General features: G+C 40.6%; 2 protein-coding genes across 3 annotated transcripts; one reads left to right on the top strand and one right to left on the bottom strand.

Annotated features, from left to right (window-relative positions):
* Positions 1-1531: 1531 nt before the first annotated feature.
* On the bottom strand, positions 1532-72693 carry ak5 (adenylate kinase 5). 2 transcript variants are annotated; one of them, XM_070919305.1, is made up of 15 exons: positions 72409-72693; positions 70828-71014; positions 69247-69414; positions 65716-65888; positions 59973-60086; positions 46363-46554; positions 39058-39148; positions 34074-34147; positions 31926-31944; positions 25672-25710; positions 24351-24395; positions 14882-15045; positions 3800-3916; positions 3253-3453; positions 1532-2221 (listed from the first exon to the last, which is right to left on the bottom strand). In XM_070919305.1, exons 1-15 carry the CDS (start codon positions 72466-72468, stop codon positions 2156-2158), a joined length of 1710 nt encoding a protein of 569 aa, XP_070775406.1. In that variant the 5' UTR covers positions 72469-72693; the 3' UTR covers positions 1532-2155. The 2 variants fall into 2 exon arrangements, with proteins under 2 accessions (XP_070775406.1, XP_070775405.1); XM_070919304.1 differs by lacking the exon at positions 31926-31944 and having other exon boundaries at positions 25672-25717.
* Positions 72694-75249: 2556 nt separating this feature from the next.
* pigk (phosphatidylinositol glycan anchor biosynthesis, class K) lies at positions 75250-101343 on the top strand. Its single transcript, XM_070919581.1, has 11 exons — positions 75250-75315; positions 75524-75577; positions 75711-75802; positions 76645-76780; positions 77772-77883; positions 78400-78496; positions 80110-80227; positions 81940-82050; positions 83809-83981; positions 91041-91116; positions 101129-101343. Exons 1-11 carry the CDS (start codon positions 75250-75252, stop codon positions 101243-101245), a joined length of 1152 nt encoding a protein of 383 aa, XP_070775682.1. The 3' UTR covers positions 101246-101343.
* Positions 101344-104286: the final 2943 nt, after the last annotated feature.

The raw sequence follows: 104286 nt of genomic DNA, 5'->3' as shown, positions 1-104286 counted from the left end.
CCCCAATGTGTGCCGTTGTTGATCATGTTGAGTGTACAAGTATATGGTGAAAAGTAGCCAGCGATAGTTGCTGTGTGCCATTTTTAAAAGAGAAACTTGTTTTTTTTTCTTCTGGGGGAATTCCACCTCTGAACCTGGCCACAACTTCTCCGTTCCCACGGGGCGCCATCGACCCACATTATCCCACGTTATCGATCCAGTCATCATGCCTCTAGATCTTCTTTAATTTTGCAGTCCACTTTAAAAAGGTCCATTTAAAAGATTGTATTTTTATTAATCTATTTAAAAAAAATGAATTGAGGTAGAGGTTGGTGCCTCCACAGTGGAACAACCCACACAATTTTATACACATAGATTTTGTTGTGCTTGAGTAGACACCATTTTGTATGGTTTTCGTCTCCTTCCTTCACCCCCTTTGCCCTGCTTCAATATCTGTGTATAACAGTCTGTTCTTATGTAAAAAAAAAATAAAATAAAAAATAATGTAAAAAAAATGCTAGAGGAGAAATGTGGAAATAAAAGTATGTGAAAATAGTGTTTCTACACCTGTGGTTCCTGTTTAATTATTATTATTCTTGAAGGTCACTTCAACTATTAGTCGATAGTTGATTTGATTAGTTCAGAAAAAGTAGTTGAAGATCTGTGATGTGAGTTGCTGCTGTGTTTGTAATCTTTAGACATTTGGTCGAACAACAAGACATTTGAAGAGGTCTTCTTGGACCTAACCCTAAACCAAAATGATTAATCGATTAACTGAGAAAATAATGAGTAGATTAATTAATAATGGAAATGATCGTTAGTTGCAGCCCAAGTGCAATTGTGGCTAATTTGCTTGTTTTGTCCAAAATCCAAAGATGCTCAATTTACATAAAAAAAACTAAAGCATCATGTTTGAGAAGCTGGGACCTCTAAATATCTGACAAAATGTTCTACATTTTCATAAACTTTAATATCTGTGAAAAGTCGAGAGTTTTTGATGAATAAGACTTACTGTAGAAGTAATTGTTCAGTATCAAAAGAAAACTGAAAATGTGTTTTCCCAGAATAATGCCAGACTGGTTACCGTTCATTTGCAGAGAATCACAATGAATGACTAATTTAACACCTCTTCTACCTGCGAAAAACAATTAAAATGCTGTTTGTTCGTCTGTGTTTTTTTCAAATAGTGATGTAAAAGAGGATTTCTTTATAGCAGTTTCGAAACCTGCAGACGTTGTCAAGAAGATGTGAAAATGTTCCCTTTATGTGCCCTTTGGTGGTCACTTCAAACACTCCCTGACACATCGAGTGCTGCAGTTAAAGGTCATTTTGCTGATGTTTGGATCCACCCATCGTATCGGCTTAGAGGCGGACACACTGACCCCTCATCACTTTATTACCGTTCATATAATTTCAGCACCTTTTTTGTTGCGATCTTCTCACCAGCAGATGGGGCTATCAGATCAGCTGTGACCATTCCCTGTCCTCTCACTCACACACAAATCACCAAAGCACACACTCAGAAATCCTCCATTTAGCAAATGCACTGGCTTTATTGAATGTTAAATACCAGACTCAAACAAGCACCTGCACGATGAGCTTGGAAACATACAAATGCAATATTCCTTAATACTCTTAATTCTCTTTTGCTTTTTTATTTAATGCACAGAAGGCAGTTAAGCTTGATTGTAATTCTTGCATGCTTGTTACAATATAAAACATGATGCTGTGCATGAGAGCATGAGCGCACACTGACATTTCCACTTTCTAGCATGGCGGGAACTCTCTCTCAGCTCGGAGAGATTTCACATTCAACTAGAAACATGCTCTCAGTCACAGCAGGGGATGTGTATTTATCTCAGTACGGTTATTTGTCTCGGTCCGGCAGTTGGCAGCATATATTGAGGTCAATGTAAGAGAGAGACAATGCAAGTAGGTGAAGCAGATTGTGACAACCAGGCGCTTCGTCAGTGTCAAAAGCAGAAAGAGGTTTCACGGATTGCTGGGAGTGTTTGGGGACATGCATACCTATATTCAATTAGCGTATGTCTGGTGCAGTTGTGAGGGTATGTGGGTGAGTCTCTTTGGAGTGATGCAGCAGAGAGAGAAGGTGGACCTCCAGGACAGCAGAGTTTGGGGTGGTGGTGGGGGGGTGGTGTTGAGGAAAATGTAGAAATCAGAAGGTCTCCATCGCCTGGCAGATCCGGGCGAACACTTCATCTGGCGACCTCTCGGCGTCAATCTGCAGACGGAGACAAACTGGCTGAGACGAGGCCTTTCACAAACCATCAGTGTCTCAACGTGCAGTCGAGGACATCAGTCTGCTGCAGTGCAAACTCACAGCAGCCTGATTACCTCAATACCTCTCGTGGCATTTAAACGCTCAAGCAGCTCATTTTAAAGGGACAGTTCACCCACAAACCGAAATTGTGTGATGATCTACTGACCCTCATGTCAGTGGAGGCGTCAGTGAAAAGCACCAAACGCTCACTGACCTTACAGACATCAATCAACTGCTCTGAAAATAATCCCAAATAATCTCCTCGTTTTAGAGATGACTGAAAACTGTGCAGTCGCTAAACTTGATTGTTTTTAGGTTAATTGACTTTGTATCAATAGCTTGGAAAAGAAGGAAAATTGGCCATTTACATAATCTTTGTGTTGATTTTTCATAACAAATGCAGATGCTTCAGGAGTCACTGACTAATTTGATGTGTGAAAATGATATGAATCATATCTAATGGCCTTCACGGTGACCTGAAGTGGCCACTGATGGGAGATTTTGGATTAACATGCCAGATAGCGCTCTTCATCCACCACCATCATCATCAAAACACCAAATGAAAGAAGATCTTTTCGAAGAATTGTCTTTGTCACCTGCAGTCGAGTTCAGACACAAGAAGCTCTGAAGCTGTTCCAAAGACACATGATGGCTTTTACTTCATATGTATTTGCTACATCTGTTATTTTTGAATTTTGGCATGAATGTCTGAAAATCTGTGTATGTGTCATTTGGAAATACTATACGCTTGTTCTGGATCTGTTTTATATTCACTGTAAAATCATGCAGACTGGGCATATTTGTATGCATGATGCCTTTTTTTTTTTGGGAGAAAAACATTTTGCTGTTGAAAAGAAGGCTGTAATGTGTGTTTGAGGGGCCTTTAAATGTAAATGAATTTCAGCTGAGATGAAGTGAATATAAACGAGCTAATTCTCATGAGGAAAGAACAAAACCTGAATACAACTTCCTTCTAAAAATAACAACCTTACCGCGTGCAGAAGCTTCTTGCGTTCGTAATGAGATGCCACCGCCTGGCTGTCGCTGCAGAAGCTCTCAGCCCTCCTGCGCAGGACGCCGTCTCTGTCTGAGGCGGGGTGCAGGCCGGAGGTGGATCTGCCACGACACTGCAGACGACTGGACATGGTGTCGGCTGAGCAGTTTAGCAGGAGCACCGCGCTGGGCTCCCCCATCTGACACACAAGGCACAGGAAAAGGAAAAGTCCAGGTGACGGCGGTGAATGTCAGGCTACATCTTGCCTTTTACTTTATTCTGTATGTCACTGTGCTGTTGTCCCATCAATGTGTCTGTATATAAAACTCTGCTTCAGTCAAAAAGAGACATTTTCTACCAACATTTCCATCCTTTTCTTCACTCCTGCATTAAATACTTTAATGAACTACATGTCAAACATGTTTCAAAATCAAATGAGCAGAGTGTAGTTTGTCACTTCAGTTTTTGTGGATGCATAACTTGTGTCTACTGGTGGATGACTTTTTCGTCTTTTATTCGTGTGTCTGTCAGTCCCGTGCTCTGACCTTGGCCTCGTACTCCTCTGCCCGTCTCAGGTCTCTGGGGAAGCCGCTGATCACGAGACCTTTCCCCTGACGTAGCGACGACGCCACCGCATCACACAGCAGCTCCAGCAGTGTGTCCTGGAGATCAAACACACACAAACACACATACAGTACAAGCATGAATTAACACACAAACCCCAACTGATGCCTTGTATATGAATCAACTAAAAAAAAAGCAGTGATGTGCATATACAAGCACGTACAAGTGGCTAGATTACCAAACAAACAAAGCAGGTAATTGCTGGTGGCTCCTCCAGGGGCCCCAAGAGCTTCAGGTTCACTGTGTGTCAATTAACAGAAAATCTGTGGTAATTAACAGCTAATTTGTTTGGGAATATGCTTGACTAAAGCACAATATCAACTGAAATAAGAGCCTTAAAATGATTCTTGAAGTATTTCCTGTCTAAGAAGGGCCCTGCCTGGTGTCAGAATGTAGTTATATGATCTTTATTATGTTCAAAGCTGTGCTTACATGGTGTATAATCCTAAATAAACTTGTGAAAACAGCTGCAAACAGCTGATTTTAGCTTTGATAATTATTTTCATTTTCGCTTAATCTGTTGGTTAATGCCAATTAATCATTCACTCTATGAAATTAGGTTTTGTCATCACATTGCATGTTTTGTTCGACCAACAGCTCAAAATCCAGCGGCATTAAATTAGACAGGAAATCAGCAAATCTTCACATTTGGGAAGTTGAAACCAGCAAATGTTCGACATCTTTGCTTAATAAATGAATTAAATTATTAATAAATTATTTAAATTGCTGGTGATTAACGCAAAACTGGTCTCAAGCAGTTCTGGGTAAAATATAATCGAGCTGCTGCGTGTGTTCACTGCACATTATGGGTACTTGAAGGCAACATAATGAGCCGTTTCCTCAAGAGCATCTCATATTTCTCCCACCCTAATGTGGCATGCGCATGCATTGATATGTGCTTATTTACTGCACATACATAACTCACACAAAGTATATCTGTGGTCGCAGGTATACATGCATTTATATACTGTTGTATTTAGGTCTTGTGACTGAAAGGTTGCTAGTTTGAAAGCAGGCCTGAATACAAAAAACGTGTGAGGACAATCATTAAAAAATACACACTTCATTTGAAAAACAATTTGCTTTGTTATGCATCAGGTGGCTATTTGTCCAACTGTCATCCACTAAAATCACTGAACATACAATCTGTACATTTCTTATTAGAATATAATTGAATGCACATCATTTCACTGACATTAAAAATATAGTGTCTAACTTGAAATAAATGCATTTGTTCTCGAGTATTTTCACATTACGTCTTGCATATGCACGTAGCTAGCACAGCAAGCTAGTTCAGGCTACTACACATGTGACAAACTCTACTCATTGGCACACAAATGAAGCGCACCCTCTGCAATGAGCCGGTCTATATAAAGCTGTGATGCTCCACCCGCTCAGTTACTTTGCTGTGCTGCTGATGCTGCGCTGCTAGCTTCCTAACTCTGCTAGCGCTGCTACAAACACTTGCTGCTATGTTTGCTGCTCTGTGAGCGTTTTCTAATCAAGCTAATAGTTGCATCGTGTTGCTTCAAGGGGACTTTGCAGACTTTTCGTCATTGGAGGATTGTTTGTCATACTAACCTAGGGATAGGTAGTCGACACATTTTATATTCAGCCAGACATTAGAAAAACAATTCTCCTCACAGTAATGCGTTTATCTGACGGTGTGCTCTTCCTCATATGATAATTACATTGCAGCTCCTGGTCTACTGTTTATGCTGCTCTCCACTAATCGACGTTTATCTGCTGCTTATCAACGCTACATAACTTTTAAAAAGAAGAGAGTTCATTGGATCGTAATTAGAGGAAGTTAAGAGTAACTTGGTGCATAGTTAATGTGTCTGGTTGCCGCATATAAAGTGATTGCTGGGTTAGACAGTACACTCAGTCTGAGGTACGCTTTGCTAAAACTAGTGCAGTCTAGTACAACAGCGCTGCAGTGAAGTCTACCTTCACACGCGTGTTTGCAATAATTTGCCCACCCCATTTATATCAATCATGGTAGACTAGATATTAGAAACAATTCAACAGCACCACAAACTGCAGCCCCCAAAATGACCATAAAGTTGAATCAACTCCTCTCTGAACAGTTTAATCAAAAACCGAACATCATAACCTTCATGAAGGGAGGATTTATTGCAGGATTGTTTTATTCGACTGCATTAGTTTTAGCTAGTTGTACCTAATAAACTGGCAACTGGGTGTATATATTCCCTGCATTGCATTTTATTGGGCATACAAGCTGTGCTGAAAGTGATTTCTGCAGCTTGTTACTTACAGTACTCTGTATTCACATAAAACTGAACTTTTTAATGCCGTTCAAAGGAGTATTTTATTCGACAGTTATCAGTTCAGACGACGTGAAACATGGAAAGAGATCGAGGGGGAAACATGCAACATACTTTTTAAACAAAACCAAAAACCGATGGTGACGGATGAAGTTGAGTTTGCTAACAGCCCTGCAGTGGTCTGCTCTACTGGTCTGCTCTACTGGTCTACTTTAACTGAGGTTTTTAAAGTTGGTCTGATAGCGTTTTTCTGACTGTATCTAAAACTAGATATTCTGATTGAAACCTCTTCATCTCTCAGTCCCTGAGCACCATGATTAAGACAAGTCCTTCACTGACTTTCTTAAAGTATTTGCTGGTATGATGATCTTCACCTTCCAGAGAAAAACTCACAGGAAGGAAGAAGAAGGGGAAATCGTCCCGGTAGTTTATATTTAGAGATGACATGACCTTGTCAATAAGCCAGATATGCTCTTAACTGAGTATTCATGACCAACTCTTTAACCTGGGCTGAGTCCCTGAGCTGCCAGAAGATGCATCCAATCATGTGCACACCCACAGGAAAACAAGCTTTGGCTCCATTACAAGTAAAAGTCATGCATTTAAAATCCTACTTAAGTAAAAGTAGACAAGTGTTATCAGTGAAATGTACTTAAAGTATCAAAAGTACTTGTTAGTGCTGGTGCATCAACATAAAAGTAGCATTTCACTGTTGTAGCCTCTGAGTAGAAGTATAAAGCTGCATAAAATGGAAATACTCATGTAAAGTACCTCAGATTTATGCTTGAGTAAATGTACTTAGTTACGTTCCACCACTGCCTGTTTGAGTTCTCTATATGTGCAGACTTATAGAGAGCACACATGTGGCCAGACAGGAAGCCGACGATCTGCAGAAGGATTACAGTTCACAGGCATCATTAAATAGCACTTTCGGTGTTGCCAGGCAACAGTACAGTAACATTTCACAGAGTCAAACTCTCACCATGTCTTTTTTTTTTTTTTTTACAGTTTTACACTCACCGGTGAGCCGCACATGACAGCATTTTCATCTCACTTTGAGATGAAAACCTGTAACTCTGATGTGGGCGTGATTTTGTGTTACAGTAGATTTTGTAATGTGTTCTTGCTGTAAAACCGGTGAGTTGCACTTCAGTAAATCCCAGTGTGGGATTATTCATCCTCTCTCCATAACTAACTCACTCACACAACATAGAAATAAGCGTTTGGCAGTGACTGTTAGTGAACACATGGGACATGACCTCAATGTGCTGTAAGAAGCTTAGACAGCTGAGCCTTGCTCGAAAGCCATCGGGTTTCTCCACTGACATAACGGGAAGTAAATCTGTTCTTGGGTGTCTTTTATTTTGCTTGCAAATCTGTTCAATTTTCAACCACTTTTTAAATCTTAACATGACAGAAAGCCTGAATATCCGGGATTTCCCAGAGTTAATGTTTTCTATTGTTGTATCTATTGTTTGTGCTGCTCCCTAACCAAACCTAATGTCCAAAATGTGACGTTTCAGAAGCTCCCACCCTGACACAATGGAGGTGAATAGAAGTTGATATGTGGAAAAATATGTTTTGATAAAATCAACCCATTTCTGAAATAATCCACAGTCGTCACCCTGAAGAGTTTATTTTAGGTCACAGGTATTTGCTGTGGTGCCCTTTGACCCCAGCAAAGGACCATAGCCTTCTCTACGTGTTCTCAGTGGTGTATTTTCAGCAGTCCATAATTATCATTTATTGTGGTTCTCTACAAGGTGAGGACTGTCAAAGAGAGTGACGTATGTCTTACTAGTGTTCACATTCTTTGCTGTACATGCTGTATAAAAGGAGCAATTGAGTTGCTGTCGGGGCCGTCCGTCTGCAGACGTGAATAAACCACAAGAACTGCTCCCTTGTTGCCAGTCGTTTTTCCTAAAATTCCCACGATAGAACATAAAATAGTCCTTCAGAAATGGTATTTCAAAAAATATGCAATTTTGTGCTCTTTACAATATCTGTTATCTCTTATAGTTTTTAACCCTTTCATGCATGAATTATGACAGCCTCAGTCAGGATTTTGACGAAGTGTTTTTATTTCTCTTTAGGCATGAAAAAAAAAATTTAACTTAATTTTTTTCAAATGTTCATTTCACACAAAGTTCTTCACATGCATGGACAGCATGCGTTTGAGTTTTCAACTGAAGAAATATGTATTTAACACACCAATGAATAAAATGGAAATTTTAACAATTGTATTACTCCTTAGTTGTTACTTGATGTTACCAAATTTTATTTACTATTTATTATAAATTATAAATTTATTTAGGGTCTCCTACTATTGAAGGATTGGCAAGGTATTCCTGAGCTGCTCAGCGTTTCTGGCCTTCCGTTGGCCATCTTGGTTTTGAGACATTTGTGTTGCGCTTACAATGGCTGGCCAGTGGGTGGCAGTGTATGGGATGACGCACTAGCGTCCACTGTGGTGGTTGATGTGCAACTACACCATTAAAACCCATGCATATACAAGAAAACAGCTTTTGAATAGCTGTCCACTGTAGTGACCACTATGCGTGAAAGGGTTAAAATAATAATGTGTCCAGAGACAAATGTGCATTCTTTGCTTCAGATTAACTTTACATGAATATCAGTAAACTGTAAACAGCTCCTTGAGGCAGATATCCCCAAAGTCTTTTTATATTTCCTCACTCCTCTGTTCAACATTTCACTTTCCAGTCGACGGATTTCAACTCTTCAACTGAAATTCAATCACTATAAACTGGTTATGAGAGAAGCTGGCTTGTAACTTGAAGAGATCAGCTCAGGAAAAAGTGTACAGAGAAAGTACACGAGTAACAACCACCGTCAAAGTGTCCTTGCAAAGACATTAAATCATCTGTGACTTTTATTTACCTTTGCTGCAGACTAAGGAACCGCAACAGTGACATCTGTGAGTTTTCATATTTTCACGATAGAGAGGAGTACGAAATCAAACAGAGGCCTCTAGTGAAGTAATATATCACAAAATCTGTCGTGTCATTTACTTTTCTGGCTCCAGAGTGAATTTTTTTTTGTCCTTGTAGCAGAAATGTGTTGACATCAGCAGGCTGTTTGCTCATAGAGGTTCAGGAGGGGTGAGCGTGTTGTATATACAGTCATGTGTGTTTTGAGGCTATAAATCTCAGCATGTGGATATATTCTGTTACTGCTGTTGAACCTTTTCAATCTGCTTTTTTGTGCTCTTCTTAATGCTGTTAACGACTGCAGTTAACCTCCAAGATTCTTGTCTTTATGTGACCTCAATACTTGTTGGCAGTAGCCGTTTGATTATTTTAATCATAGATTGATTCGTCAATTTCATTAATTAATCAATGAACTTTTCTGTCTGTAAAATGTCCAAAAATGGTGTAGAGCTCAATTAACCAATAAACATTTACTGGTTCCAGCTTCTTCAATGTGAGGATTTTGTGTTTTTCTTTGTTGTGCATAAAGTAAACTTAAAATCTCAGCTTTTGGGATGTAGGAAATTATAACTTTTAATAGACAAAAATCAAGAAAGTAATCGATAATGAAAAACATAGTTGCAGCCTTAAAATGGAGATAAATGCTCATCACAATTTCCCATATCTAGATATAAATCTGCAAATTGCTTGTTTAGTCTGACCATCAGTCCAAAAAAACCCAAATATATTCAATTTACAATCATATAGAACAGAAAAGCAGCAAATTCTCACATTTGAGAAGCTGGAACCAGTAAATAATAGGTTTTTTTTGTTGAATAAAAGACTTGAACGATGAAGCTGGTGCTATACTATATTTTCCTTGTTATCAGCAAATCTCATGAAAATACCAAAATCAACAATGTGTTTGTTCATCTCCGAATATCTGACTGACGTCCCTTCCCTGTCTGTGGTTCTCATCCTCAAACCCACTCATTCCTACTGACAATCCTTAAAAAACAGGTCACTAATACATACTTTTACTCTTTAGAAAGGCTAACTGATTTCCCAAAACAGATGACACAACAAATGTTACTCAAACAAGAATTAATTGTGCATTTGTTGGGGACTACTTTGAGTGGTGGATTAATACACATTTGGTAGCAGCAGGACAGTGTTTGTAGGACTGACTCAAAATAAACAACAGTGCTGGTGTTCAGTGTAATGAAGGAACATGTCAACAGTGTGGCTCGTCGTGGGGTTTGTAATAGTTTTTGGACAGTGGAGCTCTATGGCACAGAGCAATAAGATATATCAGGCTTTAGATACACAGACAGGATCGATTCATTGCTGGTTTTGGTCTTTTCATGGTGTTTGTTGAGAATAAGAGAAATACTAAATATTGCCAGAAACAATTATCTATTAGTCTACTGGTCAACAGTTGCATTTCTCTGTGATCAACAGGCTGTGTGACTTCATGAATGTAGAGCACATTGTTCAATAAATCCTCCCTGGACAGATAAAAGGCTAAAGATCCAGACACCAGTTTATCAGGCGGACTGAATGGACTGAATGTCTTTTCAAATTTGTTACATGCGGAGTCCTACTAAATATTTGGTAAATATCCGACTGTTTGTGTGTGAGAGTGATTTCCACACAACCAGCGAGTTGAACACGCATGTGTGTGTACACCTTTGAACATGTGAAGCAGGGGACGTGTGTGAGTGACAGGCGGGAGACGTTTTAATGTGAAATGTCACAGACTCTGCGACCGTGCAGTTCAATTAAAAAACTCCCTGACAACCGCCAACCAAAATGCATCACTGTTCATAATCTCCGCAGTCGTGATGAGAGATGAGGACCTGGAAAACGAGGCCAGGAGGCTAAATATTTATTACCTCTACCTGCCACACTGCATTTATAATGTGATTTAAGTTCGGAAGCTATTAATATTTCACTGGAAGGTGGGTAGTAAAATATGTGCCTGCTCCTTTGTAATTTACAGGAGGAAACAAACTTTATGACCTTCGTTACCAGCTGGCTTATCAAATGATTTATTTTAATATTATTATTATTTATATTAAAGCCCCTATTTAACTATCGCACGGAGATGTTTTCACTTTTCAATCATCAGCACTATGTGGGCGTGCTGCTTGATTGACATCTCCCCCATCTTACGTTCGGCGTTCGTACATGAAGGTGCAGTCAGACCAGGTTTCTGCAGGTGACATTTAGCGTTGTGATGAAAACCAGGTGGGTTCGGGAGCTAGCGTGACTAGCGGGAAAACAGCAGCAGTGTGAATTAGACGACTTCTTACCACTTTCATTAACCGTTGTCACTGTCTTTGCTCTCAGTTATATAAACAAGAATATAAACATTGATTTCCAGCACCTGTGTGAGTTTCTTTTTATTTATCAGGTATCAAAAAATGTGGGGCTGCAAATAATGATCATTTTCATTATTGATTAATTTGCCGATTTTTTTTCTTCTTGACTGTGAGATGAATCATTCTTTCTTTGAAATGTCAAAGTTGTGAAGAAGTTGTAAAATGACTTGTTAACCAACAGACAGCACAAAACCTTATGATATTCACTTTTCTATTAATTATTAATTATATTCCCAAAAAAACAGCAAATCCTCACATTTTAGAGGCTGGAACCAGCAAAAATATGGAATTTTGTTCTTAAAAAATGTACACGATCAATCGTTTCTCAGAATAGTTGCCAATTAATTCTGCCAGTTGACATATTGATCAATCGACTAACAGTTTCAGGTGGACGCGTGAATTCTGGGACACTTGGGTTGTGTTCAAGCTGTGAGTGTGTTCAGCGGAGGTTAATAAAGCCTTGTGTTAGTTCAGTTAACTGCAGCTGCTTGATTCATGCTTCATAATCATTGGCTTATTCACCAGTTGCTTGGCTACCAGCAGACTAGTAACGTGTGGCCATTTTCCTTATGTGCTATATTTTTGGTATTGTCATTTTAAGTGAGATACGACGTTCCTGCACGTGTTTGTAATGAGGGGAGTAGTTGTCCAGCTCCCTGTGCCAAATCTAACACATAACCATTCGCTGTCTCCGACTGAAATACACCTTTTATGTTTTTGATGGCATGCTAAAGTTCGTATGTCACCTTGACATTTAAGCTGAAAGTGCAGCTGTGCAGTCATTAGTTCTCGAGGTTTCTAGTCCAGGTGTAAAGTTTGACGTCTCGCTGTCACCAGATGAAGAGTCAAGGGCCGGTCGTTAGGAGTTATCCTCCTGGGACCGTGAATGTCTAAAGAAAATCTCATGGAAATCCATTAGTTGTGGAGATAATTGACTGTGGACTACGGTATTGAACTCACAGGCTGACGTTGACGTCCCCAGAGCCACGCTGTTCACTGACAATGTGTTATTATGATAATGCTATTCATAGTGGACTCACCTTCAATGTGCTGAATCCCATCGCATTAATATAGAATTTTATTGGATTACTGCCCTGCTTATACATTTTTAAAGTCACCCTCCATTCAAAAATGTGTTTTGCTTATTGTTATTTCTCTTGGATGTTTGACCTTCACTATGCAATTAACGATATTTGCATTTTCATAGATTCGGGATTTTTCAATTAGGGAGACGGAGGAGATGTAATTTTAAGAATTTGTAACAAAACCATATCAGACACAAACTATTATTTAAAGCGAGCGAGAGTGTTTTTATGTCTTAAAACCAGTTGTTTACTAAAATACTGTACTGAAGTACAATTCTGAGGAATTTTTACTTTAGTTGAGTATTTAAATTTGACATTATACTTCCACTCTTCCACATTTCAGAGGGAAATATTGTACTTTTTACTCCACTACATTTATTAGATATAAGATTTTGCAAAGAAAACGTGATCAATTTATAAACTATGATATTGTGCTATAGATGAAACTATCCAACAGTATATAAAGTAGTGAAAATGTGCTCCACCTCCACCACCTCCGCTGTTTAAAACCTGTCTGGAGGGGATCTTTAAAAAATGAATGACTCCCTCAGTCCTCTGTGGATAATCTCACATTAACTACAATATTATAGAGAATTGTTGAACTTTATGGAATCATGTTAGTGACTCGAACAGACTCCTGTCGTCATCATCAAGGTCAGTTTTCACTATATTGTGAGCTTGTCAACATGGCAACAGTGCATTTTAATGAGCTTCCGTGTTTGCCTGCTGTATATCTCCCATAAACTGCAAATCGTCCAGTGTCTGCCGGACGATGAACATGTTTACGTCTTCTCAGAAAATGTGTTTTCCTCTGACAGTATTTGGAGTTGTAGATAATTTATATGGTTTACACACTTTGTCAGGGGATTTCTGCAGCCGTCTCCAGCTCCAATATAGGTTCAGACAGCCGTGCCAGCTCGGTCTGGTACACTGTGTATAGATGTGCAATCTCTGTGAAAGCCATTTTGAGCACTCTTGGCTGTATAATATTTAAACCGCAGTCCTCCATCTTCTATTTATTTCATTAGGCCCTTGGCAGGAAAACATGTTATGTAGTATATCATTATTTTCTCAGCCTGAGAGCTGTGCTGTCACATTTTCCAGTTACATCATGGAGGGATTTGTCTTTCTGCTGTTTTCCGACTGAACTTCATCTTCAGCTGTCTGTCTTTATGAAATAATCATCTGTAAGGTCTTTTTAAAAGGTATTACTTTGTTGGACTGCACCGTGCTCACTGGTCCGCCCAGAGACCGTGTGGGTGGTTCCTTATGCTCGTACTTATCCTGCTCTTGTATAAATTCCAAACAAACCACGTTTTTATGTGAAATGCACCACTTGTGGACACTACATACAAACATAGATACAAACATTCTTGCAATTGTCCTTCTAAAAGCTAACTATCACCGACCAGCAAGAAATGGGCACACAATATTTTCATAGTTCAGATTTTTCTTCTTGCACTGCAAAACTACTTTACTGACTGTAACGCAGTGGCAAAAAAGAACTAATTAAAGTAACTTTACTTATGTACTGTTCTTAGGTACAATTTTAAGATTTATTTCCATTTGATGCTACTTTATATTACTACAACGCTACATTTTAGAGGGACATATTGTACTTTTTAACGCTGAAACAGTGATCAAACAGTCATAATAATCCAATAATGTAATGTCTAAAGTATAAATGATATAAACTAGTATGGTGTGGTAGAAAAATCCTTTGGGCCCCAAAAAAGCACATCCCTCATAAACCACCATCTTCCTCTCAGTCTGTCAGAACAAAGTCTGAGGTTCAAACCAGCAGGTTCAAGGAAAGAGACAGTACCACCAATTGGTACCACCTTGAAACATGGTACTTCAGGCGGCCCTGGTCCCATTCAGTTTTCTCATTGACGGTGTTATGTGACTCACAGTTGGAGCTCGTCTGCAGCTCAGATGGACATGAAACTTGAAGCTGATTTAATCATCAGTACAAAAGATAATATATCTGGTTGTTTGATTAAAAGTTACAGCCAAGTTAACTACGACTCCCAAGGTGCATTTCGGCAAGAAACATCCAATAACAGTGTTTAAAATTTTTAAATGTGCTGCTAAAGATGACGGTTTTGAGAAAACTGATAACGCAGCTGCTTAATTCAATTCACTTTTGAATTCTGGGTAACTTTTGGACTTCAGCAACCCTGGCGCTGTGTTTTGTTCTCAACTGCAACAACGAAGCGTTTGAGCGCACTGATTTAAACCTGTTTAACCTCTCTCACTTCGCAGCTCTATAATCGTAGCTCCTTTTCTTTGGTAGTGGAGTGAAGGTACGACACTGACCTCTGGCAGCTGCTCTCCTCTCTCCAGGACGTCCCGCAGGTGACGCCCTCTGCCGCCTTGAGACAGCAGCTCGTTACACAGCAGGTCACCCAGAGCGACACGGCGCAGGCCGAACCTCTCCTCCATCCGCTCGCACTGGAGAGATTTACCTGAGCCTGGACCACCTGAGACACAAACACACACACACACACACACACACACACACACACACACACAGAGGGTCAGTCCATCGTCACAGACAAGTAATCACTGAGACAGAATACAAAGTGAGGAGAGGATGACAAGGAGGAAATTGAGAGGTGAAAGAAGAGCATGAAAGTGGGAGAAAATAGGAAATAGAGTGTGTGTGTGTGTTTGTGTGTGTGTGTGTGTGTGTGTGTGTGTGAGAGAGCTCCGTCTACATACAGTATTTGTGAGAAGAGAGGGCAGAGTCAAAGAGGGAGGATATAAGAGAGGAAACAGATAGCAGGTGGGTAGATGAACAGTGTGTGTGTGTACTGTGTGTGTGTGTGTGTGTGTGTGTGCATGTACGTGCACATCACAGGTCTGATTCATTGCCGGGGGCTCAGAGGCAGGTTATCACAGATGACTATCATCTTCTCTCCTTTCACTGAATCTACCTGCTCTGCCACCTCGGTTCAACACCATAGACCACACACACACACACACACACACACACACACACACACATACACACACACGTTGGTAGTTTTATACTTGTGAGGTCATTGACATAATACCTAACCCTAACCTGTCATTAACCATAACGACGAAAACAGACCAAAAGTACACAAAAGTATGTGGACAAACGTATTAATAGTAAATTCTAACTACTAGTTCCAGCTTTTGGACCCTTGTCAGCTTTAAGACGCCCCCCGTGGTCCCCACCATGCTTCTTCAAGAGTGTTCCCTCCACACCTTTCTGACATTACCGTTTGAGAAAACTATGAACACTTCTGATTTCCATTGCACTAGTTATTTTCTTGCATAACTTGGCCTTTAATAGATTGATCAATAATGAAAATAATAATTAGTTGCAGCCCTTAAATGTACAACAACGAAGCATAACCCTAAACTAAGTCCAGTCCTCCTAACCTTAAAGCCATTTCCTCAAACAGGCCCAAAAACTCAAACTGGTCCCCACAAAGATAGATAAGGGCACACACACAGGCAGCATAGATCTTAACTGACACAAGAACACAAAATTTTAGTCGATTTCCTCTAAAGAATTAAAAGATATCTCAGCAGTGTCTGTGCTCCACTGCTGTGCTGTGAGGCCTGTCTGTGTTTTATCGCAGGTTAACTGTATTAGGTGGCCATGAAGCTGTGTGAAGCATCAGTAGGAAGTGGTGATTTATCATAACCAGCCTTGAGCCCAGTAATAAAACTCAGGATGTGCTTCACATTCATCAGTATTCTCCTCGCCGCCCTCCGCCAGCATCCAGAAACAAACGCTCTCATCAACATTTCCTGCGAGAGCAAGGACCGATCTGAGCAGGGCTCGGTCACCCAGGGACGACCGTGAAGTCAGAAAAGAAGAAATCGAGGAGAGGGTGCGGCTATGAATTTACTCATTGTACATTCAGAACATATTCACTGACTTAATATATTTCACCAGCCTCAAACACTGTACAGCCCCCCCCCCGCACCTACTCGCAAGAAGTATTCCTCTGCTGCTTGACACCTCGGCCAGGAAGTAAAATAATGACCCACCAGGGCTGAAGCAAAAGCCCTGAGAGGCTTGTTAGGGACTCTCCTAGTTAGTCGGGTCAAACTCAAACCCGCTGTATAAACTGGCTCTGTGGGTAAAAATAGTTTCCTCATTTCAAATTTAGATTAACTGGCCTCGACAGTCAAAGCTTTAGACAAGATGAAGTGTGTTTGTAATTCCTCTGTGCTGTTTTATACTGCACTCAAATCTTTTTTGAGTTAATGTTCAGCTTCTCCACTCAGGTTAAATGACTTACTTACTATAAATACAGGAGTCTTTCTTGGTGCTCAGGAAAAACAGGACCTTTAGAGCCTTTCTGAAACCTGAAATATTTTTTTGGCCGCATCCAGCAGTTACAGCGACATTATCATTAGTTTGGAGTTGTGTTTCTGGCTACCTGATAAATGTCAGTCCAATATTCACTCTCTTTTAGCTTTGTTTCTGAACTCTACCAACTCCTGAGGGAAATATCTGGGAAATATCTCTTTAGCTGCTAAATACTCCACTATGTTCACCAGCTAGTCGCTAACTGTGTTTATCTGCTGTTTGGTGCTGATTCGGGTGATAATTCTCTGTAGGTTCATCACTATGAGTGACCCCTTTCACATTGTCACATTGTCTTTATACATTGTTATAAAAATATCAATTACAGCCGCTTTAAAAAGTATTTAATCAGTAAACAAAAAGATTTGGCTGAAATCAAGTTTAAAGATATAGAACACATTTTGACTCTGACCAAACCTCTATATTAAGCTATATATAAGCTACTGCTTGACGTCAGTGCAGCATTTGAAACTGTTAATCATGACCTCCAGTATCAGATAAGCATCCATGACTCAACTTTGGGATGGTTTCATTCTGATTTGTTCAACAGAACTCATCGTGTACTTCATAATAATAAGCTCCCACAGTTACATCTGGTGTACCTCAAGGCTCCATCCTCGGTTTTCTTCTGTTCTGTATGTTACCATTAGGGGAAACCCATTCGTAATTATAGGTTCCATTTCGTTTGCTATGCTGATGATACACTGTTATACGTGTCAATCCAACACAGTAAATCCATTAGTCTCTCAAATCGGATAAAACTGAAATGCTCATTGTTGGACCATCCAAACGCATTTATTTAAGGATGTCTCTCTGGATGGTTGTGTAATTTCTCAGAGTAAAACAGTTAAGAGTCTTGGTGTCATATTTCACCTGTCCTTGTTACTTGAGTCCCACATTTAGTCTACTAGACTTAAGTTATATTGAGGCTTTACAAGTCAGATCATTTGTTGAGTGTCGGCAGACGCTTGCACGGTGCTGAACAACTTCTACTTTCTCTGCTGACGCTCCGATACATGGAGGTCTAGATTTGAGAAACCCAAACCCACCATGTGTGAACAGCTCTGTCACAGCGTTGTCCTCGATAAGTGCCAAAGTGACAGATGGATTTTATTAGACAGAGATGGGGCAGGAGACAGAGATGTAAGACAGAGGACAGAGGACCATACAGAGAAAAATAATCGCTCCAGTAGTTACACTTTTGAATCCATTCCTGCTACATGATCATTTTTCCTCAAGGCTTCAGCAGGTAATACTTTAATGTAAAAAATAAATCCGTCTAAATGACAAATGGGCTGCAGACGAGACAAGCTTCCCGCCTCCACTAACACAAAAATGGTCCCTCAAACAGATACGAGTGCTGCATTGTTTGAGTGCTGGATTTCCAGAAAAGATGATTGAATCTGCTATGAAGAGATTTTTCCCTTCCACTGTCACCATCTACTACGTAGAATAGGACTTAGAAGAGTGTCAAAATAAATGATTCTTGATAAGTGATAAGCATAGACTGTATAAGACGGGCTTAATGACGTTGGCCATTGGTTTCTGCAGAGACGCAGGGTTTGGGTTTGTGCTCACTGCCATCTTGCCAGTTGTTTTGAGCCAGAAACTGTAAATTTATAATAATAATGCCTTATTGTGCTCTTAGTGGAATAGAAATGTCAACAAATCTCACTCAGGATAAGTGATTGTACTGTAGCTATTACTACTAGGGAAGCAACTTGTCGACTAATTGACTCAATCCTTTAACACTATTTAATCTCTATCCTCTTGTGGGAAGGAAGGCTGATAAAGTTGGCGACTTTCTATATACTTAACAAATTCCCTGAAAAGGCCGAGACCCGAGATGTATTGATCCTGCTAGTGCTGTCTGTGCATCCAAAGCCTGAAATATCTCATTCCTCTGAGCCATAGAGCTCAGAGGAGGAGAAATGATGGGAACAGAGAGAAAAGAAAAAAGGCTGAAAGCACAGGCATCAGTGAAACCTCACATTAGCATTTCCCTCAGGAATCATCACCTCCTTTTTCTGAAGCACCGCTGCAGAACGCTGCTTCAACTTCTCCACCAGTTTTTAAAGTCAGGCAGGTTTTGGATGAGTAAACCCACATACAGTGAAAACTCCCAACTTTTAATTAGAGCAGTTTTGAGGACGTAACTTGTAGCATTTAGTATTCCTGAATGGGCACAACAGACTTTCATTAGGTCTAATAAGAGAAGTCAAGAAGAGGTCATAATTTAGACATGTTTTAATTTAATCGCTGGTTATAATTCTACCTTTACGTGTTGTTCTGCTGATCTGATGATTGGCAACATGACAAGGAGGCAGGAGGAGACGTTCAATATCAACCCCAAAAACAGCTCCAAATTGTATGATGTTTCTAAAAGAATTTTGAACTGACAGCAAAATACACTCATGACCTGATTTCACAAAGCAATGCATGAAACAGTCTCTAGCGGGCAACTAAGTCTTAATCTAAGGACACTTCTGTATAGATTTTCAGCATTTGTGCAACTTATGTTCAACAACATGTTTGTTACCTCAACACATTACTTTGTAGTGTTTTCCGTCAACTCCAATTTGAGTATTTATCCACTTTAAGGTTGGTGACCTTACACTATCACTCCAGAACTCATATAAACTCCTATATAATGCTGCTATTTTCTTTTTTTCCTGATACTCACTTTCATCAGCATTTCAGAGGGTAGGTAGATGGGCAGCAAGTGACTCTGAGCCCTTCTTCACCAGATAAGAGAGCAGAGAGTCTGACAGATAACCTGAATTTCCCCTGAAGCAGCAGCAGCAGCAGCAGAGGAGGAAGTGTGGTTAAGAGCGACAGCAGGAGACAAGGGGTCGGCGAGGGGACATTAACTTTTTATTTAGCAGTGAGTAGTCACTCATGCTGTGTCAGGGAGTCTTGAGACTGTGTTTTCAAAGTCAGCATGTGACGTGGCTGGAGAGAAAACCTGTCCTGTGAGGTGACACAAACACAATCATACAGGCAGGATTTACTTTATGTGGTGCGCCTCCCTGATTACACAAACTACTTGCTCCAGAGTCCACATGAAGAATTAGCTCAGTCACTTTTCGTAGTGACCACATCAGACAGTTAACTCGCACTACATAATTTAGTCCTTGCAGTTGGTCCTTGTTCCTTTGCAACTATATTGAAAGTGCTGAAAAATGCTATAAATAAAGCAAAATTGAGGGATTCAATCATTTTATTTGACTGAACGTTACGATACGTCTCGGAAACAGACACCATTTTGTTGTTTTCATACATAATTGTGCCCAGATATCCTTGAATAGTGCGGTGGCAGTGCTGTAAAAGGGTCACTGATTACCCTTTTAACAAGGGGGGTGGTCCACTTAAATTTATTGATGATCATTTGACCCTTGCAAAGAATTTGGACGTAAAGTTTCAAGGATTTATTACCTTGTTGGACTGACAGGCTGCTTTGAATTTAGGGTCGGACTGTTTTTAAAGCTGCACAAATCAACATTTTTATATAAAAATGGATAAAATGAGTGTGTCATTTGAGTTTCCCTCAGCACTGGGGAGCGCTTTAGTGTCTTTCAGCTAATTTTCCGGCACACAACTTTAATGTCTTTAAGGTTCACTCTCACCAACCTCATTTTTCAGCCACAGCAGGCGGTTGTTTTTAGCTGAAAAGCTCAGATAAACCCAGTATAGACAGTTTGGCAGCCAACTTTCTCTCATCAGCGGCATTGCAGACAGCTGTTTTCTGTGAAAAAGCTCTTATAAACCCACTCTACACTAACCTGTTCAGCACCAAACAGCATACAGACACAGTTAGCGACTAGCTGGTGAACATAGTGGAGCATTTAGCAGCTAAAGTGCCAGACTTAAAGTCACCAGATCGACAGATGCTAACGTTGCTCTGTGACTGCTGAAAGTCTAAATAATAATCTGATAATCTGATGTTGTGTTTACGGCTTGTTACGCTGCTCACAAGTGGCTAAATTATTATTAATACGACATGGTGTTCTTTTTTTTAAATGACCTCAATAACTGAAACAACATGACATCTACAGTGGCTTGCAAAAGTATTCAGCCCCCTTGAACTTTTCCACATTTTGTTACGTTACGACCACAAACAGAAATATATTTTATTGGAATTTTATGTGAAAGACCAACACAAAGTGGCACACAATTGTGAAGTAGAAAGAAAATTATACATGATTAAAAAAAAAATTTACAAATAAAAAACTGAAAAGTACGGTGTGCAAAAGTATTCAGCCCCCCTGAGTCAATACTTTGTGGAACCGCCTTTTGCTGCAATTACAGCTGCAAGTTTTTTGGGGTATGTCTCTACCAGCTTTGCACATCGAGAGACTGAAATTTTTGCCCATTCTTCCTTGCAAAACAGCTCAAGCTCAGTCAGATTAGATGGAGAGCGTTTGTGAACGGCAGTTTTCAGATCTTGCCACAGATTCTCGATTGGATTTAGGTCTGGACTTTGACTGGGCCATTCTAACACATGAATATGTTTTGTTTTAAACCATTCCATTGTAGCCCTGGCTTTATGTTTAGGGTCGTTGTCCTGCTGGAAGGTGAACCTCCGCCCCAGTCTCAAGTCTTTTGCAGACTCCAACAGGTTTTCTTCCAAGATTGCCCTGTATTTGGCTCCATCCATCTTCCCATCAACTCTGACCATCTTCCCTGTCCCTGCTGAAGAGAAGCACCCCCAGAGCATGATGCTGCCACCACCATGTTTGACAGTGGGGATGGTGTGTTTAGAGTGATGTGCAGTGTTAGTTTTCCGCCACACATACCGTTTTGCATTTAGGCCAAAAAGTTCAATTTTGGTCTCATCTGACCAGAGCACCTTCTTCCACATGTTTGCTGTGTCTCCCATATGGCTTCTGGCAAACTGCAAACGGGACTTCTTATGGTTTTCTTTTAACAATGGCTTTCTTCTTGCCACTCTTCCATAAAGGCCAGATTTGTGCAGCGCACGACTAATAGTTGTCCTGTGGACAGATTCCCCCACCTGAGCTGTGGATCTCTGCAGTTCGTCGAGAGTCACCATGGGCCTCTTGGCTGCATCTCTGATCAGTGCTCTCCTTGTTCGGCCTGTAAGTTTAGGTGGACGGCCGTGTCTTGGTAGGTTTGCAGTTGTGCCATACAATTTCCATTTCCGGATGATGGATTGAACAGCGCTCCGTGAGATGTTCAAAGCTTGGGAAATCTTTTTATAGCCTAACCCTGCTTTAAACTTCTCCACAACTTTATCCCTGACCTGTCTGGTGTGTTCCTTGGACATCATGATGCTGTTTGCTCCCCAATATTCTCTTAACAAACCTCTGAGGCCGTCACAGAACAGCTGTATTTGTACTCAGATTAGATTACACACAGGTGGACTCTATTTAGTCATTAGGTCAACATTCGATCATTTAGCAATCATCAGGCAACTTCTGAAGGCAATTGGTTACACTCAGAGAAAAGGGGGCTGAATACTTTTGCACACCGTACTTTTCAGTTTTTTATTTGTAATTCTTTTTTTAAATCATATATAATTTTCTTTCTACTTCATAATTGTGTGCCACTTTGTGTTGGTCTTTCACATAAAATTCCAATAAAATATATTTAGATTTGTGGTCATAACGTGACAAAATGTGGAAAAGTTCAAGGGGGCTGAATACTTTTGCAAGCCACTGTATCTCTACATATATAACACGTTCATGTTCATGTACATTTTAATAGTGCTGCCAGTCTGTGAATAGTTTCACATATTGCTGCTAGCAAACCTGCAGGCAGAACAGTGGGTGGTGAAAGGTTTAAGAGAGATCTGATGGTTCGAGCTAACAGCTACAGTATGAAGTGACAGTCAAAAGTTAGAGCAGGTAGCCACAGCAGGAGAAACTGTTCAGCTCTTATCAGATGAGAGAGCAGAACAGAGGAGCTGAAGGCCATTTCTTGTTCTGATGAATCCCACTTTCTCTTCTAACACGCTGATCCTAATTAGCTGTAAGCAGAATAAAATCCTGAATATGTAAACCGGTGTGGCCCACCTGTCATTATATGGTATAAAATCTGCTCAGGAAACACATTCGCATGCGGGTGACAGTTGTTATATATGCAGCTGCCATTTTCCCCCAATTATCTGCTCCTGCTGAGGGAAAGCTCCGGGTGTAACTCAACATCTGTTAATCAAATATTCAGACAAACTGGTGTTAATACAGATCAGTGGGGATTTGCCATGTTGGTTTAAACACTAACTAACACTAAACACACAGCCGTGTGGGTGTGAAAGAGAGCACTGATTCAGTAATCTTTTAATGATAGTATTTTTAGTATTTTTCCATGGTAACGAAGCGAACAGTGGTTAATGGAGACTCTGTGTGCCCCAGATCTCTCATTAACGTTCATCTCTCTATCCTGTCTTCAAATAGCAGTAATAAATAAGTACATTTACTCATCTGCTGCACCGGAGCACAATTTAGAAGCACTAGTGTTTGTGTATTTCGATTTTGTGAGACATTTTATTTTTATTTGTGCACTTTCTTTTAAGAGAAATTAAGAGGCCATTAAAGTTGACTATTAAGATTTTACATTCACCATAAGCTCATAAAATACTGTTGTCGGAAAATAATCTCATATTTCTAAATTGTAGTGCTGCAAGTGACAAATATTTTCATTATCCGGTCAGTCGAGTATAAGATAACACATCCAAATTGCTCAGCTCAGTGACACAATTTTATTTTAGATATTGTCCAAAGAGATTTAAAGCACTTTCAGGAGGAGCATGTAATCCTTCAACTGATCTGAGAACAGGAAAATAGCCCCAACCTGACTCCAAGATGAGTGTAATTATATGCAAAATCACTGCAATACGGTAAAATACTACATACTATTTTTATGGCTTTTGTAAGGGAAGTTTTGAATGGGGACTTGGTGTATTTACTCCTGTCACTTCACTTCTGCTCTTCTCTTCAAATAATAAGCAATGTCTTGTTTTCTAGTATGAAAACGAGCTGTTAAATTGTACAGGAGCAAAGTTTTATGCTGAAACTTTTTTAATTACTTCATTAAGTTTCCTTCCGTCATCTGTGAGACCGTCAGAGAACAGACATCTGTTGTTTCCCCTCCAGCGACGCTCCTGAACGAAGCTTTTTCATCAGAGCTGCAGTTCAGTTTTAAAACATGCAGCTGATCAACTGATCGGTCCTGTTTCTTTCTGCAACGCTTGTCTGTGCCGTGTGTGTGTGTGTGTGTGTGTGTATAAATGAGGCCAGTTTAACTAACAGCCAGCCCAGCAGTCAGCAGCTGCTCATTATTATCCTGACTGTGTGTGTGTGTGTATGTGTGTGCGCTTTCAGCTCTTTATAATGAGGTAGGCTCCACCAGTGCTGAGGTGAGTGTGTGTGTGTGTGTGTGTGTGTGAGCGAGCGACGGACTATATGTACGTACCCATCATGAAGATGACCTTTGGTTTCTTCTGTTCTGTACAATAACCTGTCAGAGGAAAGAAAATCAGAGTTTAACATGCGGTGCAGATCAACACACACGCAGCATACTGTACATGTGCGTGCGCACACACACACACACACACACACACACACACACACACACACACACACACACAAAGGTAAATAAGATTCCCCTCTTTAGATGAATTAGGAATTTAATGCATGTTAATGTGCCTCTTCATTTGTAAAATAGACTAGAACCAGACTTACTGGGTATTTTTGGACAAATACCAAAAATAAAGAGTTAAAAAAGTTTGATGATGAGCACATAACATAAACAAACAAGGATCCCTTAGATTTACTTATCGAAGAATTGTGACCAAGATATGTACTGAGCACATTTAACTGTTGAAAAATAAACAAATAAAAGCAGATATTATGAACATTAAACAGCCTTTATATGGACATTAAATAACCTGCATTATGGACATTAAATAGCCTGTCACCAATGACTAATTCATTCTTATGTATTCATTTATCCTTCAGTTCCAAGATTTCACAGCTTTTAAAGTAATGTACTTTACTTTTTTGTACTAAAAGAACTTATACAAGACGTGGACTGGCAGGCGTCAAACTACATCACCAGTGAACACACCCAACCTCAGAGATTCAGAGATTTTTGCTGTATACAAAATTAATTTCATGTTATGAACATGCAAATTTGACAGCCAACGTGCCGACTAAACGCAGAGTTTGTTGTCCTTTAATCAGACGAGTGTCGTCATTGTCCTCCTCCTCCTCCTCCTCCTCCTCCTCTCTGTCCTCTGCCTGCTGCAGGGTGATGTTAGCATAGCGACAGCTAGCTGACGAGATAAACATCAGGTCGAACTGGCAACACTGAATCAACAGACGAGCCCTCCTCCCCCTCCATTACACAATCAATACTGTTGATGCAGAGCAACGCTGATGAAACCACACACACACACACACACACACACACACAAACACACACTGCAGGGAGAAGTTCATTCAGGCATCTGCTGAATAACAGTTACATGACACTTGTGACATTTACTAAGATGGAACAATGTTTGTGTGTGTGTGTGTGTGTGTGTGTGTGTGTGTGTGTGTGTGAGATGAAATGCTGAATGGAGTCGGCTGCTAGTTTATGAAAGAAGGCAGAGGGGGATAAATATGTAGCTGCTAATAAAAGCTCCAGTGATAAGATGTGACATGATGTCGTCACCTGCAGCTTACAGAAGAAAGGCGGCGAGCGTGTTTGTGCAGACGATCAATCAAAATCAATTATTTCATCAACTCACTTTCTGTGGTTCCTTCAGCATACCCAACCTCTTCCTCCTCTTCAACCTGAAAAGACAGAGAGGTTCAGATGACGACTGTTTTCAATATTTGATTTATAAATGTTCTCATGTTTTTTCTTCTTCTTTAGTATGTTGTGTCATCTGTGTGCTTTTCACACTTGACATAAAGGAAGAGACAGACACACATGGCCAAAAGTATGTGGACACGATACGGCTGAAACAATTAGTCAAGTAATCGGTCAGTTGATCAACAGAAAAATACAGTTTTAGTACATTACTTGATTAACCGTTGATGACAAACTTTATGAAGTACCAGTTTCAGTTGAACATCTCACAGTGCAGTCGACTGAAAATCTCCTCACTCCTGTATACTTGCTGTACATTGTTCACAAAGCACAAATTATGGGCCATGTTTTCCCTTTTTATTTGTGTTAAACTGTCTAGCTAGCTTGCATTAGGCTAATCTAAGAACAAAACCAAGACTAGACTAAGCCAACCGGCCCCTGGCTTTGTGCATGAGTGCATTGTCACATTGCAACAATAAAGACTCTTCCCCAAACTGTTGCCTCACACTATTGTTTAAAATATAATTGTATCCTGTTGCATTAAGACCAGAAGCACGTGGTGTCCATGTATTTCTGGCCATATAACGTTGTGAAAAAGAGACGAGACTAAACCGAACAAGAGACACAAAGAAAAAAGAAAGACAGTCCACACTGGAACGTCTTAGTGACCAAGACAGAAAAGAAAAGATGAAAGAGTATTTGAGAAAGAGAGAATAAGACAGACTGCTGAGTAAACCCTCAGTCTCCCTGAAGCAAACACATGGTCTGAGCCTGGAGGAGGACTGAAACTCTCAGCAGCCTCATTCACTGAATCATCATTACTGAGTTACAAACACATGTCAGAGTCAAGCCGGGGAAGAAAAATTGGCTAAAAGACATTTTCCACTTCGTCTGTTTCGAGAGGAAATCTGATTCATTTGATTCAACCGCACGTCAACTACCTCAGATATTTGAGACCGTTTTCAGAAATAATATCTCCCATCTCTCCCTCATTGCTGCAGGTTTCCATGGTTATCCTCCTCAGTTTTGGGCATCTGCTTCATTCTGGCACGAATGACCTGCTATTGACTCGAGTGTTGGCATTAAAAAATCATGAATTCTTATGATCTGACTGTCTGATGACCCCAGAAACAGACAGACATACTGCACAGCTGATATTAAAAAGTTAATGATTACATTGGGATCACTGCTGATCTTTGTGAAGTGTGTGTGTGTGTGTGTGTGTGCAGAGGAGGATAATATTCAGAGCCATGACAGAGATATGAGCAGGAATCCTTTTAGTCTTGCTAAGCCAAAACATTCATGTTGTCCTCACTTAGTATAAGCTTTGTTTTTTAATAAAGGGAGGTAAAATTTAAATTACAGACTCTGCAATTCTCCTTAGCTTTATGAATCAGTGATTGTTACTTTAACTTAAAGATACATTGATTTTTTGGCCACTTGGGGGCAGCAAAACAACACAACATTGACATATTATCACCTCAGAAAGTGGATATAATCAGCAAACAGTTGTTCATTTACACATTCAACAGATCCAGATCATTAGCATTCACTAGGAGCCAAACATTCACTTCCTTTTTAGCTCTGCTTTGGTCTCCACCTGCTCCTGAGGGAGCTAGTTGCTAACTGTGTCTTCCTTCCTGTTCAGTGGGTTTATAAGAGCTTTTTCACAGAAAACAGCTGTCTGCAATGACGCTGATGAGAGACTGAAACAAAGCAGTAAAGTTGGCGGCAAAACCAAAACAATAAGCTGAAAGACGTCTGCAGAGTTGAGTGATAATCCTGTTTTTCATAACTACGAGCGACTGTGTTCACGTTACACAATTCACATCTGACTCCAAGCTAATTGCTAAAATTGCTCAATTTCTCACTTGTCCCAATTTATGTTCTTATAGCCATTAAGTTCTCCAGAAGCTTGAGGAGACATTTTGAACATTGGCAGTAACAACAAAGATATTAAGGCAATGTAATCTGTTGTCTCCATGAATATTAATTAAAAAAAGTTTACTGGATGTCAAACGTGACACCATATTTAACAGCGGACTCCCAAAATGCAGTATGTCCAAGTATTTCACTGTAAGTATTCATTTGAAAGAATGCATTAAACAATTTGATTTGAATAAAGGGAAGAGAATAATTATATTGAATGGATGGTTTAATAATATGAGTGAATGATTTGTAATTTGATTTGGGACAATTTGAGGGAACAATTCATCAAATATTTTCCCTCCAGGCGCCTAATGGACTGAAGTTAAGTGCCGCCTCATTCCTATTCAAATGATGATGAGGCAGAGATGGTTCATAATTAGACGGTTTTTTTTTAAAGACACACAGAAACTGATCAAGTGTTGGGAGTACGGAGTGAACGTGACGAGTATAGATCAGTTTCTGTGTTTGAGTTCCTCACCAGGATTAGTTAGATAAGTTATTTTAAAAACGTAGACTGATGTCGTCATTGTGTTTCTTTAGCACAAACTGAGACCTCGCTGCATTATCCAACACAACTTCCAACATTAGGATGTTTGTTGGCAGTAGAAACTATTCCAATTGTGCAACACATTTACAAAAACCTAACTAGGAACATAAAAAACAGGCATTTATTGTCTCTACTAGCCAGGTCTCTCAGGCATGCAGCTATAAAAAAAGAGTCCAAACAAAACATTATGTGCCTCATCACCTCCCATGTTTCCTTTCACTTCCCACCAAAAAGCAATTGAATGTGTGAAAACTGAGCATCCGACTTCACATTTGAGACATCTAATGTGCACATAAATGCAGTGTGAGATGACTGGCTGCCAGCTTAGTGCGTTCTCGCTGTTCTCGTTCTCATACTGTGCCCAGGTAATTTAACTGAATTGTTTTTGCAATTTATGGAAGTATACACATCCTAATATTGTATCAGGTGCAAAAAAGCAAAAATGATATCAAGAAAAAGGCGTCTGGACTCCAGCCTGTGACCAACAGGGTCCACAGGTAGATGGATTCAACCTAGATGTGAGTCAGAGGTTGAGCCTCAGTTACGTCAACATGTACACATGAAGTTATTAACAGTATTTACAGCACAACACTCCCAAAATATCAGTTACATATCAATCGGTAGGATGTAATCAGAGGCTGTCAAGAAGAACGACAGCCAGTGTCCCAAAACGTCATTTATGTCATGAGCAAAGGAGGAAGTCAGGTGACGAAGTTGTAGAGCGACAAAACATATGATTCTAACACGGAAGACCACTGGTTGTTGATGTTAAAGCTCCCCTAACTTTAACAAAGTACTTACACAAACTGTGATCTTTCCCTAAACTCCCACCAAACCTTGATCCTAAAGTTGTCACATCATGGAACAGATTTATTTTTCAGTGATTTGTTTCAGAAGACTAATGACGTCGTCCTGCTGATAGAGGCGTCAGATCAGAAAACACTTCTACAGAACTCATTTTGGTTTTACTTTGGTTTTACTGAATCTTAGAGTTGTAATAAATGTAATAAATCCATCTTACTAAGAAGATCTGGACACGAGATACAGTAGTGGCAAACATGTTAACGGCCTCGCAGTGAAGTGATGCTGTGTGAAATGCATATCGCTCTCCTGGTTCTCATACTGTTCCCATCCAACGAAACTGACACTTATTTTTCTGCAGTGTGGAGACAGCTGACCGTCCGAAAGCAGCTTGGCATCATCTGCGGACAGATGACATCTATCATCAGCTCTTGACCTCACGCTGAGTTAACCAGCGGTTGTGTTTTAGACGGCGTGATGTGGAGCTGCAGTGACATACAGCAGGAGAACAGTAGAGGCACAGAATCAAGCGAAGCAGAGCTCCGTTAGTGCTGAATAAATGCCGTCAGTGTGGGGGAGTGCTGGGTGCCAACGACGAGCCAGCTTGGCATGTGGGTACACCAACTGGTCTGATGACTCAGAGAGAGAAACACATGCACAGCACGCATTGCTTACACGTGATGGAGACGAGATATGTATATAAACACACACACACACAAAGAAAAATACTGTTTTTCTTAATTCTTAATTAAATTTCTTGTTACTGTACGGATGATATGGATGGTATGTGATACACACAGCGACGCATGTACAGTCATAAAGTTGCACTCCTACGCGAAACCTCCAAAAACACCTAAAGCCTGTATCCATGTGAGCAGCTCTGTGATGCCGTGATGCTCGTTACACAACGCGAAACCAAACCGTTGAATGGATGCTGGCGAGACAATCTTTTCTCTTGGTCCAGACCGAAATATCTCAACAAAAATTGGACGACAAACGCTGGATAACCAGATGTTTTTGACTTTTTGACTTATCCAGAGAACTAAATCAATGTACTTCATCACACTGATGCAACAATCATGTAATCCAGTATTGCCATTCGGTGCTGCTCATTAAAACATTGTCCACAATAGTCTGATACAAATATTAAAGCCCCCTCGGTAGAAACAGAATAGTTAAATCTCTACTGGCTGACAAATCTCTATTGTGTCATGATGCAGATTTCTATTTTCTCAAACATTTGTAAACCACTGGTGAGACTCTGGGGCAGTTTCTTGTGTACACATGAAAATAATGTCCTAAACGCGGTGCTAGCGGGCAAGTCGGGGGGTTAAATGGTTCCTCCACAGGGGAGAATTAATTATTTCAGAAAATGTCATGGCTGTCTGCCCTTTGGAATTTGAGGCATAATAATGTGTTAAATCGTGAATACTTTCCTCTGAGATTAGATGTATGAACCTTCAGGGAATTAATGAATGTGTTTCGCAAGTGTTGCAGGCAGATGGAGACCAAAGTCATCTTGATTCATCTTCTGCTTGACATAAATATCAGTCGTTCTTTTTGGAGGTTTTTTCTTAAGATTAATTCTCCGACGACTGTCAATGTGTGCACTAGGTCACACAGCAAATTGTTGAGGCCGACGTCATCATGTCCACAGCCTCTTGTGTGGCTAAAAATCCCACTAACATCTAATAAAGCAGGATGACGACACGTTTGTTAGCAGCAGCACAAAGTGTCTCTCAATCTTCATTTCTGCTAATAATTCCTTCACATCAGACTCTCCCTGTGAGTCACCTGTGTGAGCTAACCAAATCAGCCGCGGCTGTCCCCCCTCAACTCATTATTTTCAGACCTCAGGACCTGTTGTGTCTGTCACAATGAGTCTGGAGACGCTCTGGTGGGCTGAAGAATGCTCATCATCATCATCATCATTGTGAAGAAAGCAGCTGCATGACGTCCTAATGAACTAATCGTCTATGTTGCTCTTTCACTTACTGAAGCAAAAAACAGCTTTTACACAAATAGTTTTTACATTTGACAAATCCTCAGTCTTTTGTATCTGCAGTGATCCACTACATTTCCCACAATGCCTTTCAACAGTGTCCAGAGAACTAGCCTGGGGCTGTTGAATTTCATCAAAGTTGTTGTTCTTGTTGTTCTACTTCTTCTATTGTTTGACAACAGAATTTATTTTTCACTGTGAACAAATAGATTGTTCCTTTTTTTCCAATAAATTAGCAAATAGCCTGGGAGCTACATGAAGGCACTAGCTTGACAGGGAAGTAATGTATTTAGTTGAAAACATGGATCATTGTTGGATACTTTACTTGGAGATTTTTCAGTGTAATATGTCTGTAATGTAATTGAAGAAATTGCTCCTATGTGATGGATTTCTCTCCTGTATCCTTAATGAAAACTAGAGACGCTCTTCTTCTTTGATTCTGAAAGACTGACACCATAACCTGATGTTTATCTATTTATGCTGGTAAAGGTTCTTGTTACACTGAAAGAAAAACATTTAGATTGTTTACATTAGACAGATGTTGATGGGAATATGACAAATACACCATCAAACAACAAATGCAAGGAAGGCACATCCACGTTCGAGGTTGAATGAATTAGAGGAGGTGGAAAGCAGGAAATAATTGGAGGAAAATGTCCATGAGATTTGACACCAGAGACCCAAAAATAGCCGCTCTGCCCGTCTGTCCCGCTACTCTGCCACCTTCTGTGGATCGGCATGCTCACGAAATCCATCTCCGTCTCACATCCGAGGCCACAAATACGGGATGACAAGGCTGCACGGCGTCTTCGTTCCACTTCACTAAAAGAAGAGTGTCGCTGCTCGCCACAGGAAGGAGCCGCTCAGGGACGTCGCCACCGTCTTCAATGAGCCGGGTTGTTGTTTGCACTCTCTTCGTCCTCCAGCCGCTCTGTGGTCTCCTCTACAGGGATTACCATCGTATTGATAGATAGAATACGTGTCTGAATAAAGATTTGTGGGGGACATTGGTCAATAATTGTCGATCAGCCTCGCTTAAGGTTCACTTTTATCTGACGTGACTCAGTGTTTTATTAGGAAATTGCAGCCGGCCAAGCAGCCCAGGAGACACCCAGCAGGATGTTGGCTGGCAGGTAACGCCGGCTGTGAGAGTAATTCTGTTTATGAACATGGCTGGTGAAGATGAAACACTGTGACGATAAACAACACATATCAATACAGACTGTAGCTTTTTGTAAGTTTAATATCACATCGTGCTACTTCTAAACTTAATAATGAACATTATCTGACAAACAGCAGCTGCTCTGAGGTTTTGTCCAGATGTGAAAGCTTGAATATTCCTTAAAGCTGGAACTGGCTGTCTGGTGCTACTTTATACTTTTACCACACTTCATTTTTTACTTGACTACATTTAGCTGCTACAGTTACTAGTTACTTTGATTATACGTGCGAAACAGCTGCTTTTCGTACTGTGACATATATCTATTTGTCCTGATCAGTTCCACACACAGAGTAATATTGATTTTAGATTGAAAAAGAAAAAGTACTGGTACCAGATCAGTATTCAGTTTCAGCTAACGCCCCACATTTATGTGAATGTCCAACTCTGGAATTGGTCCATCCATTTAGAAGGGGAGTGATTCAATGAGATTTGACTCCCAAAACATGAAATAGCCCCTTAAACTCATTAAGACCAGCTTTGGACATTAAACCTCTCCACTGAAAGACAACAGGGGGCATCTATCTTATATTTTAGTCGGAGTGGATTCAAAGCTCTACCAACTGGCCCACATCGACCTTTTAGATAAACTCCGCAGAAGCTCATGAGGAAAAACTCTGTATAAAGTACATCTATTATTACGTAGGAGAAGGAGAAAGCCAAAAGTAAAGTTATCACGAGCAGCTCCCGAGTGTGAAGTCAATGCATTGTATAGAAGTGAAGAGATGTGCTGCTGAAAGAGAGAACATGCCACCAGGCAGCAGCTCTCCCAAGAAAAGAAAACCACCTCGTGTTAGAAAAATGAAGTGGAAGATAAAACAGAGAAAAGCTGAGAGAGAGAAAGAGGCTGAGTGAGCTGAGCAATTTGTTTCGAGACGCTGGGAGGATGGAAAATGAGACAGAGGGTCAGGGTTATTATGCTTCTCCGCAGCGGCAGGATTGTGTGGAGGAATGATGCTCGTCTGCACTCTGGCCAAACATTACACAACAACAATCTCCATCTCTGGACATGTGCTTCGCTGAATCACCCGGCCTTTGAAATGAGTTCACCGGTTGCCATTTTTGAAAAGATCATTTGCAGATTGTCATTGGTTTTTTTTTTTGCAAATAAGAAGAAGGCAGAGAATGAGAGCAGAGGATGAGGGGAAACGGGGGGAAAAAGAAGGTTTCTGCTCGTTAGCGGTAGGGATTCAGAAATTAGACTCTGTAATAGGATAAAAACATCAACGTGAAAGGACGATAAGATTGTTATTAAGTTACCGCAGATGACAAAACTGGAACAAGGTTGCTACGAAGATGATTGAGGTGAAAGGACAGCATTTAGATGTTTGACATTTAGCTCACGCTCAATCTTAAATGCATTACACTGAGTGAGTTTATGGCTTCAGTGTCTCTCTAAATGCTGCTGAGGACTGTTGGATTAAGTTGCTGCTGGTGGGATCGAACCTTCCTCATGTAATGATGTTATAGTTAGAAACTACCAGCTGTATTCCTCTGCTTTGGCTTGGGACTGTGGCTGCGTGTTCAAACAAGTTAGAGTAATCTGAATAATCTAATTTCTTTGTTAAAAGTTAAATTCTATTAAATTCTACAGCATGATGGGAAAGTCATCCCAGTTTGTCTGACTTTAATAGCACTTGTTGTCAAACCTTAATACTTAGAAATAAAAACAGTTGAGAATCAAAACTAAATTTAATGATTTAAATACCGGGTCTTGTTTGCATATTCTTTGATCAGATGCTTACAGTATTTTAATACAACATTAAATACGTTTGCCTTGTTCTTCTTTGTTATCTGTACCAAAACTCACACAGTTAAAAAAATGAATCGTAATCTTACCTCGTCGTACTTGCAAGCGACATCTGCCAGGCTGCTGGTTTCACCCAGTAGACTGAGATCCAGCTCACTGGGACCTGAAGCCAGAAAAACAGAACAAACTGTGAAACTCAGACATTCTGTTATTTTTAATTTTAACTATGTAAATAAAGATTTTGAGACACTTGCTCGAGTGACCTTTGGACCTGTTATTTAGAATAAATAAATATATAAATGTGCGTTCTGTATTTTAAAATTCATGCAACATTGATCTTCATTTGTCCTCGAGACAGATCAGTTGCTGCCGTCATGAATGCCACATTTCATCAGTCTCCATGCAACACGTGTCTTTTACATTCAAATACGAACTGCAGATGTTGCGCTTCATGGTCGGCCTTTTAATAACACGTGCGCCCTGATTATTTTAACTTTTCAATACTGATTAATCTATTACTTTTTTCAATTAATCATCTATTCTAAATGTAAACAGATAGTCCCAGGTGACTCCTTCAAACTGCTTGTTTGACTGAAACATATCGGTCCAAACATATTCAGTTTAAATGATATCCATCTAAATATGTGACGTTATCCGAGGCCTTCAGGTGGTCCGCCGCCCCCTCGCTAAGACAGAGGTATGATCACATTGTCCCGTTTAAGGTTTGTTTCCAAATGATTTATTTCCCCCAAATAAAAAAAAAAGGAAGACACCTGTAAGCGTATCGCTAACGCCAGTTCACTGGAAGGAATAACTGAGAGTCACACCCATAATCAATGCTAGGTATCATGTGGGTAAGAAGACGGTGGAGGAAAAAGCAGCAGATCCTCACATTTCAAAGGCTGGAAACAGAGAATATTGAGGATTTTTGATAAATGATTCATTTACTGTTAAATTGATTAATTTTCTGTTGGATGCCTGATCGGGTCGTTTACTGATCCACTGATTGTTGAATTCAAAAGTCACACCTTATATCTGGAAGATTTAAACAGAAACATAACTGGGTCTCATTTGAGATCAAACACGAGAAAATCAAAACCGTCTCTTGGATCGTTATTGTGTACTGTTAGCTGTCGCAGCCACATCACCTGATCTGCACGATCTCTTTACGTTAGAGCTCATTTAGTCCCCGTGTGTACCACTACAGCACGCAATACCACGACAAACTTCCAGATGTGAACATGCAGCTGCACATCTGCACTTTGATGTTCAATCTGAGCAAAGAGGAAAATAAAACATCCACAAATCGAGGTTGATTTTGGCCCCATAAACACTTGAACCTGAACTGAACCTGAACTTCCTGTTGTCAGAAATCTGCCGAGGGTGATGCTGTGATAACATCTAACACGTAGCATCTTCATCCTCTTCCTCGGTGGAAATGGGTCGTGAATAACACTTCCCCTTGGCAGATTTTTTTTTTTTTCCTGCACGCCAGAACAGAGAACTGGGTTAGATTCAGCGAGGATGCGGCTTCAAACGTTCAGGCAGATTCCAGAGAGAGATGGCAGCTGTGAGTTTCTTACATGCATTATGTTAAAAGGCGTCAGAATGAACCAGATTTACAGAGAAACTGTCCTGTTCCCTCTCTGCAGTCCAAAGAGTCAGCAGCATGTCAGAGTGCATCCTGGAGAGCGAGGGGTAGAGGTATGACAGTGTGGACATTTTTGTTTTGCTGCTGAGGCCGGTGATGTCAGGTGGCTGAGGCTGCAGCCGTCAGCAGCACTTCACTTCACGTCTACATGTGCTGCCGCGATAATCATCCTCTCCTCTCCTGGGAAAAAATGTGGCACTAGAAGCAGCAGATGGACTCGGAGGCAATTTCTCTTACTTCCACTCTCTTAACTCCTGCCAATCTATGATACTTAAATTTCACTTGGTCTCCGCAGCTTTTCCTTATACTTTCCTAGATCAGCTGATTCAATTTACAGACCTCACCCGAGAGGATGTAAGGTTGACACATGCGATTCAGATTTCCAGGTTTTTCCGATGTGTATCGAAGAATTTCATGGAGCAGAAATACACCTTTTAGTGGTCTTTGCGAATGGCACGCCACTCAGGATGTTTTTCTTTTGATTCCTGGGTGGAACACCTACTGCGAGGCTCCATTAAAGAAAATATATGGCGAATATCATTTTGACAAATGTACAGATGTCACGTGGCTTTTAAACGCATCTCAAAGTGCAGCTACATGACTGCTGTGTGTAACTGGATTCTCGATGGGAAGCTTTCTCTCAGTCAATTATGCCCTAAATGAGGAAAAGATTTGTATATATTATCTTAAGATCAATATAATGAGATTTTCCTACATGATCGTTTTTTTAGAAATCAGCAAACATTAAGAGGATGAGTGATCATTTATCTATTGCTTAATGACAGCTTGAACATTTGCATCTCAAGTGGTACACCTGCGTCCGTTTGGTATTTTCGGTGTCCTGTCATGAGGCCGACTGCTCTCAAGTGCGAGGAAGCGTGTCAGGTAGCTGACTAGCAGCACAAGGATCACTGGGGGTTTACAAGGTGCTTTACAGGGTAAACACAACAAACAACAGGAGTCATGAAAGTGTTAACCATAAAAGAATGAAGATAATTGCAGCATCAGTAAAACAATAAAAAAAATAAGCATTAAAACATCAAACACAGTGATAAAACATAACAATAAAAACAAATGGAAGTGAAGGTAAGACAGAGGGATCACAAGAAAGCGAGAGTATAAAAGAAGACGCTTAAATGAAGAGGTGGTCTCAGACATCCTAATCTCCTCTGGAAGGTTGTTCCAAAGCCTCGGGGCTCTGATGGGAAACGCTCTGTCATCTCTGTTCTTAAATCTGGATTTAGGAACCTCCAAGAGAGCAGCGTTTGAGGACCTTGGGGCCCCGTGACGGCAAGGTCAGAAATATAACTTAAACTTAAATTTTAAAATGAACTCTGACAGGCAACATGTGCAAAGATGAAAGGAAAGGTGTGATATGCTCTGCATGATTTTCTGGTTAAAATCTTTGGCGGCTGCATTTTGGATTAATTGTAGAGAGACTTTTTTTTGCTGGAGATGTAGAAAAGGCAATAATCTAGACGCGATGAAATAAAAGCAAGCCTAGAGGTGGAAGACCTACACTCAGCAGTACGGCACAGAAAGTCCTGCCTGTAAGGTTAGACTTAAACCGTTCAAAGGCCACTGATGCCCACCCGCTGCTCTGAGCGGGACAAGAGGACGGTGTGATCCACTGTGTCAAACGCTGCACTGAGATGTAGGAGGACTATAATGGAGGGAGACATTCATGACCTTAAGACGGGCAGTTTCTGTGCTGAGGTGAGCTCTAAAAGCTGATGAGGTGCCCGGCCTTCATCACCTGATGTTCAGATTCCAGAGAGAAGCTGACAAACTGTTTTTATGGACGATTTGTAATAATGATGCCACATCCAAACGGTCCCTACCTCTCTTAGGCTGCTCACTTACTGTAACACCACCCAACTGATCATTTTATTGAGCAGGTGGTCTCATGTCAGAACTCCTCCTGGACTAGTGTTAGGTGCCGTATGACCTCTCAACGGGAGGTCGTATGATTTCTAATGTTGTTGACAATATTTCGGACAAGTTTATAACTGTAAAATGTTGCGCTATCAAGTGGAGTCCAGGAAGTAACTGCTCACGGCCAAGAAATAGTCTGGTACATAGTGTTGCTTTGTGTTAATTAGCGAGCTTTAGTGGGCTGATTTTATGGCCTTTGGACAGAGTCAGGCTAACTGTTTCCCCCCATTTCCAGTCTTAATGCTAAGCTAAGCTAACTGGCTGCTAGATATGAGAATGTTATCGATCTTCTCATCTCTCCACCAGGAAGCGAATAAGTGTATTTCCCCAAATATAGAACTGTTCCTTTAATAACCAAATTTAAGGGAACTGTATCAAACGTATCTGCCCATGTTATGAATTTATCATGAACAGGTTTTGATCTGTATTGGCCACAAAAATCCAGTATCGTCAAGCTATATGTACAACATACAGCGAATAACTATAAGACAACACAACTACAAAGTAAAGACATTAACCAAATGAGCTGCAGCAGGTGAGTGAGGCAGTGAGCAGCCGAAGTGGGATTTCTGTGCAGAACCAGCTCAACTCTGTGCCAACGGTAACATTTTTCATTTATGATCTGTGCAGAGCGCCGGCTGATCGTGTCTTTTAAACCGACAGTCAGTCAGGCCTTCAGCGAGGGTCGGGAATGTGTCTCTGTCTGACGCGCCAGTAAAAGATCAGGTTTTTACATAACACATATAGTCTCCATCACACCACCTGACTGATCAAAGATTGACTCTAACCTTGTTGATTCTGTATTTCTCACAAAGCGTGGCGAACCCTGCTTCCCCGGTTGCCATGCCAACTCCTGTGGTAACCAGGGAGCTGGTGGGTGATGGTTTTTTTTCACTTGTTCTCTCTTCTTGTGTATGTGGGCTATTTTGGAGAAGCCTTTCTACACTGTACATCATATTTCATCATCATGCGGCCCACAGCTACTGTAAAGAATGCCCTTTATTAAATTATAGCACACGTAATATAATGATTTTTTTATTTGTTATGACTGCCTACAACATATAATATCATTTAGCCAGTGGTGGTAGAAGTACTCAGATCTTTTAATACCACAGTGTAGAAATACTCTGTTAAGTCAAAATTTATAATAAACAAAAGTATTAGCATCAAATGTACTTAATGTACAAAAAAATACTGATTATACAGGATACAGAATAATGTTGATTATATTCTTGGATTATGATAATTGATTCCTTAATGTGTCCATCACTTTAATGTACAACACATCATGTTTAATGTTGGGCTACGTTTAATAGCTTTATACATCAGTCAAAGATCAACGAAGTCTTATTTTAAGCTATTATAATATGTCATAATCTAATTGTTAAATATATAATTGATAAAGATCTAGTTTAGCAGTTTTTAAACATGTCTGTCTCTTGCGTTGTCTCTCTGTTTTATAAAGTTTTATAAAGTGTTCATCTCACCGGCGGCCGGCTCTTTGGAGGGAAACAGCTTGTTGTCTAAAGTCATGCTGATGTCACAGAAGACCTCCTCCTCGTCTCGGTCAGCATCCAACTGAAAGGAGAGAAAAAAGTACAAAAAAAAATCATCCTTGACGCCGTGTTTGACCTTTTTAGTTTCTTCTGAGAGAGCTGGCAGGAGAGCTCGACAGAAATATGACGGATACAAGAAGTCACAAAAAGATCTGAACCTAGAACAGCACGACGGACACGCTCAGTCTTTTCAAGGCACCATGACATCCGGAGTCACACTCATTATCAGGTCAAACGTAAGACAGAAACGATGCTGGGAGCGACGCACACACTGAGAGCTTTAATAACACTAGATTAATTAGCCTCACTTCTGTGTCAATTGGTCTCTTTCGGATTATTCGGAGGCCGAATGGCTTCCTTCGCACGTACAGTACTCGCAAATTGACCATGAAGAATCTGTTTTGGGGGTGAACTGGAAGTTGATTGAAGCAGACTTCTCCTCCTCCTTAATCCGCTCTTTGCTCCCCTCTGCTCTCATCAGGGTCTGATGACAAGCAGCTGAAAGGCGACCTTGTGGATACAAAAAACGGCTAAAAACATAAACAAACTCTGTTTCCTCCTGCATCTCCATGTAAACTAAAAGAAATGAATGAACGTCAGCTGTGGGAGTGGAGGTCAGGTGAAATGTAAGATAAGGATAACAGCACAAACAACCAGCTTCCTCCTGGGGTTTCCATGGTAACAACCTAAAAAAGAGAGGCTGGTGTCTGCTGTCTGCTGTGTACTGCGTGGGAGAGTCCCCTGAGCCCCCGCGGGCCCTAAGAGTCCACCTGCCGAAGAAGAGCAGAGGGGGATCAAACCGAGGATTCCCCCGGAGAGCGTGGCATTCGAAAAACCCATCAGGGTACTCAGACCTCTCAACTTCTGGCATCATGTGCTGAAAAAGCGTCCGCTGTCACACTGCAGTGTCTTTTTATAACAAAGAAATGTGTTCTCCACTTCAACGGAGAGGCGCCGTATAATCCATTTATACTTTACAAGAAGACTCTCCAGAGAAAGTGTCAGTTTTCAAGGGTAGATTAGTGGCTTTAACTTTTTGGAGAAAAACTTGGCTGCCGTCTGGATGACTCATTGTCACTGCAGTGGCTCTTCAGACAGGAGACAAGGACTGTCTGTGTTTTCAGATTGCCTTATTGCCAAAACCCAATATGATCAATGTGCAATATTTGAGCTTATCCATACTGTTAACTTCCCTTGCAGTGCAGCAGAACAGAGTTTATATAAGTGCACTCCGTCGATCAGGATAATAAACAAAACTAGACTTTTCAAGTGGTGGGGGAAGTATTCACATCCTTTACTCAATGTTTAAGCAGTATTTTTCTCTTGTAGTTGGTTGAGGCGGAATTTTTTAAACTGTTTTCAACTTCTACACAATTAAACACCTTCACATGTCTTGTTTTGTCCGAACAACAGTCCAAACCTGAAAATGATTCAGTTTAACTGTAATTTAAAACAAGAAAAGCAGCAAATCTTCACATTTGAGAAGCTGAAACCATAAAATGTTTCAGGGATTTCTGCACGTAATCTAAATGATTCTGCCATCTAACCTGCAACTGTTTTGATTACTGATTTCATTGTTTAAGCTCAGTTTTTATATACTGGTGGATATGTTTTTTTTAATAAATAAATCGTCTTAAAATTGACAACAGCAATTGGCAATCATGTCTTCACCCGTTATTAGTCAATATTATAATCAATGCAACCCTACAGAGGACAGAAGCACATGTCAGAAAATGTCTCATCCAAAGAACTGTTTTACCTCCATGTGCTGAACATATCTAAAGTGTAAATAAATGCATCTTCTTATGAAGTCCCCTGACGAGGCGAAGCGAAGTAAAAAAACCCTCCTCTATTATCTGAAAGATCTCCGAAAGAGACGTAGATTAAAGGAGGCAGGGAGCTTAAAGCCGCAGCTCCTCTTGGACTGTGCGACTCTTTTCAGGAAGATGTTTGGTGCATTCAGCGTTTCCTCTTTGATCATCTGAATGAATTCACTCCTCAAGAGTTTGAGCGAAAAACAACTTGGAAAAGTGATTCTTGTAGCTTCCCCAGTACATCACAACAATACATATCAAGTTACTTTGAAGTTATGTAAATCTCAGTGTTGTCACTCTCTGAAGGGGACAAACAAAACAGATAAGTAAATAAAAAGTCCCAACACCAATATCAGGTTATTCAGTCTTTCAGAAATTGAAATTCAGCAGAGAGTTATTCATAATTTTACTGATTGGTTGCAATGCCGGCATCTCATTTATATTTCAGGAATGATGAAGAATACCTTGTAACCGTCCCTGGGGAGATAAGAGACCTATTTGTTTACATCTGCGTGGCATCTAGCAGCATGTGGGGAGGAAGCTGGAGCTGAACTCACTCAGGGAATATTTAATTAGATTGGTCCTTTTTCCTAGAACGACAGGACGGCTTCGATTGAGGCCACAACAAACTATTATCTCTCCCTGCTGCAATTTCCGGTCAGGCTTCGCTGTGGAGGTGTGCGTGGGTGTGTGTGTGTGTGTGTGTGTGTGTGTGTGTGTGTGTGTGTGTGTGTGGGTGTGTGTGTGTGTGTGTGTGTGTGTGTGTGTGGGTGGGTGTGTGTGTGTGTGGGTGGGTGGGGGTGTGTGTGTGTGTGTGTGTGTGTGTGTGTGTGTGGGTGGGTGGGGGTGTGTGTGTGTGTGTGTGTGTGGGTGGGTGGGGGTGTGTGTGTGTGTGACAGGTTGATTTATCCCACATGAAAAAAAACAGACCTTCATTCGTACATCATCGTCACGTTTCAGATAATCACAAATTTGTTTACAGAAAACTGACAACAGCTCAAAAATGAAAACAGCTGAGCAAAACTGCCCAAACTGTCTCACAATGACAGAAATAATACGACTTAATTCAATGAAACATTGAGAATTAATAGACGTGTGTAATTACAATTCAGTCATTCCAATCCAGCGTCTATGAAGTGGATTGTGCTTTTATAGAGTTATGTCTTCCCATATTGGACCTGAGATTTAAAATGAAAAGATTATTTTCACATAAAAGCCTTTTGCTGAGTGAACGCAGTTAAGCCTCCGAGGTTATTGCATTCATTAGTCAAGAAACCATTGAGTCCTTCTCCCGGGATAATTACTGAGGCGCAGGAGGAATTTACCCAATCAGAAGTTAATCTAATCTTTAAAAACGAAATACTGTTCACAAACGTTACAAACATTTTTTGTGCTTTGTTTTAGTTCATTAGAGGACAGTTGGTTGCTGTTCAGACAACAGATTAATATAACTGAAAGTTTATATACTACACAATATTATAATTAAGTTGTATATGGTTATAGTGTTGCCTTTTACAAAGAGGATGCTGCTACTTTGTTTTGTTGTATGGTGAGCTGCAATAGTTAGTCCATTAATCGATTAGTCAGTTGACAGAAAAATAGTCAGCAAGTATTTTGATAACTGATTAAAATAAATCTTCTATAATAATCTTTGGGTTTGGGGCTTTTAGTCGAACGAAACGAGACATTTGAAGACGTCACCACAGGCTCTGCAAAGTTTTTCTTCTTTCTCTGCTTCTTTGTTTTTATATAGACTAATTAATTAATAGATAATTAAAATAATCATCAGTTGCAGCCCTAATTACATGCACCTAAGTAACACGGTGACAGTCAAGTTCTTATATGTCATTTAAACGAGAAACACAAGTTAATCCATTCATCATCGAGCAGAAAGATGCTTCTCAGGTGGACAAATCAGGTATCAACTATAAACGGACAGAAGGATCCCCTCGAGGTCTATTATGTTGCTTCTTATGACTAATAATCCATTACACAGCTGCGTGGTTTTATCCTTTAATGAATAACAGTATTAATCTGTCCTCCAGTCAGCGACAGCCCCTCCATGTCTCAATCTACAGACATTCATGTAACTTTCAGGAATCTCAAGACTGCATTTCTGTAATTTCAGGAAGTTGTGCTGGTGGTAGACAGACGACTGAATAAAATCAGACCATACCAGTTTCATGTGGATAAAGATCCCGCGTCGTAGACTGCTGCTGCTTCATCTGCTCAGAGCTGACGATAGTCTCTGACTGGAGGGTTTTATTTAGATATTTATATATTTAGTGATATTTAGATAGAGGGCACATCAGTCAAGGGTCTCATAAAAACACACAAACGCAATGCACTCAAGTTCTGTGGGATTAAATGCTGCAATAAAACAACGTCCTGTTGTTCAGCAGTTCAAGAGCTGAAGGCGTGAGAAGACCAAACACACTTCTGTGCCAGTGGAAAGAAAAGCTCTCCACATACAATCTGATTGACAATCCTCCACACATCTACTGTAAATACACATATATACAATATATATATATATATAGATCTTTTGATTTTATTTCTAAAGAAGGAAACTGGACATCATTTGTCGTCAAGTTGTTTCTAAGAGTGCTTCAGACTGTGCCAGCCTCTGATTTCCGAGTTGTCAGGCCTGTGTGATTGCAGGGACTGTTTGACGAGCAAGAGACAGACAGAGTGTCTGAGGCTCGCTGTGGCGGCCTGTTGACGCTGCAGCACCACAAAGAGAGAGCAATTCACAAGAGGGACAATCCATCAATAAGCTCTCAAAATGTTCAAATCACTGTGAGTGAGGACTGCAGACTTCTTCCATTCACAGGTGTGGAAGGAGAAGAAATTGTCTTTTTACAAAAACACACCTGCGTTCTTGGTTGGTTTCGGAGCTTTAAATGTTATTTCTGTAGTTTTTTTGCAGATGTAATAAGTCAACTGACATATGATTTACAGCTCTGTGTCAGTTGACCACAAACTACAGTAGAGAATTAACATGTATATCTTGTAACTGTACATTTACAGCACATTGACAGTCTCATCCAGACCAACCTCATTATTCCTCTTACTAAAGTGAGGAGGGCCAAACTGTCCTGATAACCAAGGTAAAAACTGTGGCTGTACTATAGTACTACTATAAAAAATCTCTGAAAACATTACATGACTAAATAAGCAATAATCAAGGTTTCAAGTTCAGAAACAACATCCTTTAGATATCATTTATTTTAAGAGTTTAACATTCAAACATTCAGCTAATCAGCTTCATCAGGACTGTGTGGTTTGACCACATTTCATTGACAGTTTCCGCCCGGTTCAAACCAGTGAGAAGAGCTCAGACAAAAACACAAATACAGAATCAACATTATAGTGTGTTCACGTAGGACGCCATCATTCATAGAGAGAAGCTGATTGAGAACATAAGTTTCAGGGCCTTTGGGACATTTTTCTTTGTACACCCCTGAAAGTTATATGCTAACAGAAAATAAATATGGTACATGATTCATTTTTACTTTCCTTTCCTGTTTCCTAAGAGATGTTAATATGACACTATGCTAAAAATGTGGTTATACACTTCGTACGCCTGCACCTGACAAAGTACTTTATAATCATTCACTCAGTGTGTCTTAATCAGGTCGATCCAGCGGGAATGCAGGGATCATGTGGAAAGATTCGCAGGAGGTAGAAACCTCATCTCTACTCCAGTTTTACATCAGTTCAGATGGATGGCTTTTGGAAACCTTAACTTGAGTGTAAACAGAAAATAGATGGATGGAAGAATGAATGTACAGCTGGAAAACATTGCAAATATATAGTATATACAGAAAGAAGATCCATGAACAGTGAACGAGGGAAACAAGAGAGCAGGGGAAAGAGGGAGACAGACGAGATCGCAATGAGCAGAATATCAAAAGGGCAATATTCCAAAAGAAATTGGAAAAGATATCACAGAGGAGAAAGTATAAGTTTTTGCAATAGAAAGACAGCCACTGATATAATTCCAGGGTGTCTGGAGTCCCAGAGTCATTAAATATTGTTCGCTTCACTGACATTTTCACTTCTACTGTTACAGCATCGACCACAGAAAGCTAAAGAGACTGAAAAGCACGGACGCACAAACTGCAGGCTCTGACCTCTGGAGGGCATCTGATTACGATCTCATTTTCTCTAACATTAATGTGAGAGCCCCTGGAGTTTTGTCCTGAGCATTTGATTTTAAGATTCCCCCAGACAACAATCTAAACGCATACAAACAAAATGACGATGCTGCGCTGAGACTCGGTTAAATCAATAAGACTCCCACTGGAAGAGTGGGCAGCCGCTTCCTGTTGGCTGCATAGCTCTATTAGCACCTGCTTCACTCGCACCGAGGGAAACTCGACGCCCCTCTGCACCAAACCACAAAATGTAATGAAGATCCCAGTGGTCTCCAATTAAGACGCCTCCATTCCAACCTCACAAAACAATCAGGAGCTAAACAGATACAGTTCGTCTGCGCACACCTGCTGCTGCCTTTTGGGCCCTGCGGCCAGACTGAAAGTTAATACTGAACAATTCTACAAAACTGCAGATCACGTTCTGCACGTACTGCCAGAGTGCTTTACAGATTCATATTGGGGGGGATATTCACCTTCACTGGACAGTTGATAGTTTAGAGACAGATAGGAAACAAGGGGAACGAGAGAGGGGTATGAAGGTCCAAGACTAGAATTGGATTGGGGACGTTTCAGTCCAATGGTATGCGTCTTAACCACTACGCTAACGGGATGCCCCATTGGCTAGGAAACGAATGTGCTAATGGTAAACAAACAACAACAACAACAACACTGATGTGGGAGTCACTGTAATTACCAGATTACTTAAATACAGTTCCTGTCAATCCAAGTGGTGACTATGACTGGACTCGAAGTAAATATAATAAACATGCAAGTGTTAAAAGTAAGTGAATGTTAATTTAATGTGTAGTGATTTATTGACCATGCACAGGATTGCTTACACACGACCAACTCATTCAACTCATTGTTCAACCTAAGATGACTAATGTTACCCACTTTGGTGATAAATCATTTGTTAGCGAGATAATATTATTGACATACATGTGAGAATTGTTGCTAACGTTTGTGTTACTTGTTCTAGTTTATTAATGTTCACCATAAGACTGACTTTCCATCCCACATGACGTGATCATAGAATAACTGTTCGTCTGTGCCAGGAACTTAATATCAGTCCCTGAATGCTAGACTTGCTAAATGCCCCTCCATCATCCCAACCTCCACAACCTTACTTCCTGTCACATTACACAACAATCCATTACACACTGCTTCCTGTGTTGGCACTGAAGGTTGTAAATCATGGACCGTAGAATCATTCAATATGAATGTAATTTATAGAGAAAACGGGCTGCTTTAAGACGCCTTACCGTGACAATAAGGCCCCTCTCCTGGAAGTATTTGACCAGAGGAATGGTGTTTTGTTTGAAGTTGGTGAGGCGGCGGTCGATGGCCTTGGGGTTGTCGTCCGGTCGTCCCTGCTGCTCGGCTCGTTTCTGCAGCCTCTCCTTCAAACGGTGGTTGGTGCAGGCCAGGAACACCACCAGGTCAGGGGTGCAGATCTACCAGGAGAGAGACGACGTGTGAAACGTTACAGCCAGACCTCAATCGCTCGGATTAATATTTTGATATGCGATGTTCATGATGTGACCCAGAGGAATCTCAGGCTCACAGCTGCAAAATGGGGGACAAACTCAGGGTCGGTCTCATTTTTAAATTCAATGCACTCAGGTCGAAATGTCAAAACTGCAAATCATAAAAGAATAAAGACTTCATTCTCAGTAAGGTCTGAAGAGATTGGATATCTTTTTTTTTTTAACAGTACAGCAGTTGTTGAATTTTGTCCACCACCTGAATTTCACTGGATTGAGTCAGTGTCACGAAGATTTTAGAGTGTAGCCATAAAAATAGCCTGCAGATGCCCCACTGATGATGCAATTTTAATACAGGTAGGATTATAAATCAAACATGATTCTGTACTTTCCCAACAGGAGATGAGAACATTATTACCTCCCACACACACAGACGGATTTTCTTTGTTTTCACTGTGTTTGACAAACAGAAGAGAACGAGACTGTAGACGTTCACAGGGGAAGTATTTAAAAGTCAGTTTATTCTGTGAACATGAGTAAAAGCAAATGACATTATAGGTGCGATCACACATGCAACCTTTTCCATAACTGTGACGGCAGTTTTCTATTTAGAGATCAGACATGAAGAGGAGCCAGTTATGAAGTGCTCAAGACGCAACGTTCCCTCACGTCATCCGCACTCGTGTGAATAACACTGTGATGTTCATCACGCTTTGTTGCTGCGGCTGACACAACCATAAAGCTTTACCTTTAGGATGTGTTTTACCTCCTGCTCTGCTTATTCCAAAACAATGAAGACTGTTAATGCATACAGATGTTTAAATCTGCGTCAAACTGTAAACACAACTAAAGATGATAACATATCAAACATGTTGGCTGGACATGCTTAGTTACACATCCAGTTTCATTCATTTGTAGTCCAGTTTTGGACCAACTGTTTGGTGCTGAGCAGGTCGTGTACGGTGGGTTTTTAGAGCTTTTGCTGGTTGAATCAATGCTCATGAGAGCGGTGAGACTAAATTATAACAGTGGTTGCGCGTCGTAAAACGTAAACAATGACCTGAAAGATGCTGAAATGCTTCGTAGAGTCAGGTGATAATTACTTACGTGTGTTTGTCACTATGAGCAACCCCCTTCACATCACACATAATAATTTCATCTGTTGTTAATATAAGAACACTGATAATTGCAGCTTTAATATATTTTCAAAAGATAATATGCAATAGAGCATTTATTTCTGCACTGAACCTTGTTAGAGACGCTCAATTACATGTTGACAAATAAAGCTTTTTACATTCACTTGTGTTTTTTTATGATTGATGAGGCTCTGAAACCTCTGAAATAAGTCTGTAGGAACTTTATGCATTTGTAACTTGGAAATGATAAACTGAAAGGAATGTTAACTACTGTGTGCCCATTAACAACCTTTAACAATCAAGTTCTGAGCAAAGTGATCTCGTTCTGCTCAAATTACTGCAATCAGGAGATGATGTAACAACTACGACAAGCTTACGGAACTGTTGCCAAGATATTATAGCAAGCAAATAAACACTGATTTAAAGGAAAAGGTCAGGCAACAGTACTGACTGAGGTCTGAGTAATAGAGATGTAATTTGTGACACTCCAATGAGCTCGACTGCCTCTGTTATACAAAGTCCAAAACACATTCCTTAGTAACCAACGAGTATGTAAACTACACAGGCTGACGTGTGCGCTGGGTATTTAAAGATCTGAAAGATGTTGTTAGCAATCTAGTGCAAAGCAGCATCAAAGGGAAATAACTTGGTTTCTATGGTTCTGACCTATTAAAGTGAGGCACCTCCGCAGAGGGCAGAGTGTTAAATACTCTCCTCATCTTGAACCTGACGACTGGTCGCCCGGCTCACCACCAGCGGCATCAAGAGCGGTGTGTTACTATTCATACTCCGTCGTTTGTTTTGCTCCTTTGTCAGATGAACTGCACACGTTGAACACTCCAGAGTCTGCATTTGATCTGGCGCACTGCCAGAGCCAAAAATAGCTCCAATGGTGTTGTTTATTGAGAGGCACGCCGCTCCGGCAACGAGACTCAGTTTTGAGTCTTGCAAATCAAAGTTTCCGTTTCCATGGTGAGCACACTTGTGCCCTCGATTTCTCTTTTTCAACCAGGTTGTGCTGTTAATGTGGAGCAGCAGTCGGACGCCTCAGCTGTTTCGTAGTGAGAAAGGGTTGTTGGATTAATCACCATTAAAATGTCTCCAGAAATGTATTATCACATCAGCATCTATTTCCAGAGACGGTTTTAATGCCGGCAGTTCTGTCACTGATACTATCGCTCTCGCTTAAAGGCCAGGAAGCATGTGGTAACACACACACACACACACACACACACACACACACACACACAAGGTGTCCTAAAATAGGTGCAGAAGCAGGCAGATGTTGACCTGAACACGACAGCTAATACCCTTTTAGGGATGTTCTGCTGAATGCACTCCATCAAAGAAATAAAAAGCAGACAAATAAACTGATGGCAGTGATTCAAGCGCTGAAATGTGGCTTCCTGTTCTGCTGCAGAAGAAGGCGGACACCCTTTCTGAAGAAAAATGTAAAAGCTAGATGATACTGATACTGTCACTTACAAAATATTGTCTTTAAATACTATTTTAGCATTTGAGGGGTTTATGTGGCACATTCACTTATACAGTTTATTTAGTTTGGTTGGAAACATATTTGTACCACATTTACTGATAAGAGATAAATATTTAAAAAGCAATCTTATTCCAGCTGAAGTTGTTCTTATTCATACCAGTCAAGGCTTGAAGAAAGAGCTGAGACTACTCTTTGTCTTTGGTTCATTTCGTTCTGCTCTGCCTTTCTAAGCATGTGGAGATGCTGACTATCAGACGTCTCCATCTGTCTCCATAAACTGCAGCGTCCTGGGATCGTTTCCTCCATCCAGCAGTTCACATGGAGAACAACAGACTCTCAGGAAGGTTTGAATGGCATTAATCTTACTTATCCAAACAAACAGAACTAAAGCAAACACATAATTTAAATACATCTCTCGTACTTGGACAGTATGGACATGTCTTATGTGTGGGCAGCAGCTGTGTTCACTGTTGGGCTGTAACAGATTATTTTCATAATCTGCAGATAATTTTCCCAGTTGTAGTTTGGTTTATAAAATGCCAGAAAATTGTAAAAGCTGCCCATCATAATTTCCTGAAGCCCAAGGTGACGTCTTCAGATTGCTTTTATCGTCCAACCAACAGACCAAAACCCAAAGACTTTCTATGTACTGTAACATAAGACAAAGAAAAGCAGCACATTCTTACAACTGAGAAGTTGGAACTAGAGTAATGACTTAAATGATTAATCAATTATCAAAACAGTTCCAGATTTATTTTCTGTCGCTCAACTAGTTCGACTTGTCGTTTCATCTCCAGTTCAGTGTCTTCACAAGAACATCTTGACAACTTTCGAGGCTGTCACTGGGACCAAAACAGTGGCCTTTCTATTAAAAGACTCTCCCGTTAACCACTAATCCCCACTTATACCCCATATAGAGGTTATTTTAGTTAAATCTGGGTGGTCCACGATCCATGAATTTTGTCTCAAAGTGACCAGAGAGGCTTTCATCTGTGATGCTAATAAAGGGCGAACCTCAATCTTCAACTATAACCTGCACAGATTTTGTAAATGTCACCTTCACACTTCTCTTGCTTATTCTTAGCAGATATGTATCTGGGCACAACTTCACAATGAAAGGAGTGAAAACAAAGCACGAGAGCTTTGTTAGCTTGCTAAAAGAAGAATTATATAACGTCGCTGTCTTTACAGCTTCCCTGTAAGCCTCCAGAAATCTCAGTCTTGCAGGAGGAGGTGGATGAAGCCGTGTGCACTTGCAATATGCAGTAATTAATTCTTCTCAAAACATAATGTTTGTTTTCTCTCTGCTGCATGTTCAGCATGGACGCCATAAATCTCTCTGCACATTCCTCTCTGACATCAAAGTGGCTGCTGCTCTGTTTTGCTGTGGTCCTTTGTTATAACCAACATGATGGATGAGTATTTACAAGACAAGATGACAGCTGCAAGAAACAAACTGATCGATAACCAGTTACAACCTTTGGCAAATTGGCATTGTCTCACAACTTTTTTCATGATCAATTACTGTCTTGATTTTTTTTCTTTTTGATCTGTTAACCATTTAGTCAATGAAATGTCACACAACGGTGAAAATTGCTTGTCCAAAACCTAGTGGTATTGATAGATATACATGTGTGTTGTGGAGTTAGACACCCACGCAGATGGATTGACAGGGATGACTAGATAGACTGACGCCTCCATAGTCGATAGGAGTGAAGGTAAAAAGGCTGGAGGGGAGGATGAAGGGATAGATGGTCTCTCCGGGCAGCTATAAAGAGGAGCAGGCTGGTTGTGGCGGCTCATAAATGGCTGCTGTGATGTTATAAAGGGCAAAGTAGCAGCAGGATCACTCGGTCACCCCAGAGCTCACATTGTGCTGGGGAATATGAGATCCAAAATAAACCTTTCAGAATATTAACTATATGATGCTTAAAGCAGCACTGAGCCTGCCTGAAAGTCATTCAGAAAGTCAATGAATAACTCAATCACATCTAACCCTTGTTTAAGGTCTCTGCAAACATTTTGTGGCCTGAAGCTGTGTTGTTAATTTCTTCTTCATTCCCTGGATGTAGGCGATGATTCGATGATGGAAGGAAACTCCGCTGATACTGACTTTTCACATAATATTCTTTATTTGCATCAAAGTTCAGGATCAACAGGCATGCGCATCTTGGCCTGGACAGCACCCGTAGCCGAATCAGTACTGCTGCCCCGAACACTGTTCAAGCTCATCTTTTATACCTTTAGACATGCATGGGGTCCTACTACAACACACAAGTCTGTAAACTTCCGTTCCCTATCTAGGGGTCAGGAAAAGAGACCTCTCAGAATGATGTTTCACGTACCTTAACCTCTCAGAGATAACTTTTCACATACCAAGGAAGATCTCGTCTAAACAACAATGCATCTTATCTTTAAGGTGCCCCAACATCTGTTAATTGTTTACCTGGAACATTGCATTCATGGCAACTTTGTACTACATATCATTGTCTGAAAAGACTACCTCTATGATTAGTATCAAATAATACACATCAGCTGCTCAGAGGGGATGGTTTGTGCTTAAATTCTGTGTATTTAAGCTTGACCACTTTCATACAAACAGTCTCAAAACAGTAAGAATTTTCTCCAAAATTGGCATGTTGAAAAAATCCTGTAACTGTAATTCAGGCTGACATGGGGCGCTAAACAATCCAATGCAATAGCCCCACTGTAGATACTGACATTATAAAACCAAAAAACAGACCAAAAATGCTCAATTGCGGTTGTTGCTTCAACTTTATGGCAATGTAATGGCTGTAATTCTTGGTAGGTATTGCATATTTAACCCCATCACATGGAAGGTGTTGCTGTTATTTTTTACACCCTGTATTGAGATTAAATATATATACAATATACAATATATAATACGAAAAAACAACCCACAATGTGCAGCCATTAATTAAATGAATTAAGCTAGTGCAGTAAGAAGGAAACTGGATTCACATAAGTATAAACTCACTGTAAGATTAGATTACATTATCTCTCATTGCAGCAAAAAACAAAACAAATATCACCTGTGAAAGATCAACATCAAATCTACTGAACATAGTTCACAGAGTAAAAGTAAAAAGAGTAAAATACATAACAGTTAGCCCAACAGTAAATGAACAGTTACTTAGAATGTTGTGTTAGCAACACATTAGCCGCAGACAGCTAGATAGTATAATGGCTAGCTTGGTTAGCACTAAACAGATCGCAGGAAAACTAAAGTAACGAATCAACAATAACAAGACGGCTATAATATAAAGAAGACCACCTACAGACAACGTTCCAGCAAGAGCATAATGGGGAGAAGATAAAAGATGGCTGTCAATATTTTGGTCACAAATCTAACAAAATGGCGGACGTAACAATGTTAACGTTCCATGTTAAACTGCTACGGAACCTTGCCTTGGTGGTTGCTACTAGCAACAGAATGTTCGACTGAAACCAACTGCTGGTGACAGAACACACGTTTCAACGCCTCCTGAACTGACTCTAAACACATCTGAACGTTAGGGTTCACTTTATTCAAATTACATGCAAATTCATATTGTCAAATTATTTTCCAGTCTGCCGTTGTGTCCACACACACTGCATCAGCGCTACTTCCCTTCCCAGGAATCCAAACTCCTGCAGTTTCCCCCACCCTCAGATTAAGTTTCCAGACTCTCTGTGACTTTGTAGCTGAGTGTGTTACTTTCTGTCCCTCTCCATCTGTCTGAGCCCTTCATCTTTAATCACAGCGGCCTCTCTTTCACTGTCTCAGCTTTCCTTATCTCTCTGTAATGAGTTCAAGTCGTAAGTGTTGCTGCTACTAATGAGTGTGTTTTGAGTCGTGTCGTCAGCAGCCCCCGGGACGTTAAACAGCAGCACGACAGGGTCGCTTAGAAAAAGACTATCTGGCATTTTTGTGTTCAGGTTCAGTGCCTGTCCGGTAGAAATGACACTGGTCTGTTAGTTTGATGGTGTTTTTTTTCTCACCAAAAATGCCCAAAAATTACTTATTCCAGCCACTTATTCCATTCAAGATATCCTGCAATAGTTTGTCTTATATGACAGATTACTGAATATCTTTGGGTTTTAAATTGTTTTAGGACAAAACAAGCAATTTAAAGATCACCTTGGGCTCTGGAAACTTGTGATGGTACTATTTTCCAACATTTTATACACCAAATAACGACAGCCATAACTAAGTGTATAGTAAACATTTTACTAAAAAAATCCTGTTCTGCACTAGATTCTCTGTGTTTAACCTTATTTTCTATATGTAGAATTATCCTACATTTGTAACTGACAGTGCCTTGATTATATATATATATATATATATATATATATATATGTGAACATAAAATCACAGTATACTGACTGCCTAAACACAATAACTTCCCAATTCATTACACTTACACTTACAATTAGGTAACCCATTTTCTGTTTCTACAAAGAAACCACCAAGGCATCTTTTTTTGACATTACCAGGTGTAGATAACATGGATTCGCATGAGATTTAATTTTGTCCTGATATGACAGCTGATTGGATTTGTAGACGGAGGAACTTCAGATAAATGTCGACAATAAACCAGATTCAACAGTCACACTAAAACTGGACACACAAAGATGTTTCTTAGCAACTGGGAACTATTTATTTCTTAGGCCTGAAATGAAACAAACAAGCTTCTTTCTTTGTTTTATTCAATCAATTGTTTTAACAAAAATGACATTGACAGTAACCATTCTAATCCCTGAGTAGTATCTGCAGGTAGGTCAATTTTGATAATATAGCCCAATACCACTTATCACAAATAATAAGTGTATTTCTCAAAAGGTCAAACTATATCTTGAAACCACTCCAAATGTAAATATTACATTACTGTATTTCTATGATAAGTAAAATAGTGATTTTATATTACTGAAGGTCAAAGCTGCAAACTGGGAGCTGACTATTTGAGATCTGTTATTTTCTCTCTTTGCTCCTGAGCTGCACAAAAGGCCCTTTAATAACCAGTTGTCACTTAATTCTATTGTAAATCCCAGGGCTGCTGCATCTCCGCATTATTGGCTGAGCGGTCGTCAGCTCCTGTCCAATCATCGATGACTGTATGAGTTGTTTTTGAACGGTTGCCTGGACACGGTTGTAAACACAACTGTATTCAATATGTTATCTATGTGATTTAATCTCCAGTGAACTTCCTCGGGTCCTTATCTAACCCCGGTGCCCATTTGCAAACTCTCATCAACCCTTTTAGCAATCCTTTCATGCGTCCATTTAAATAACATTGTGACAATAAAAAAATCTATTCAGCTGATCTGAATTTCTGTGGTTATCTATTACGAAATGTAATTTATCGAATTATACGATGAGAGATGGGACAATATTTTAATTATGAGACTTCCAGGCTCCTTGAATGTGGACATGCCTGTTAGCGAGTTAGTCACTTACTGTATGTTTATTTTCTATTTACAGCCTCAGCTGTAGTGGAGACACCGAGGGAAGTTTATGTTTAAACACATCTAATCTGCTCCATGTTTGAAACAGCTGGAAATGCTGATAATAACCATAGTAATAGCTCAATAGTGAGCTCTACTTGAGGGGGGAGTATGTGATTGTGTGGGTATTGTCTGGTTAGAAATACCTCTCTCTGAACATGAGCCAGCGACATTTATCATCTCGTTTCTTTTTTTTTAGTTTCCTCGTGCAGCTTTCAGACAGGGAACATGTACTAAGTGGAACCTGCTGTCAGGCGAGGTGGACGGGGAGACAGCAGCAACCACATTAAGAGCACTCATTACGCCGAGACTTGGCCTCAAAAAGAGGGAGAGCATGTACAATTACCGGAGAGACGAGAGAGTACAGAGAAGACATGAGAGAGAGTTAGCTGTCCACTGTGGTTAGAGTGATGAGTTAAAGAATCCAATGCCTGTAACAGTTTGCTGTGCAATAGATCAGGTATGCCTGGAGGATTCAGTAGAAGACTATTTCTAATAAAAAAAATACACAAATGTGGAGGAAATTAACTCTAATTTGTAATCTAAAAGAAATTAAAATAAAGGAACAGAAGAATTATTTACAGTAGTTATCTATAAATGTATATGTTAATCACCGATAAGTGAGTTTAAAATCTGGTGTTGACATTTTTGTTCCGACGCAGCCAAAAGCCTTTATGGTGACAGTTTTAAATCCACCAAATTATAGGTTCCCCTGCAGTTTTCTTTAATTTAGGGTGGCATTTTGGTCATTGTGGGTCACTGAAGACCCACACTCATAGCTCTTTTAGCAGCTTGTTGAGATAGACAGACCCACCACACCTATTCAACTGAAGACAACACAAAGAAAGCAGCATATAATTGCAGGAATGCTAATCTCCATCATATCTGTAGCGCATGATTCTGACTTAATTGTTTATACCATGACTCAAAATATGACTCATCCCGATTCATTCATAAAACATGAAATGCAAAGTCGACAAGCCAATTAAAACCTCAACTACAACAACTGAAGAAAGATTCCCAAAGCCAATTTTTAGCTGTGGCACTAAAAACAGAGTTGGTAGCCTGCCGTGACTGAATGAATGCAACTGAGAAAAATACTGTATTTAATGTGGATCGATGTCGCTTCAGCATATTGGATCTGTGCATCCCTGTTCTTCTGTATATTTATATGTGTGTATGCGTGAGCTTGTGTGAACCTGTGTTTGTGTGTGCATAGTATATGAGTGCCTAAATGTGTGTTTCTCTGTGTGCATATACTCTCTCTCTCTCTATATATATATATATATATACATATATGCTTCCATGTGTAAATATGTTTGTGTACATGCACTTTCATATATTCACTGTATGCAAACATATTTAATTGAATGTGTGAATATGTTTGTGTGTGTGTGTGTGTGTGCGTGCGTGTGTGTGTGTGCGACATGAGAGACTGTCTTTTGCACCGTTTGTTAAACATAACTGACTGGAGCAGACTGACTATACAGCCAGCTGATTGCCCATGGCTGCCTACATTCAAAATCCATTTACATGTGTTAAAGACGACGAAATAAAGCGGCACACCATCTTTCAGTAAACTGTACCTCCAGAAGAGCCCCATCTGGCTTCCCCTGCAGGAGCCCACAAACACACATTCAATCCCCATTCACAGCCAACGGGGAGCCCCAGTTTGTAGACTCTACTGCTGTTTGATATTTACATGCATGCTCTACTTCAATGCTTCAGTGACACATCAACAAAACACATCGCTGTCGATGGATACGCCCACTACAGAAGGGAACGAACAAGTTGGTTTGGCATAGTGGCTATAAATAGAAGTGCACGTCATGTTATGCCGGCAGGCCCAGAAAACCTTTTTGCCAGACACATCGATGGACTCACACGTGGATAACTATTAGTCTCTCCAGAAGAATCAACCAATCCCCTCAATATTTGTGAGAATTTCTTGTGAAGATTACAAATCACTTGTGTTTTTTTTTGGTATATATTTATATATATAATCTAATATCTAAACGAAGCATGGATTTATGGGCAGTGCTATACCGTGAGGCAGGAAGCATTCAGGGAAATATGAGTTCAACATCCTTGCTCGATAACTGCACATGCTAGCAGACAGAACAGCCCAGGAACAGGTCATTCCTACATTTCTAAACTAATTTTACTGTCACTGGAACGTATTATCAGTGATTTCTTAAAGAAATTTCTTCACAGTTTCCTTGAATATTGCATCAATTTATCACAAAACAACACAAATTTAGTGAGAAACGCCACTACTAATTCAGTCATTTGGGGCAGCAGTAATTACACAGGTAGTCAGTGCAATTGTGGAACTGGACTGGACTACGAAGACAGATTCACTCACACTAATCAGTTATATAATATTAAGCAAACTAAATAATATACCTTTTATAATACATTTTGATAAGTCTCCTGCAGAGGGTCACTTGCTTTTCCTTCAAAATATCTTTATTTAGCACATGAATTATGAGCCACCCCCGTAATTTGACAACATCTGAAATACCATCTGGAACAATGACTTTAGTTACTCTGGAGCAGCAAATATTCACCTCCTCCTGGAATATTAATGTTGTCCAAATGGGACTTGAGACCCTGATGTCCATCTCCCTCGTTCCCTGTAATGCAGCTAAAAAGACCGGATTATAAAGTCAGGCTTTACTTGCTCTGACCCAGATGGACCGCAACCCAATCCCCAAGCACTCTAAAAGTCCTTGAGTGCTCATTTAAAAGTTGATAAATGTTAAGTGAGTTTAAATGTGATAAAGAGAATCAATCCTTCTAAAAGCAATCGACCGTTGCGTCACACAATTGGTCACTTGATTGTAAAGGATATATTGACATTAGGGGGCTCCAGCTTAGACAAAAACACTGCTATACAATATATACTGAAGCTATGCTGTCAGAATAACATTTGCACAACAGCCATTTATCATTTATCATCCTTGCGTTGCAAATTGACATTGATGTTTTCAATGGGCTTCGCGACTCTTCATAGAAAATGCCTTCTTAAAACACACTCTTTTCTTGTCTTACAGCTAAAATAAACTGGTATTAAAGCTTCATTGATCCTCAGGAAAAAGATCAACACATGCAGGTATTTCCAGTCTTTCTCAAGGACACTTTAGTAAGACAGAAGCTTGACAACACAAAGACTGTGGACCAGTCTGCTAGTCAAAGCGAAGTGTGCCACAACCTGAGACACTGAGCAGTGACTGGGCAGAAAAATGGAAAACCAGTGTTTCACTGTTGAATAGCTGTTAAGCAGCAGCAGCTTTAACACGTTGGCATTGTGAGCTCGAACAGTGTGAGCTCAAGGTCAATGCTGACATAATGAAATATTACACTCGAGACGAGATCAAACAGTCAATGTGACGTTGCAACGACACTGACGGGTTTATAGCTCATATTCCAGATGCAAATGAAATATATGTATTCATATCCATACAACGTATGGTCTATCTATCAATGAGAGAACAAAATATTACCCAAATACCATCAGTCAGTATCTTTGAGGGCCTCTGAAACACTTAAATATCAAACACTCCTAATGAACCCACTGTAGGCTGCAGACACTGCTGCCAAAACTTCAGGGATCCATATGGGGAAATTTATGTTGCTGATTTAGAACTGAACTAAAAACGCCTCTGCAGTGAGTTATAACTGCTAGTGAAACATTTTCTTCTTATAATAGGTTCAGATAAATTCGATAATAGCGAAATTACACCCCGGTGGTCCTTTAGGCTGTTTTAGGGGTTTTAATTTGAAGTCCAACTGAGATAAAACTTCACTTTTGAGACTAAGAAATCAGTATATATATCCTTTGTGTCTTTAGGGGGACGGAAATTTCTTCAGACCAACATTGTTAGCCGCTGCCTAGTCCCAACTGTGATTTCAGGACCTCCTACATTTCTCTGTTATGTGGGCTTGTTGAAAAAGGACAAAAACATCTTGTATCAGCGTTTGAAGGCTACAGGACTGCGGTGTTCTCTAGTCAGTAGAGCACCAGAAAGTTAGCAGTGTGTCTCCAAACAGTGCTGGCTCTCAAATTTCAGTCACACAAAACATGAAGAGAATCTAAATTTCAGCTGACGCTGATGCAAAATAGATGCAGAAATATTATAATAATTAGTATAAATTAGATTAAGTGGGGAGATTTGTGGGCAAAATGTTTTAGATAAACTTATAAAACCAATGAAATATTTATAACTTGTCAAAGAGTTTAAATGCCGTGACAGTGACCTCTAGACGCTGTGCAGACATCAAACATCAAACCCCGGCGGTGTGACTGAAACCACCGAGCAACTGACGCTGCCATCCTTCGATCTGACGCTATTGGAGATAAAACCTGAGAGATAACAGCTCCAGTGTGTGGTGTGAGACCAACTCATTTACATATTTGGTTTGTAGCAGGGGCCTCTTGAATAGCTCTTTGTGTGTGTTGGACAGACAGACAGATAAGAACTTCTGCTGCATCTACATCACGAAATAACCACAGTGACTCTGAAACTTGGATGGCAAAAGAAACACATCATGTGTTCCAGCTGGTCACAGGTTGAAACATCCATAGTGCAGTGAATAGGAAGATGATTTAATGTCCCATATATTGTAGTGTTAAACTTTTTTCACATCACTCTGTCTTTCCTTAGCCTCTACTTAAGGTGGTTTCAACCTTCACACAACTGGAGAGGTTTTCTTAACCTGAGGCTGTTTCCTTTGAGAGTTTGTCACATGTGGTGAAGTGTGAAAGTTGTTGTCTAACCAGGTTAAAGTCCTGAAAACCCGTCTCGAACCCAGCACCACAACGGTGGTCTTGGGGTTTGCTTCGAGCGAGCTCTCATGTTGTCCCACATAGTCCGCAGTCTGCTCTATGCACTGTTGAACAACGTATTACATGTCTAAATGACACATTCATGGCGGCTGTTATCACGTACAATACCAATAATAGTGGGGAAGAAAGGGATGTTTTGGTTTGCAGACAAGACAAAGTGTCTACTTTTAATTTGGACTGAAGAAAATACTTTGTCAAAACTCAAACAAAAAATCTGCAATATTTACGTATGTTAGTGAACAACTGAAAGACTCCATATCTGCAGAACTCACCAATGTGACGCACAACTGATTCACAATTAGACAAGATTTTCATGCATGAAAAGACGCCTAAGGGAGACACCTGAGTATGGACTCGAGCATCTGGACAAAGTATGAATTTGAATCTTCTGGTAGAGACTCACCTGGTCTTCAAAGGACAAGGCCTGTCCGACGTCTCGAGGGAACCCGTCTATGACGATACCGTTAGCGTCTGGGATCTTCATGATCTTCTGCTTGATCTCAGTTATTGTCGTCTCCTGGAAAACAGTGAAATCCACGTGATTCAGAATCATCATCACTCTGTGCCTCAGTTTGTGTGTAAATGTCAGAAGAGCAATCATTTCTACTGCTTGATAACAAATAATTACCAAACTGGCAGGAGGTTCATTGGATTTACGATCAATACAAATAACTCAACAAGTCACACTTCACTTTGTCACGCTGTAAATGCTAAACAATGGGTGCAGTTCTCTGAGTCACAGCACATTTCAGCTACACATTATTATAGTTTATAGTTGCTTTTCTGTTCTGTTGTATTGTTAGATTCATTAAGGTTGTAGATTAATAATGAGCAGCTGATTTAGACTCATAAATAAGGTGAATGGAAACCATGACAGCACATCAGAGAATTGTTTATCCAATTGTACTTTAATATATCTGAATGCAGCAGAACAACTGTTTTGATTGCACTCGAGGCCAGAGACTGTCAGCATCTTTTAGCATCACTTACTTCCTCGAGGCTGGAGGAGGTCAACATGTTCAAATGTATTTCTCTAGGCAGAATGCATCATATGATATGGCAGAGATACGTGAGCAATGCTCCAGTCTAAAAATAACGTCCGTGGCCGTGCCCAACGCTGAGTAGCACAGACGTTTAATTTCCCTCCACCCACAGAAGAAGAGCAGTGGCCAGACAGACTGTTCAGAGATTAAATCTAATCTAGATTCCATCGAACAGATTAATATATGCGTGCAAGATAAAACGAGAAAAGCTACTCTAAGAAAAGCCCTCTGATCCACTGCATGGCTTGATGTCTGAGCTCTCGCAGGAATACCAGCCATCAAACAATCATCTCGTTGCCTCGTTCACACAGTAAATTACTGAGATAACCTGTCTTGCTCCTTTTCACACATGCCATGACAATGCCGGAATAGATAGGACAAAAGATGGTCCAGCAGATGGTGGTAAGACATAAAACTCAACAGAAGGAGAAGATGGGACAAGGCTGGGCGTATGTGCACGCGGCGGAAGACGTGTCTCTTATTATTTTCAGTGACATGGCGGCCGAGGACCTGTGTTTTTTGTCTGGTGCCAATGTCACCAAATCACCCACGAAAGGAGAAGAACAAGCCGCGGGTTCAAATACGTCATCAGTGGAGTCTTGTGATTGGTTCGCTCGCCCCACGTGAAAGCGTCTTTCATCAGATGGACATAAACCTTTACGTGCTTGTTCCAATGTTACTGCTTTCATTCGCAACACAGCCGAACCGGCATTTTCCCTGAAATTTTACTAGGTCTTCAGGTGGGAACAGATTTCCCTGAATATCGATTCCTGCTCCCATTCACACATGACCCCATGTGTAGTTGTAGTTGTGTGTGTAAAACGGAAGAAAATTTCATTACCAGTTTCTCTCGCCCTACACACACACCTGTGTCAACGGCTGTATTGATTCAAATAAAAGCCCGTTTCATCAGACGCGTATGAGACAGACGACTGGAAAACACATCTGAAAGGCCTCCTGTGTAGACAAACTAACTCTTGCTCAAGGTTTATCAAAAAATTACTTTTTTAAAACTCAAATTTTTTACGTAGCCCATGAAACACAAGACGTTTTGAGCTGCATCCCAATGACATACTAGACACCACTTCTAAGCAGGTCTTGAACATCTCTTGGTGTGAGACGTCCCAAGAAAAAACTAAAAAAAAAAAGTAAGAAATAACTTTGAACGTCTTCATTTCTATGACAATTGAGCCACTCCATCTGCTGAAAAAGAGGTCAAACGCTCTGTAACAACAGGAAGTGGACCTTGAGTTGAGGCTGTTTTATCAACTGCTGTTTCTAAGGTCAAGAATGAACTGTCAAGGTTTTCAGTCCAAGTCTGGTCACACTGGAAAAGTGACCAATTCAGTTTTTGGTGTGCTGCTGATGGCAATGCAATGCACAAAGGAAATAGAGGAGCTACAAACAGCTACAAAAAATATTAGTAATTGCTGATGATGATGGTGAGACGGCCCCAGAAAGAAGAAGACAAAACAATCCGCAATAAATCTTTGGAAAAACATTTTGCTTTCTCTTTCTGAAGTTTAACTGTCAGTGTTTTTCCAAAGTCTCAGTTTGATTGATCCACCGTTGCACGTACTGAATAATTTCCTCATATTGCAACTGCTACTGTGACAATTAGTATATAGAGCATTATAGCACAACATATACTATAAGTATCTAGTAGGGAATTGGTACACAGCTTTTGTTACATTGAGCTTTTCCTAAAAACAAGAAACAATGAGTAAACAAAACATTGTGCTAAAACTTAACACCTCAGTGTTTTGACACTTTGATTGGCCACATATCAGTGAGTCTTCAGCTGATTCTTTAAAAGGCGCCGCTTGAATATTTCCACAGTCTGAGGATATAAAAGCAAAAGTGCTATCAGTCTTTAATTCTAGACCAGACTGGCAGACATCCTCTTGTGAGGAGACCCGTGGGATTTCTGAGGGAACAGAAGTTCAGAAATGTAGTGAGTCACATGACCTTGCAGTGAGTTACAGACAAACAGCCACAACTTCAAGTTGATTTGATGTTTGGCTGAGAGTCAGTGAAGTGAGACTGTGTGTTTGCTGCATTTTGAATCATATGCAGCATTGAAAGTGCTTCACAGCTGAGCAAGGTTACAGCAATCCATGCTACAAGAGGGAATGGGTGGATTACTTTTTTTCCAGCCTGTTTACAGAGAGAAATGTCTTGAATTAAAGAAATACATCTTTAAAGGAATAGGTTGACATTTTAGAAAAATATGCTTATTTGGTTTCTTAACTAGGATTAGATGAGAAGATTGATACCACTCATGTGTCTGTATGCAAAATGTGAAGCTCCAGCCAGCAGCCAGTTAGCTTAGCTTAGCATAAAGACTGGAAACAGGGGGGGACAGCTAGCTTGGCTCTTTCAAAAGCCAAAAAGCAACCTATTTGCAAGCAAAGGTAATTTAAAACTAATGAACACATTATATCTTGTCTTGCCGGACTATTTCTTTGACGGGCTCAGTGACTTAAGGCCAGTGTGGCTGTTTCACCCTGTTTCTGGTCTTTATGCTAAGCTAAACTAACCGTCTTCCAGGTGTAGCTTCATATTTAGAGTAAAGACATGAACGTAGTATCAATTTTCTCATCTAACCCTCAGCAAGAAAGCAAATACGCGTATTTCCCAAAATGTCAAACAATTCCTTTAATTTGCTCTCAAATACATATAACGCTCAAATTAAACACCCAGGTTTCTTGCATGACTGACAAACTAACAAAATGAGTAACTGATAATTGATAAAGCTATTTGGATCACATGGAATAAAGGAGGAGAGTAAAATCTATGTAACTTGGCACCGCTAAGAACAACCTGCTGATGTCACTCAACACATTATAAAACAATATTACAGTATTATACACGAGTAATGCTGTCATCAGGGCTTCTGTTTAAAGTAACTGAGTCTTTTCATATACTCAGGAGTATTTTGCCTCTTCCTCTCATCGTTACATACAAAATCATTAAGAAACCAAACACAAATCTGCTTTGCTAAACTAATCATGGCAGGAAATTAAATGCCCAACAGCCGCAAGTCACTTAATCATATCTAATATGTCTGCAACTTGGCCTACTTTGTTGTTTATCTCACTGGTTCCTGGACTGACTTCTGGTGAACGTCCAGAAGGGAGATGCGATGTCGTGCCAGATATGCAAGGGAGGGATGAAAAATTATGAGGCTGCCAGTTATTGAAGATAATTCATGAGGGGACGCAAGCTAAAAACTGCCAGTCACGAAGCAGGCGGGGGCTCGGTGTCAGCCTTGTTACAGCCTCGCTGCATCACCAATGCATCGTGGTGGCCACGTTGATAATAAAGATCACCCTCTCAGGTGTTATTATCATTATGTTAATCAAAGTGTATCCAGACAACCAGACAAACTTAAATGGTATGGAACCCATTTCATATATAAGATAGATGCTTTTATCCTCATATGGACTGTGTTTAATTTGTCCTATAGAAGAAGAAGTTTTAGATTGACTTCCCCTCTTCCATGGGCAGGCTGCAGCGTACACATGTGAGCTTTTGTGCCCATATACTCAGATGCTGCAACAAGTCTCTGCGAGCACTCTCCTGGTCTTTACTTAAAACCACAAGCATTTGCTGCCAGAGCCGCCAAACTCTGGAACAACCTCCCTGTTGAAATGTCTCTCGCTACCACAGTGACTTCCGTTCTTCATATATAATGGACCTCTTTCTCTTTGTTTTGGTGTGTGTTTTTTGTATGTTGTCCTGTGAGGCAACTTGTTACTTAATTTTGAAAATAGAAAATGTTTGTTATCTCTGTTATTGCCTTCCTGACAGCCGCTGGCGTCTGTTTATTTCAGGAGAAATGAACTTTTAGGGAGTTGAAAGTTGCTCTAGTGATGCCATCCATCATATCAAATCCATCACATTTCATCTTTATTCTTCGTTATATAATGTGTGTAAACATTTCTAAAACTATTGTTACTGGTGAATTTAATGGTCCTCCAGCATCTGACATTTGAGAGTTAGATAATAAAAGGTTGCATTCATGATCTAGTTATTATCATAAAATTTAATCTGAAGGACAAACACTTAGAAAACACAGATGTGAAAAGAATACGTGTATTTCCTGGTCATTTCTTATATTATAAAACTTTGGTCTCAGGTCAACACGCCGCCTTGCTTCTTGGGCATGAAGATTCATTGTTGACCTTGGGAATATACATACTGTATGTGTGGTAAAATACTCTAAACTCAAGGTTCATTTACTAGCTTTTCCAGAGCTTTTGTCTGTGTCCCACAGCCTTCTTCAGCAAACTAAACTTGATAAGGTGTCATATTTCCATACTTAGGTCACGTGATAACAGGTGGTCGAATATGACCAATGCCGAAGACCATTCTTACAACCACTTATGATGACTGACGAAGGCCTTGGGATACAGTCGAAAGCTCTATAAAAAGCTAGTAAGTGAACACAGATTATGGGTTTTAAATCCACCTGCATCGCCATGTGTTGATAATCTTTCTTGGACCAGAAAATAAATGAATAAATAAATAAAAAACCAATGGCTGTCTGGATTAAAAGAAATAAAAAAACCTACGTTTTGTTTTGGAAAATAATTAGCAGCAATGCAAAGAATATGTGGTTTGTATTTAATGGGCTTAAACATGAAAAACTGCCTTACTGGTTAGTTATAGTTATGGTTTAACGCTCTCTCTGTTCTTGAATGTGTACAATATAAATTGTAATCAACGTTGAAATCTTAACTAGAAGTGTAAGGGCATCATATGCGTTTTCTATACAGTGTTTGAATGAATGGAGCAACCACAGGGGGCCTGTGCCCATTTTCTTCCCAAGCAGAGTCATTACAAAGAAGGATGCTAATAAGACGGATAAGCAGCTCTCTCTCCAGCACGCGTGTGATTTGGATGCATCTAATTAGTCCCTTGTAACAAGCACGCTGTGATAATGACCTGCGAGTGACTGGACACACTCGGTGCTCATCCTTCCTCTCATATTCTCCCTGTTTCACACACACACACACACACACACACACACACACACACACACACACACACACATACATACACTTCCCCCCTCTCCTTCTCTGTTTCTCTGTTTGCTACCTGTGGTGCCAGCTCCCCATTGGTGATGATTTTAGCGATCAGGCTCCACTTTCTGTTGCTGGTGGCGTTGTGGATCATCTTCTTCCTCAGCAGCTCGCCCACTGACACGTACTGGAAGCCGTAGCGCTCTGCAATCTTCAGGCACTGTGTTCCTTTGCCGCTGCCAGGGCCACCTAGGGACAGAGGGAGAGCTGTTGATGTTTTGGGAGAGATTTTGTCGTGTGTGTGAAATGAGTCTGTGTGAGTGTGAAACATTATGTGTGTGGGTGTGTTAGCGTAGGCGCATGTGTGCATTAGTGGGAGAAACCCAGACTATGTGAGAGTTGTGTGTGTGTGTGTGTGTTTCTTTCTGCGTGACTGTGTTTTGCTGCTTCTGAGTGTTTTGCAAGTGTATGCGGGGGAGAAGGGCATGTTGGGGGGGGGGGGGGGGGGGCAGATGAGAGAAACAGGTATGTGTGAACCTCCTACATTTGCTAATAAATCCTCTCTTTATTTCAACAGGAAAAATGATGTGCAGAGGAGCGACGACAGGAGAAGACAGCTCTTAGCTTGATGCTGGATAGTTTGGTAAACACCATTATGATTATAGGTCATGTTACCCTTGTTTTAACGTTAACACATGAAATGATCATAGTTCCTCCAAAAGTAAAAAGTGCAAGGGTTAAAACCATTTAAAGTTCATATTTTGGGATTAAATTGCCCTTAGAGGATCTTGTCATGAACAATAATGTCCTAATGGCGTAAGATAGACATGCTATATGAGCTGAAAGGCATGTATAAGTGCCTGTAAAAGCCATCTGACAACCTGAATGCTGCATTTCATTTCAGAAAGGCTACTGTTACCATAAAAATGTCAACCGCTCCAAAATTGCTCCTGGTTCAAAGCCAGGCCAGAGTGAAGTGAAATTAGTCGGAGAACAAGCTGTGTGGGTAATATATTCTATCGTGGTGTTACTGTCAGAAATGATTATTTTTAGGAATGAAGAGAAGAGTGTGCACCCCAGTGCAGAAAAACATTACAAATCAGTGATTGCGAATTATATTATTTGGTCGGATTTAATTAAGGATCCAATTTTGACAGCCGTGAAGTTACTGTAATGTGTCCTGAAAGCTATACTGAGTTCAAAAAGATGCTCGTAATTGTGTAAAAAGTACCCTACAGGTATTCAGTGTCTGGGTTCATCTTAGAGTTGGGTTAATAATCAGGAATAGGATAGGTTTGGATCACATGTAGGGTTTACATTTGGAATTAAGGTCTTAGTATGCTTCAAACTAATTGCTTGTCATATCATCTAACCCCCTTAAACCTCCCAACCCTCGTCTGCCCTCTTGGAAATGCAAGTTTAAACTAAAAACCAGAAAGTCCGTCACACATCAACTACATCCCTCACTTTTCACGTGCACAACCAAGTGCAACACAATGAATGTCTTTGAGTAAACTGTCCAAAAGTGCACCTTTATCCACATTTGTATTATTCATCTTGTCACGCCACTTTTTATGACAGCGGGACTTTTGCCTCGCTGTGGTGGGATGACACATCATACAACCTAGTTCATTCGAAGCATACTGAGGCCTTTAGAGACAGGCTGAGGATATCATTCATGGTTGCTTTGTGCACAAAAAAAGGCAGCTGAAACTCTATTGGATATCTACTTTCTGTCAGCTGATAGATCTGCAAAATGCGATCCAAATCAAGCTTAAAATGATTTAATGGGAATTGAGGATTGATAAGGCTGTATGGACTCAACTTCAAAGGAATAGTTGACATTTTGGGAAATGTGCGCTCACTCGCTTTGTTGCCAAGAGTTAGATGAGAAGATCAATACCACTCTCATGTCTTAAACATGTTTAATATGAAGCTACAGCCACGAGGCGGTTTGCTTAGCTTAGCAGAAAAACTGAAGGAAGGGGGAAATACCAAGTCTGGCTTTGTCCAAAGGCAACAAGTGAGCTTTACGGGTGCTGGTATGAGAATTTTTGTTCATTTTTGGACAGAGCCAGGCTAACTGCTGCTGTAAGGACTCAGCCTTAATATCATGAATGATGGCTTCATTACATTTAGGTGTTCCAGTTCGAGGGTACTGATATTGCACACACCTCACAATGCTTACTGGGACACTTAAACTGAACTGAGCCATCGTTAACTTTATTAGTTGCACTCAAGTCAAAATGTCTGCCATAAAAAATGTGTCCCATTAATTTTCCTTATATATGAAAATAAAATCAAAATCTCAGCTTTGAACCAAACTGAAGTAGGGAAATGACAGCGTTATAATGATAATAATTTGAAAAAGTCAGTGTGCTAGATTGTGTTCATATTTTAAAGGAGCAGTTTAACATTTCGGCTCTCTCTCTGGCCGAGAGTTAGATGAGCAGATCGATACCACTCATATCTGTCAGGAGAAGGTTAGCTTAGCTTAGCGTACCATTAATTGTACCTGTGTTTTTTATTCTGATAATTACATCTCACGAAAAACGTCCATAGATTTAACAGAATATTCTTAGGAAGGTATTGGAAAAAAGATAATGTGAAAGTTTTGCTGTAGAGAGAAGCGGTGAGAGGGTCAGAGCGATACCCTTTTATGAATTTAGCAAATGAGCACTTTATCTGACATCTCGACTCAGTCCCCTCCCAACCTCCTCCTGAACACACGTGTCTGTCGGTCTCTTTCTATCTCTGCTAACCTGACAGATGAAACATTTCCCTCGATCGTCCAAAGAGATGACAGCTGCTGCCATCCCTTTAAAATAGGGCACAATGTGCTCACAAAGACGAGATAGGAACTGGCTTTGTGCTGCGAGGACAAATAACTATCATCCACACTATAGACAATATCCCAGGTACACTCTGAAAAGCCGAACATGCTGTAGCAGAAGGCTGTCAGAAGGTTTTCAAGAGGTTTTAAGAGACACTGAAACCTTAAATAAACTATTTTAAAGATGGTTTATAAATAGCAGCCTTTTTCGGACCAGTTCGCCCAGTGTCATTGCTCTTATTGCTCAGCTGCCACGCTTCATTTACAAGATTAATGAGTGCATTTGACAGGTTAATGCAGGCCCATCAAGGAAATCAGATTAGGAGAGCGTGAGTGCCTAACACAGTGAGTGACATGTGACAAGATCTCCCCCGCTGATACCAACACAGAGAGGCGGGGCTACGTTCAAAATACCAGGAAAAACACACGACTGTGTACACACACGCACACACTCGTAGATTCCCATCCAGGCCATTTATTTTTAGGTCAGTCAGTGAGGCAAATAGAAACTTCTGCTTTGTATTTTTGTAAACCTTTGTATATAAATGGATAAAGCTCTCATCAGAAGCATTACAGAAACACTGGCTACAGGGTCTTGCTTTGTTTACAGATGAAGAGATCTTTTCTACTTTGTCTTATCTAATGGAAAACATGAGTCAGCTGGAATCTAGCTTCAAATCTAAAACGTCAGTTTCCTCATTCTCGTGTTGTGTAAAGGCGCACATATTCATAGCTTTAATGTTTGTGTTTTTATCTGTTGCGCTGGTCCTTTACCGATGACGAGGATGACTTTGGGTCGCGGCCTGGATGGATCAAACACCTCGTACTCCTCTATGAGCTCCGCCGTCTCCGACAGGTCCGAGTCGCTCTCGATGGAAAACTGGCTGATGGGAGGGAGGCGGTCGTACCGTCTGTAGGGAAAATTGGGACTGTCGGGCAACACTGTCACACACACACACACACACACACACACACACATACACATACAAAGGTATCGATGAGGTATCGATTGTCTGCTTTTGTCTGGAGTATTGATGAAGAACATTTTTCTTACAAAGCCTTAAGTTCAGCACATCTTTAAAATATAATATGTATATACGTTTCGACAGATTATGGCAGATTTGAGCTTCAGCTATCAGGCATCTTTATCAATATATTAAGAGAAGTGGGATAAAGCAGTCCGCCCTCAACACTTCCCTCAAGACTGTGAAGACGTCTGTTTTATTAAAAGGGTCTCTTCATGTCTGCATGATTGAGTGGTGTGAGTGATATTCCTGCTTTAAGATGCAAAACACATTTCTACTCACACACACGTAACTCTGTTTATTTTCATGGTAATTCCTGTGTATATTGCCGTCTTGCTTCACACGCATCATCGAACAAAGAAGCGAATGCTTGAATTTAAAACAGACCTAATAAAATGGAAAATGTCATTAGCATAAAATAGCCCTAGTTGAAGTCAACTTTGCTCTGCAAGTTTTGCATCCGCAGTACTTCCTGCGTCGGTCTGCTGGAGACCACAGCTGGAAGAGATAACTGATGAATGGAGACTCTTTTGGTCTCATGTGAATGATTAACTGCACACATTTGTCTATATTTTATCTGGACTCTGTTTTTGAACACGTTGGTTTTGCAGGTTTGGAAGCAGCCGTAGTTGCTTCCAAACTTTGTGGCTGGTATTTTGGACGTGGTGTGTTTGTGGGGGCTCTGGTGCCTCAACAAACGCTTCTGGCACTTTTTGGAAGTATCTGAGAGTATTGATGCACACAGCTGCGCTTCACACTGTAGCTGGAGAGAAGAGCCTCCTATCTCATCGCGATCTAACAGTCTACTAGTAGTATTTCAAAGAGTAGCGCTCATGAGGGTTCAGTACAAATGCCAACACCCTTTCCTGTTCAAACACTGAGCCAGTTCAGTCGTGGTTGTGTAGGAGAGGAAGGTGTAACGCTGCCAGCATCCTTAGAAAGAAGTCAAGTGCCAAAATATATACAGTATATTTTGGCTCCTGGCAGGCAGCTTTTTCTCCGCCCCTTGTTAAACACAATGGTCCCAAGGAGTAGAATGAGATGTGTTCTGGGGCTGCAACTAACGATTATTTTCATTATCGATTAATCTGCATCTCTCTCTAAAGCCCATCACAAGTTTCTAGAGCCTGATGTGACGCCTTTAAATTTCTTGTTTTGTCCGTAACAACAGTTTTAAACCTAAAGAACTTACATTTAGTGTCATATAAAACAAACAAAACCAGGAAATCTTCACATTTAAGAGGCTGGAACCAGCAAAGGTTTTTCGCACGAACCATAAAATGTTCTGATCGATCGACTAATCGTTAACTTGCTAATTGTTTTTGCTCACCATTTCTGAAGAGGGACCTGCGTGATTGGCCGCCGTTGAGAGGGGGAAGGGACTTCTTCTCCTGGCCCACAAAGGTATCCCACCGCACCTTGTCCAGTCCTCCGAGCTCCCTGACTTTCTTCAGACAGCCCTCCAAGTAGTCAATGGGGTCGTCGGGCCGGTAGTACATCAAACCTGTCAGCAGGCTCTGGAGAAAACAATGGAGGTCAATGTGATAAGGTACAGGGGCAGAATAAGAGGGAGGAAGGAGTCGTTCACCCTGGCATCACTACATCTTTGTTATGATGTGTGTTGTTCTGTGAGAGTGTGGCGGCGGAGAACAGCCAGCCTTAATGAGGTGAAGTTTTGAAGTGCAGGTCTGGTTGCCTTGGCTTGGCTCCACCAGGGGAACAAAACATCTCATTTTGTCAGAAGCCCATGAAATTGGACTCGGCATGGCAAATAAACACAGAACCCCGATGGCTTGTGATTGTCGAGGAGGAGAGCCAACCTCTGTGATGAATATGAGAACCAAGTCCACGCCAAAAACACAAGCCAAGTGTGTGTTTGTGTGACATTTGTCCCGTCGACCCTGAATGTTTTTAAAACAATACCTTCCTCTGGGACTTCCTACTTCGTCCCCACCCTCCTCTCTAACAACTCCCACCGCCAGCAGCATGAAAACTGAACAACTGAACACTGTTTGATGTGCTTATTTAGCTGATTGATAATGAATACACTTTTATGTGAGCAGTTAAATTACACTGCAGTTACGGCGATGATGTGTCACTTCATTGCTCAATGTAATTTGAACTGGCTGTAAATAAACAAGCGGTGATTGCTTGCATACATTAGCTGCACTGCACTTGGGATTGAGTCTAATTAAGTGGATGAGCCAATTTACTATCCCCTCAGGAAAAGGAATGATACTTCATTAGTTTATTTCTCTAAGTCGCGTCTACGCTTCTTAATCAGAGAGTTTATTGTACTTTAAAGCATTCTTTACCTTTTTATGTTTTAATATTTCTGTAAAGACTTCATTAATACTTCATTTTAGATACCTTCCAATATTATTTCCGTGTCTGCCACTAATATATCCCTAATATTCCTTGAGTTAAGTGTCATATGATCATATTTTTTGACGCAATAATTGTATTCTCCTTCTAAAATGTATTATGGACATTTAATATTCAGTTTCCCACTGTGGCTCAGTACTCAGTCTCCAGCTGAGAACATCTTACAGTACAGCTATAGGCTGCCTCCCGTCAATTAAAAGAATTATGCAGAGGAGTGGAGGACGGTTTGTTTGTCAAATTATGATTACATAGCTGTTATTATAAAGACACAGTTTTAGGAAGCAGTGTGTAAAATGATTAATCAGTATTTCCGCTTCTCATTTAAACCACTATTTCAATCAAGAAGTAGAAGAAGCTTTCAGAGAGACGCGCATATTCGCAGCTCCGTCAACAAGGTGCATTACAAACCATAAAGAGGTCTTTGCAATGCAGCATGGATCTCTGTGTAAAAATCACACTGTCAAATCTGCACGTAGCAGCTCATTCACGCTCAGCTCATCCCCGCAAAGCGCACACCATCTCTCACCTCAAATAGTTGAGGTATCTCCCGCCGCGCGAGATACTCCTTGGCATCGTTGGTATTCATCTCCAGTCGGATTTCCTCTGAAATCACAACTTGTCCGCAGCGGGGCTTTTTTTCTTCTTCCTTCAGATGTCTCAGTGCCGTAAGGTAATCTTTGGTTAACAACCGAGCTCCAGACAGTTTCCCCTCAGCGCATTTTTGCCTCGTGCGCGGACTTTACAACTGGATTCCTGCAGGCGATGCCACCGCGCCACCCTCCTCGGTGATGCGGATGCGTGGCTCGTCCGTCTTCCCTCCTACAGCGCTCCGCTTCCAGCACGCACCATGTGTGCCTTGACGTTGGCACAGAGGTTGCGCGCTGTGCCAAAAAACGCACGCACCGCCTCTACTTGGCGTTTTTCACTCGTTTGCAGTCAGCCTAGAAACTTGGTATTAATATTTAATTGATGAGGCACAGAACGGCCATCATTATAAACACGAGAGTTATGAGCCTCTACAGGTGCTTTTAATAGCGTGATTATAGAAACTAATTTATTTAAGAAAACAACAAGGTCTACTTTCAGCCACATCTCATGACCTTCCTGAGCTTATTTCTTTATTCTTCATTTTTACTGTTTCCAGCACGAATTAACCTTCAAGCTCAACATTTTGACATCATTATAAGAAGTATTGCCATAGAATAAAACTAATGACACTTTATCACTTTATCAAAACATTTGATTGACTACATCAGAGACTGGTACAAAGTAAAACAATGAAACTAACAGCTAAATATAGCTGGATGCATGTGTTTATGTGTTTGACTGCAGGTCACCACTTAACTTGCATAACAATGTATATCTTTAGTTTGTGTTATGCATGGAAACAAACAGTTCAAAAGTTGAATTTGGTCACATGATGAATGCTTTTTTAGGCAACACAGGAATAGGCCAGTTTGATTGCCTGGTTTGTCCCATAGGATTTGATCCTTATAGGCCACTAATCCTCTTGACAACTGGAGAGCTGACTTGTCTCCTTGTTGGTTATATCACAGACCAACTTTAGATTAGTTCAGTGACATCAGTGTGTTAGAAAGTCAGGCTCATTCCAACTGAATAATGTTTCATGCATGACCAAGGACCAGTCACTGCTGAGGACAAAACAGCCTGTCAGGACAAATGCTAATTTATGGATTGAAAATGGAATAAAGATTAGATTCATGCGACTGGGAATTGTTTTGTTGGAGCACTATCCTTGCTTTTTCATTTTAACTAATGTGATGCATGTGGAGGAGGGCATTACTATGATGAGCCCTGTGCAGGCAAAGAGAGAGTGATGCTGCACGTCAAACAGCAGCACAAGTTGAAGACATCCAGAGGATTAAATGTCGCCCTGTGGTGTGTCAAAACTGATTTTGATGCTACTTTACCTTCTGCTAGCTGCGCTGTAATGTTACATTAGATTTGCATGAAGGCTATGTTTTTTTCATATGACTGCATCTTACTGCAGGGCTCACAGAGTCTTCCCAGCTACTTCAGCAGTAACATGACATTTATTTTGACATCTGCTGCCTGTAATATCAATGTCACTTCTTATTATGAAGGCCCTTACCAATTAACTGGAGAGGGCATTTGAAGCTGTCAGCGTCATTTGATGTCTAATTGGCATTTTTCTCTCATCAGTGTATCAGCCATATAGTATGACCAAATCTAGACATGTAAGTATCTTACTTGGAAAAAAACTCATTATGTGTCCTTTTAATGTTAAAATATTTTGGCTATGAACTTTGAACAGTTCAGGAACAAGAAACATAAACCTTAACCAAAACAAACTAGGGAGACATGACCCCATAGGAGATTGGTTTGCAGTAATGTTATTATTGTTATTAATTATAGTCCTGGTTCTGTTGATTTTAGCTTCGAAATTGATTTGTTCACTTCCGGAAGAATTCTCTATCTGTCCATTTAATGATAAGCCGCACATACACAAGCTGCATCATCTGATAACCACATAAAGCTTCTACTCTCAGCAATTCCATCAGCACTGAATCATCAATGACAATAATGAAAACACAGTATTGAATATTTTTTACACATTTTCCATAGAAAAACAAACAACCATATTTCAGGTCTCAAGAAAACACAATACAGTTGTACAATATAGTCAGTTTAGAGCAATGATGGTGATAAACTGCCTGATTTCAAAAAGGAAAAAAATCTATATTAATACATAAGCAGATCTATAGGGGTATAACATCAACTAAAAGTATCAAATTTTTAATAATGATCCTCTCATTTACTCAAATTTACTTTCTTTCTTTCACTTACAACTAGCATGTATGCAGTGCTTTTGTGTTTTGCATATACTGTATGTGTATCTGGGATTTATGTTATTATTACTCCCAGAAAAAGGTTTGATCAAGCTGTAATATATGATCACTTTATGTATTGGAAAGGATATATAATTGGTGCAAGCATGTACAGCAGTAGACTAAAATGAAATATTCTCCTGACCCATATTCCATTTTATTCTAAGTTAGAAAACAATAAATAATTGATGAAAAAAAGGACAAACTGACAGTGTTTTATGATCTACAGGCTATGTCAGTGACATCTTTAATTTAAAATGATTATGATGCTGAACAGCTCGGCCATAAAATGTCTTGGCATATGACCCTGAGGTAAAGCAGCGTACTGAGACCTTGACATGCTCCTTTTTCTACCATTTAAAAATGTATGATTTCTTTTCCATCCACATTCTTCATTCCGAAACTTTTATTTTGAAATGTCACTCCAGCGGAAGTAATTACTGGGCGGAGCCCGCGGTTTTCACTTCCTTGTTGCACACAGCTAACAGTGCTGCACAATGAAAATACTCACTATATTCAGCTTATTTAGCACATACGTGTTATCGAACAGCATTGACATCGAGGTGGGTGTATATTTACTTTACATACAGCTATGAATATGCAGCCAATTCTTTTGTTTTATGTTAAATGTAACGTGAAATGTTGTTTCCATGTTAGCCTCCTGTGCTGTCATGCTAGCTGTTGTGGTGATGAGCCTGGCTGCTTGTACGAGCTGAAACCAGATTAAAAAAAACCCATACATTTATTAGTTTTCCTCCTCTTGTTTCTCAGGATACCGCAGGGCAGTTTTTCAGCAGTGGTCATACTAACAACTGGGCTGTTCTAGTGAGTATCCATTGATGTTTCATCTTTGCAAGAGTACATGCTAATTGATTTTCTGCATCAATGATGGGAGCAGCAGAAACATGTTTGTGCCTGATAATCCGGCCTTTTTATTCCTCATGTGTTTGATACACAGGTGTGTACATCCAGATTCTGGTTCAACTACCGTCATGTGGCCAATACTCTGTCCGTCTACAGAAGTGTCAAGAGGCTGGGCATTCCTGACAGGTAACTGATAACATTTCTGTCCTTATTATGTCTAACTTATTGTGACATCTTTATTTTTAATGGTGATATTAATCTAGATGTACAGACAGGCATTGACCCGTTTATTTGCCCAAACATTTTTGGCTACTCTGCCTTATACAGGTTGAAGCTGTAGAGAGCAGCAAGAACTTAAAAGCTAAAAGCTCAAAAAATATCTCCTGTGTGAGTTAATGGTGTATTGTTGTACCATAATATACTAAATGCTGCTTCAAAGGCATTTTCACCTTGGCTAGAAAACAGCTAAAATAAGCAGCAATCAGGTACTTCTAAAAAAAAAATGTAAGAATTGTTTTTGCTTGTAAAGCACATACTGGACAAACCTTACTGCTTTTGATTGTTAAACATGCACATGCCACTCATTGTTAACATTATTCATTAGTGTCTGCACCACTGTGGCAAGAATCATATTATTCTGCACATTACCTGTTTTATGTTATAATAAGGTGACACTTTATCGAGTAGGGTTATTATCTTAGCAAAGTAAGTTTATGCTTCCCTCATTAACCAGCGAATTTTTAATTAAATGTCAAAGTTTCCTTGAGAAAGACATTGAACCCTGAGTTAGTTATTAAACGAATTCCTGTGTGTGTGTGTGTGTGTGTGTGTGTGTGGGGAAGAAAAAAAATTAAGTTGCTTTGGACAAAAACATCTGCAAAATGAATGTAATGTCACTAATAGTCACGCTAATGGTATTTAACGAGAATAGCACAGAACATTTGACAACATGAGTGCAGCATTAGTCCTTTCACTTATTTTGTAATGTAATAATTTTGAATGGCCTCTGTTATTTTCTCTTTTTCCAGCCACATAGTTCTCATGCTGGCTGATGACATGGCTTGTAACCACAGGAACCCCAAACCTGCCACAGTCTTCAGCCACAAAAACATGGAGCTGAATGTGTATGGTGACGATGTGGAGGTGGACTACCGAGGATATGAGGTGGGTTCGCATTGCAGTCAGGCAGTCACACACACACACACACACACACACACACACACACTGTAAAACTGTAAAAACGTCTTTCATAGCAAGTCAGTTCGGCTTTTTACAAGCTGTTTGAATTGCCTCTTGCTTTTCAGTGCATTTTCCACCAGCCTCAGGATTTCCAAAAAATATGTTGAAGGCTGAAAAATGCAGACTGCTCCACAAGGATAAAAAACATTTTTAAATTTAGTCTTTATGTATGTGTCCATTTAATGGAAAGGTCTGGTAAAGGGTTGTATAAGACTCAGATACTTTTAGTTAAAACGTGCATATCTTGCCAACTGTACAGCACTGGTGGAGACCTCCCATCTAGTGTTTCACCTGCTTTATAAAAACTGAGAACGATGTTATATCACTTATGTTGACTGATATTATACAGGTGCGGTAGGGAATTGGAGGGGTCTATGGTCGACACTGTCCAGTGTTTGCTCTGTGTGTTGTGCAGGAAATGACTTGATATCATATGCATTCTCAAATAGAGGTGCACCCAAGTGTTTTGTTTGTTATGGCAAGCCAGAGCCCCACTGGTGTATCCGCTCTTTATCACAGTTTGTTTTTGATTATTTACTTTGCTTTGTGCTGGTCTTTTTAAATATGAATAAATACCGCGCTGCCAATCCATGTTTGCTGTCAAACGGTAATTGTGTGCAAGAAAAACTGATAAAATTGAAGGGGGTGGGGGGAGAAAAAAATACAATTAGTAATTTATTTTCACAGTTCAATTAAAAGATAAGTATAGCAGGACAACAATATTTGCCGGTAACCTTATACTGACCCTACTGATGCAAAGTTTAGCTTGTGAAATGCGTTAGTATTTTGATTGGTAAAAGTTTTGACTGGTTAAATTGCTCACTGTCTGTGCATTCGATTAGAAGATGATTTATTACTTCCAATCCATGTTAGGTTATGAAAATCATTGCCATTTTGTGTCCTGTCCATGTTTCAGGTCACGGTGGAGAACTTCCTGCGTGTTTTGACTGGAAGGCTGCCGCCCAGCACTCCTCGCTCAAAACGCCTCCTCTCTGATGACCGGAGCAACATCCTCATATACCTGACAGGTAATTAGATCAAATACACCCTCGAATACTCCACTTACATAGTAAGAGTTTTTCTCATTGCGAAAAAGTAACAGGACTTCAGGTCTTGTATGGAAATGAGAAAAATCTCCACAAAACCATTAAGTTGGCCCAGACAGTAAAATGAAAGAAATTGACAGTATTATAATGTTTTTGTATGGAACCACAATCGAAATGCGAAATGTTTTTGAGAATCTGCACATTTTTTACAGGCTACCACAATGAGGAAGCTGTAAATTGATTACCTGCAACACTGACCGTTATCTACCACATATTCATATTGCGAGTCGTGTGTGTTTTTACACTCTTGTCATGTATTTTTAAAGATGTATAGTTGAAAGAGTCTTTAGCAAACCTTTTCTGCCACTGTTCTCTCTGCTGTAGTGCGCACTGCTGCCAGCGCTTCTCATGTATCTTGTTATTTTGCATTCTATATCACATTTTTGCATGATGAATTAGAGATGAATGAATTATTGATAACATGTATTTGTTTAACAGGCCATGGTGGGAATGGCTTTCTGAAGTTCCAGGACTCTGAGGAGATCAGTAATGTGGAACTGGCCGACGCTTTTGAGCAGATGTGGCAGAAAAGAAGGTAAATAAACTGGAAATTGACATAAAAATAAGATGCAAGTAGCATCAAATACAATGTTTATTCTACTGCAAGTCCACTTCACTTGGTGAGGGCCAATTATCTGTGCAGCACGTCAACAAATATTTAATGGCATGAAGCATGAAGCAAACAATGGACATGAACATCTTCTGGAGGAGCTTCTTTGGAAGAGATGAGCTCTATGTGTTGTTTTCTTTGTTCATGTGATGCAGTGCCTTAGGGAATTAATATATACGCTGTGTTGGTGGCACACACTTCTAATAGCCCTTTGTTCATCCACTACCTAGTGATTGTCGGTTCTCTCATTTACAACACTGGAGTTTGTAAGAAGTAACTTAACACCAGCTCAAAATATTGTTTCTGATTACCTCCAGCGGTTGAAATGATCTTCTTGCTGCAGTGAAGTAGAATTTAGATGTAGAGTGATGTAGATGATTTCACCGTGTACTGACCACACCCTCTTAGATATGTTTACAAGCACGCCTCAATATCACCGTTTAGAGGTGCAGCAAACAATAAACTTTCAACCATTAGAGGTCAGTGAAACAAAGCTTTTTGGGATGGTATGTTATTCTTAAACTATTGACATTATTATTCTCTGTGGGTTCATCACTATTAGGAAGCCCTTTCAAATTAAACATAGTCATTTGATCCATTGTTAATATGAAAATATTGATTATAACAGCTTTATATAAACACAGTTTTTAACAGAATTCTGTCAGCGTTGAAACTGTCTTGAATTTGACTGCTTTCCATAGATGCCTGACCTATTACAGGAATGTAACACATCATATACCACTGTAACAGCAAGGGAATTACTGTTCTACATATATTTACACATCATCTTATGAAGGATGGAATCTGTTGCTTTTTAAGGTGCTGCAGTGTTTTAATTTGTCAATCGTGAGACACTAAGTAAAAGTAATGAGTAAAAGCGGCTTTCTGCTACCAGTGTGTCTATTGTCCTCCGAACCTATCAATAGAGAGTGTCTGTGTTACAGTCAGTTACCTCGGGCTGCTAGATAAAAGCTTAGTGACGCCAGCTTTGATGCTGATGTGATAATTGCAGGCTTGAACTGCCAAATTACAGTCACCATAGAGACTTGGCCACCTCCCTTCATTGTCCCCGAATCACCTCACTTCAGTCAACTGGATATAAAAGTCTTATCATGTTTGTCTCAACAGGGGGAAGACGTTTAAGTGAAATGTCTCTTTATTAGAGGAAGAAAGGGAGGAAGGAGGGAAAGGAAGGAGGAACTGAGGAAGGGAGGGAGAAACTGTGTGCGTGGGTGTGTTTAGAGGGACTGAATGAAGCTGTTGGTTTTTCTTGGTCACCATGGCAACTGCAGTATGAAAAATGGTTAGAAGGTTTGTGTGGTACCGAGTTTTATTGGAACAAATGGACGAGAGATATACCAGCTGTGTCTTCTCATCAGTTTTGTATGAGAATGTACATGATCCTCTTTTGTGTGTGTGTGTGTGTGTGTGTGTGTGTGTGTGTGTGTGTGTGTGTGTGTGTGTGTGTGTGTGTGTGTGTGTGTGTGTGTGTGTGTGTGTGTGTGTGTGTGTGTGTGTGTGTGTGTGTGTGTGTCCAGGTATAATGAGCTGCTCTTCATCATTGACACCTGTCAGGGCGCCTCCATGTATGAGAGGTTCTACTCTCCAAACCTCATGGCTTTGGCCAGCAGTCAAGTTGGAGAGGACTCCCTGTCGGTGAGTTACCTGCCCTCATGTGGAAGAAATGAATTAAAAATCATCAATCAGGTCAGGTTTTCTAATAAGCAGTGTGGTGTGTTATCACATTGCAACTGAAGACGAAGCTATGTTCATACACACTCACCCCATAATTCAAATTATCCTTCTCCAAACATGAAGTGTGAAATTTCTGCAAACTGGAATATAGCCAATCCAAGTGTTTTCTTAATCTGCTCGTTTACACTTAAACAACCCTGGTCAACATTTAGTGTTTTTTAATTACATTGTCTAATAACACCAGGACTAACTAGCTCTACACTGCAATATAAGACAATGCTGCTTCTACATGGATCATTTCTGGCGAGGATGCTAACTTTGCCCGAGACATGTAGCTTTAGCCTCAATCTTTTAGCACAATATCACCTATGTAGCCATCAAGTGGACATGGTTCTTGTTTTAAAAAAATCAACTCAGCTGGAAACTTCAAAAAGTCAGAGTAAGCGTTTTCAACCAACTCATGGAACTAACATTAGCTTAATTAGCTGGATAGCTAGCTAGCTAGCTACAGCTGATAAGAAATGGCAGCAACAGTTTTCCTTTCAGCTGGTAAATCATCAGAAATGAGAATCGCTTGTCAATCTTCTTCTAAAATCACTCCCTTGTTCACTCATTCACTACTCCCTACATATTGGACACGGAATAGTTTACTCAATTGACACTGGACACTTGCCTGTAGTCATCACAGACAGGTGTTGTTCTATATCTATAAAATACATTGCATTGTGGGATTGTTAGCCGAAAGTGCCTTTTCCGTTTTATTGTGGAATTTTTGAGGGCAATACATAGTGGATCAACTTGATGTTACATACTCAAATACCATAACAATGTAGTCAGCCATTTTGAGTGGTAAACCTGTCACTGTTGCCGGGTGGGAACGGAATGCTCGACAGGCATAGCAACAGTTGCTGAGGGGGGTGGAGCTTATTGAATGGTCAATTGAACTGTAGGTTCTAATGTCCTCCATCACTCTAAAATTTTAATTATTAAAAAAATCATGACCTAGGTTTAATCACCTTTAATATTTTGGGTTTTGATCTCTGTACATCACTGTTATAGCTTGTCAAACATTTCTTTTCATAAACAATTTTTAATTTCACCTCACCACATACTTGTCCACAGGTTCCACAAGACACATTAAAACCGAAACCTGATGTGCTTTTGGCATCTGCTTCCTCTCCACATTACAGAATGACACCCATGTCACTTGGGGCAAAACTGGCATAGTTTGAAGACAAGTTGTCAAAATAATTTTCTTTTAGCGTCATTACCCAGAAATTGAGTGTTGGTGCTATTAATTTCCTCCTGACACCATCTCTGAATACAAAAGAAGCAGTGTTCTTCAACCCATGTCTGCAAATCATGAGTCTAAAAACTCACTCATGAGTGCAGTTACAATGTTGAGAATATTTCTGTTTGATCAGCAGCGCTAGGATGCTCCCCATTTATCCATTTGTCTATCAGTCACTGATCAGACTGTGATGACACATGACTGTTGCCTTGTTTTGATAGTCCGAAGAAAATTATTTTCCATGTGTCCAGTGTCTAAAAACAGGGAAGGAAGAGTTCTGAACCAAAACTAAAAAATGCCACCAAAACACCTGTGCTGATAAAGTGCTGCTGGATGTTGAATATTCTTTTTTTTTTTTTTTTTTCCTCCTGTCCTTTTCTAGCATCAGCCAGATTTGGCCATCGGTGTCCATTTGATGGACCGTTACACCTTCTACCTGCTGGAGTTCCTGGAGGACATCCACCCTGCAAGCAAAGCCAACATGAATGATCTGGTAAGTGTGTGTGTGTGTGTGTGTGTGTGTGTGTGTGTGTGTGTGTCTGCGTGCATTCCTTTAACTCAACAGCACTAGCGTACAATGCACACCTAAAGATGTTAGTGTTTGTGCACTCTGCTTTATATGTCATGTAGGTGTGAATGTGCACACTTAAGCAGTAGATATCTGTTTTACATGAACACATTGTTTTGTTTAATTGTATGTTTCTTTATCTTTATTTTTTTCTGAGTATTTACTTAAAGTTACAAATTTCGCCTTTATTCACTTCAACGGAGTGAGAATACAATGGTGCATAAACAGTTAATTGACTAAACGCTTAGTCGAAATACTCATCGATATAAGCAAGAATGCCAAATGTTTTTGGTCGATTCAGCTTCTCAAATGTGAGGATTTGATTATTTTAGGTACTTTACACTGACATGATTATCATTGGATTTTGGTCAGACAGATTTCTGAGAAATTGTGATGATTTTCTCAATAAGGATTAATTGATTTACCCAAAAAATATTTGTTAGATTCATTGTTATTAAGTAATTGTAAGTTGTAGACCAACAAAACAACAGATGTGTCCACAGGATACATTTTTTTCCTGTGGCAGAGTGGTGACGGTGAAAGCTTGGTACCTTTTTTTAATGGTGCGACAATCTGTCCTGCGCTGCCCTCCTCCTCTCTCTAGTGTTATAAAGGTTCTGGTCCTAAAGGAACCAGATGAAAGTCACACAGGGCTCACAGGACTCTGCACTTGAAGCAGAATGTCTGATACTGTGTTAAGGTTGTTGGCCTTTGACACATGTCCGCACTGACGGTGACTACATGCTGCTCCGGGCCATGGCTCAGTCTCAGCAGCACCTCCCTTTTCATCTTTTACACTCCTGTAGAGATCCACTAGCCCCAGGGACCACTCCTCATCCTCACCGCCTCTTCTTCCTCGCCAGGAGTTACAATCAAAACACCTAAAATCCTTACTATGGCACTCAGTCCGAGCTCAATCAATGCACTCTGACTAAAGCTTATTATTCTTTCCAATTTCCTTTTTCTGAAGATGCACTCTTTGTTCTTGTGCTATTTTGTGGAATCAAGGATCAATACTATGGATTTCCCACAGTTTTCTTTTTATAATCCAATCTCCGAATGCTTGCCCTTTAATGAAACAGAAATCGCCTCCACCTTCCCAACAAAATCCCCCACCAGTCCACTGTCTTTCAGGTCCTGTTTGGCTGACAGAGATAACGTTCACCTCGGTTTAATGATTTTCTTTTCTTTTCAAATGGAGAGCCCAGTCGGACAACACACTGACGAATCACACACACTTAAGAGGATTAACCCACAAGTGGTAACACACGAGGCAAGGAAAGATTTTGTAATTGACGATGACATGCACAAATGTCAGGCTTCATGCCTCTAATCTTCTCCACACACTGTCACATATTTTAACACCTCCTACTGCAGCTCTAGCCGCATTTGATGCTGCTGGCTACTAGCTGCAGCTTGCTGTCTGTGGTATGAAAAGTAGGAGATACAAACTCATAAACACTGTCTTGAGTATTGAATTCCCCTCTCTGCTGGCAAAAGTGACCGACACCATGTAATTAATGCTTTTCGCTGAAGCTCTTGACAGCAGCATGAGTAGATATTTACATTTACTTTGCTTTGGTTTTGTTCTAAGACGCCCAAACTTTGTCTGTGTGTATGCTGTTTTGCCTGTGTAAGTTGCATATTTCTAATACACTGCTTGTGTTTTATCTGTTTCCCCAGTTCAAAGTATGTCCCAAGAGTCAGTGTGTGTCCACTCCGGGCCACCGTACTGACCTTTTTCTGAGGGACCCAGGAAGCGTCCTCATCACAGATTTCTTTGGTAGCGTCCGCAAAGTCGAGATCACCATGGAAACCATCAACTTGACGGACACCATCAAGCCGGTGGAGCAGACGTAAGCTGAGTTTATTTGTTTGTCTTTTTCTCAGGTGACCGCATTCATAATGTGGAAAGCAGCTTTTTGAAGAAAAAAAGCCAAATCGGTCAAATAGTGTATGTTGCAGTCTTGGATTATCTGGATGTATTGTTTAAGTAAAGTTGCGAATCTCAAATAGTAGTCAGGATGCTTAAGTGTGCATAGGTTTCTACATGAGACACCAGTAGGTGTCTTCTCCAGGGTCCTAAAACCTGACTTAAGGTAGGCTACTAAAGGCCATCTGAAACAATCTCTCAACAAGGCTTGACAAATCAGTTTCTACCTTTTTGAATATCTTTTTACTTTACCTTCATACTACCTAATAATATTTTTTTAAAGCCCAAATACACAGGGAAGAACTGAAAAACATGTAATTATATTATAATCTACTGCAAATATCATTACAATGCAAGTAATCTTGGGGGAAATGTGTTACTTGATACATGATGTGATTTCTGAGGTGGATTAGAGCCTGGAGGTAAAAACCTTAATTGAGGTCAGCTTCTCTTTGTTTTAATTGAAATGCTGCAGGCCAAATTGTTTTTTATGTTTGTTTCCCAACTAACTAGACTTCGATTTCTATTTAGAACATCTCACATTAGTGATATTGATTTCTCTACTAATGGTGTGTTGAGTGGCCTGTTTCTGGGAGAGTAAACCCCGCAGTGGATGACGTTATGACTACCCTGTAGGTGATTTAAGACCTGATTGTAAAAAGGCCGACCAATGACATGATCGTTTGAGGTAATAATATACCTCATTTAGATAGTATTTACTGCTATTTATGATCACTACCAGCACTAAATGCTCTATTTCACAGCAAAGTGAAGATCATAATTGGGTGTTTTCCTTGTCTGGCCTCAGGCTATAATTCAGTAACTCTTTGTAAGTGGTATTGAGTGAGCAGCAGTGTTTCTGATGGATTATCTGTGGCGCTACCCTGTGGTGATCTGCACAAAATGCATCCAAATCAAATACAGTACATTATTTCATTGCATCAGGTTGACGGATGCTGTGATGAATACATTTGGCCACTAGGTGGCTGTAGAGAGCCGTCAAACTCTTCAACATATTCTGCTCATTATCCTCTGTACCTGGTGACATTTTCTTAGCTTTCTCATATTCGCCAGTTCCCAGACACACTAATCCTATAATAAGGACAAACACCAGGGGTTTGATGAAACACACAGCTGAAGCACCAAAATGCAAACAGTCCTCCATATATTGACTCATTATGCTGCGGGTAAAGAATAGATTGCGGTGCTCTACAAACTGTTGTGATGGAAATTAAAACTTTATTCATGATTACGCTTCCCGCTTCTATTAATTTCATTAAGCTGGGATTTAATTGAACCACTGGGAGGTATTATAGTCAAAGAATCTAATGCGGTTGGCTGCTAATTAGTAATTAGAGGCAATTGCCATACTGATTTTAGTCATCGGCTGTTTTGGCCTAAGGCTAGTTAGTCATTGCGCACAACTTCCCCTTTTACTTTATTATTGATAAGGGCCAACACATTCTTCTGCTCACCCCCGATGGAACACAGAAGCGCACCACCGGTGCTATCGAGCTGGCTATTGCCCTAATTCAGTCCTAGAGAGAGACGTTCTATCTCCAATTCTGATGTAAGAAACTAGCAATCCCCTGATTCATTTGATGTTTAATGGAGTTTACTGATGCAGCAAAGAACTAGTAGCGTCTTGCTACTTTTAAGAATGATAGAAAACGCTATTGTGAAAGTTCAAAGATATTAGGGAGGCTAACGACACTTTCCGTCATTTTGTATATCGCATTACAGTGTGTCGGTAGCACTAAGTGCTGGACGAGATTAATATTGCATGGGGAGGTGGGTAATAAAATATTTTCTGTGCTTCTCATATATCTGGACAGTATTTTAGGTTTGGTATACAAGGATATTCTGCAGGAAAACCATGATGCTTATCATGCTTGTCAAATAATGTAATTAATGTTATTATTTATGCAGCTCACTAGACATGATAACAGTTAGGCTATACAAAGGCAGAATAGCCATGGCAGAATCACCAGTAAATTTACATTTAAAATTGCCCAATTTATAATCTTACAGGGTCTTGCTCTCGTAATGTTTTCAACACTGAAACGGTGTGCTGAGCTGATGAAATTCTGCAGCAGAAAATGCAGCTTAATGCACAAAAACGCAGAAATACAAGTGTCTCTCTGGACTTTTAAATTATGGGAAAAATCCAGCAAGTGTGTCTGAAATACAGTTAGTAATTGGGGCTGTAATTATGTGGGATGAAACATCACACATGCGTTCTGGATGGGATTACGAGCAGCGGTGAAATAATTAGATAATTAATTATTACAACTATTTTGACGATTGATTTATCCTGTCAGACATTCGCTGTGAGGATTTGCAGCTTTTCTTTGTCATATATGATAGTAAACTGAACATCTTTGGGTTTCAGACTGTTAGTTAGATGAAACAAGCAATTTCAATTTGTCACCTTAGGCCCTTATTAATTATTGGGCGTTTTACACTTAATCTTTCAATCAGTTAATTGGGAAAATAATCGGCGGATTATCAGTAATGAAAAGAATCGTTAGTTGCAGCCCTGCTTACAGTAATCATATGAATTAGGCTTTTCTTGGTTAAATCCTTTCGCCAACACATCTGGATCATCTGGAAAAAAAAGAAACGAGAGACACTGGATCTTTATGAGACCCCTGTCTGGCCGCCACCGGTAAAGTTAAATAATAGCGTTTCATAAGAGCTGAAAATGGGTTGTAGTGAGCTGCGTGTGTTCCCACAGAGAAAAGATCACAGATGTCCTCTGAAACAACTTGTTATTAAATATAGTGCTGCTTTAATCCACTTTTGTCAGCTCATTCGACCACTCAGACAAGTGGAGGAGGGTATTTTAGAGAAGATGGGTACATGTGTGTTCAATCCCGTCTCCTACTCGTTCTCTTTCTTGCTTTCCCCTCTTGCTCTCTTCCCTCTCTTGTTCTCTTCTCTTGTCTCGCCCATTTCTGAACGGCCGTTTTCCCTCAGAACAGGCTCTTCCATTAAGTGAATTGCACTTGATGGAGAGGACGTTTTAATGGACCCCCTCAATCCTCTTCATTATACATAGGCTTAACAGTGTAATGACATTGTGTAGTTACTCACTTCCAGCCATAGGAGCTTGTTGACCAAATCATGCCTTCCTGTGGGTTACAAGGCTCCCTGGATAATAACAAGTATCAAATTAAAGCTAAGTTCATATCCCATTGAGTTGCAAAGTAAATTTAATCTAATTTGTGACCTGCAGTGCTGGATAGAGTCTACAAAAAGTACTTGGGTCATTAGTAGAGCAGATGTTAAAAGGAAATTTGTTTGACCTAAAGATGGCAGCTGGAGACAGCAGTGATACCAGAGCGGGAGGTTGGGAGGGGCAGTCACATCCATTAGAATCAGCTGAGTGGATTGAAAAATCCTCTCCAAAAATCTCCTCATGGAAAATAAAGTGGAAAGTGGTTTGAATTGAATTAGAGCTCATCTCTTGTGCTAAGTGAAAAGGGGAGGGTGGGAGGGGGGGATGTACAGTGGTGAGACGTCGGTGCTCTTAGTGACATGCTCAGCGGGCTCAGCAGGAGATCGTCTCCCTGCCTACCAGCCCGGCCTGTCTTCTTTCTTTCGGTCTCTTCTCCTGTCTGTCAGAGCAACTTCTGCCCTACCGCACAGACGTGGCGGGAAGAGAGAAGGGGCAGAGAAATGGAGTTGAATAGAGAAGGGATAAAGACGGGAAAATAAAGCAGGAAGGGCATGGGAGCAAAAGCAAAAGTAGCTCAGAGAGAAGAAAGAGACAAAGAGAACAAGGAGAACAGGTTGCCTCACGCAGCAAGTGGTTGGAGGAGAGCCATGGTGGCTCACAGGGGGATATGGCCCACTTTGTCAGCAGCTGTCTGACCTGAACTTTCTTTGATTAGCCAAAGACAGCCACTCAGTTGAACCTCCACTCAACAGTGACCTTTTAGCAGAGACTGTTCTTCCTGACTCTGCATCAGACTGTGATGTTGGAGACAAACAATGGAAGCATACAAGCATTTCAAACCTGCCAGTTTTGTTTCTTTGCTTTTCTGTTTTTAGTCACATGTATTTCTATTGAAGCTCTGTTACAACATAACTATGTTAACTATGTCTTCTTGTAAGTTTCCTCTGTTATGATTGTACAAGGTGACAAAACAAACAGAAAATTTTTGATAGAAAAGTTTTAATTCACCACTTATTGGTGAAGATTTCCAACACTGAATAAAGCAGACACTGGAAAGTAATGCTGTGGTCAAGCAGAGTAAATCAGCCAGTAGCAGCCTGTTGAGGACATTTTTCTGCATTGTACTTGTCATTTGCAAACCCAACTTTTACAGGACACAGCAGACAATATTTTGTACTTTTGTTACGGTCAACAAATCCCACACAAAGACCAAAATCAACAATGGTGTTCTCTGCGTCTGAATACCAGACTTTCCAGACTCTCTGTTTCTTTCTTCCGCACACCCCTTCGTACTGAAGATGTAAATCTTTAAAAAACCAGGTCACAAATATAAAGTTTCATTTTTAAAAAGGCTCCCTAATAAAGCCGAAACCAGCTGGGCACTGTAGTGTTGAGCAAAATAAAACAGGAGTACATTGTGTGTTTGTTTGGGATACTATTCTGAGACTCTGATATGGTGCTCTAGTGAGTATTAAGGATAGTGTTTGTGGGATTGACTCAAAATAAACCACAGTGCCTTTGTTCATGCAGTGATGGAACATGTGACCCGGTGTGTCTCATTAGTGCTTTTTTTAATCGTTTTTGGGCAACAATGGAAGCAGGAGAGCCCTATGACTGGATAACCAGTTCTGGATCTGAAAGGTCACAGGTTTAATACATCGGCTCACATTAACTAATGTCTATCCATCAACTGCCATGCAGTGACCTTTTTCAGTGTCCTTGAACAAGACCCTGAACCTCAACTTACTTCATTAATATATGTTAAGTCGCTGTAGCTCAGAGCAATAGTTTAAATGTAACTGGCTTTATTTCCCACAATTCACCTATGTTTTAGGATCAGCTTTCCTAAAGCAATGAAAGGCCCAGAAGAGTCCATCTTTCACTTTGAGAACTGAGCAGAGTTTCATCCTTACATCAGATTATTCATCTTTGTATACCGGCCTTGGATACAAGGATACACATGCAAAGTTTTCCAACCAGGTGTCGATAGCCTTTTCTCTCCACACATACTCCGAAAGTCTGTTAGTTGCTTAGAAAACACAAGTAATCAGTTAAGTCTTTAACGTTCTCTCACTAAGATATGCCTCTTAAGTTACTACGTTGTAGTGGTAGACTACAACTCTTAAATACAAATGCATGGTTTCCTCCGCAACCCAAAGGTTTCTGTTTTTTCCTTTTTTGATGTGTTTTAGAAAAATCTGTCACAAATGTCAAGCGTACCACCTCTCACCCAACTGACATTTGATTTTGATCTGCTTTTACACATCAAAGTTTGTTTACGGGTCTCGGGGAGTACTACTGCACATGTGAACCAAGTTGTATAAAGCCTTTTGTGGCTCCACAGGAAGCTGCGTGAAGTCTGATGAATTGACTCAAGTGATGTCACTTGAGTCAGCGTCGGTTGGGGCGGAAGACCACAAGTTTGAAACTGAAAAACATCTGGTGGTGTGGAGTTAGAAAGAAGTGAGCTTACCAGACTTCTGTAGCTCGCTCCTCATCTCTGCTTGAGGCTAGCGACTAGAAGCTACATTAGAAGCTACTAGCATAACACACCAGAATCTCTCACTAAACTGTCGATGGCTAAGTTGCTATGATGCTATGATGCAAGTTAAGAGTGTGTGCAATAAAAAAAAAAAAGAAAAGAGTAGTTTGGCTGCATCCATTTTTTTTTCAGTCCATAGTGAGTCAGACGGTGTTACAGTGAAATGCGTGAAGCTGAGTTTAAGAGAGAAGGCTACATCATAACCATGTTTACATGTTTATCATAACCACCCAGTGTTGGTAGTACAGACTGCCTATTTGGATTATCTGAGGAAGATTGCACAAGTTTGAAACACGTTGCAATCCAGAGTAGCTGCCACTGCAGGCCTCTTTTTGTCTTTTTTTACTGACCCTCTTGGGAAGCCTTTTTTTCACAGTTTTCTGTGGATTCAGGTGATGTGGTGCCACATTTAAAGCTGAAGTGGAATGTTTCTTTTGTATTTCTTTTAACTGGCCAAGAGCTACCTAGATGACGCACCATCACTGCTGTTGGGTGTTTGTAAAATCTTAGTGGATGAGGTGCTGTGGAGAGCTGATATCTGCTGTGCAGCATTATGAACAAACATTAGCTGCATGTGGTTGTTCACCTGTTCAACAAATGCTACACCAACAAATGCTAGTATTAAAGTTGACTCTGAAGCTTCCTCTAATGTTCATTGATTGTTGCATTGATGTTCACTTGGGTTTTAGCAAAACGAACCAAAGTGCAGAGTGCACAGTGGGTAGTTAAGGGGTGCTGGGAGTTTGGAGCTCTACTAAAACCTCTAAAATTGTTACAGTAAAAAGGTGGAGAGTGGGTTGCTCAAAAGATAGATTTTAGGTGCAGAATCCCTATAAAATTGTGTTTTCTATGCTTTTTTCCATTTGTGTTGTCCTTTAGAGTTTTGTAGTGATACACAGGGGATCCTTTCTGATCCACATCCATTATTGTTAAGATGATTTTGACTCTTTTGAGTCCACAGGATGATTTCTTTTTCATTTATCAAGAGGAAAAAATGGGTTAATTTGCATGAATTTGCACTGCATATCATTGACTCTGCTCTGAAATGATCTGTCAATCATACACCTCGGCTGCACACACACACACACACACACACACACACACTGCCAACAGAAACACTGGAGTCTGTTCCTCTTCCTGGCAGATTTTCTTCATCACTGACTAATGGCGACTCGCGTAACAAAAACGTAATGTTTCCAAAGTGCAGTTTACTTACTTCGGGTAAATGCCAAAAGGATGCTGTTTTGTGTGTCTTTCAGTGCTGTGAATGGAGAGCTGCAAAAAGAGAAGTACTCGTATGTGGACCAGCTGCCAGTGTCTGAGATCATCCATCAGGTGAGAAACCCATACGAACACCAGGGTCAGTTGGGGCTACTAAAAAAAAACAGGCCCATGGTAATGTAATTCACACATTTCTAACATCCGTTTGTCAAAGTTTTCATGTTTGTCATCTTTTTATGTCTTTTGCGTAGGCAGCCATTTATTCATGCTCCTGTCTGTTTGTTATTCGAAGTGTGTCCACGCTCGTCCTTAATTTGGACACAGCACAGAAAGTTATGTGCAACATCCACCAACAGATTCTTTGTGTCGTTTCCATGGTGACAGCTCTAAGTGTGAAATGCAAGTGCCTCCTGGTCTCAGTGTGGAGGGGCCACCGTGAAATCCAGCAGAATGGATAGGCAGGATTGTGGCGAGAAATTGTGCATTCACCTCATTCCCAAATGGATTGTGGCTTTCAGTCGGGCCGACCTTCACAAATGAACACCTATTCCTCCTCATTGCACCTTTAGAACATGTGCTCTGCATTCAGAATAGACTGTGTTGGGTCCTGTGTCGTTCTGGTAAGATTTTTCCATTATGAGCCTATTAAAAATACTATTTCTGTACTTCAACTTGTGCCTCAGAAAAGTAAATACATCACATTAATCTTTGCCACAGGCGAGAGCAGACATTGGTGTTGCTTACATTTGGGCTTCAGCTGCCTCTGAGAAACCTATACTTAAAAATCCTGTGAGTGGACAAATTAACGTGACAGCCAGTTAATCAGGTTTGTTGAGACTGTGTCAGAGAGGTGTTATTTCAACTCAACAAATTGTTTGAGCTGTAGCTGTGTTGGATTTCACTTTGACAGCTTCAACAAAGAAAAGTCTGCATAAAGGTTGTTTTTATTGCAGAGTTTTTTTAATGGATGGCATGTTCTTGTACAGGCGTTTCTGTTATTGTGTCCAGCCCCTGCCTGTGTATACAGGGTACCAAAATAGAAGCATCAACCAGAAAATAGTTTGTATATTCTAAATGAAATCAACCAACATCTGATCTCTTGTATTCTCTGCCCTGGTGTCAGATTAGTTAAAGCTCTAATCAATATTTTTATATTGACAATGGATCAAATTTCTACTTGTATATAAAAAAAGTGTCACTTGTAGTGATGAATCCACAGTGAATTATGTCCCACCTCTACAGTTCCCCAAAGCTGGTTTGTGTTTTAGTGTCTTTCAGCTCAATGTTTTGTTTTTTCAGCTCGCAGCTTTATGTTTTGAGCCACTCTCACGGCTCTCATCAGCGTTGTTTTCAGCTGTTCTTGGCAATAAATGTTCTGATAAACCCACTGCGCCTTAACCTGCCCAGCACCAAACGGCAGACAGACAAAGTCAGAGAATAGCAGGTGGACATAGTGGAGCATTTAGCAGCTAAAGAGCCAGATATTATTCTCAGGAGTTATTGGAGAGCAAAACGGAGATATAAGAAGAGAGCGAATATTGCTTGCATTCACCAAGTTGATAAAAACATAACTCCAAATGATGATGTTACTCTGTCAGCTTGAAGCTAACACATTCGCCATATCACGATTATAAGGACGATAATATGTCAATAGTAGTATGTTCATTTAGAATTATTTTGTTATTCTAGAAACGCAAATTACCGTTTTAAGCCAATAAAAAGGACCATTTTGACTACAGAGCTGATTCCATCCCAACTCAAGGTGTTTTTCAAGAGTTACATCTTTTATACAGTAGGTCTTAGCCATAAGCACGCTATCTAAACCTCATGTCATCTTGCGAATGCCTCCTAGGGTTTAAGACTTTAAATGAAAACAGAGGCACTATTCAACATGTTTTCACTGAGGAAATGTGACAATTTAGCAATGATTTGTCTCACTTTAAATGCTTAAAGACAAGTGTCAAACCTGATTTTAGAGCCAAAGCAGAGGATCAAAGCAGCTGTTTTGTGGGGTTTCCAGAGCAATGGTCACCACTTCCCTTCCCTAAAAAGAAGTACAAATGACACATTTGCTGTTTTTTATTAGTATGGAGGCACAGAGGCATCAAAAGTCAGTCATTTGTTGAGGATAGATGAACTGCTCCTGGTTCAGATTTCAATGACTGTAGTAGAATTGGAGTTGCTGATGTTTGATTTGATGTTATACGTCTCCACTATGTAGACGGATATTAAGCTACTGGTGTTGATACAAAAGGTCAGAGCCAGCTGAACCGTTTAAGTGGTGAAGAAGAAAAAAAGAAAAAAGAAAAACCCTGAAGTTTCACTGAAGGATCCTCGGGTCCCGCTGCTGGAAACATTGCTGACTGAAATCGACTTTGGTGTGAACAAAGGAGTTACAGTCAGTTGGTCCAGAGAAATGAAGCTGACCACAGGCCTGAGCCCTGTCAGACTCTTATTGAGTATCGTGATGGGAAATAGGAGGGGTCTCCACGTCCAGCGGCACTCTGGGAAATTGATTGCTGAGGACTGACTGAAAAGCCTGGCAAACACAGGCAGGTTTCAGAACGACTGCCCGCTGCTCATATAAGAGTGCCCCATAAACTGTCCGTAATTTTCAGTCCACAGAAGCAAATCACACTACTGAAAGCTCGCACGCTCACTAACACAAACACACCCCATTAAGCCTCCGCCGTCTGCTACTTGGCTTCATATCTTGGCTCACTCTCTCTTTTGTCTCTTTTTTCCCCCCCGTCTATTCATCTTTATACATCTTTTTCTCTCTTTCTTGTTTTTCTATCTACCCCCTTCCCCTGCTCTTTTTAAATGCACACACACGTACAACACACAAACACACTCGTCAACCCGATGACCCCTGCCAGAGATTTCGATTATCGGCTAGCACTCCTGCTGGGTTGAAGATGGGAGTCCTGACAGACTGAGTCATCTCTCTCGCCGTAATCCATCTGCACTGCAGCAGAATGACCAATGTCCATAAAGCCTATTGACAGCTCTCGTCTTTTTGATTAGCTGTCATATTGTGCGCAGTGCTCTCTGAGATATCTTTGTCTTTCATGCCACTGTGGCTGCGGCCTTTGTTGTCGCTGATCAGATGTTTTCATCTGAAGAACTAGATGTGATTGAATCTCATAAGATTTGATGTCTAAAATATTCCCAAGTGGTCTGTGGCTGATTTCAGTCGCGCCACCAACAAAAACAAATCTTCTCTCTCCGTTGATCTTCTAAGAAAAACATTTTCCCGTTTGCCAGTAGACCAGGCGACAATTTGTAAATAGAAAAGTCATCAGAGTGACTGACAGTGGATATATAAGGCTCTGCTGTATGGTGTCTCTATACAAACTTCCCCTGAATGCTTACTTGGATGTGGGCATGTGAGGAGTTTATTAATGCCCTGTCACCGTTGGCAGTTGTCTCGCTGGTAGTGACAGGGTGAGTCCCCTCCTCCTGCCACCTTCCCTTCCCAACCTCACACATTTCGTCACGTTGCCAACACCTAATCACAATATGTTAAGTTCTGGAAATAACTAGAAGGAGCCCCCCCCCCCCTCCCCACACACTCTGTAGTGTATTCTACTTTTTTCCTCCCTCGCTGCTGTGAGTCCCGGTCGCTGGCGTCAAATTGTTATTTGTTCTTTTGCCAGCTTGACGCCACACCATATGGCTCCAGAGAATTGAAAATAGAAACACAGAAAATTAATGCTTTGCCTCCCTCTCATAACTCGCCAAATCCCCCTTCCCTCACTCAGCCTGCAACACTGACACTTTCCAGTAGTGGATGTTGGGATTGTGTGGATCACCGGCCAAACCCACTCCGACAGGCTCTTCCATTTAATCAAATATCAATTAGAATTTGCTTTGCTGTGTTGCTGGTGCTCGATAATTACAAATGATATTGTCTAGAAAAGCAAAACATGCTTTATGAGAGAATAATGCGCCTGCTACTTTGACTGTTGCAGCGTTTGCAGAGGGCTTAAATGTCGAGGCAATACAGTGGAGTTTTCTGGAGTGCACAATAGCTGTTGTTCTGTCATCTGGCTCCGCACACATAAATTTGCTGCAGTTTTGACCTTGGAGTGCCAGTGTTTGGCAGGGCGTTTCAGACCTCCCTCAACGACCATTAGCATCCTGCGTGGCCATATTAATTAGCTCCAATCAATCAGGTGGGAAGCTGTTAATTGATTTTACTTGTGAATTGAATACGCAACACAAAGCGTGTGTAGTGGAGGCAGGCTGCTTGAGTCTAAGTCCCTGTCCTTGGCAGTAGGATGTGAATGGTTCTGTCAGTGAAGGTCAGCAAACACTTGCTTCTTGTCTGCTCCTCTCTCAGCTGTTTCGCTCTTCTCTCCTTTCTGTGCCTGATATTCTTTTCTTCTCTGCCTCTCGCACGTCTGTTGAAGAAGCTGCGTCCTTTTTCGTGGCTTTGATTTCTATCCAAGGCTATTCATATTGATATTTATAGTAGGTATTAAATTATTAATATTCGTTCAGGGCAGTGTCAGTTAATCATTTAAGCAGTTTGTTGGTAGACAGAAAATTAACTATTTTGATAACAGAGTATTTGTAGAAGTCATTTTTAAGAAACAGTTCGACACATTTGCTGGTTCCAGCTTCTTTTCTCTAGTTTATATAGTTGTAATCGGAATAGTAGTATGAATGAACACCACAGAAAGTTTGAACAAAAACACGTTGTAAGTGTGGAACTTCTGGCAGAGCTGTTGTACTGGGTTGCATTAGATTGTACAGGTGTACCTGGGACCAGGGAGTCTATATTAGTCACAATCATTTAATAACCACATTTAAGGGATCCTTATCAAAACTTTTTGTTTACTATAAAAATAAAAATCGGTCAGGCTACATTTTATATACTAGACGAATGATCAGTTAATAAAAAAAATTACGTTTTTAAAAGTTTAATTTGGTGGAAATGTGTAGTTATCACCCCCTTTTCTCTGACTTTAAGTTGCCGACTTCTCTTCCATTGTCTCCCTCACTTCCCTCTTGACATATGCTCCTCTCTCTGCCGGCTGTGCTGACGTTGCTTCCTGTCACAGTCAATCAATCTCCCTTTGCTCTTCCTTACCCAAGGGGCTTGCACTTACACACACACATATATACATGCACACACACACACACACACACACACACACACACACACACACACACACACACACACACACACACACACACACACACACACACAGAGTCACAGTCACGCACACCTCTGCCTACCATTGTCACGGAGGTCAACTGCCCCCCAACGGCCACAAGCTCCCAGTCGTCTCTGATGAACATCTCCGGCCGGGCTCTGCCTCGTCCTCCAGGTGTTTACAGCTCCTCTTCTTGTCTTCCTGCCGGCCACTTTGTCACCAAGGCTGTAGCTGAAAGTGTCCCCACTTTGTTATGTAACACAGATCTGATGAGTGTAGTGAAAGCAGGAAAAAAAAAAACATTGAATATGTGATTCGGACCACATTTGTGCTGTTTGAAATCAGTGGCTGTGCAATGGCAGTCTGAACTGTCAGATCAGTATTCATCTGATTATGACAACGTCTCGATGGGACAGATCACTGTTGTCATAGCTCTGTGTCCGGTTGACCGGAAACATGGCGTATCACAACTCAAGCATGCTGTATAATTTAGTTGGGATTTGGAGAGATGCCTCTGTTTCAGCTAAACTAGAACAGACGGGTCAAAATCGACCAGCGTTCGAAACTCTGAGGATTCGGCTGTGTCAGTAAAAAATGAAGAGCCTCAAAGCAAACCTGCAACCATCTCTGCTTTTTATCACGTTCAGGATGGAGGTCTGTCCAAGCTAATATCAGATATTGTTACACAAAGATATGTTAGATGGGTTCAGTTCAGTTTTTAAACTGATCTAATATGAATTACTGTGATTGGCCAGAATCTCCTGTCACGGGCTAGATTTTCTGAAGCCTGAAAACAGAGCCATGAGGAGGTGCAGAGGTCTAGTTTCCTCTCACCCTGGCTTTAAGTATCCAACAGTCAAATTTAAAGTTAGGAAAAAACTTTCTTAGTAGAGTTGCCCCCCCCAAGTCGACTCGTATTTTATCAGTCACTGCACTTTTTTTAGCTCCATCATTGTACACACAGCAACACAGCATAACAGCATGCCTGTAAACCTTTACAAACCGAGTCTTGTCTCAAAATGACCCAACTACAAAACTAACTGTGGTGAGGGGCACGGCAGCCTGACAAGGAGCAGCGTGGCTCGTTTTTTGTTTGCTGCTCTGAGGCTCTCAGCGCCGCTGCTGGTGAAGTCAGCTGAAGTACTTTTCAACCAGACGCTGGTACAACTACCTCTACTCCCATCCGGTGTGACTGACACACTGACACTGTGGCTCACAGGGCTGCCAGCTGCAGGAGAGAGGATCCGTAGTGCGCTAAGATTTTAACACTGAACCAAGACCAGGATGTACACTTTTTATTTCTATGACTGTGTGGAAATTTCCTGTTTTCACGTCACAGATGACAAACAAAGGCATTAAAATGCGAGTCTTTTAGGTGAGACATGAGGTATGGTTTGATCAGATTTGATTGACAGTGGCCTGCCAACATGAGCGAACCGACCCACGGCCGTGGTCAATCCTGATTGGTGCATGGAAGTACATGACATCACAACTTGACGCTTTTCCAACACTCGCCCATTTCAAACCAGTGACAAGAGCACTGAAATTTCTCGTGTGAAATGACCGAAATTCTTGCGACTTTGGCAGAAAATAGTGTGTTCATGTTGGCTCCCATCATTCATGGTAAGAAGCTGATTGTGAAAATAGGTTTTTGGGGCCTTTAAAGCTATTTTCGGACTAAACGCCCACTTTGACGTCTTGTATTCTGATATCAGACAAAGGAGACCAAAATCTGCCTGTCGTCTGAGATGTTTCCTGTAGTTTCTCTCACTCTCTCACAAAAGCACTATTGAAAACGTTCCTTTATAGTTTGAGCTTTGTGGTCTCTGCCGCTCACCGATTGTCTGTCAAAGCACTGATATCTTTCCACCACATAGCCTGCAGCTTGGTTTCTGTCAGACACGGTAGATGTAGTGAATGTAGGAAAGGTGGCTGTGACCGGACGATCGACCCATTTCACAACGTGACTGATGTGCCACAGCTCCTCAATGAGCCTGAATTTAACTTCAGTCTTCTTCTGATTCCATTTCGTATGTGGTCATTGCCAGACACTGTTGGCCAATAAAAAATGAATATAAGCAGAAGATACTAGCTAATATCAGCCTCCAGACCTGACTCCTGTCCAACACTATGGCTAGCCTGGAGCTCTGGGCTAATGTGTGCTGTGCAAACGCCTCGCTGTCTCTGCTTTAGCATTCTGGATGGCAGTGGAGCTCTGTTGATTTGACTTGATTGAGCTGTTAAATAAATTTGGACTCAGACGTAATCCAATTTTCATGCTGTCCTCAGTCTTTCTACATTAGAGGTTGGCAGCGTCGTCACGTAACCTGGAGTTTGGATTGAAAAGACAGCCTTGAGAAGACCGAACCCTGCACACAGAGGCATGAGTACACAGCCTCACACAGTTTCTGAAATTAACTTTTCGCCTCACTTACCAAGAGCCGTTAAACTAATAACAAATTACAATAATGTTCACCAGCCAAAGGAATTAATGTTCATTATTCCCAGAAACATATCATCAAGCCTGTTATTTTAAGACTGCTGTATTATGCAGTGGGTCACGTTCATCATCGCTTCCTGTCCACAAGCTTTGTGATGCTCCTCCTACACAAAGCAGCATTATCTGTCAGCCACTGAGAAGCCTGTTTGGGACAGAGCCATTGCTATGCTTTGATTTGATTGGCTGAAGGACAGAGAGTGTACGGTGGTCAGCAGGGAGAGAGAAACAATATATATAAATGAATATAACTGCGTTCAAATATCACGGTCTCAGCTACTGTTGTTGAGATTTTAGCTGCCAGAGAGACATTTTACTGGCATTTGGTGCTCAATGGGTGGTAATTTCAGACACATTTAATGCACTCTACAGTATGTGCCAGGAGTCCACTGTTCATATGCCAATTCAGCTGTTCTCAACCTCTTATAAAAATTATAAAAATTCAGCAAATTATTAGATGTCCACTTGAGTTTTACAGATCAATTTACGCATAAATTGCAAGGCAGTTAAGACGGTTTCAACACTGAAATGACATCCAGCCATCAGGAGTAGATGAAATATTATTCTCTCTGCACTGCATTTAACTCATTAGAATCACTTATTAAACCTATTATTATTAGTATTGTTATTTTATAGTGCTTATAGAACCAAAACACTGCCTCTAAATCCTGAAATTTCCTTCCAGCTTTCTATTGATGTTCACATAACATAACTGAACTGTGCTGAAGTTTGAAATACTAATCTTAGGAGGAAATTAATTAATTTGGGAATGCTGTTGGCTACTAAAACTAAATGAGGGCTACTTGTGTATGAATCAGAATCAGAAATACTTTATTGATCCCCGGGGGGGAATTGTACATCGGCATCGTACATTGCATTAATACATTTTTGGCCATTATAGGGCAGAAAAACTCTACAACTGGCAGACAGATTCTGACATCCTTGGCTATTAAAGTTGCAATTAGCGAACTGCCCTCTAATCATACAGCCTCTGCTTCTGACCCCAGCAGAGAAGGAGCCACATTATCATTCACAGATGAAGAACAAGTTTTCTGCACACCAGAAAAAAACAAAACAGTTATGGAACAACTTCAAACTTCTTGATTGCCTGCACTGAACGAGCACCTGACTGAATTATACTGCTGCGTAGAGGACTTCTGATTTTCTAGTTGACAAATATTATTTGTTTTTAAGTCGTATTTCGATGAATATGTTAGTGGGCTGTTAGTGACATTTTCTTTTTATACTCTGTGCTACTGACACATGTCGATCGGTAGGATCTATTTTAGCTCTGCTCTGGTATCAACTCCTGGGTCAAGCTAGATGCTCCACTGTATCCACCACCTCGTCACTAACTTTGTCTGCCCTTTGTTAGGACCTGAGAAGGTGGCATACATTGGGATGATCAGATCCTAAGCCTAAAAACATGTAGAGCTGCATAGTGAATTGATAATTCTGCATTATATTGACTCTGAGGCTTTTCACATTCACAGGTTTCATTAGATCCACATGCTGCATGACGGATGAATGCGTCTTGTCTTATGGCCGTAGTCAGACTAAGTTTGTGGGTTATAATGACCCTGGACTGGGCTTTCACACCAGCGTCTAATCCTCCAGGGCCTGTCAGTCTGCTGTCAGCCTGCCTCCAACTCCTACTGCAATGTGTGTGTGTGTGTGTGTGTGTGTGTGTGAAGCCGATATGGATGTACTTCAGAAGGAGTAAGTGCACTCTGGGTACTGTGGTAGAGACACGGATCTCCTGAGTATTTGTGTAGCAGCTTTACTGTGCTGTACGTCGTCCTTACATTGTGTGTACAGTTTGGGACTCAGGCGGACTTGGAGGAGTGCGTGCTGTGTGTTCATCCTCTTTGCCAAGTCTTGGGGGTTTGGCTTTTGGGGATGCCGTTTCTGACTGGTGATTTTTTGACTGGATAATGGCAGCTTGTGTAGCGAGGGATAACAGAAATCTCTTAAGTGCGTCCTCACAGCCTATCTATAGCTTTGTCGCCAGCGGAGGAGTTAGGAAGATTTTTTAGAGGTTAAATCTCATCTCTCCGCAGAATATTGCCGCCGCATTAGCATATAAATGTGCTCCTTGTGAGATGCATGTTTAATACGGGGGAGATTTAAAAGTATAATCATACACAAAGTGATGATGTGGCAGTGAATGGGACAAACACAAGACAGGGGAGGTGTACTGATGAGCTTTACCACCCGCTTGTTGTGTGAACCTTTGTGTTCGTGTGTGAGACAGAAGATAGCGTTCATAAAGTGTGTGAGGAGATAAAGTGAGTGTATATGTGATTCTGTGCCTGCCCGCCTGTGTGAATGACAGAACAATCAGCGGTGGCCTCAACAGGAGAAATATACACACTATTACTAACCTGCAATCTCCCTCCTGCTCCCCTCCTCTCCACTTTCCTCCCCCATACCCACCTCACCTTACCTCGCCCCCCCCCTACAGAAACCAAAGCAAAAAGACTGGCATCCTCCTGATGGCTTCATCCTGGGCCTGTGGACTCTAATCCTCCTGGTGTTTTTCAAGACGTACGGCATGAAGCACCTCAAACACATCTTCTGAGGCCTCAACGTTTACGCTGCTGGATATCTGAGGATATTGGTGGCAGATCAGGAGCTTTTACTGAAGGGATATTGGAGGAAAGGTGCAATTTGTGACGAAAATGGAAAAGAGATATATGGCAACACAACTGCTTGCCCAGAAACTGCTTGATGCAATTGGTGCCTTTTTTTTTTTTCTCTTTTGGATGATTGCTCTCTACTGATGAAATGTAAACAACTGTGTATTATTCCAGATGGGAGAAGGGGACAAACACCTGAAAGTCATGCCTCAGATATGCAAAGCCCCAACTCTGCATGGGCGTGCCACTAGAAGTGCGGCCATTTTTATGTGTTCTTTTTGACAAGGACTTCAACTTCTATTTTTTTTTTTTTGTGTTGAAACTTCTGTTTTGTCAACCCATTCCATAATTGCCTTGATTTGGTTAAAAATGCACTGACTTGAGTCCGCAGATAAGAATTTAATTTATTTTCGAGAGCGCGCTGCTCTGCATATTTCAGCAGGAGCCTTTTTGTTTAAGTGCTACTCGGAACTCTGCTCGGTCACAAAAGGAAAATGGTGGACGAGGGCCGGCTGATTGGCTGTGAGTGGGCTGTGGAGAGATTACTATTTAATGTCTCCCCTGTCCATATACATTACACCCCTTGACCGTCATATCACGCTCGTGAAGGATAACAATCGCACATAATCCCATCTCGCATGATGGACCCATCCACTTTCCCATTCACCAAATTGCCCTCCCTGTGGAAACATCCATTAGCTCCCCAGCCATGTACTCCGCTGTACTCCGCTGATTGTATTCTGGGTGATGGACAGCTATTTTCCCCGGCCATTCCACGTCTCGCGCTACAGCAGCGATAAGTGAGTGATAACCTAGTAAGCCGCCGGCCGTCCCAAATGAATCTCCTCTGTGCTGGGACGTGTTTTCCACCTCCCCCCCCCCCCCCCCCCTCTTCCTTTTTCTCCATGTGTAACCACTCTGCATTAGGCTCATTGGTGGGAGGAGAGTGACTGATGCTCAAAGCATATGGATTGAACCTGCTGTAGTTTATCTTCGCTCCTTGGCGCGAGGAGCCGCCCATCGGGTGCCCGCTGCCACTCTCCCTCGCGGCTGGAGTGGAAAATAGATGGAGTTGGAAATTGAACCATATGTATCGGAAGGCAGCTGCTGCGTCAGCCATCAAGTACCTTTTCTTATACATTATTTATGCAGCGCTTATTTCTTCTTCCTTTTTTCCTCCCCGTTTCTTATTTCCTGTAATCTCATTCCCCTCTCAGAGAGAGCAAGCTCATTTTATTTTCCCCAATTGGTAAGATTTTGACACCCGGATTAAAGATGAAACACTGAATCAAAGGAATGAATTTGCGTCTTTAACTGTCTGTTTTATTTATTTACTTTTTTTCTAAAGACATTAAGCTTCCTTAATTACTCTGTAATACTTTTTTTAAGACACGAGCTGCTTTGACTGTTACAAACCCTTGAAGGTATGCCTGGCAGGGCTTATTTTATACCACAAAGACATCCTTGAAATCGGTTCCCGCTTTAGTTGACTTACACACCTGCTCTGTTTTCTTACTGGAAACATTTCAAACAATCCAGGGAGGTTTTTTTTAAATGTAGTTTTATTTCTGTTCCAGTCTTGTATTTCAAAAGACAGAGCAGCCATTGGATCCAGGCCTCCATGTGCAAATCAGTGTATACCAGGGCTGGCAGCAGGTGCACTAAAAATTAAAGCCACCCTATCTCAGGCGGATCTGGTTCTTAAACCCACTTCAAAAACTGACTACTTCTCCTCTGCGCCTCTCGTTCGTACTTCAGTACTCGCAGATGGAATTGAATATACTCGGCCTTTCAGCGTGGTGACGTATTCTCCCCTCTCCTCTGTCACTATGGTTTCCCTATGCTAATGAAGATCAGCGTCTGTCTTCCTTCACACCAGACTTGGTGGGGAGAAACCAGTGACAGGACAATATTAGAGCAGCCGTCTCCGAAGAGGCAGAGAGATTTCAGGCTGAAGAGTCAGGCAGGATGCTCTGAATATGTCACACAGGTTGTTCAAACAACGAACAGAGTCACCAGTGAGCACACTCACAAACGCTTGTTGTCTTTAGAAGTGAAACAGCGTCGACATTAGCCCCATGTGGCAGCCTGCTAAATTTAATGATTTACACACAAACAAACACAAGCACACACCTGCTGTTCGGAGACAGTGTGTGTGCACCTGACAGGTTGTCCAATTTCCATGGAAACTCTGGATTTCCAACTGTTTGCCTGTCATTGAGCCTTTGTGATGTCAATCATTCCCTTGAATAATCATAGTAATTTTAGCAGTCACAGATTTTCATTCTCATCTACAACAATAGCTGTGGCATAGAAACATGCTCAGTGGTGCTCCCTTACTGTATTTTTAAATTGAAATGTGGCTTTCTTAAACTTTGAGTAAGAAAACAAATAAAGAAGAGGAGCGAGAGAGAGAGAGTCTCACACTCTGGTGATGTTATTTAGACAGGAAGCTCTGTAATAAATATGGACAGCTTTCGCTTCCTTGTCCAGATTGCATTGTTTGAAATTCATTCATTTATGCAAAGCCAATTCTACACCAAGTATGAACTAAGAAAGCAAACAGAATTCAAATGAATGACTGCTGACACAAACAACGTTTGTATTATAAGCATAGGAAATCATTTTGGTATGTTAGTAAGTATTAAAACTTACTTCTTTTTAGTAACAGTAATAATAAGTTTCCAAGGTCAAGAATTAACTTAACTCAGTCTCAACAAGAAGTCCTTAAAGTGCTCAGAAAAACAGACAACTGGGCAAACTTCCATCTTCTGAGGAAGATTGTGTGATGTGACTGAAAGCTCCAGAACAGCTACTAAATGGACCTGGAGGTGAGAGGTGTCGTGTCAATTAATAAAATGTATCTTTAATGTATTTACTTGCATGGCAATAACATTTAAAACAATGGAACTATCATGGGACGGTTCCTAACTGTGACACAAAATTCTTAACTCGTGGTCCACTTAGTAGCTTTTTCTAGAGC

Source organism: Enoplosus armatus, chromosome 14 (genome assembly GCF_043641665.1).
Source record: "Enoplosus armatus isolate fEnoArm2 chromosome 14, fEnoArm2.hap1, whole genome shotgun sequence".
NCBI lineage: Eukaryota > Metazoa > Chordata > Actinopteri > Centrarchiformes > Enoplosidae > Enoplosus > Enoplosus armatus.
Note: the sequence above shows the minus strand (reverse complement) of the source record. Positions and strands in the feature narration are given on the sequence as shown.

Coding starts and splice junctions, on each gene's coding strand:
- ak5 (XM_070919305.1), bottom strand. CDS start 72,468: ATGAATACCAACGATGCCAAGGAGTATCTCGCGCGGCGGGAGATACCT. Junction 60,087..65,715: donor ATGGGGAGCTGGCACCACAG/GTAGCAAACAGA, acceptor ACTGTTTTCCAG/GAGACGACAATAACTGAGAT. Junction 39,149..46,362: donor AGAGGGGCCTTATTGTCACG/GTAAGGCGTCTT, acceptor CTCTCCTTTCAG/TTGGATGCTGACCGAGACGA.
- pigk (XM_070919581.1), top strand. CDS start 75,250: ATGAAAATACTCACTATATTCAGCTTATTTAGCACATACGTGTTATCG. Junction 75,803..76,644: donor AGGCTGGGCATTCCTGACAG/GTAACTGATAAC, acceptor CTCTTTTTCCAG/CCACATAGTTCTCATGCTGG. Junction 77,884..78,399: donor CATCCTCATATACCTGACAG/GTAATTAGATCA, acceptor TTTGTTTAACAG/GCCATGGTGGGAATGGCTTT.